At 44.5% G+C, this 102,361-nt stretch overlaps 3 protein-coding genes and 1 pseudogene across 7 annotated transcripts; 3 read left to right on the top strand and 1 right to left on the bottom strand.

The window, feature by feature from the left end:
* The first annotated feature begins 24,081 nt into the window (after window positions 1–24,081).
* HSD17B10 (hydroxysteroid 17-beta dehydrogenase 10) lies at window positions 24,082–26,586 on the top strand. Its single transcript, XM_037512366.2, has 6 exons — window positions 24,082–24,146; window positions 24,501–24,665; window positions 25,462–25,626; window positions 25,755–25,883; window positions 25,964–26,072; window positions 26,252–26,586. Exons 1-6 carry the CDS (start codon window positions 24,120–24,122, stop codon window positions 26,440–26,442), a joined length of 786 nt encoding a protein of 261 aa, XP_037368263.1. The 5' UTR covers window positions 24,082–24,119; the 3' UTR covers window positions 26,443–26,586.
* A 111-nt stretch (window positions 26,587–26,697) lies between these two features.
* RIBC1 (RIB43A domain with coiled-coils 1) lies at window positions 26,698–46,708 on the bottom strand. 4 transcript variants are annotated; one of them, XM_054695722.1, is made up of 7 exons: window positions 41,788–41,905; window positions 37,201–37,317; window positions 35,798–35,879; window positions 35,291–35,602; window positions 27,827–27,945; window positions 27,107–27,501; window positions 26,698–26,869 (listed from the first exon to the last, which is right to left on the bottom strand). In XM_054695722.1, exons 1-7 carry the CDS (start codon window positions 41,824–41,826, stop codon window positions 26,854–26,856), a joined length of 1,080 nt encoding a protein of 359 aa, XP_054551697.1. In that variant the 5' UTR covers window positions 41,827–41,905; the 3' UTR covers window positions 26,698–26,853. The 4 variants fall into 4 exon arrangements, with proteins under 4 accessions (XP_054551697.1, XP_037368260.2, XP_037368259.1 ...); XM_037512363.2 differs by having other exon boundaries at window positions 26,698–26,987; window positions 41,788–41,904; XM_037512362.2 differs by lacking the exon at window positions 41,788–41,905 and adding an exon at window positions 46,451–46,708 and having other exon boundaries at window positions 26,699–26,987.
* A 58-nt stretch (window positions 46,709–46,766) lies between these two features.
* On the top strand, window positions 46,767–98,535 carry SMC1A (structural maintenance of chromosomes 1A). Of its 2 annotated transcripts, none has more exons than XM_037512368.2 (25): window positions 46,767–46,972; window positions 50,622–50,810; window positions 50,918–51,030; window positions 52,162–52,365; window positions 52,458–52,696; window positions 53,321–53,579; window positions 53,689–53,829; window positions 54,614–54,696; window positions 54,850–55,057; window positions 56,205–56,390; window positions 56,483–56,662; window positions 56,762–56,908; window positions 57,009–57,146; window positions 57,959–58,075; window positions 58,188–58,294; window positions 61,519–61,660; window positions 66,461–66,606; window positions 66,697–66,850; window positions 67,454–67,564; window positions 77,924–78,080; window positions 78,549–78,703; window positions 78,834–78,985; window positions 80,089–80,158; window positions 80,445–80,555; window positions 98,335–98,535. In XM_037512368.2, exons 1-25 carry the CDS (start codon window positions 46,864–46,866, stop codon window positions 98,353–98,355), a joined length of 3,639 nt encoding a protein of 1,212 aa, XP_037368265.1. In that variant the 5' UTR covers window positions 46,767–46,863; the 3' UTR covers window positions 98,356–98,535. The 2 variants fall into 2 exon arrangements, with proteins under 2 accessions (XP_037368265.1, XP_037368264.1); XM_037512367.2 differs by lacking the exon at window positions 98,335–98,535 and adding an exon at window positions 80,986–86,543.
* LOC119246142 (ragulator complex protein LAMTOR3-like) lies at window positions 71,089–72,303 on the top strand (annotated as a pseudogene).
* Window positions 98,536–102,361: the final 3,826 nt, after the last annotated feature.

The following is a 102,361-nucleotide window of genomic DNA, read 5'->3' on the forward strand; positions in this document are numbered from 1 at the left end:
TGACAATCATCATTGACAATTTACATTCATATCAGGTCAAGGTGTTACCCGTTTTCCCAAGTGACAATGCTTCCCTCCTAGTTTTACTCTACTAGGTGAGCCAAATAGAACAAATTCATCTAATGCCTTTCCCAGGAGGAAAGGGAGAAACTTTGTGGAGTGTCTCAGGAGCTCTACTGAGGTTCCACAAAATTTCCTTGCATCAGCCAAATGACAGGATACCAAATTTGTACTTGAATTTAGATTTCTGGGAAGCTTTGCCATAAATATCAGAAAAATAACAGAAACAACAATGTTCAATCTCTATGAAGGCACCGGCTTAGTTCAGTTGCACAATGATGACCATCAAACCATAACCTTTGTGTTTCCTCATAACTGGAGACTCTTTTTTTTTTTTTCTTCAATGTCTATGGGCACCATGTGTACCAATTTGTCAACCACTGAAGGTCAACACAAGGACATAAGGAAAGGACATACAGACATACAACATATAGACACAAAGAGATCTTTAGTTACCATTTATCACGCGTGGGATAGCTCATACAACTGCAGTTTCACTCATAGGCCAAAGTAACAAACAAGCAGAGAAAAGAAAAAAAAATCTCAAAGTTAAAACCAAAAAGTTAAAAGGAAATACCAAAATCAAAATTGAACGCTGTTCTGTGTAAAAAAAAAAAAAAAATTACTGGCAGCATATGCATGATCCTAGATGTTATTTCACGTCTCCTAAACTTTGAAAGGAAGAAGATTGGTTAGAGCATGTTAGTTTTCACAGGATTTCTTCAGAAAAAGTGAGTCCTTGGGTGTCCTGCAACAATAAATGGAAAAGAAGTAGTAATATTCAAGTTTTTGTCTGTTTCTTAAACAAATATCTCAAGTCCTCAATGGGTTCACAAGACCACTGGGACTTCGTCTCTGGGTCAGTTCCTTCTGGGGCTTTCTTAACTCTGGAATGATGTACCCAGGGTTTTATGCCTGCAAGTTTCAGAGAAGTATGTGTGCTCAGCAAAACATCATAGGGACCAGTCCATTTTTCTGACAGCTGGTTTTGGGCATCCCCACTCTGCCAGGTCTTCAGTAAGACCTGATCTCCAGGTCTGAAGGGATGCAATGGTTGATCAGGAGGCACAGAGATCCTCCAGGTTGCAAAGTTATGAATTACTGCCAGAACCTCCTGGATGTGTTTCACATATTGTGTGATCTGGCAATCTTGTGCTATTTCCGGACTGGCTTTCAGAACCGAGGCCTGGAAAGGTCTTCCAAACACAATTTCAAAGGGACTTAATTGTAGCCCACTTCTAGGTGCCACTCTTATGCGGAGGAGGGCAAGGGATAGTACCTGGTCCCAATGAAGTTGTGTTTCTTGGCAAAGTTTTGCCAAGGTTTTCTTCAAGGTGTGGTTCATCATCTCCGTTTCTCCAGAAGACTGCAGTCTCCATGCAGCATGCAATTTCCAGTTGATCTGTAACGCACTGCTTACTGCATGAGTAACGTCAGAGACAAATGCCGGCCCATTATCACTCTGGATGGAGTCCGGCAACCCAAAGCGAGGGACTATCTCTTTCAGCAGCTGTTTTGCAACCTTGGAAGCTTTTTCCGTCTTTGTGGGAAATGCTTCCACCCATCCCGAGAACGTGTCCACAAAAACCAAGAGGTATTTGAAATTGCCTGTTGTTCTAGGCATTTGTGTAAAGTCCACCTGCCAGTCCTCAAAAGGACACTTGCCCCAATATTGAACCCCAATGGCTTTAGGGTGGGAGTCAGTCTTGGGGTTATTCCTGGCACATAGTTGACAACCTCGGGTGATCCGTTGTGCTATTTTGTGTAAATACGGGCCCTTCAAATATGGGCGCACTGTTTCTATTAAGGCATCTCTCCCATAGTGAGATCCTTCGTGAAGATGTTTTAGCACCGATATACTAGGGCCTCCGGGAGGAGTATCATCCCATGGGAGTTTACTCTGCAAGTAAAACTGGGGTCAAACTCAGTAAATTCCCATGCACGAGCTCTCCCCTCATCCCACTCGGTGTATTCAGGAGCATACTGAGTCAGGTCCACAAGAGGGATGACTGCACCCTGGAGGGCAGAACGGGCCTTAGCCACCCGATCGGCTGCCCTGTTGCCCTTTGTCATGTCAGACCCAGCAATTTGGTGGCCAGGACAGTGCATCATGGCAACAGCTGATGGTAAAGCTACTGCCTTTACCAAGGCCAGGATTTCTAATGGGTGTTTGACGTCCTTGTTACTGGCAGTAAGGAGTCCCCGTTCCTTCCAAATGGCCCCATGCATGTGGAGAATCATAAAAAAGTACTTGGAGTCAGTAAATATATTGACTCTTTTACCTTTCGAGAGTTCCAATGCACGGGTCAGGGCTATTAATTCAGCTTTTTGTGCTGATGTACCTGCCGGAAGAGCCTTAACCTCCACGGTGTTCTGGAGTGTCACCACTGCATATCCCGCACATCCACGGCCTTGGTCCATGAAGCAGCTGCCATCTGTAAATAGCTCCCACTTTGGATCCAGCACAGGCTGGTCAGTCAGATCTGGTCGGCTGGCATACACTGTGTCTATGGTTTCTAAACACTAATGGATTAAAGTGTCATCCTCAGGTCCATCTGCATTGCTTGGAAGCAGTGTGGCAGGATTCAGGGAATTAGAAACCTGCAGCTTCACATTAGGATTGTCCAACAGAGCTGCTTGATATTTTCCCATTTGTCCGGCAGTGAACCAAAGTCCACCCTTCTGCTCCAGCAATGTCAAGACCTGATGTGGCACACACACAGTGATGGGCTGACCCAATGTAAACCTCTCTGCCTCGTGTAGGAGGTCACAAGTGGCAGCCACAGCACGCAAACATGGAGGCCATCCCTTAGTGGTGTGGTCCAATTGTTTGGACAGATAAGCAACAGACTGCATTTCTGGCCCCAACAATTGGATCAGCACTCCTAGGCCAACCCCCTGTCTCTCATGTACATAAAGTCTGAATGGCTTCCTAAGATCTGGAAGCCCTAATGCTGGTGCTGAGATCAACTTTACTTTTATTTCATCAAAGGCCTTTTGACATTCTGGGGTCCAAGTCAAAGGTTCAGAGTCCAGGCCTTTGAGAGCATCATATAAGGGTTTTGCTATTAATCCAAAGTTAGGAATCCAAATCCTGCAAAACCCAGCCATACGCAAAAATCCGCACAACTGTCGCAGGTTGCCGGGGACTTCAAGAGCTGAAATTAATTTTTCCTTTCCGTCATCAAGCTCCGTCTGCCTTTCTTAATTTCAAACCCCAAATACGTCACTGTTTGTCTACATATCTGTGCCTTTTGAGGTGACACCTTATAGCCACATTCTGCCAGGTGGTTCAGTACCACTATGGTATTTTCCAGACAAGATTCGTAGTCTGGACTTGCAATCAATAAATCATCTACATATTGCAACAGGACGCCCTGGTTTAATTGAACCTTCCTGAGATCCCTGGCCAATATTTCCCCAAAAATAGTTGGGGAGTTCTTAAACCCCTGTGGAAGCACGGTCCAGCAATATTGGAGAGTGCTCTTGGGCTTAGTGTCTTGCCACTCGAAGGCAAAAAGCAGTTGATCCTGGACATCTATTGGGATACAGAAAAAGGCATCCTTAAGGTCTAATATTGAAAACCACCCGAAGTCACCAGGCATGGCAGTTAATAAGGTGTAGGGATTAGGCACGGTGGGATGTAAATACTGAACAATGTCATTAATGGCCCTCAAATCTTGGACAAAACGGTACTCGCCTGTATGGGGTTTCATCACTGGCAGAATCAGGGTGTTATACGGTGAGCGGCAGGGCCAAATGAGTCCAGATTGAAGGAAACTTTTCAATATTGGCTCAATTCCCCTCAAGGCCTCCTCCTTTAAGGGGTATTGCTTCCTCCTTGGGGTTCTGCTCCCCTCTACCACTTTCTATCTTTACAGGCTCTGCACTTTTCGCACGTCCTGGGGTTCCATCAGCCCATACCCATTTATTTACTCTTTCAAAAATTTCACCTTTCGGTGGAACACCTTGAGTAAGTAACATCTGGAACCGCAGAGCATGCTCTGGAGGTACCTGTAGGTGAAGCCTCTGATGTTTTGGTGAGAATATAATTCATGCGTTGAGCTTACTTAAAAGGTCACAACCAAGTAGAGGGATTGGACACTCTTCCAAGTATAGGAAGCTGTGCTGGAGCTGTGTGGTGCCCAGCCGGCACTCCAAAGGTTGTAGGAAGGCTTTCTGTTGTGGCCTTCCCATAATCCCAGTGACTGCTACAGTCTCTTTGCTCATTTTAGTTAATTATGAATTCAAAACTGAGTATGTCACTCCAGCGTCCACCAAGAAATCAATGAGACGATCCCCCACAGCGAGTGTTACCCGGGGCTCTGAGGGGGTTATTCTAATGGGCTTCTCTAGATCTAGTGGAGCCCCTGGGCACCCCTATTCTGCATCTGAACTTTCTCCATGAACTATCATTTGTCTCCTTTCCTCTGCACTTGGCTCTAGATTCCTTCTACTCTGTCTATATTCCCTCCTATCTTCACCTGAGGCTCTACCCTGTGTTGTCATTTGTCTCCTTTCCTCTGTACTGGGCTCTTGATTCCTTTTCTGTCCGTATTCCCTATCATCATCTGAGCCTCTACTCTGTGCTAACATTTGTCTTCTTTCCTCTCTCCTTGGTTCCTGGTTCTGTGTACTCCTTCTATATTCCCTCCTGTAAACCCTACGTGAACCATCATATCTTGGTGTTCTCTGTCTTCTATCCTGTCTTCTATAATTATTGTGTCTGCTGCTTCCCTGTAATCTGGGACAACTGTACTTCCAATGTCCCTCTTCCCTACAGAAAGCACACTGATTTCTTCCTAGGGGTTCACGTCTCTGTCCATTACTGCTTCCCTGAAACCCTGTTCTGTGCTCTCTTTGTAAGAAAACAGTCGCAGGATCCAGCCTCCTGTCCTCTCTATTATAAGCCCTAAATGCTAAGTCCACTACCTGGGACGGACTCATCTCTGTGACGCCGTCCACCTTAGCTAACTTTTTCTTTATGTCTGGGGCACTATGGGTAATGAAAGCCATAGTGATCAGACGAGCATTTTCTGGGGCATCTGGGTTTATATCCGTGTGGTTAGTGTACGTTTGAGTAATCCTCTCAAGGAACTCTGACGGATCCTCATTAGCTCCTTGTTCGAGTTGCAATATTTTGTTAAAGTTTTTTAGTTTGGGGATTCCCTGCTGCAGTCCTACCAATAAACATTTTTTATACAGATCCAACATCTCCGTTCCTCCATTGTTAGGGTCCCATCCAGGATCTTTTTCTGGGACAACAACCTCTGGCTCTGGGGCTGCCTATCCTTTTGGTGGAGAGGGTCTGCCTCCTCCCTGGCTTTCCTGAATACCATTCTCTGCTCATCCAGAGTTAATAAAGTATGCAGCATGGACTGTATATCTGCCCAGTTAGTGCGGTGGGAGACGAAGATAGAGGCAAACAAGTTTGCCATCCTCTTGGGAGCCTGCTGGTACGAGGAAACAGAGCTCCTCCAATTTAGGAGGTCCACAGTACTGAAAGGATGGTGCAACCAAAAGTACCCAGCAGGTCTCCCATGTTCATTCAAGCCACCCATTGGCATCTGATGAAGGGGAAACTGTCCTGCCTCAGTGTGATCCTTCCTGCCAAAATGGGTGCTGAGTCTAGTGTGGGGAGGAGACACCATTTTAGTGTCCTCCCCAGAGGGCAGTGGAGGCTGTGCAGCCTCAGGAGTCTGCACAGGAGGGGCCTTGTCACATGGAAGAGGATTTTATCCTGATGTATTTAAAGTATTTAAAATATGATGCTCCTCCTCTTCTAACTCTGCCTGCTGGCAGTCCTCATGGGAAGAGGAAGGTTTATCCTTTCTCTGTGCCATAAGCCAAGCCTGCGCTATATCCAATTTATGGAGGGTGACCTCTATCTGGTCCTGCATATTTTTAAAAGCTTGATCTTGTATGCTTTTATAAACTGACTCAAAGATGTTACAGTTCTCATCTCTCATGCACTTAATAGTTAAATCAAAGGCCTGATGTTGTTGTTGTATGGCCACATTAAAAGCCTGAATTTGTTGTTGCATGGCTAAGAGCCTGAATGTGTTGTTGCACATTCTCAGTATGTGAAGTAGAACATCTACCTCTCATAGAAACAAGAATGTAGCAAATGGCGCTTACACATATTACCAAAAAAACACCCAGAAGCACAGACTGTAAAGGAATGGCTTGTAAACCACCCATGTATATATACAATAGTAAAATCACATGCCATACACCAGGCTTCATCAAATTATTTACATTAATGAAACTGGTATTTAATAGAAGAAGGCTACTCAAATTCAAGGCCGGAAGGAAACTGAAAGAACTCAAGCTAGGGATGAAACTGTGTAGGCTCATGGTTGAGGCCATGTATGAGTCAAAAACGCACCCACAAGGGCTGTACGCACAGGGGAAAAGCAGACTTTTCAGGACTTGAGACAAATATTACACTGCAAGTCCTGCAGGACTAGTGTGCTTATGGTGACCAACGCAAGGAATGTTACTTTGGGCTGGTCAACCGCAGGTGTAACTTGGAAACCACGTTGGGTGCCAAACTGTTATAGGGCAGCCCCGATACAAAACGGGGTGCTTGACTGTGGGTCCTCACCTGCGTGCTTAAAAGAACTTATCAATGCTCTACTGCAGGCACACGCGAAAGGTTAATAAAAGGTTTATTGACAAGGGAAGGGGAAATGAGGAAATGTACAGCTCAGTGGGAAAAGTGGGAGACAAAATTTTAAATGAGTCCTACCCGATCCGCCGATCTGGAATCCCAAATGGCACTCTGAGAGCTGGCTGCAAGCCAGGAGCCGTGAAGCCAGGAGGCAAGAGACAGCAAGCCTGCCCAAGGCCCACGTGTTTAGTTTTTATGCCCAACCTGGCTGCCCAACTACACCCTCAGGTCCCAGCCACACTCCCCTTGGTGGTGATGGGATTTGTCTTTCCCAAAGTCTTGATGTCTTTAGTCTGGAGTGGGGGTGGGGTCCACAAAGCCTGTATGGGATTAGCTCGGGATCATTTCCCCCTAACAGATCCTGAATGGGACCCCAACAATGGAGGAATGGTGATGTTAGAACTGCATAAAAAATGTTTATTCATAGGACTGCAGCAGGGAATCCCCAAACAAAAAAAATTTTAACAAAATATTACAACTAGAACAAGTAGCTAATGAGGATCCATCAGAGTTCCTTGAGAATTATTCAAATGGACACCAACCACATGGATATAAACCCAGATGCCCCAGAAAATGCTCATCTGATCACTATGGTGTTCATTAACCATAGTGCCCCAGACATAAAAAAAAAAGTTAGCAAAGGTGGACGGCGTCGCAGAGATGAGTTTGTCCCAGGTAGTGGACTTAGCATTTAGGGTTTATAATAATAGAGAGGACAGGAGACCAAAACCTGTGACTGTTTTCATACAAAGAGAGCACAGGACAGGGGTTTAGGGAAACAGTAATGGACTGAGATGTGAACCCCTAGGAAAAAATCAGTGTGCTTTCTGCAGGGAAGAGGGACATTGGAAGTAAAGTTGTCCCAGGTTACAGAGAAGCGGCAGACTCAGTAATTACAGAAGGAAGGATAGAAGACAGGACACCACGACAGGATGATTTGCACAAGGGGTACAGGAGGGAATATAGAAGGAGTACACAGAACCAGGAACCAAGGAGAGAGGAAAGGAGACAAATGATAGCCCAGAGTAGAGGCTCAGATGATGATAGGAAATATGGACAGAGAAGGAATCGAGAGCCCAGTACAGAGGAAAGGAGAAAAATGACAGCACAGAGGAGAGCCTCAGGTGAAGATAGGAGGGAATATAGACAGAGTAGAAGGAATCTGGAGTCAAGTGCAGAGGAAAGGAGACAAATGATAGTTCATGGAGAAGGTTCAGATGAAGAATAAGGGCTCCCGGGGGCTCCTAGATCTAAAGAAGCCCATTAGAATAACCCCCTCAGAGCCCCAGGTAACACTCGCTGTGGGGGATCATCTGATTGATTTCTTGGTGGACACTGGAGCGACATATTCAGTTTTGAATTCTAAATTGACTAGAGTGAGCAAAGAGACTGTAGCATTCACTGGGATTACAGGAAGGCCACAACAGAAAGCCTTCTTACAACCTCTGGAGTGCCGGCGGGGCACCACACAGCTCCAGCACAGCTTCCTATACTTGGAAGAGTGTCCAATCCCTCTACTTGGTCGTGGCCTTTTAAGTAAGCTCAACGCATGAATTATATTCTCACCAAAACATCAGAGGCTTCACCTACAGGTACCTCCAGAGCATGCTCTGCGGTTCCAGATGTTACTTACTCAAGGTGTTCCACCGAAAGGTGAAATTTTAACTCCAGAAATTTTTGAAAGAGTAAATAAATGGGTATGGGCTGATGGAACCCCAGGACGTGCGAAAAGTGCAGAGCCTGTAAAGATAGAAAGTGGTAGAGGGGAGCAGAACCCCAAGGAGGAAGCAATACCACTTAAAGGAGGAGGCCTTGAGGGGAATTGAGCCAATATTGAAAAGTTTCCTTCAATCTGGACTCATTCGGCCCTGCTGCTCACCGTACAACACTCTGATTCTGCCAGTGAAGAAACCCCATACAGGCAAGTACCGTTTTGTCCAAGATTTGAGGGCCATTAATGACATTGTTCGGGATTTACATCCCACCGTGCCTAATCCCTACCTTATTAACTGCCATGCCTGGTGACTTTGGGTCGTTTTCAGTATTGGACCTTAAGGATGCCTTTTTCTGTATCCCAATAGATGTCCAGGATCAACTGCTTTTTGCCTTCGAGTGGCAAGACCCTAAGTCCAAGAGCACTCTCCAGTATTGCTGGACTGTGCTTCCACAGGGGTTTACGAACTCCCCAACTATTTTGGGGGAAATACTGGCCAGGAATCACAGGAAGGTTCAATTAAACCAGGATATCTTGTTGCAATATGTAGATGATTTATTGATTGCAAGTCCAGACTACAAATCTTGTCTGGAAAATACCGTAGTAGTATTGAACCACCTGGCAGAATGTGGCTATAAGGTGTCACCTCAAAAGGCACAGATATGTACACAAACGGTGACATATTTGGGGTTTGAAATTAAGAAAGGCAATTGGAGCCTGATGACAGAAAGGAAACAGGTAATTTCAGCTCTTGAAGTCCCCAGCAACTGGCGACAGTTGTGCGGATTTTTGCGTATGGCTGGGTTTTGCAGGATTTGGATTCCTAACTTTGGATTAATAGCAAAACCCTTATATGATGCTCTCAAAGGCCTGGACTCTGAACCTTTGACTTGGACCCCAGAATGTCAAAAGGCCTTTGATGAAATAAAAGTAAAGTTGATCTCAGCACCAGCATTAGGGCTTCCAGATCTTAGGAAGCCATTCAGACTTTATGTACATGAGAGACAGGGGGTTGGCCTAGGAGTGCTGATCCAATTGTCGGGGCCAGAGATGCAGTCTGTTGCATATCTGCCCAAACAATTGGACCACACCACTAAGGGATGGCCTCCATGTTTGCGTGCTGTGACTGCCACTTGTGACCTCCTACACGAGGCAGAGAAGTTTACATTGGGTCAGTCAGCCCATCACTGTGTGTGTGCCACATCAGGTCTTGACATTGCTGGAGCAGAAGGGTGGACTTTGGTTCACTGCCGGACAAATGGGAAAATATCAAGCAGCTCTGTTGGACAATCCTAATGTGAAGCTGCAGGTTTCTAATTCCCTGAATCCTGCCACACTGCTTCCAAGCAATGCAGATGGACCTGAGGATGACACTTTAATCCATTAGTGTTTAGAAACCATAGACACAGTGTATGCCAGCCGACCAGATCTGACTGACCAACCTGTGCTGGATCCAAAGTGGGAGCTACTTACAGATGGCAGCTGCTTCATGGACCAAGGCCGTGGATGTGCGGGATATGCAGTGGTGACACTCCAGAACACCGTGGAAGCCAAGGCTCTTCCGGCAGGTACATCAGCACAGAAAGCCAAATTAATAGCCCTGACCCATGCCTTGGAACTCTCAAAGGGTAAAAGAGTCAATGTATTTACTGACTCAAAATACTCTTTTATGATTCTCCCCATGCATGGGGCCATTTGGAAGGAGCGGGGACTTCTTACAGCTAGTAACAAGGATGTCAAACACCCATTAGAAATCCTGGCCTTGGTAAAGGCAGTAGCTTTACCATCAGCTGTTGCCATGATGCATTGTCCTGGCCACCAAAAGGGTGGATCTAACATGACAAAGGGCAACAGGGCAGCCGATCGGGTGGCTAAGGCCCGTTCTGCCCTCCAGGGTGCAGTCATCCCTCTTGTGGACCTGACTCAGTATGCTCCTGAATACACCGAGCGGGATGAGGAGAGAGCTCGTGCATGGGAATTTACTGAGTTTGACCCCAGCTCCACTTGCAGAGTAAACTCCCATGGGATGATACTCCTCCCGGAGACCCTGGTATATCCGGTGCTAAAACATCTTCACGAAGGATCTCACTATGGGAGAGATGCCTTATTAGAAACAGTGCGCCCATATTTGAAGGGCCCGTATTTACACAAAATAGCACAATGGGTCACCCGAGGTTGTCAACTATGTGCCAGGAATAACCCCAAGACTGACTCCCACCCTAAAGCCATTGGGGTTCAATATTGGGGCAAGTGTCCTTTTGAGGACTGGCAGGTGGACTTTACACAAATGCCTAGAACAACAGGCAATTTCAAATACCTCTTGGTTTTTGTGGACACGTTCTCGGGATGGGTGGAAGCATTTCCCACAAAGACGGAAAAAGCTTCCAAGGTTGCAAAACAGCTGCTGAAGGAGATTATCCCTTGCTTTGGGTTGCCGGACTCCATCCAGAGTGATAATGGGCCGGCATTTGTCTCTGACATCACTCATGCAGTAAGCAGTGCGTTACAGATCAACTGGACATTGCATGCTGCATGGAGACTGCAGTCTTCTGGAGAAACGGAGATGATGAACCACACCTTGAAGAAAACCTTGGTAAAGCTGTGCCAAGAAACACAACTTCGTTGGGACCAGGTACTATCCCTTGCCCTCCTCCGCATAAGAGTGGCACCTAGAAGTGGGCTACAATTAAGCCCCTTTGAAATTGTGTTTGGAAGACCCTTCCAGGCCTCAGTTCTGAAAGCCAGTCCAAAATTAGCACAAGATTGCCGGATCACACAATATGTGAAACACATCCAGGAGGTTCTGGCAGTAATTCATAACTTTGCAACCTCGAGGATCTCTATGCCTCGTGATCAACCATTGCATCCCTTCAGACCTGGAGATCAGGTCTTACTGAAGACCTGGCAGAGTGGGGAATGCCCAAAACCAGCTGTCAGAAAAATGGACTGGTCCCTATGATGTTTTGCTGAGCACACATACTTCTCTGAAACTTGCAGGCATAAAACCCTGGGTACATTATTCCAGAGTTAAGAAAGCGCCAGAAGGAACTGACCCAGAGACGAAGTCCCATTGGTCTTGTGAACCCATTGAGGACTTGAGATATTTGCTTAAGAAACAGACAAAAACTTGAATGTTACTGACTTCTTTTCTAGCTATTGTTGCAGGATATCCAAGTACTCACTTTTTCTGAAGAAACCCTGAGAAAACTAACATGCTCTAACCAATCTTCTTCCTTTCAAAGTTTAGAAGATGTGAAAAAACATCTAGGATCATGCATATGCTGGCAGTATTTTTTTTTTTTTACACAGAAAGGCTTTCAATCTTGATTTTGTTATTTCCTTTTAACTTTTTGCTTTTTTGAACTTCGAGGTTTTTTTTTTTTTTTCTGCTTGCTTTTGTTACTTTGGCCCATGAGTAAAACTGCAGTTGTATAAGATACAGCATGTGATAAAGGGTAACTAAAGAGCTCTTTGTGTCTATATATGTTGTATGTCTGTATGTCCTTTCCTTGTGCCCTTGTCTTGGCCTCTAGAGCTTGCAAAAAAAAATGGTATACATGGTGCCTATAGACATGGAAAAAAAGAGTCTCTAGTTATGAGGGAAAACTAAAGGTTATGGTTTGATTGTCAACATTGTACTACTGAGCTAAGCCGGTGCCTTCACAGCGATTGAATATTGTTGTTTCTGCTGTTTTTCTGATATTTATGGCAAAGCTTCCCAGAAATCTAAATTCAAGTACAAATTTGGTATCCTGTCATTTGGCTGATGCAAGGAAATTTTGTGGAACCTCAGTAGAGCTCCTGAGACACTCCACAAAGTTTCTCCCTTTCTCCTGGGAAAGGCATTAGATGAATTTGTTCTATTTGGCTTATCTAGTAGAGTAAAACTAGAAGGAAAGCATTATCACTTGGGAAAACGGGTAACACCTTGACCTGATATGTATGTAAATTGTCAGTGGTGATTTTCACCTTGTAATATTGTATACTTCAATTGTTTAATATCTATAGGAATTGTTTCTGGAAATATAGGGAGAAAAGGTCTCAATAGATTCCTATTGAATGAACTGTTGAGAGTAAAATTTTCCTACAAAGGACTGAATAGACCTGGAAATACACCTGATATTTACTTAGTTTTCTTTGACATAATACTGGTAATTTTTTTTTTTTTTTTGCATTTTGTTCTGAATCCACAAAGTTTTCTTGTTTTGGTGACCAGGATCTGCAGCAAGGTTGCATTTTCTTTTCCCCAGCAAAGATAACTTGTGTTTGCATTTTCTCTCCCCTTGATATCAACACAGCATAAAAATAGTGGTAGTGGGCTTCTGCTGGTGTCAGTGGTTGAGCACTGCGCTGTGAAGCTGCCCACAGCCTCTGCAGCGCTGGTTCGATCCCCAGCCACCTGCAAGGGTCCCACATGGCACACAGACCTCTCCTGCCACACCCGCTGCTCCCCTCAGCAGTGTATTTCATCAGTCTGCCTGTTCTGTTCCCCGCTCTGGCTCTGGTGAATTCTTTCACCCTCCCGCGCTTCTGACTGTACCCAGTGCTTGTATAAATAAATAAATAAATCTTAAAAAAAAATAGTGGTAGTAATCTTTTTACTACTTATCTCAGAGTCTGTTTTTGCATAACTTCCATAGGGATTTTGTCTGCTTAAACTAAAAAAATTGGACATGAGTTTCATTGTGTGGCTTTGAGTGGAGTTCTTCCAGAAAGTTGAAACAGAGCTGAACCAAGAAGAGGAGAACCTGTTTGCTTTGTCTGTAGGGTTCCAGAGACTTCCAAAGAAGGTGAGGAAGCTTGCCTCCATTGGCAGGACTGGACAACCTGGCCAACGAAAAAGTCCTGGTACCCTCGAGAAGAGGAAAGCCCAGGTGGAGTCTGATGAAACCAACTTTGTTCCTGAAGCCTACATGGACCAGATGTCAACAGTTCGCTCTGATCCTATATGGAATATTCCAACAAAGCCAGCTAAAATTGCTGTTTAGTTATTCTGTCCTGTGATTTTATGCAAAAATAGGTAATATGGTTTAAAAGTACATTTAGTTTGCAAACTTTTGCTATGCTGTTCAAAAATTTGGGATCAAGGTTGAGAGAATTTGTTTTTACATAAGTTGAACCATTTTAAGATTTTTTTTCCCCTGGATTTTGACGTATTTGCTGTCTTGTTTTGGCTAATGCCTCCAGATTTTTTATTCTTGGCTTGGACTGATGAACTGTTTTTCCAGGAATGGAGGACTTTTGCTTTCCACAACGGACAATACCTGGAGGGACTGGTTTTCTTTCACACTGGAACCCTGGAAAATTTTCATCTGAGACTGTATCCCAGCATCCATACATTTGATCTTCATCTCCATAGAAATGGTGGCAAAAAGATGAAAGGGGGGAATTGTTAGGGAGAAAGGATGTCCTGAGCTAATTCCATACAGGCTTTGTGGACTCACTCCCACTCCAGACCAAAGCCATCAGGACATTGGGAAAGACAAATCCCGTCACCACCAAAGGGAAGGTTGCTGGGACCTAAGGGTGGAGTTAAGCAGCCAGGTTTGGTATAAAAACCAAACACGTGGGCCTTGGGGTCTCTCTCTCGCTTGCCTTCTGGCTTCATGGCTGGTGGCTCACGGCCAGCTCTCAGAGTGCCATATGGGATTCCAGATCGGCGGATCGGATAGGACACATTTAAGACTTTATCTCCCACTTTTCTCCCTGAGTTGTACATTTCCACATTTGTCCTTCCCTTGTAAATAAACCTTTTATTAACCTTTTGTGTGTGCCTGCAGTGGAGTATTAATAAGTCCCTTTTAAGTGCACGGGTGAGGACCCAAAACCAGGCAACCCATTTTGTATCAGGGCTGCCCTGTAACATAAGCACTTTAAATTATTTAAATAGTACATGGGAGATTCACATACTAAAAAAATTCATTTTTCTGAAATTCATATTTAACTACTGGGCATCCTGTATCTCACCTGGCAACACTATTGTGGGGGGGTATCAAGTCATGCATTGTTGCCAGAAAGCACAGTGCTATACAGACTGAAGTCACATGAGCAAACAGCAGATTATGGAGAGTAGTAGAAGTGAGAGGGAATAGAATTTTTTTAAAAAAATGAGAGAGAAACCCTGAAGAGGTTAGAAGGAAGGGGGGTAACATAATAAAATTTGAGTTTTAGGGAGGGGCTCCCTGGTGGCACAAGGGGTTAAGCACAGCACTGTTGAAGCAGGAAGTTTTCCAAGTGTGCTGCTTGGGGGAGTCTGCTCCTTAGATTCTGCTGCTTGGTGGAGTGGAGAAGTTGCTGGGTGTACTGCACTGCTTGTTCACAGTAGTAGCCAGGGCTACCTTGATCCCCTTCCCGAACAATAAAGAATGCTTTTACTATCATGGATGGCATAGCAAGTTCCCTCATACAAACTACATAAAACGGGTGAACTTCCTTTCTCTGAGAAGGCCCTCAGCAGGTAATTTACTTTACTAAAACTGTCTCCAGAAGAGTCTCAACTGAAGAATTCAGCCTTGGTGAACCAGTAAACACTGCAGGAGATCTGTGTACTTGAAAATGGACTTCCCACTCTCAGAGTGCCAAAACCGTGGCCCTGCAAGAGCTGCAAAATCTCACTACAGGTGATTCAGATTCTATGGGATCAGTGATCATAGCACCAATTTCTGTCCTGCCACCTCTCCCACACCCCTGCTTCCATCAGGACACCAGCAAAGTATACCTTCTATTGCTCTCATTAAAAGAGAAGACGTCCCTGGTGGTGCAGGGGTTAAAGTCTCTGCGCTATTACCAGCCACTGCAGCATAAATTCAATCCCCAGGCAGGGAGCTAACCCACATGGCCCAGCAGACCTCTTCTGTCTTGTCTGCTGCTCCCCTCAGCAGTGTATTTCATAGATCTTCCTGTTCTGCTCCCCACTCTGTCTCACTCCCTGTACCTCTGGCCTGTACCCCAGTTCTTGTATGCATAAGTAAAAAAAATAAATATTTAAGGCCTCCCTGGTAGCACCAGGGGTTAAGACGCAACCTATGAAGCTATCCACAGCCACTGCAGCACGAGTTCGATCCCTGGCAGGGAGCTACCCACATGGTGCAGCAGACCTCTCCTGACTCACCTGCTTCTCCCCTCAGCAGTGCATTTCAGTCAATCTGTCTGTTCTGTTTCCCACTCTGTCTCCGGTGAATCCTCTCACCCCCCACACTTCTGGCCTGTACCCCAGTTCTTGTATGCATAAATAAATAAATCTTTTTTAAAAATAAATCTTTAAAAAAATAAATAAAAGTGGAAGAGAATTTCTAGCCAATCCTAGAAGGACTTTAGTTAAGGAAATGATATGCCCCAAAAAGCTAAAGATCATGAAAAGTGTAAAGCTTCAGCCAGTAAGATGCTCAGAACCCAGATATAATGCCCAAACCAGTGGATGCTGCTGACCCTGGTGCACTCCTAGCAGAGACTCTGCAGAAGAAAATTGCTTATCGGTATTGAAGCAGTAGCCAAGATGTGGTTGAAAAAGGAATCTCAAAGTCTGAATCAGAGGCCAACTCAGAAACAGTGTTTGGGTCACACATGCTGACGTCTAGAGAAAAATGAAGGTTGTAATTGAAAATGTTTCAAATTCTGAACAGACAATATTATGAGCTGAAAAGGTTATCCTGGTTCAGCTGTTGGGTTGTTAGGGCTAGGTTAGTCTGGTAGAAATCAGCGTATTTAGTAAGTATTCAATGGTTTTCTTTTAAGTTTAATCAGAGGTCTGAGCAATAACAAAAGCATTTTAAGCTTGATTCTGCTTTTATGAGGTCAGTTCTGAAGTTGCCATACATATATGTGCGTTTTGACATATTTTTAATGCGTAGCCAGGACATTTAGATTTCCAGTCTTTGAAAAGAATTATACAGGTTTCAGAACAAAGAAAGGACATTTGCTGATGTGAATTTTTAATTTGTAAACACTAATTCATCTATTTCATATGAATATATTTTAATATAAAACAGTTGAAAAATTTAGTGATGACAGCAATGAGGGTACTATTATTAGTTTTCAGCGATTATTTATTAGTCAATGATGGAACAGCTGGTATAACACACAAGAGAAATACTTGAGATTGGAATCTTCTTGCTGGGACAGAACTTATATATTGGATTCTCACATTTTCTTGGAGATGGAATTTGAGTAGGAACCAGATAATGTTCACTGTTGAAATTCTGTAATGTGTTCCTCTAAATGGAAGTCAAGAACCATGAAAGCTGCTATTACAATTAGTGCCAGTCAGTGCTGAGCAAGAAAATGTAGTTTTCAAATAACAAGGAGTCAAATTATTGAATTAAATCTTTTCAAGTGAAAACTAGAATATACCATTTCTTTTTTTTCATTTTAATAAGTGGCATCATAAATAAAATAAAATATCAAGTAGAAAAAACAAAATTAATTTAAAGATAACAAAATAAATAAATAAAACTTTTTCAAAAGTATGAGGATTTGGCAACTGAATAGGTAAAGAAGGCATCAGTCCTAGGGTATGGCTTGGTTATCTGGGAGACGGTATTGCTACTAACTGAGGTAGGTCAGGGATAGAGGACAATACTTGAGTTTAGTTTGGGGCATGTGTCAGAAGTGCCTAAAGGGAGAGCTGGTATAGGGGACCAGCAAATAATTGGCTATCTCATCCAGAACTTCATTGGGGAAGGTAAGTTGGAGGAAGTAGAGACTGGGAAGTCCTCAGCAGAGAGGTAGTGTCAAAACCAGGAGATGGATGAGTTCCTCAGGAAGGAACAGAAAGACTCCATCCAGGAGACCAAGAAAGAATAGTCAGGGAGGTACGAGAAACCCAGAGAGTCATGGAAACCAAACTTCTGAGAGGGTGTAGTGATCAACCATGTCAAATGGAGCCCAAAAGTTCTGATCACACAAAGGCTGAACAACAGTCCTTGATTTGGGTATTGGTAGAGTCATCATAAACACAGTCTCACTTAGACTGCTACATTTATTCAAATGACTTAGCTTGCAAGTATCCTTGACACTCTCTCAGATACTCTTCACAGTTATTCTCACATTGCCAAAGACTCTTTCAGAATTTAAGCTATTCTTTCAGGGTATTTTCACATTAAACCATTGTGCCCCAACTCACTCAAAAATTACAGGCACACATTTGCATGTTCTCCATTCTCATCACTTTGGGTCTTTAATATTTGTCTATGTCACCTCAGAGTCAGCTGGAGCTAATGCAACTCTATCTTTGCAGGAGTAATTGCAGGTACCCACAAGGGTTAAATAGGTTATCTTATGGTTTTGATCTTCCAGGTGTGAAGACCACCTATGTATTTCTTTTATCTCCTGGTAGGGCTATTACCCCCTGGGAATTGTGAGGTAATGCTGGGTGTTTTTGGTCCTGGTGCCCTTGTTGTCCCTTCCGTCCTCCTGTACCCAAACTGAAGAGTCTCTATTGTGTGTGAAAGTTGACTTCATTCTGTTCCCTATATTCAAATAAGCTTGAGACAGAGTTGCATACAATAAAGAGACAGGGATGGGCAGAAATTTCCAAGGAAGTGGGAAGGGCTGGGACACATAATTTAGTAGACAGGTATGAGCCCTAAACAGGACCTTCCTTCTCTGAGACTGAAGGGAAGAAAAGTGTGAGTAAGAAAAAGGTCCCCATTTGCTCTCTACCCAGGAGTTCTTAACCCAAGTGCCACAGCCCCTTAGGTGTCTTTGGAGAGAATCCAAGGAGCCCATGAACTTGAATGGATCTTTATTTTCACTGTCACTAATAGAAATGTGGCATGTCCATCTAGGGAATGTGGGTAACAAACTACAGTAGTATTAATGATACCTGTGGCTGTGTCACCAAGAGAAATTATATTTTCATAGTTTATCATGGTTGTTACAGACCTCTCAAATTAGCATCACTATTCTGAAATCAACCTTTTTTTTGTTTTTTAAAGATTTATTTATTTATTTATTTATAAAAGCACTGGGTACAGTCAGAAGCGCGGGAGGGCGAGAGAATTCACCAGAGCCAGAGCAGGGAACAGAACAGGCAGACTGACCAAATACCCTGCTGAGGGGGAGCAGCGGGCATGGCAGGAGAGGTCTGTCACGCCATGTGAGAGCTTCGCCAGTGGCCGGGGATCGAACCAGCGCTGCAGAGGCTGCGGGCATCTTCTCAGCCCAGTGCTCAACCGCTGCGCCACTGGGGAGGCCCTCACTCAACCTTTTGATAGAGCATATTATTCACTGTACCGATAAAGAAGGAGATATATTACTACCTTACAGATGTGTTCACTATTTTAGTAATGGTATTTCTTTTGTAATCCTATTTTTTAAAAGATTTATTTATTTATTCATAAAGAGCTAGGGTACAGGCCAGAGATGTGGGGGGTGAGAGGATTCACCAGAGACAGAGTGGGGAACAGAACAGGCAGATTGACTGAGATACACTGCTGATGGGAGCAGCAGGCGAGACAGGAAAGGTCTACTTCGCCATGTGGGTTGCTTTCTGGCCGGCTGTAGATCGAACTTGTGCTGCAGAGGCTGCGGATTGCTTCATAGTGTGGTGCTTAACCCCTTGTGCCACCAGGGAGGCCCTGTAATCCTATTTTTTAAAGATTTATTTATTCATGCATACAAGAACTGGGGCACAGTCCAGAGGTGTGGGGAGTGAGAGGACTCACCAGAGATAGAGTGGGAAACAGAACAGGTAGACTGACTGAAATACACTGTTGAGGGGAGCAGCCGGTGAGACAAGAGAGGTCCACTGCGCCATGTGGGCAGCTCCCTGGCTGGCCAGGGATTAAACTTGTGCCGCAGTGGCTGTGGTTAGCTTCACAGTGCTGTGCTTAACCCCTTGCACCACCAGGGAGGCCCTGTAATCCCAATTTTTATACATGTATTATTCTGGAAGATTTCCTTAGACTTCACCAGACTGCCAAAGGTCTCACAGCATAAAAAAGTCTAAGAAATACTGTTCTGCATCTTTAAAGACTCATGCCCTAAAACAAAGAAAGTCAAGGAAAAGATAAACCTGGGATAACATCAAACTTAAAAGCTTCTGTACAGCAGAAGAGACATTAATCAAAGCAAAGAGACATGCTACTGATCCGGAAAAACATCTTTGGACTCCATACAACTGATAAGGGACAGATCACAAAGATATACAAAGAACTCACATGACTCAACAAAAGCAAAGTAAACAATCCAGTCAAGAAATGGGCAAAGGGGACCTCCACTGGTGGTGCGGTGGTTGAGCGCTGGGCTGCGAAGCTGCCCGCAGCCTTTGCAGCACCGGTTCAATCCCCAGCCACCAGCGAGGGTCCCACATGGCTCACAGACCTCTCCTGCCGCCCGCTGCTCCCCTCAGCAGTGTACTTCGGTCCTTCTGCCTGCTCTGCTCTCCCCTCTGGCTCTGGTGAATTCTCTCACCCTCCCACGCTTCTGACTGTACCCAGTGCTTGTATAAATAAATTAATTAATTAAAAAAAAAGAAATGGGCAGAGGAACTTAAAAGATACCTCTCCAAAGAAGAAATGCAAATAGCCAACAGGCATATGAAAAAATGTTCAACATTCCTTAAAATCATCAGGGAAATGCAAATCAAAACCACAAAGAGATACCACCTTACACCAGTAAGAATGGCACATATTAAAAAAAAACGAGCAACAACAAATGCTGGCAAGAATACGGTGAAAAAGAACTCTCCTAAACTACTGGTGAGAGTGCAAACTGGTCTAACCACTATGGAAAGCTGTATGGAGGTTTCTCAGACTACTAAAAATGGAGCTACCACATGACCCAGGAATTCCATTCCTAGGGATCTACCCAAAGAATACAAAAACATTAATTCAAAAGGATACCTGCATTCCTATGTTTATTGCAGCACTGTTTACAAGTAAGATATGGAAAGAAACCAAATGCCCAAAAATAGATGACTGGATCAAGAAGATGTGGTTTATATACACAATGGAATATTATTCAGCAATCAAAAAAGATAAACTCATGCCATTCATAGCAACATGAATGGAGCTAGAAGGAATTATGCTCAGTGAAATAAGTCAGAAGGAAAAAGAAAAATATCAGATGGTTTCACTTATAGGAGGAATATAGGGGAACCAAATAAGGCATGGGGGGAGAAATAATAACAATACAAAGCACAACAATACAAAACAAACAATTATAAACCAGAGACATCCTGCAGGGGAGGAGGAGGGAGAAGGATTGGAAGGAGGGAGGGAGGAACACTATGATGATGGTGTATGGGTTAACTGGTGGTGGAAATTATATGGGGACTATACCTGAGAAAAGAAAACAAACATTGTTTTAAAATGAACAATGATTTAAATATATATTAATTAATTAAAAAAACAACAACAATGTTCTGAAGAGTGACAGTAGCTAACATTTATATAGCTCTTGCTAAGGGCCAGGCATCGGTCTCCCCGGTGGTGCAGCGGGTTGAGTGCCACCACGCTGTGAAGCTGTCTGCAGCCTCTGTAGTGCGGGTTCGCTTCCCCACCTGCCGGCAAGAATCCCACATGGCGCAGCAGACCTCTCCTGTCTAGCCAGCTGCTCCCCTCAGCAGTGTATTTCTGTCGTCTGCCTGTTCTGCTCCCCGCTCTGCCTCTGGTGAATCCTCTCACCCGCCCTCGCCTCTGGCCTGTACCCCAGCTCTTGTATAAAAAAATAAGTAAATCTTTAAAAAAAAATAAAGGTCAGGCATTGTTCTAAGTACCCTTCCCCCCCTTATACAGTTGTTAACTCATTTATTCCTAACACCCCTACAGGTTTCCTCATAGGAAACTGAGGTACCAACAATTAAGTAATTTGCCCAGCGTGATTTAGTTAGTACATGATGGAACTGAGATTCAAACCCAGTTCTTTTGGCTTCAGAGTCTGTGCCAAAAAGTCAAAGAGTTGGGCCTCCCTGGTGGCGCAAGGGGTTGTTTCAGCACTATGAAGCCATTGGCAGCCATTGGCAGCCACTGCAGCATGAGTTCGATCCCCAGTCAGGGAGCTACTCACATGGTGCAGCAGACCTCTCCTGTCTCACCTGCTGCTCCCCTCAGCAGTGTATTTCAGTCAATCTATCTGTTCTGCTCCCCACTCTGTGTCTGGTGAATCCTCTCACCCCTTTCCCCTGCATCTTTGGCCTACACCCCAGCTCTTGTATGCATAAATAAATAAATCTTTTTTTTAAAAAAAAGAAAAGGGCCTCCCCGGTGGTGCAGCGGGTTGAGCGCTACGCTGTGAAGCTGTCCGCAGCCTCTGCAGTGCGGGTTCAATTCCTGGCCAGCCAGGGAGAAACCAACATGGTGTGGCAGACCACTCCTGTCCTGCCTGCTGCTCCCCTCAGCAATGTTTTCGGTCCATCTGCCTCTTCTGTTCCTCCTCTCTCTGGTGAATTCTCTCACCCTCCCATGCCTCTGACCTGTACCCCAGTTCTTGTACAAATAAATAAATCTTTAAAAAAAGAAAAAAAGAAAAGTCAAGGAGTTGAATTGGCAGACTGTCAAAGCAGCAAATGGGTTGAAGGTGCTGGGGAGAGTGAATAAAGAGAGAAGGGGAATGAGAGATGATCTACACTGACTAGAAGAAAAGTAGGAAGAGACTGGAAGAAAATGGAATGGTCAGAAGAACAACTGGCATCAAGGAGATAAAAGAAGTGGTAGAGGGACGGAGACTGGAAGAACATGGTCAGAGTGACAGATGGTGGTATGTTAGACAGCACTAACACTCACACACCTCTCTATGGGGGTACCTGGCCAGCCCCGGCCAGAAAGCCCCTTCCCCGCAGGCAGGCAGAGTCCACAGCAGGCTGAGCGTGCCCAGTTCCTTCTCCCAAGATCTCCATATAAGAGGGGTGGGAGGGTGATGAGGTCACTACAGGGCATGACAAGGTTAATAATGTGGCCTAAATAGGGTGGTTTAAGTATAAAGGAGGGGGAGGACCCCGGCGATGAGCAGATGAAGGAATCATCAAGTTGGCGTTGTGCTTCTCTCAGCAAGTATGTCTCAGAATATCTGACCCCCAACATCTCTGTCTCTTAGTAGATCTCTACAACCATAGCTCTGTGATCCTGTCTGCTGTCTCTGTTCCTCTCTCTGCCTCAACATATTTCTCTCTGTGTGGCTCTCAGACTCTCCATCTTTGGATAGCCATGTCTGTTCCAGTATCTGTTTTTCTGTCTCTTCCTTTTTCTGTATCTGTACTGTAATTATCTCTTTTTCCAAATGCATTGTGTCTTCCTAGAAAGCATAATTTTTTTATTATTCCTCAGGGTATCCCCAGAGCCCTGCATAGGGCTTGGTGTATAGGTGTCTCTTAGATAAGTTTATACTTGAATGAAGATTTTCTCTGAGGGGTGAGGGACACACACATGAGGGACACACACATTCAATTTCCTGCCCTCCCGTAACCCCCTAGAGGTGATGCTTGCCCAAAGGTAGTTTAGAAAGTAAGGAGGTGGGTGTGGTGGTATTGTGCTGCTGCTATTGGTTTCTTTCTCCCCCCCCCCCATTTTTTGGTTGCCCTTCGTTTACATAACTATATAGTTTTGTGCAGGATCCATTCACCCTCCACCAAAGCTCCAGTGGCTCTACTCTATCATATTACCCTCTCCATCCCCTCCTCTCTTCCCCCTCCACTCTGCTAACCGGCATATTTTTCAAGACATGGAGCCAATCTAAAAGCCCATGGACAGGTGACTGCTTATAGAAATTGTGGATATATACTCAGTGGAATACTACTCAGCTATTCATTTTTTAAAAAAAGATTTATTTATGCACACAAGAGCTGGGATACAGGCCAGGGGTGGTGGTGGGGGGAGGGGGTGTGAGAGGATTCACCAGAGACAGAGCGGGGAACAGAACAGGCAGATGGACTGAAGTACACTGCTGAGGGGTGCAGCGGGCAAGACAGGAGAGGTCTGCTGCGTCATGTGGGTATCTCCCTGGCCATGGATCGAGTTTGTGCTACAGCGGCTGCGGACAGCTCCATAGGTTGCGTCTTAACCCCTTACGCCACCAGGGAGGCCCATACTACTCAGCTATTTAAAAAGATGAAATATAGTGTTTTGGGGACAAAAATGGATGGATCTTGGGGTGACGGTGCTAAGAGAAATAAGTTCGAAAGTGAGACAGGGCTCTACTCCTTTGTGAGATATAAAGAACAAACTGTCAAGGACTCCCTGGTAGTGGAAGGGGTTAAGCGTCAGCACTATGAAGCTATCCGAAGCCACTGCAGCACGAGTTCCATCCACAGCCAGGGAGCAAACCACATGGCCCAGCAGACCTCTCCTGTCTCCCCCACTGCTCCCCTCAGCAGTGTATTTCACTCAGTCTGCCTGTTCTGCTCCCCACTCTGTCTCTGGTGAAGCCTCTCAGCGACCCCCCCCCCCCATCTCTGGCCTACACCCTAGATCTTGTATGCATAGATAAATAAATCTTAAAAAAAAAACTGGCAAAACACCACAAAAATAACTCTCATAGGCCACTGGTTTCTATCCTCTGGTGAAATAACTCTGGGAACATCTTGCCAGGCCTGGCGGGCTGCCCTCTCAAGTTGGAAAAGCAAAGGGCTGGCCCGGGCCGGATGTCGCGCGCAGCGCCCCGCCTCCTGCTGGCCCGCCCCTGGCCCCGCCCCCGCCAATCAGTGAGCGCCAGAAAGTTCTGCCAGACCCAGGAAAGATGGCTGCCGCGTGTCGGAGCGTGAAGGTAATCTATCGGGTCTTTGCCTCTGCTGCCGGCCCCCGTGTGCCGGCTTTGAACGGCTCGGCCATGGAACCCGGAGGTGGGGGGAAGAGATTGGTGCAGGGAGATAGGGTCAAGCCTTATTAAGGCGTGGTATTGCGGTGTTTGGGCTCTGGAGGTGAAGGTCAACTCTCCGCCGCACATGTATGTGGGGTAATAGGACGGGCTGCCTGTACATTAGACACTCAGCGGTAAGGAGAGAAGGCACACCTGGGCCACACTGCTGGAGTGACCAGGAGCCTCCCTCGAAGAAGCTGGAGAAGGGGCTGGTGTAAGGTGGGGGTCTGCAGTGTAGCCCGATCGTGCCTTTCTTCTTAGGGCCTGGTCGCAGTAATAACCGGAGGAGCCTCGGGCCTTGGTCTGGCCACCGCAGAGCGACTTGTAGGGCAGGGGGCCAGTGCTGTACTTCTGGACCTGCCCAACTCGGATGGGACGGCCCAGGCCAAGAAGTTAGGGAAAAGCTGCGCTTTCGCCCCAACCGACGTAAGTGGGGTCACCTCTCCTCTGCCAGTGTGCGGGAGAGATCACAGACACCGGCCTGGGAACCCAGAGGGCCCTTCTCTTGACGGTGCCGCACCGTCTGTGTGGCGGGCGGTGGATCAATGTCCTTGTCCCTTTGGGCTGGAGCCGTCAAGCACTGGGAACGAAAAATCTTTGAAGCGGGACTGAGGGGGATAGGATTGGACATATCAGAATGTCATGGAAATGGTATGTGATGGCTTGAAAATGCATCTTGTGCCCTGTGATTTTATAAAGTCAAAAAACTTAATGAAACGGATTCAGAAAATAAAGCATGATGAAATCATCTTAGTAGGTTTGCGTAAAAAAAAACAAAAAAGCTAGTGCACAGGGGACTGTGGTGATGGTGCCTTGGGGAAGGAGATTCTATGGGGACCAATCTGAGGGTGGGGGAAGCAAATATTGTCTAAAAAAATGTAAAAAATGATAAATGTTAAAATAAAAAAATGAAAAAAAAAAAGCTAGTTTATCTTCATAGCAATGATTTTTAAAACAGTGTTGTTCTCCACATCAGAGAATCTCCAGGGATATGTGAATTTATCAAGAAGGTATAGATTTGAAAAATATTTTGAAACATGCTTGTCTTGCCTAATATTTTCACCCTTGCCCCACTCTTGAGTTTTCGTTCTCTTGGCTTCTCCCTTGCTTGCACTATTCTGTTGTCACGCAAAGACTAGCCATCCCTTCCCCTAAGTTTAGTGGGGTGTGTGTGTGTGTGTGTGCTGGTAAATAAATACCTTCTCCACTTCTCCCTTTGAAGGTGACCTCAGAGAAGGACGTGCAAGCAGCCCTGACTCTAGCAAAAGAAAAGTTTGGTCATGTGGATGTGGCAGTCAACTGTGCAGGCATTGCAGTTGCTATCAAGACATACAACTCAAAGAGGAGCCAGGCCCATACCTTGGAGGACTTCCAGCGAGTTCTCAATGTAAAGCCTCTGAGGTTCTCTAGGGGTGGAGTAAAAGGTTTCTTGCTATGGGTGACCCCAAAGGTTTTAGGTGACAAAAGGCTACCTCTGCCTCAAGCTCCTACACTTTGTTTCTACTGGTCCTCCAGGTGAATCTCATAGGCACCTTCAATGTCATTCGTCTGGTGGCTGGTGAGATGGGCCAGAATGAGCCAGACCAAGGAGGCCAACGTGGGGTCATCATCAACACTGCCAGTGTGGCTGCCTTCGAGGGCCAGGTGTGTGGGCAGGGATGAGGCTTGTGCTTCTCAGTGACTTGTTGACACCCTTCCACCTATGACCTCCACTCCTTCTCCAGGTTGGACAAGCTGCCTATTCTGCTTCCAAGGGGGGCATAGTAGGCATGACACTGCCCATTGCTCGAGATCTGGCTCCCATGGGCATCCGGGTGATGACCATTGCTCCAGGTAGACACATCTCCATGCCACACCTGGATTGGATGGGATCCGTGGGCAATCGAGGGAAATTTACCACCTAAGCAGCACCAACCTTGCATGGCGAAGCACTACAATTAGGGCTAAGGTGAGGAGGGATTGGGTAAATATGAAGGCAAGGGTGGACCTCTGACTCTGGCTGTCTTATCTAGGCCTGTTTGGCACCCCACTGCTGACCAGCCTCCCAGAGAAAGTGCGAAACTTCCTGGCCAGCCAGGTGCCCTTCCCCAGCCGACTGGGTGACCCTGCCGAGTATGCTCATCTGGTACAGGCCATCATTGAAAACCCATTCATCAATGGAGAGGTCATCCGGCTGGATGGGGCCATCCGCATGCAGCCTTGAAGGGGGTGGGGAATAGAGCAAACCTATTCCTCTGCCCCTCCTTTCACTGGGCTACTACCAGCTTGGGAGGATGCACAGTATAGCCATTTTGTAACTCTCCCATCAGTTACCCTCTGTGCCTAAATAAAGTTTCTACTTCTCACAGGGAGTGCGCAGTGCTGTGTGCTGGGAAAACTGGCATGGGGAAGAAAGGTTAAAGGTGCAAGACTTTGTTAGGGTTGCTCAGAACCCAGGAATGGGGTAGGAAAGGCAGTACCTTACACCTTTTGTGTTCTATTACAATGCATGGCCTTGATTTTAGTGAATAACTTTATTAACTTGGGTCAAAGGTAGGGATACTGGCTTAGCTCTCTCCCACTGGGAATGGATTGGGGAAGGGGGTTATGTAGCATCATTTTCTTCTCTTGACTTCTAGCCCTTTGTGAGCCTGATGGGGGAGAAGAGAGAAATGACCATCCTGAGCTCAGCGGCTGCTGGTGTTGAACTGTAGAAAATATTGGGCTGTAGGCCGATTGGTGTAGATTATTGAATTCAGATAATTCTGCCTGTAAAAGAAGTCCCGAGGCCTCAGCTGATGGACTTTCCCCCGTCCCTGACCCTCACCATCCTAGCACTCTCCCTTGGCATTGCCAAGGTTGCCCTACTGCCAACCCCTAGAACTCACTGTGCTTTTTGTTCTTTAGCCAGCTGCTGGTTGAAGGAGCCCAGGCCCCTACGAAATTCAGCACACAGCTCCCTTTCCTGTTCTTCTAGCTCCATTGCTGCTTGGGCTGAGCATATGGCCTGGTTTTCCCATTCCACATCCAGTGCTTGTTCTGCCTGGTGTTGTACCTCCTTTTCACGACGTTGCACCTCCTGATCTTTGCTGATGGCAGCTCGCTGTTCTGGAGTCATGCCTTTCCAGCAATAGGGCAGTACCCTATGGGGAACCATAGCGTGTTGAGCAGCCTGGGGGTTCTCAGTCAGTAGGTCACTATTGATCTGGTTCTGGATTTCTGTGAGGTTGGCCTCTTGTTGGTGCAGATGTTCATGGCGCTGTCGCTCAGCCACCTCAGCTGCCTGGTGGGGCCCCCAAATATGAGCATTTGAGTGCCCAACCTCAGGGAACTCTCAGTCATAGGGGAGGGGGTGATATGGCCCTAATCTCTCCCATCAGGGAAAGAAGGAATAGATAAGGCATGGCCTTCGAATGACCTGAAATGGGGGCAAGGGTGGAATGGGCAGGGAACTTACCTGCCTTCTGGAAGTCCTTAGAGAATCAGGGAAGTTCTCAGGTGGGTGAGGGGTTTGGCGTTGATTCAAGATGTGGCTAAGGTTCCCCCAGGACTTTGTTCAAGGGAATGGGGAGAGCCCAGTGCACAAATGGGGATAGCTCAAGCTGTACCTGGGCTTTGTTGGCATTGGCCATGGCAGACATCATGGCCACGCGACAGGACTCCTCCAGCTTGGCGAGCTGGGTGGCCCGTATGTCCATGGCTAGGCGCAGCTGTTCACTGAGCATATCTACATAGAGAAGTAGGAGCAGGGCACTTTACAGGCCTGCTCCTTTCCTGATTCACGCATTCAGCCATTTGTTATTAAACTGTGTATGTGTGTGTGTGTGGTGTGTGTATGTATGTATGTTTGGGAAGGTGTTAATGTCCTAATTGTAGGGATGTAGAAGGAGCTACTTTATCGAAGTAGGGATAGCCAAAGTGGCAACAAGTGTTTGTCATGTACTGAACTGAAAGATGCCTTCAATAGACCTGGATGCCAGTGACTGCTCTGCTGCTTCTGAGGTGTGTGACCTTGGGTAAAAGCATTTCATCTCTCTGAGCCACAGTCTAAGGGCCATGTGTTGGTTTCTGAAGATACCACATAATCAGATTCTGTCCTCAGAGAGCTCTCTGTCTAGTGGGTGAGGCAGATCCAACATAGATAATACCACAGTGTGGTAAAAGCAATGGTAGGGATATGTAGAGGGCGTTATAAGAGCTTTAGATAGTAAGTGAGAAGGCTTACAGGACAAGGTGATCCTGGAATTACCTGATGTATATAGACAGAAAGAGCAAAGGGCATTCCAGGCTGAGGACACAGCATAAACAAAGGTATATTAACAATCCAGTCACACTGGTTTCCTTGCTGTTCCTAGAACATCCAGGAACAGAGAATTTGTAATAGATGTTATACTTGGCTCACCTCTCTTGCTGCCCTCAGGTCTTTGCTCAAATGTTACTGCCTATGTAACCATTCCTGTCTGTCCTACTTAAAATTGCAATCTGCCTGCCCCCAGCATTTTATCCCTTTGCCCTGATTTTTCTCCCTAGCATTTGTCACCATCCAGTATACATTTTACTTAAATATTTTCTCTGTTTCCACTTACTACAAGGTAACCTTTGTGAGGACTGGGATTTTTGTCAGTTTCATTCACTACCGTGATTCAGCACCTAGGTCTGAGACTGTACATAGTGTTAAATATTTGTCAAATGTATGAAGGAAATCAAGAAACAGCATGGCCTGTATCTTAAATTATAAGTAATCTGTTCTTGCTGGAGCATAAAACGCAAGTGGCTACAGAATTTTGTGGGGGCCAGACTAGGCCAGAAACTTGACCCTAAGGTTGTGGGGAACATTGAAGGATTTGAAGCAAAGCAGTGATATGGTTAGATTTGCATTTTATAAACCTCCTTATGGTGGCCACCATGGAGGGCAGGCAGCCAGGCAATTGCATGTAAGGAAGCCACCTTAGAAACTATTGCAGTAGGCCAGTTGGAAGGACTCAACCCAGGGCATTATGGAAAAGATGGAGGGGATACATAGGAGGTTACATCATCAGTACTTGATGGATTGAGAGAAGGAAGATGCAGGGACACTTCCCAGGGTCCTGGCTTGGATGACTGGGTGCATAGTGTGCAGAAGTGGAAGATACAGAATGAAGAGCAGGATAGGGAGTACCCATGAATTGTTTCCAGAAACCAAGTTGGAGGTGGTCAGCAGGCATCTGGATATGTGACTCTGCAGACAGAGGGCACAGAGATAGTGGCATGGTAGCTGGTTCCAACGTGAGGGCTGGGAACAACCAAGTATACAGGGTAGGGAGAGCAGAGTGCTAGGGACAAAGTCTCAAGAAGGGAGGGAGACGAAGAAGGAATGCTCAGAGAGCTACAAGCAAAATGTGTTGTAATGGCAGCCAAGGAAGGATTGGGATCAGTCAAGGAGGAAAGATAAAACAGAACCTGTGTGTAATACAAAGGGCACTGGTGATTTTTGGTATGAGTAGTATCAATGTTGTGTGGGGGAGAAATGAGATCTTGGGGTTGCAGTGTGACTGGAAAGTAAAGAAGAAAAGACAGCACTGGAGGTAGATTTTTCAAAGAGTGTGACTATAAAGGAAAATGGCTAGCTCACAGTATCTAGTGGAATCAGTGTGAAAGGAGGCTTTTTTTTTTCACATAGGTTAGCATATAAGCATGTTTACAGCCTTTACCAAAGGGGCCAGTGGAAGGGTAAGTGTTGGAAACACAGGGGAGGGAATACCTGAGGGAGCACAGCCTGGGAGGGGGACAGGGAAAATGGGACCCGAATATGCTGAAGGCTTGGTTTTTTAAATTAAAATTTTTTTTTTCTTTAGGCATACAAGAGTATTTGTGGATTGGCTCAGCTAAAATCCATCTGTATACACAGAAACAACAGGAATTTTCCTCTACTTCTCCCCCCACCTCCCCCACCCTCTTCCTCACCACCTCCTGTATGGGTCTGTAGGTTACAGGGGCTGCCACAGAACTAGCTGGTTAAGGGCATTTGGATGATTTACATACTCTACAGGGCCTAATTGTACCCATATTTTATTAATTTATTTTTAAGATTTATTTATGTGTACAAGAACTGGGGTTCAGGCCAGAGGTGCGGGGTGGGGGGAGGGAGAGGATTCACCAGAGACAGAGCAGGGAACAAAACAGGCAGACTGACTGAAATACACTGCTGAGGGGGATAGCAGGCGAGACAGGAGAGGTCTGCTGCGCCATGTGGCTTAGCTCTCTGGCCAGCCAGGACTGAACTCATGCTGCAGAGTCTGCGGGTAGCTTCATAGTGCTGTGCTTAACCCCTTGCACCACCAGGGAGGCCCAATCCTTTGACAGACCTACATTCCGATCCCAAACTATTATACTTTGCCCACTGTGTGACTTTGGGCATTTTACCTCCCCTTGGGACCTCTGTGTCCCCATCCTCTCATTTCACTCTTCACAGCAACCCAGAGAGGTAAGGCTAAATCCTACTTTTCACATGGGACACAGAGTTCCCAAAAAGAGGTAAAATGCCCAAGGTCACACAGTAGGCAAGGTATAATAATAGGTTGGGATCTGAATATAGGTCTGTCGAAGGATCAGCCCATGCTCCTTCCATTAAACTACTCAGATTTCCTCAGCATTCTGCTGTCCCTGTAGCTTTACTATGCCTCGTAGTACACCTGCCTGCTGCCATTGGGCAGCTAGCCCACAGTGCCATTGCAGCTGGTATATCAAAATTCACCAAATAGGTGGGGCCTTCCCGATGGCGCAGTGGGTTGAGCACAGCGTGGTGAGGCTGTCTGTAGCCTCTGCAGCGGGTTTGATTCCCAGCCGGCCAGGGAGCCACCCACATAGTGCGGCGGACCTCTCCTGCCTTGCCCACTGCTACCTTCAGTAGTGTCTTCGGTTAGTCTGCCTGTTCTGCTCCCCACTCTGTCTCTGGTTAATCCTCTTACCCTCCCACGCCTCTGGCTTGTACCCCAGTTCTTGTAAAAATAAAAATAAATCTTTAAAAAAAAATTCACCAACTTGGGCCTCCCTGGTAGCACAGGGATTAAAGTCTCATCACTCTCAAGCTATCGCCAGCCGCTGCAACATGAGTTCAATCCCCGGCCAGGGAGCTAACCCACATGGTGCAGCAGACCTCTCCTATCTCGCCCTCTACTCCCCTCAGCAGTGTATCTCAGCAAATCTGCCTGTTACGCTCCCCACTCTGTCTCTGGTGAATTCACTCACCCCCTGCACCTCTGGCCTGGACCCAAGTTCTTGTATGCATAAATAAATCTTTAAAAAAAAATCACCACATACTCCAAATTTCCAAGCCCAATAGACAAGTTTCTGTTCCTAGCTGAACTTTTCCAAGGCATTTGACATTATGACACTCTCGGCCTTTGAGTCCCAACTTTTTTATGGTGACTGAGAGGAGGCAAGTATGGGATAATGTTCAAGAGCATGTGTGCTGGAGCCAGCCTGCTTGAGTTCACTCCTACCTCCATCACCCACCAGCTCTGTGACTGGGCAAGTTTTAACATCTCTGTTCAGTTTCCTTTTTTTTTTTTTTAAAAAAAAAAAAAGATTTGTTTATTTATTTATACAAGCACTGGGGTACAGGCCGGAGGCGCAGGAGGGTGAGAGAATTCACCAGAGACAGAGCAGGGAGCAGAAGAGGTCTGCCACGCCATGTGGGTGTCTCCCTGGCTAGCCGGGAATTGAACCAGCGCTGCAGAGGCTGCGGAACAGCTTCACAGTGCTGCGCTCAACCTGCTGCGCCACTGGGGAGGCCCTGTTCAGTTTCCTATGCTGAAAATGAGAATGATACTAATACTTGCCTCATAGGGTTGCTGTGAGGCATTAAATGAGTTAATGCCTGGTAGAAATTATAGTAATGGTACACAGTAAAGGTTAGTGCCACTGTTATTATTTTATGCATCTCTTTGTCCTATTTCACTGATCCCCGTTCAATCTTTATTATTAGTTCCTTTTCATCTACTCAGTCATTCACTCAAGATAAATGTACTGAGCATCTATGATGTGCCGGGCACTGTGTCACTGGGGTTGTAGTGGTTAATAAGACAGCTTTGGTCGTTGTCCTTACAGAGTACACCATTTTCTTACCCTTTTTCCAGAGTTCAGGCTTAGTATTCTATTTATATGCACAAAACCCCCTCCCTTCCAGATCTCTCCCTCCAGCCCATATTGACCCAGGAATTTCAGGGACATCTAGCTACATGGTTATCTATCAACCACCTATGTATGGATGCAATAGTTTTCTAATCTGCTTGCCTCTAGTCTTCCTTCCCCCTCTAATACAACCTCTGCAATGGTTGTCAGAGTTATCTGTTTAAAATACAAATCATATGACTCCAATGCTCAAAACCTTCCCATGGCTCCTACCTCATTTAGTAAAAGCTGAAGTCCTCACCATGGCCAATAAGGCCTACCCCAACTGGCCTCTGTCACCTTTCTGACTTTACTTCCTACCACTCTTCTCACTCTACTACTTCAGCTACTTTTTTAATTTTTGCGTAGAAGAACTGGGGTGTAGGCCAGAAGTATGGGGGGAAGGGGGGTGAGAGGATTCACCGGAGACAAGAGTGGAGAGTAGAACAGGCAGATTTAATGAAAAACACTGGTAAGGGGAGCAGCGGGCGAGACAGGAAAGGTCTGCTGTGCCATATGGGTCAGCTCCCTGGCAGGGGATTGAACTCAGGCTGTAGTGGTGATAGCATTGAGATTTAACCCACCAGGGTTAAGGCCACCAGGGTGGCCCTTAAAGTTTTTTTTTTTTTTCCAAAGATTGATTTATTTATTCATACAAGAATCCGGGTACAGGCCAGATGAACGGAAGGGTGAGAGGATTCACCAGAGACAAAGCAGGGAACAGAACAGGCAGACTGATGAAATACACTGCTGAGGGGAGCAGCGTGCAAGACAGGAGAGGTCTGCTTCCCCATGTGGGACCCTCACCGGCTGGCCGGGATCGAACCTGCACTGCAGAGGCTGTGGACAGCTTCACAGCGCAGCGCTCAACAGCCTGCGCTACCAGGGGAAGCCCCCTTAAAGGTTTTAAAACAGAAGAATGACAAGACCAATTTCAATATTCAGCAAATGTTAAGGCAGCTATTTTGTGTGTGGCACAGTGTACAAACAAAAATTCTTGCTCACATGGCATTCACGCTAATGGGGACAGAGAGAAAAGATAAAACAGTGAAATATATAAGGTGGTTAACATAATTGCTAAGGAGAAAAAAAGCATAAAAGGGGATATGGGAGCTTGGAGGGGAACATAACAGTTGCACTTTTAAGTTAGGAAAACCTTACTAAGGTAATGTTTGAATACAGATTTGAAGACAAGGGAATGAGCAATACAAATGTCTGATGAGCTATCCAGGTAGAGGGTATAATAGCTAGTGCAAAGGCCCTGAGCCAGGAAAGAGCATGTCTCTCTCCTGAGAGAGCATGGAATGCTTGAGGAACAGCAGCGGGGCCCAAGTAGCTGAGAAGTAGTGCCTCCTTAATGGTCTAGGGTTAAGTCTCAATGTGCTATCACCCAGACTCCCAGGCCAGAGAGCTAACCCGCATATAGTGCAGCAGACCTCTCCTTTCTGGCTCGCTGCTCCCCCTAATGGTGTATTTCAGTAAATCCACTTGTTCTGCTCCCCACTGGTGAATCCTCTCACCCCTGCCTCCCCGCACCTCTGGCCTACACCCCAGTTCTGTTACGCACAAAAACAAAAACCAACCTTTACAGTGGTTATCCTACATGATAAAGGGATAGTATCTTAGTTTGGAATAGAAGATTTTTAACCATTTTCTTTTCTACCAACCCTGGGGTGCAGTGACACTAAAGTATTTGTGTATCCGAAACACCTGGACCATTCAAAGTCCTGGGGCTCTTCTTGCTGCCCCCTCTATCTAGAGTGGTTCCTTTTTTTCTGTCTCCCTCTTCCACCCTGGCAAAATCATACCCAACTTTCTAAAATTGGTTCCTGACAGCTGATCTGTGTCATATTCTTTTCCTTGTAAGAATTAACCACTCCGATATTGATGTTCCCTCCATGTCCTACGATGGTACATAACAGTGTTAAAGCATAGCAGCAGACCTCTCCTGACTTGCCTGCTGCTCCCCTCAGCAGTGTATTTCAGTCAGTCTGCCTGTTCTGGTCCCCACTCTGTCTCTGGTGAATCCTCTCATCCCCCAAGCCCCCCACACCTCTGGCCTATACCTCCATTCTTGTATGCATAAATAAATCAATCTTTAAAAAAAAAACAAAACAGTGTTAAAGCATAAACATTTACTGTATGTATATTTTCCTCTTCTCTGAACTGATTTTCTGGAAGGTCTGGTTCTGTGGGCTCCTGTTGGGCACTTGTCTTATTTATTTTGGTTTTTAGTTCTTTCAACAATGACTTGTTGAGCACCTGACACTGGAGAACACTGTTCTGGGCAACTGGGATACAGGGATGGAAATGAGTGAAGTGTTTCATCTTCAGTGAGTTGACATTTTGGAGAGAATACATACATTCCACAAATATTTTCACAATTAGTTACATCTATGGGAAGTGGTATAACAGAACAGAGTGCTACAACAGGGGTAATTGGAAAGGTTAGCAGTGTGGGTTGATAAGACATGGTCTTTGCCCAGGAAGTGCTTATTCTAATGTGAGAGAAGGACGTGATCACAGATAATATCTGCTAATAGTAGCTACTGGTTATTGAGCACAAAGGCACCTACATACAGCATCCTGTTCAATTCTCATGTGAGTTCTATGTGGTATGGTTTCTTATCGTCATTTTAAAGATGAGGAAACTGAAGCACAGGGAGGAAAATTCATTTGCCCAAACCAGTTACTAAGTGGCAGAGCTGCCTCCAGGTAATGAAAAGCTGGCTGATTGGGGCCAGTGGGCACAGTCAGTTACTGAAGGAGATTAGGGAGGTTGGGGTCTACTCAGTATAACCTTTCAACATCCAGCTAATTGGACCACCCCATACAGTCTGGTCTCCTGGGTCCTGTATCCGGTTCAGGACAGCTCCCTGGAAAGCCTCAGATCTCTGTGCCTAGAGGGCCCAATTGCTTACCTGCACACTTTTCATCAGTCCTGGCTTGCTGTTGCTCCTGCACCTGTTTGTCCAGGCTGTACCTAAGCTGCTCCTGCTCCTTTCTCTGGCATGTAGCCTTGTCCAGCCCATAGTGGTTATCACTGTCGCCTTGATGAGTTAGAAACTCATTCCAGACTTGATCTGGATCCCAAAAGTCAAATTCATGCTTGTTCTTAAGCTGCTGTTTCTGCTCCCGAAACTCCTGGACTTTCTTTGCCAGCCGACGTGTCCTTTCTGCCTGTTCTTTCTCTAGCATCTGGGCTACCAGATCATATTGCATTTGGCTGGTCGCTGGGGGTGGTGGGCAGGGAGAACATGGAGAAGGCACCATAGGAGGGACAGAGCCCACTTGGCATGGCCTGTGCTCCTAAGGTTTATCTGTTTTTTGCCATCACATTGAGGTAGAAATGCCCTACCTCAAGCCCACGCAGGCTCTTACTCCCCGCCCCCCACACCCATGACTGGCCCCTAGCCTTGGGCTTTTACCATAAGCTGCCTCCTTGCTCTGCTCTGCTGCCTCCCGAAGCTTTCGTTCTTCCACCTGGCTGTTCAGGGCTTCGACATCCACCTGATCCCAAATAAATGAGCTAAGTCAGGGTAGAGGTCTAGCAGAAGGTCTTGAGTGCTCTAACAGAAACTTCTTAGAATTTATCTGCTTCAAAATTTTCCTATAGATCCCCCTATTGAATTATCTACTGAATTCAGATTACCTACGGAATAATATTCCCCCATCTCAGCATTGTTTGTAAGCCTATCAATGGCCTGGAAGGGCTCTGCCTCCTCCTTCAGCTTTATCTGGGTACCCTCATCTCCTCTCCCACTCTCAGTTCCCTGCACATTGTAGGCTATTTTGAACATTAGCTCTTGCTCTAGCTGTTCCCTCTACCTGGAACACTTTTTCCTCCCCCTCTGTCCAGACTCCTATTCACCCCTCAAAACCAGCTCAGCTTCCTGCCCCTTCAGGCAGATACTACTCCCATAAAATCAAGGACCCATTGTCCACATTATATTGAAGTTTGCCTCTATCAGTTATCTCCTCCACCTCATGGGTGAGCCTGTTAAGTGCAAAGACTAGCCTTAGTCGGTTTTGTATCCCTAATACCCAACCCAATGATTGGTACAGAGCAGGTCCTGAGGAAATGCAGCTGGATCTCAATCACACCACTCATCCCTTAGCTACCTACTTACTTGTCAAGCACTGTGCTCTAGTTTCCAGAGCTGCCACTATGTTAATTCTCACCTCGACACTTCATTTAGCCTCACTTTATAGAGGAGGAATCTGGATTTCAGAGAAAACAAGTGACTTACTCAAAGCCATATACCTAGTAAACAGCAGATTTGGTCTTTTCCGGAATGCCATGCTGCACATTCCCCCTCTACCCACCCACTCAGCAATCTATCTTCAACTATCAACACTGTCTCTTTATTTTGATTAGAATTCATTTAACACACCTCAAAATAGTGCAAAAGGGTATATAGTTTAGTGAAAAGTTAGCGTTCCTCCCATCTCTGTCCCTCACTCAGTTAGCAGTTTCTTATGTAGCCTTTCAGAAAGCGTTTAGGCATATGTAACACCAAGTGTTCTTTAAACTTCATTTGGCTCCTTGCTGCTTGTCTCTTGAGAACCAGGCCACTTGGCACGGAGCTGACTAGAGCTGACTAGAGAAGAATCACTTGTCACCTGCTCCTCTTCCCTTAGTTTCTTCCTCTGCACCCAAATTCCTTTCCCAGGCCCTTCCTAGGCCTGGGGGGGGATCAGTGCCTTCTCCCTTTCTGCCTAGGGCCTGCTTGAATCAGGGAGAAGGGCATAAAGGACATGGCAATGTGTCTCCCCAAGTACAAGAATGAGGTGGCCCCTTGTCCCAAGAAAGTCACTGCTACCCACTCACCCCTATGACTCGAGCCCGCACATTGAAGAATCGGGTCTGTCGCTCCTTTTCTCGATTTCTTCTAGCCTCAATGGCTGCTACTTCCTTGGGATCTGGTGACTGGTTTACTCGGAACATCTGGAACAACAGTGAGGTGGAATGAATCACTGCTGATGGTCATCCTTGTCTACACTCCGACCTCATTCCTTTCTCCCCGCTATATTTCATTTTACTTCCTGATATATTTCCTATTTGTGTCCTCCATCTCTGCTGTCACCACCCTATTTCAGGCCTCACAATGTTAGACAGTATTCCCGGGAGCCTCACTGGCTTCCTTCAGTCCAGTGATACCCTCTCTAGTTCTTTATCTGCACTGACTACCGGAGTGATCTTTCTGAAAGAAAATCTGACCACAGCACAAAAAGCAGCTCTAAAGCAAATGTTTATGAGATAAAGTCTCTGTAGGGTAAGGTAAAAGTATCAGGCTTTTCTGTCCTCCCACCATTAGGATAGATGATGGGTCTGCGGTCCCAAATTCATGCCTGATGGCGGGCACCTGTAGTAGGGTATGGGCATATGTAGATGGAATTCACCTGGGCTAAGACTGGGCTTTTAAGGGCGGCATCATGGGGACGCCAGCAGAAGAGAAGCAGTAGAAGCAGAAGCAGAAGCAGAAGCAGAAGCAGAAGCAGAACTACATGAGAAGCAGAGAGAAGCACCAGAGATCAACAGAGAGCCCAGATAGAGTGAAGACTTGCTGGGGGCTGGGAGGCCTGCCAGCCTCCCATCCCCCCAGCACCCCTGCTTGCCATGTGCCTGGTAAATCCCAATAAAAGCCTGCAAAAGCCACTGAGGGCTCCAGGACTGTCTACTCCTTTACCCCAGTCTGCTGATTAGAAATCCTGCTCTGTGCCCCTTCCTGCCTCTATAGTCTCCTTTTGCCAGACTTACAAGGGTCTTCATGATGTGACCCATGCTCATCTATCTTAGCCTGGAACTCAATTACAACACTCCTCTTTTTGTATTGCACTCTCTTCAGTTTTCCTCATTTCAGTAAAAGGCACCATCATGCCCCCTTTATTTTTATGACTTATTCTTGAGTCAAATGAAAGGCTAGAGGGGCTTCCATTTGTCAGATTCCCTTCCTGTTTTGGGATGCCCACTTTTAGCATGTGAGCCAGTCAAAGCGACAGCGAAAAACACTTCTACAAACATAAATCATACCATGTCTCTGACCTACTCAAAATTCTACACAGGCTTCCCACTGCACATGGAATCAACTCCAAACTCCTTACTTAGGGCTTTCAAGATCTTGTTCCTGCACACATCTCCTTTGTTTATAGTATTCTAGGCACAGTGGTCTCCTATCAAGTCCTCCAACTAGATAACTGTTCCCATGTCAGGGCATTTGTACTCTGCTTTCCTTTGTTTGGAATACGACCCTTTGACTTCCTCTATAGCTAGCTCCAGTTTTAAAAAACCTGAAAAAAAAGGCCTCCCTGGTGGTGCAAGGGGTTAAGATGCAACCTATGAAGCAATCTGCAGCCACTGCAGCACGAGTTTGATCCCCCACCAGGGAGCTACCCACATGGCGCAGCAGACCTCTCCTGACTCGCCCACTGCTCCCATCAGCAGTGTATTTCAGTTGATCTGCCTGTTCTGTTCCCCACTCGGTCTCTGGTGTATCCTCTCAACACCCCCCCACACACCTCTGGCCTGTATCCAAGTTCTTGTATGCATAAATAAATAAATCTTTAAAAAAAGTAAGAAAATTTTGTAATTGTGAAATATCCAACACATACAGGAGAATATTTATGTTAGGAAGCATATGTAAGTTCAGAGATAGGATAAAATAGACACCCACAAACCAACTTAATAAAACATGAGCAATACTATTTTTTTTTATTTATATGCATACAAGAACTGGGGTACAGGCCAGAGATGCAGGGGGTGAGAGGATTCACCAGAGACAGACTGGGGAACAGAACAGACAGACTGACTGAAATACACTGCTGAGGGGAGCAGCAGGTGAGACAGGAGAGGTCTGCTTTGCCATGTGGGTTTCTCTCTGGCCAGCCGGGGATCAAACTCATGCTGCAGAGGCTGTGGATTGCCTCATAGTGCAGTGCTTAATCCCTTGCACCACCAGGGAGGCCTGCCTGAACAATATTTTTAAACATTTTTCATGTTTTGGAACTTTACACAGTATTATGCAGAATGGATTCTTCTGCATCTTGCTTTTTTCACTCATGTTCATTCTATCATTTAATAAGTATTCATGTATTGCCTACTGTCTGACATTCCTTTTAATATTTGGGAGACATCAAGGAGCAAAAGCTACAAAATTCCAAGTCCTTGTGAGTCTTGCTTTCTAGTGGGGGCAAACAATAAAGAATATATTAAGTAGTTGGTAAGAAGATGAGAAGTGCTGTGAGAAAATATATGGAGCAGAGTAAGGTGAACTGGAAATGCCAGGGAAATGGCAATTTGAAATATGGAAGTCAGGAGAGGCATAACCTGAAAGTAATATTTGAGGAAATACTTGAAGAAGGAGAGGGAGCCATCCATGCAGATATCTAGGAAGAACACTCCAGGCAGAGGGAACCGCAAGTGCAAAGACCTTAAGGGGGACACACAAGAGGCACGTGTTCAACTGTGGAGTGAAGGAGAGGTTAGTAGAAAGTGACATGAAAAAATGGGGAGGAGGCAGAGCAGTAGGACCCTGCAGACCATTGTAAATGCTGGTTTTTACTCTGAGAGAAATGGGCAGCCATTGGAGGGGTTTTGAGTAGTGAGAATGATGTGTTCTGCTTTTATTTTTATTTATTTTTAACTACTGTAGTTTAATAAGCATTAGTTTGATTTTTTAAAGCATTACTTTGCTGTGTTAAGAATGATCTTGGAGTGGGGAAGAGGGATGACAAGGCTAGAAGCAGGGAGACTAGACAGGAGCCTATTATGGTCATCCAATGAGAAGTAATGGTGACTCACACAAGCAGAGGGGGTGAGGTATGGTCAGATTCTTGATATATTTTGAAGGTAGGGCTGACCAGGCTTTCTGACGGACTGGATGTGCAGTGAGTGTGAGAACTGTATCAAGAATGACTTCAAGGATTCGGGCTGGAGCACTCGGAAGGCTGGAGTTGCTATCAATTCAATAGTCTACTTGGGGAAAACTATGAAATGAGGGGAGGATAAGGAGATCAGTTTTGGACTTACTGAGTTTGAGAGGTCTATTAGATAGCCACTGATAGTATACAGTGGTATGGTAAATCCTATTATTGTTCAAAAAGACTTGATGCTCCTTCCTACAGAAGGATTATACATCCTTATCTCATTGCTCTGAAGGTTAGCCGGGTGGTGGTTTGCTTTGCCCTCTGAGTGTGAGTATTGACAGGTGTTCCTGCCAAGCAGAACTAAGGGCCATTACATAATAGGCACTTTCTTTTTTCTCTCTGCCATGAGACTGGCAATGTCTAAGGTATGCTCTTTCGAGCCTGGGTCCTGGAATGATGACATAGAGCAGAGATACAGCCAACTCACAATGGATAAGAAGCATGAGAGAGAAATCTTTGTTTCTATAAACTGCTGAGATTTTGGGGTTGTTTGTACAGCATACGATAGCTTGTCCTATTGATACAAAGAAATTTAAAGCTATTTGACTGTAAGAGATCTCTAACAGGGTGAGGGTAGACAGATAAGAATGCCCTTGGGGAGACAGAAGAGGAAGAACCAGGACTAGAGGCTAGGGTCAAGTAGCCTGTGAGGTGGGAGAAAAATCATGACTGTGGCGTCTGAGAAGCCAAGTGAAGAAAGTGCTTTTGGAAGGGGAGAATGAGCAACAGATGATGAGAATAAGAAGACTGAGAGCTGACTGATTTAGTAACATGACAATTTCTGGTGTTTTTGACATTTCTGGCAGAGTTGTGAGGCTGAAAGCCTGGTTGAAGTGGGTTCATATGAGACTAGGACTCTGCAGTACAAACAATCCCATTTATTATTTTTTTAACTGCAAAAGAGAGAGGAGGGACCTGTATATTTAGAGATTATATACGCAGGTGGGAAGGTTTCTCGAGCATATACCTAGGAATGGAAGTGCGAAGAATAGGGTATATGTATAAACTTTACAAGATGATGCTAAACTACTTTTCACTTTCCACTTTCAGTAGAGTATATAAAAACTCCAGTCATTCCACATCCTCATCAATACTGAGTATTGCAAATGTAGGGTAAGGAAAAATGTCAGGCTTTTCTGCCCTCCCGCCATCAGGATAGATGATGGATCCTTGCGGTCCTGAATGCATGCCTGATGGCAGGCACCTGGAATAGGGTGTGGGCATAGGTAGATGGGATTCACCTGGGTTAAGACTGTGCTTTTTAAGGGCAGTGTCACAGGGATGCCAATAGAAGCCGAGAAAAAGTCAAGAACGAACAGAAGCTGAGAGAGAGAGTGAGAGAAGGCAGGAGAGCCCAGATAGAGTGGAGATTTGCTGGGGGCTGGGAGGACTGCCAGCCTCCCGGCCCCCCAGCATCCCTGCCTGCCATATGCCTGGTGAACCCCAATAAAAGACATGCAAAAACCACTGAGGACCCTGACTCCTCTTTTACCTGGTCTGTTGGATCGTAGAAAATCTGCACCGTGTCCATTCCTGCCTCTACAATTGGCGTAGTCGGCAGGATGATCCATGCAGATGGGTATGGAGCCCTCCAAAGACCTGGAGGGACTAAGGAGTAACAGACTGTGTTTGCCTGTGAGGACACTGGAGGTGTCATGGCGGCACAAGAGATGGACAAGGTCCGGGAGCTGCAGGACAAGACCTCGCGAGGAGGAGACGCCTGAGAGGACCAGCCAACAACCCCTGAGACAACAAGAATCGTCGGAAGAGAGGACCACAATTCGGAGCTCACCAGTACTGATGCAGGGAGAGACTAACGGACTTGGACTGATAGACTTGGACCGACAATCCTGCTAGAAGGTGGAGGAACTTTGGCAAGTTAAGTTTTTGGGACCCTGGGGCAGAATGCTATTGTTTGTACACCCCGAGATGGGAATCTGGGAGTGGCTAGTGGGCCTTGATGGCCAAAATCAGCCTGTGTATGCCCAGCAGCTAGGCAGAGGAGAAAAGCCAACTCAGAAGGCAAAAGCTGGTACTGATGCTAAGCTTGGGAAGCCCTGAGTGGCTGTTAAGCACTAAGTAAGCTGAGGAAGGACAGTGAGTCTTGTAAAATCACCTGTGGGTGATGCCCTGCTCGTTGTCGAGTGAGGGTGAGGAGCTGAGGAACCTGTCCTTGGGGGACGGGTGGGGAACGTGACTTGGGGTGGAGCCCAAGCCGAATGTAGAGTTTGTATTCAAGGATCCCCGACCCATGTGCTTGTGCAGTGGGTTGGCCTGAGTGCAGGGGTCTGCGTGTCGCATTGGTGGCTATGAAAGCCCAGTGTTGGAGTGACAGCAGACAGAAACCCTGAGGGTTGGGCGATTACCCCCAAAGGGTAGAGAATCCCAATCCAGGAGTGAGTGCACCCTGGGGGTGGATGCAGTGTGTGGCTTGTAGCCAAGACTACAGCCAGAGAAGGTCAGGAAGCCTGACGGCTCCTGGCATGTGACAGAGATGTCTGAGTGATTTCCCCTCCCTCGTATGAGCAGTGCCTTCAGCAGCAGATTTGGTGGATCATCTGCTGGTACCAATAATTGTCTTTTGCCACTAGGTTGATGCCCTGCCTGGACTTATTTGTGTTCTGATGTATTTTGTTGTTATATTGTGATGTATTTGCTTTTGTGGGCCATGGCTGCCTTGTTTATGTTTGCTAAGAAAATTGTATATATGTAGAATGTATGGCAGAAAACCCTGAGGGGGTGGACTGTAGGGTAAGGAAAAATGTCAGGCTTTTCTGCCCTCCCGCCATCAGGATAGATGATGGATCCTTGTGGTCCTGAATGCATGCCTGATGGCAGGCACCTGGAATAGGGTGTGGGCATAGGTAGATGGGATTCACCTGGGCTAAGACTGTGCTTTTTAAGGGCAGTGTCACAGGGATGCCAGTAGAAGCTGAGAAGAAGCCAAGAACAAACAGAAGCTGAGAGAGAGAATGAGAGAAGGCCGGAGAGCCCAGATAGAGTGGAGATTTGCTGGGGGCTGGGAGGACTGCCAGCCTCCCAGCCCCCCAGCATCCCTGCCTGCCGTATGCCTGGTGAACCCCAATAAAAGACATGCAAAATCCACTGAGGACCCTGACTCCTCCTTTACTGGGTCTGTTGGATTGTAGAAAACCTGCACCATATCCATTCCTGCCTCTACAGCAAACTTTTCTTTTTGTCTTTATTTTCCAGTATTTTTGCAATACTAAGTATTGCAAACTTTTTAAATTTTTCCAATTTGTGGCTATCAAATTATTATTGATTTTAATTAGAATTTCCCTTATTGTTGGTGAAGATGCAGTCTTTTCATGTGCATTTTGTCCATTTTTGTTTTCTGCGAAGTGACCATTCATAGCCTTTGTTCATTTTTTAAAAATTAGGTTATTTTCCCTCTTATTAATTTTAGAAGTTCCCCAGATATTCTATATACTAATCACCTATTGATTTAAATATGGCAAACATCTCCAATTTGTGACTTATCTTTTCACTTTATTAGTATAATTCTATGGTAATGATACAGACAAAGGAGTATATATAGTAACACACGTGTAAATTATAAGATATAACAAGATGAACAACTGTGAACCTTTCACAGAACCCAAATAAAAGATGATCAATTCTTAGGTTTCTGTGTGCATTTACCACCTTTTCACTTTAATGTTGTAATTTTTTAAGATTTATTTATTGATGCATATAAGAACTGGGGTACAGGCCAGAGGTGCGGGGCTGGGGTGAGAGGATTCACCAGAGACAGAGTGGTGGACAGAACAGGCAGACTGACTGAAATACACTGCTGAGGGGAGCAGCAGGCTAGACAGGAGAGGTCAGCTGCACCATGTAGGTAGCTTCCTGGAGGCTGGGGATCAAATTCATGCTGCAGAGGCTGCAGATAGCTTCACAGTGCTGTGCTTAACCCCTTGCGTCACCAGGGAGGCTCTTTATGTTATAATTTTGATCAGTTTGAAGGTGTTCAAATTTATCAATCTTTTCCTTTAAGTTTAGAAGTTTTTATTACTTAAGAAACCTTCTGAGGGCCTCCCTGCTGGCACAAGGGATTAAGTGCAGCACTATGAGGCTATCCGCAGCCTCTGCAGCACAAGTTCGATCCCCCGCCAGCCAGGGAGCTACCCACATGGCGCAGCACACCTCTCCTGTCTTGCCCACTGCTCCCCTCAAAGTATTTCAGTCAGTCTGCCTGTTCTGTTCCCCACTCTGTCTCTGGTGAATCCTCTCACCCCCTGTACCTCTGGCCTGTACCCCAGTTTTTGTATGCATAAATAAATAAATGTTTAAAAAAAAAAAGAAACCCTCTGAGAACATAAAAATATTCTATCTATTCTAAAATTTTTAAAGTTGTGCCTGTCTCATTTAAGTTGTTGATCCAAGAAGATGTGGTATACGCACACAGTGGTATACTAATCAGCAATCAAAAAAGATAAACTCATGCCATTTGCAGCAACATAGATGGACCTGGAAGGGGTTATACTAAGTGAAATAAATCAGAAGGAAAAAGAAAAATATTGGATGGTTTCACTTACAGGTAGAACATAGGGAAACTGAACAAAGGGTCCAGAAAAGGATAAAACTTGCAGGGAAACCTTAGATCTGAGGCATTCAGCAGGGGAGGGGGAGGGAGAGGATTAAAACAGGAGAGAAGAGCGCAAGGGACTATGGTGACGGTTCACAGGTGCTGTGGTGGTGGCGAATCATGGGGACTACACCTGAGGAGAGAAATCAAATATTGCACAAAAATGAACAACGATGTAAGAAAATAAAAAATAAAGGTGTTGATCCATTTGGAAGTGCATTTTGAATATGGTGTGAGATTCAATATGATCTTTTGGTAGGTATCTAATCTGATCCTCCCCACCCCATGTCATCTTGTTAAGTGGAACAATAGTTCTGGCCAACTATATGAGACTGATGTCCTTTGGTCATTTTATCCCCTTAGCCGGATCCTGTTTCTTCCAATCATACTTCATTTATAATTTCTCTACTAGATTCCATCAACCAAGCTTTCTCACTTTCCTGGACTTATCCTAAGACTAAGATTCTTCCAAGTCTTCTGACATCATTTAAAAAACAGTTACAGGAATGGTTATGGCAACCTCCAGACCTTTTCCATGTCTTGGTTTTCGTACCAACCTCAGCCTCTTCATTCCCTTTGTCTCCATGATATAAAGTCACTGGAGGCAAAGATTCCATACATTTAAAGTTTTATGGACTGCTAAAGGTCATGGCCTTGGTAATGAACAGATATAAGGTGATGGGATGAGGTGAAGGAGGAAAGGGATAGAAAAGATGGGGAAGAGAGAGGGGAAAGGGATGGGAGAAAGAGAAAGGGCAACATGGCAGTTGACAAAGGTGGAGGCGAGGGAGCAGAGGAAGGGAGGTAGCAAGGAATGCAGCAAGGAGGATGGAAAGGAGGGAATAGGATAGGGATTAGGCATAAAGAGAGAGATGAAGCTGGGGAAAAGGAAGAGGGTAGAGGTAGAAGCTTAGGGACCCTCTCAGAGGCTCATATAAAATGCCTTTTTGCGGGCCTCCCCAGTGGTACGGTGGGTTGAGCCAGCGCTGTGAAACTGTCCGCAGCCTCTGCAGCGTGAGATCAGTTCCCAGCCCGGCCAGGGAGATTCCCACATGGTGTGGCAGACCTCTCCTGTGGAGCCCGCTGCTCCCCTCAGCAGTGCGTTCGGTCCGTCTGCTGGTTCTGCTCCCCGCTCTGTCTCTGGTGAATCCTCTCACCCTCCCGCGCCTCTGGCCTGTACCCCAGTTCTTGTATAAATCTTAAAAAAATGACTTTTTCTGCAAGAAGTCCCAATTTTGAAGCTTCCAGGATGGGTCTAGGTTCAAGTAGCCATGTGGCTCAAATTTAAGAATATTCCATGGCTATAGCAGCAGTCTCTGAATTCTGGTGGTACAGGAGGGAGGCAGCACCTCTGGCCATCTTTCTCCAGTCCATATCCTTGTTACTCCAGAGTATCCTCATTCCACTTCACACCCAATTCCACCTCCAACCCTACTCCACCCTCACTAAGGTCTTCCCCTACTGAACCTTGTGGGTCGTTCCATCCGACCTTGTTTTTGTCTGAACCTTCTGGCCAACCATGCTAAAACCATAGCCGAGCCCTCACCTTCTTGTCCTGGAGGGCAAGTCACTGCTGTGACTCTTGACACATCTCAGTGAGCGTTGGGTCGGGTTCCACAGGCTTCCTCTGATGGCCAAAGTTGCAGCACCGCCTCCTCTACAACTTGGTCAGTTATGGCACTGCTTTAGGTTGCCAGGTAATAAGAAATGGGGGCGGGGTCCAAATGCATGACGCAAGCTCGCGCCCAGGCAACAGATCAACAAAACCTCCTTACCTACTCGACGGTCCCGCCCCTTGTTCCTGCTAGCGCCGGAAGTCGGAAATCCCGTTTGGCACGGACTTATTCTCGCGAGGTTTACCAACCGCCCGGCCTGCACTGCGGTGTTTCCCGCGCGGGTTACCCCAGTTCCCCGGCGTACGGCGCGGCCTTTAGTACCGCCGCCGGCGCCGCCGCCGTCATGGGTTTCCTGAAACTGATTGAGATCGAGAACTTTAAGTCGTATAAGGGTCGACAGATTATCGGACCATTTCAGAGGTTCACCGCCATCATTGGACCCAATGGCTCTGGTGAGATAAACCCGGCTACGGCCCTGCGCACCTCCTGGTCCGGACCCCCCTGTCCGACAGCCGGGTAGCACAACCCAACCCGTGCAACCTGCAATGTCGCGAACCTTCGCAGGTTCCTAGGCCCCTGCTGTGGGGTTTCAGCCCGAATCCGCTTTCCCTGCTCGGGGGCCCTGACTCGCATATCTTGCCCAGTTGTCAGTTACCCGACCTTTGCGCGGCCCCTGTTCGGGCGGGAGTGGTTTGGGCCAAACTGCCCGTTACCCCGCCCACTACCCCCTCCCGCCAAAAGTGGTGCGTCCAGAGCTGGCTGCCAGCTGTCGACCGCGCACTACCCGGCCCGACTAGCTGCATCCGGCTTCCCCTCCTCGTCGAACCCTCCGGAACGTGTGAGGCTGCTGCTGGCCCCGGTGGCCTGCGGTCCGAAACTGTACATTTCTGCCTCAACCCCGCTCCCCGTCCTGCTTCGCATTGGTGCACTCCAGTTACTCCTTTTAAAAAACTCTCCTGAGGCGGTATTTTTGAATTTCGGACTCAGAGCTCTTGTCTCCGGAGTGCTTGCGTTCTCAACCCTTTACACCCTACCTTAGAGGTGGGGATACATCGTATCCCTTGTTACCATTGAAACCGTTTATAGTCAACTCAGTTGCTTACCAAATTTATTGAACTCTTACTGTTTTATGAGGAATTATTCACGGTGCAGTGGAAACAACGGAGAATAGAATAAGCTATGCTCTAAGGAGCTTTTATTCCAGAGGGGAAAGACGATGATACAGAAAGAGAAAATAAGATATTTTTAGGCTGTGATAAGTGCAATGCAGGAAATTAGAGAAGTTGATGTGATACAGTGACTTGGGCGGTGTCTTTTTTAGAAACAGTGGTCACTAGTTAGGGATACTGTATCGTATATTTGAAAGTTGCTAAGAGATTTTGAAAGTTCTCAAGAAGAAAAAAAGATTGTATCTATGTGAGGTAATGGATACTAATTGTGGTTAGCATTTCTTGATACATACATATACATCAAACCATATTGTACACCTTCAGCTAAAGCAGACCTGACGAAATACACTACTGAGGGGAGCAGCGGGCGTGGCGGGAGAGGTCTGTCGCGCCATGTGGGACCCTCGCCGGTGGCCGGGGATCGAACCATCGCTGCAGAGGCTGCGGGCAGCTTTGCAGCCCAGCGCTCAACCACTGCGCCACCAGGGGAGGCCCAGTAGTTGAGAAATATTAAAACAAAGGTTAGAACCTTGTCTGTTGGACTAGAACTCAACTAGAAGGTTGGGCTGCCATTTTTAGAATTGGGTAGAAAAGTGCTGAAAATCACTCCTTAGTTCATTATGTAATATGTTAGGGTGGAACTTTTTTTTTTTTTTTTTAAAGATTTATTTATTTATTTATTTATTTATTTATTTATACAAGAACCAGGGTACAGGCCAGATGTGCGGGAGGGTGAGAGGATTCACCAGAACAGGCAGAGTGATGAAATACAATGCTGAGGGGGGCAGTGGGCGAGACAGGAGAGGTCTGCTTGGCCATGTGGGACCCTCGCTGGCCGGCCGGGATTGAACCAGCGCTGTAGAGGCTGCGGACAGCTTCACAGCACTGCGCTCAACCGCCTGTGCCACCAGGGGAGGCCCTAGGATGGAACTTTAAATGCAATTTGTAGAGATTAAACTTTCATAACCTCCATGAGGTTTTTTGAAATTTTTTGAAATGTATTTTTCTCTGAGTCTAAAATAAAGGTAAGAACTGTGACTTTACTACTGAAAAGATAGCCATACTTAATGAAAATCTTGTTTATTTAAATAGCTAATACTTGAACATAATATATAATTTTTTAAAAATCCAAAAGAATATATAATAAAGAAAGATTCCTCAGTTCCCTGACCTGTACCTACTTTCATTCCAGGAAGTCAACACTGTTAACACTGTATGTTTTCATGCTTTTTTTCCCCAGTGCCTTTCCTGCTCTCCAAATTTTTACAATGAAAAAATCTCAAACATACTTGTGTGTTTTGCTTAATTATTTGAAAATAAATTGCAGATCTAATGACAACCACTCCTAAGGGCTTCATCATTCATCTCCTAAAATTCATCATTCTCTTACATTATCAATATACCATCATTATACCTAAGAAATTTCTTCATGTCATCAATTATTCAGTTTATATTCAAGCTTCCCTAGTTGTCCCCCAAATGTTTTTGCTTTTGTTGGGAACCAGAATCCAATCAAAATTAGTGCACTGCCTCTACTTATGTGTCAGTAATAGCTTGTTCTGGAATAGTTCTCCTGACCTTTCTTTTGGAAAAGAAAGCTTAGTTGACAACAGGCTAGTTGTCTTATCGAATATACCACAATCTATTGATGTGCTAAGTTTCATCGTGGTGTCGTTTACTATGTTCCTCTAATTGCTGTATTTCCTATGAACTGAAAGGTGGGTTTGAAGACTTATTTAAATTTGGGTTAAATAGTTTTGGTAAGCTACTGATAGATGATGCTGTGTGCTTCCTATTGTATCACAGTAGAAATATGCCTTTTTAAAAAAATGTGGTAAATTACACATAACAGAATTTACCATCTTTACTGTTTTTAAATGTGTAGTTTAGTACTGGTAAGTATATTCACATTGCTGTGCAAACCCCTGAATTTTTTTTTAAAGATTTATTTTTGCATAAAAGAACTGGGGTACAGGCCAGAGGTGTGTGTTTGGTGGGCGGGTGAGAGAATTCACCAGAGACACAGTGGGAAACAGAACAGGCTGATTGACTGAAATACACTGCGGAGGGGAGCAGCGGGCGAGACAGGATAGGTTTGCTGCGCCATGTGGATCAGCTCCCTGGCCAGGGATCGAACTCGTGCTGCGGTGGCTGAGGATAGATTCATAGTGCTGCGTCTTAACCCCTGAGTCACCAGGAAGGCCCCAACCCCTGAACTTTTTGCCTTGCAAAGATGAAATGGTATACTCACTCATTAAACATCAACTCCTCATTTCCTCCTCCTCTTAGCCTGTTTTTGTGTTTTAAACATGGCTGAGGTCAAACCGTATTGATTTTTGTATCTTGTTAGTTCCTCCTATGGTCATTTTCCCATGTTGCTAAAAGTTGTAGAACAGCCCATTCATTCTGTGCATATACCTTTGCTTTGATGGATTTCCAGTTTTTGACTACTATAAGTAATAGCTACAAAGGAACTGTTTTTCTTTCTTTTTTAAAAAAGATTTACTTTTTTTATTTGTGCATACAGGGCTGGGGTGTAGGCCAGAGGTGCAAGGGTGAGAGGATTCTCCAGAGACAGTGGGGAGCAGAACAGGCAGATTGAAATATACTGCTGAGGGGAGCAGCAGGTGAGACAGAAGAGGTCTGATGTGCCGTGTGGGTTAGCTCCCTGGCCAGGGATTGGACTCATGCTGCAGATAGCTTCATAGTACTGAGAAAACCCCTTGCGCCACCAGGGAGACCCATGCAAAGGGACTGTTTTTCAACGGCCAGGAATTTGATTGGGCCCAGTCTTTATAGGGGCAAACCAGTTTTTTCTCCTCCCATGAGTCTGAACAATAACTAGTTAAGGAATTTTCCTATTCCTGTCAATGTATCCTTTATTCCTTTTCCCTTCTTCCTGACTTCCTCCTCTTCTTTGTCCTTCCCTCAGGGAAGTCAAATCTCATGGATGCCATCAGCTTTGTGTTGGGAGAAAAAACCAGCAACCTGCGGGTAAAGACCCTGAGGGACCTGATCCATGGAGCTCCTGTGGGCAAGCCAGCTGCCAATCGGGCCTTTGTCAGCATGGTCTACTCTGAGGAGGGTGCTGAGGATCGCACATTTGCCCGTGTCATTGTTGGTGAGTGAGATTCGCCAGAAGACTCTCCTCGGGTGGGAGGTGGTTACACTAGTTGACTAGGGCAGGAGTAAGGCCTAACCCTTGACTGACTCATATGTTGTCTTTAGGAGGTTCCTCTGAGTATAAGATCAACAACAAAGTGGTCCAGCTACATGAATACAGCGAGGAATTAGAGAAACTGGGCATTCTTATCAAAGCTCGTAACTTCCTCGTCTTTCAGGTAGGTGTTTTTAACAATTACTATCTGCTTTTTGTCAGCCCTTGTCCCAACCCCACTGGGCCTGCTCCATCTCCAGCTTCATTTCTCCCCTGAAATAATGTAGCATCTTCCTCACTGGGCTTCCTTCTGCCCCCTTTCCAGTTCATCCCCTAGGTTCTACTTATGAAGAAAGAAATAAGTCTGTGTTTCTCCCTTCTCTTAAAACATTTCAGTGGTTTCTGAATGCCTCATGATGGTGGTTCTCAGATTATAGTCTCTTGAACAGCATTATCTGGGAATATGTTAGAAATGCATATTCTCAGACCTCATCCCAGACTGACAGACTCAGAGACTGTGGGTGGGACCCAGCAATTTGTGTTTTACCAGGCTCTGCAGGTTATTATGATGAATGCTAAAGATTGAGAACTGTTGCCCTGGCATGAAATGCAAATTCCTATCATTCAGGAAACACCATCCTTTGGTACTTGCTTCACTATCCTCATCTGCCAGTAGTCTTCCCCTCCAGTCCTGCATGCCAGCCTAGTGAAACCATTTACAGTTTCCCAAATGGACCTTCTTTATTCTACTTATAGGCCTTTGCATATTAATTTTCTTCTACATGGAATAACCTTTTTTACTTTTCTTGGTTAGTTTATCCTCATCTTTCAAACTTGGCTTAGGTGTCCCTTTTGGATGCCTTCCCAGATAGACACCCCTGCCAGTCTTCTACCTTTAAGCTTCATTTAGTCCTTTTTTTCTGCTACTTCTGTCACTGCAGATAACACACTGTATTATCTTTGCTTCTGTTTCTTTTGTTCCCTGTGTGCCTCAAAGGGCAGGAGTGTATCCCTTCAAAGCCCAGTGTGAAATGTAGCACCCCATGCAGTGAGGGGGCTTGAGTGAACTTTTTATGAGTGAGTGAGTAGGAGTGACCTGGGTATGCAGCTTGTAGGAAACCAAGAGGTTGTGTTGTTCCTCAGGACCCTTTTGAGCTTTGAGTCCAGAGTCTTTCTTCCCTTGACTTACTTTGGCCAGAACCAGGCACATGACTTGATTTGCATTTTAGACAAATAGAGTCTTTAAGTACTCAGACTCTGGATGGATAGATATGCTAGCTAGGGTCTAAATGGGGAGTCTTTTGATCTTTATTAGGGTGCTGTGGAATCTATTGCCATGAAGAACCCCAAAGAGAGAACAGCTCTGTTTGAAGAGATAAGTCGCTCTGGGGAGCTGGCCCAGGAGTATGACAAGAGAAAGAAGGAAATGGTGAAGGCTGAGGAGGACACTCAGTTTAATTATCACCGCAAAAAAAACATCGCAGCTGAACGCAAGGAGGCTAAACAGGAGAAAGAAGAGGTAGGTGGCCAGGCTTCCTCTGGGCTCAAGGGGCCAGGATGGAGTCAATGCTTTACTCACATGCCTGTGCCTCCATGCCCCCATTTACATAGGCTGATCGCTACCAGCGCCTGAAGGATGAAGTAGTACGAGCTCAGGTACAACTGCAGCTTTTTAAACTTTACCATAATGAGGTGGAAATCGAGAAGCTCAATAAGGAACTGGCCTCTAAGAACAAGGAGATCGAGAAGGACAAGAAGCGAATGGACAAAGTAGAGGATGAGCTGAAGGAGAAGAAGAAGGAGCTGGGCAAAATGATGCGAGAGCAGCAGCAGATTGAGAAAGAGATCAAGTAAGAGGCAGGTCTAGGCCTGCAACTTGTGGGAAAACAAGAGGCTGTGTTGTTTCCTAGGGCTCCTTTGAGTCTACAGTCTAGTACCTGTGTTGGTTTCTCTGTCTTCACCTTATTTTGGCTAGCACCAGGCACACTACTTGGTTTACATTTTAGACAAATAGAGTATTTAAATATTTAGACTCTAGAGGGAGAACTTGAAAGTGGCAGTGGCCTTGCCCCTGGAGAGGAAGCAATGGGTCGCCCAACCACTGGAGTGGCAGTGAATGACTTCCTTGAAGAGGAAAATCTAGAGCTAGACATTTAAAGGACAGGAATTTAGGCCAAATCAGATGAGGGACAACTAAGTGAACACAGGGTGTTCTTGGGGGTTGTTGCTGAGGGGCCTTGCCTGGCCAGGTCGAGGCAGGACAGTAGCTTTACCTTATGAAGTGGCCAGGCTCTAGTCATCAGTTCTAGGGAATAGTGAGACTGTCCCTTTTGTGAGGATCTGTGGGGCATCCAGCTGTTGTTCTTTTAGGCAATTTCAAGGCTGCCCTGGGGGTGCACGGACCCCTTTCTTTGGGTGAAAAGCTTGGGGACCCTCCCTCCTACAGTGCCCTCTCCCTTCCCCTCTGACAAAAGGGAGAAGGACTCAGAGCTGAACCAGAAGCGGCCTCAGTACATCAAAGCCAAAGAAAATACCTCCCACAAAATCAAGAAGCTGGAAGCAGCCAAGAAGTCCCTACAGAATGCTCAGAAACATTACAAGAAGCGTAAAGGTGATATGGATGAACTGGAAAAGGAGATGCTGTCGGTAGAAAAAGCCCGACAGGAGTTTGAGGAGCGGATGGAAGAGGAGAGTCAGAGTCAGGGTAGAGACTTGACTTTGGAGGAGAATCAAGTAAGCTCTGGAGGACTTGGGGGGGGGGATGGTGGGGAGATCCTTAGGCTGACAAGGACTCAGTTACTCACTTGATTATCTCTGTCCTCCTTCCTTGTCCCTAACACAGGTGAAGAAATACCATCGGTTGAAAGAAGAAGCCAGCAAGAGAGCAGCTACCCTGGCCCAGGAACTGGAAAAGTTTAATCGAGACCAGAAAGCAGATCAGGACCGGCTGGATCTGGAAGAGCGGAAGAAAGTAGAGACAGAGGTGGGCATGTGCTATAAGGTTAAGGATGATGGTCCAGAGAAAAGAAAGTAATGAAAGTCTTAACAGTAATTGACAATAACTAACATCTATGGAGCACTTTTTGTGTGCATGCACTGTGCTTTACATGTATTCTTCATTCATTTACATTAATTCTTCATTTTCCAAATGAGGAGACTATACCACAAATGTAAAATCATTAGCCTAAGGCCGCATCATTATTAAGTGGCAGAACCAAAAATTGAACCTGGGAAGTCTAACTTTAAAGTACATTCTCTTATCAAATGTACTTGATTTACTGCCTTCCCAATAACAGTAGTAAAACAATAATAGTAACAGAAAGTTATTACAGTGTCCCAAGAGTCTGCAGTGTTCCACCTAAGCATTTCTTTTAAATACTTAAAAGAATGCAGTAGACATTAATGTTGATAATGTTAAGCACTTAATGTGTATTCTGTGAAGTGGAGGTTACCTGTGTCTTACAGAAGAGAGAACAGAAACAGAATGACACACAAAGCTTTTGCCTTGGTTTGGGCCTTCCTGATTGGCAAGGGAGATATACTTGGCTGGGTAGAACACCTCTGAAAGTCTTGTGGAACCCCGGGAGGCCCCATCAGCAGAGCCACAGAGAACACTGTGTAGGCCTCCTGTATTAGTGACAGATTGTATCAGGAATAGTCGGTCTTCTGAACTGCTGGATGAGTGACCATATAGGGTGTTTAATCCAGGTCTTGGAATTAAAACTTGCTCAACTCCTGGTGATGATGTGTATCTGTTTCTCTCCCAGGCGAAAATCAAGCAAAAACTGCGGGAGATTGAAGAGAATCAGAAGCGAATTGAGAAACTGGAGGAATACATCACAACTAGCAAGTATGTGGTTCTGTAGCCTTCCTTATTACTCATGTGAACCCTACTTGTCCTGTCCTGTCCCTCCCTCTCCCTGGGCCAGAACCCTAGAGTCCCTCTCAACTAAGGATATTTTCTGACCAGCCAAGGTAAGCCCTGTGTTCCATCACTTTGTAGGCAGTCCTTGGAGGAGCAAAAGAAACTAGAGGGGGAGCTGACAGAGGAGGTAGAGATGGCCAAGCGGCGAATTGATGAGATCAATAAGGAGCTGAACCAGGTGATGGAGCAACTGGGGGATGCCCGTATAGATCGCCAGGAGAGCAGCCGCCAACAGAGAAAGGCAGAGATTATGGAAAGCATCAAGCGCCTATACCCTGGCTCTGTGGTAAGAGTGGAGAGGGGACTTACTTTCTGAGCACTTAACTTTCATACTGTCAGATAATTTTTCCATTGTCCCTGTGAGGGCAGGGTTGCTACACCATTTCTACTGCTAAGGAAACTGAGGCTCAGAGAGGTTAAATGACACTTGCCTGAAGCACAATTTATAAGTGGAAGACTTGCACTTCAAACCCAACTTGTTCTGACTCCTAACTTCATGTTCTTTTCATTATACCAGTTGCATCTTCCTGAAGGTTTTTTCTCGCTGTGTCCACACTGTGGGAGGTGGGGAAACTGGAGAAACATTTGAAAGAGTGAGGGACTGTGGGGAAGGAATTAGTCTCTCAGGAAGTACTCTGTGTAGGCTTTGATATGGGCTCCTTGGCATGTACCAGCTGGCTCATTTTTGCTTTTAGGGATATCCTGGACTTGATCAGATCACTTGCCACTTCAACCAAATCCCATGTGTATCTCTTTTGCTGTGATCCCATGACTGGGTTCAACTTCATTTCCCCGGTGGCTCAGCGGTTGACTGCTGGGCTGCGAAGCTGCCCGCAGCCTCTGTAGCACCGGTTCGATCCCCAGCCGCCAGCGAGGGTCCCACATGGTGCACAGACCTCTCCTGCTGCGCCCGCTGCTTCCCTCAGCAGTGTGTTTCGTCAGTCTGCCTGTTCTGTTCCCCACTCTGGCTCTGGTGAATCCTCTCACCCTCCTGTGCTTCTGACTGTACCCAGTGCTTGTATAAATAAATAAATAAATCTTTAAAAAATGTTACCCTTTATCTGACAGTTTTTAAGGGAACCATGGTGGTTTGAGGAGCATGGAGAAAGTGAACTATAAAAAGAGCCTGATTTCCTTGAATGCTTGTGAGATTTGAGGTAATATATATATAAGGTGTCTGGTGTAGTGCTTGGAGAGGCAGTAGTCTGTGAAATGGTAAAAGTGAGGTTTTTGGATAGATAATTTTGGATTTAGACTTGATGACCTAAAGTCTTTATTGCTGTGGGAACCAGAGTAGACTTTTCTTCCATAGCTTGGGGGCTGTGTTCTTGATAGAGATTCTGATCTGTCCCCCTTACCAAGCTGGGAATTGGGGTTCCTGAGCCAACTCCCAAGAACTTCATGCTTCAATTTTCTCTTCTGACTTTATTCAGTATGGCCGCCTCATTGACCTCTGCCAGCCCACACAAAAGAAGTACCAGATTGCTGTAACCAAAGTTTTGGGCAAGAACATGGATGCCATTATTGTGGACTCAGAGAAGACAGGCAGGGACTGTATTCAGTATATCAAGGAGCAACGTGGGGAGCCTGAGACCTTCTTGCCTCTTGACTACCTGGAGGTGAGACTGGTGGGGGTGGGGTCAGGACAGTGTGAAAGGGCCTCTCCTCCTCATGCTCCATGTTCTGTCACTTACTGAGCTGCTTTCCATAGGTGAAGCCTACAGATGAGAAACTCCGGGAGCTGAAGGGGGCCAAACTGGTGATTGATGTGATTCGTTACGAGCCACCTCACATCAAAAAGGCCCTTCAGTATGCTTGTGGCAATGCTCTTGTCTGTGACAATGTGGAAGATGCCCGCCGCATTGCCTTTGGAGGCCATCAGCGCCACAAGGTATGGTTTGCTTCACTCAGATTGGAGCTGAACAGGTGGTTAGTATTGAAGATTTCGTATGTGCAGCTTTTCCTCCTCTCTTCTCCCTACTCTTTATAGACAGTGGCCCTGGATGGGACCCTGTTCCAGAAGTCAGGAGTGATTTCTGGTGGGGCAAGTGACCTGAAGGCCAAGGCACGGCGCTGGGATGAGAAAGCAGTAGACAAGTTGAAAGAGAAGAAGGAGCGGTTGACAGAGGAACTGAAAGTGAGCCACAGGCACTACTCTCCCTAGGAGTGGGGGATGGGTGTTAAGTCCAGGCCAGCCATCTTCTTACCACCTAGCCCTTCTTTCTTGTCTACTTCAGGAGCAGATGAAGGCAAAACGGAAGGAGGCAGAGCTGCGTCAGGTGCAGTCTCAGGCCCATGGACTGCAGATGCGGCTCAAATACTCACAGAGTGACCTAGAACAGACCAAGACACGACATCTAGCCCTGAATCTGCAGGTGGGACCTGGCCTGCAACTCTATCCTGTCCTTTACAGGCCATCTGTACTTTTCCAGCCTAAGTTTCTCTGGAGTGGGGAACTTGTTCTACCTTCCCTGTCTCCCCTTAACCTATTCAGGGAACCAAGCATAACAGAGTCAGACAGCCTGGGGTTCAGATCTTGTCTTTGTATGAGATAAGCAAATATTTAATTTTGCAGTGTCTGTCGATTTTTCCATCTTTATCTGTAAAATGGGAGTTAGAATATTATCTGCTTTATAGTCATTGTGAAGATTGAATGAGTAAATACATGTAAAGTGCTTAGACTGATTCCTTGTACCCAGTAAATACTCAGTAAATAAGGGCTATTACTAGCATGATTCATTCAGCAAGCATTTGACCTTCTGAAAGTAAAATGAAAGTGAGCCATTGGCATTTCAGTCTCTGTGGGGGCTACTCTTCTAGATAAATTATAGGGATAACATCTGGAGGTGTGATGTCATGTGTAGTGTATTTATCAATTTACCTTTTTCTAAAATCAAAAATTCTAAATTCCAAAACATATCTGATACCATGGATTGTAGATAAGGGAGTATGGACCTGTAAGTAATGATGAGCCCTGAGCATTGAAGCTGACCAAACTGGAGACCAGGGAAGAAGTCATGTGATGGTTCAAGTGAGAGATGATGGGGTCTTGACTGGGGCAGAGCTAAATTTTATTCCCTCTGAGTATAGAGAACTAGCCCTTTCTGACCATGGAGCAGTGTGCTTGAGGTGGCTCTTTTCCTCCAAGGAGCCTGGTCTCTTTTGCCCTCTCAACCCCATTCTGCAGGAAAAGTCCAAACTGGAGAGCGAGCTAGCCAATTTTGGGCCTCGCATCAATGATATCAAGAGGATCATCCAGAGCCGAGAGAGGGAAATGAAAGACTTGAAGGAGAAGATGAACCAGGTTGGTAGGGAATGAGCCTTGCTGACATGTGCATCAGGGCAGGACTGGGGCTCGAAGCAGGACTCCAATCCAAAGTAACTTTGATACCTCCCCTCTTCCTTTTTCCCTTTAGGTAGAGGATGAAGTGTTTGAAGAGTTTTGTCGGGAGATAGGTGTGCGTAACATCCGGGAGTTTGAAGAAGAAAAGGTGAAGCGACAGAATGAAATCGCCAAAAAGCGGTAGGTGGAAGTGTGGTAGGAGATTAAGAGGGTGCTCTTGAGCTCCCAGCCTGACATCCTGAGCAGTCTGATGCTATAAGGCAGGAACCATGTCATAGAATGATGGGAGTTTATCGTAGGTCACCTTCAAAAAAGAGATATTAGGAAGCAATGTGACATAGTGTGGTGGTTAAGAGTGCCAACTTTAGGGCCTCCCTGGTGGCGCAGTGGGTTGAGTTCAGCGCTGTGAAGCTGTCCACAGCCTCTGCAGTGCCGGTTCGATCCCCACCAGCCTCGGAACAACCCACATGGCGCAGCAGACCTCTCCTGTCTCGCCCGCTGCTCCCCTCAGCAGTATATTTCGTCAGTCTGCCTGTTCTGTCCTGGTGAACAGGCTCTGTCCTGAGCTCCCTGCTCTGTCTCTAGTGAATCCTCTCACCCTCCCGCGCATCTGGACTGTACCCTGGCTCTTGTATTTAAAAAAAAAAAAAGTGCCAACTTTAAGTGTTTTACCTTGGTTAAAATTCTGGCTCCATAATTCATTATTTCAGGCAGTGACCTGACCTCTCAAGCCCTAGCATTCATATCTGTAAAATGGGATATTAGCGATACCTATCGCATGGCATTGTTAGGTAGATCAGATGAGCTGCTCCTTGTAAAGAATTTAGCATAATATTTGGCACCTACTAAGAGCAATGTATATTTGCTTTTATTGTTATTATCCTGATGGGGCAATGCAGGGGAGGAGAAACAAAATTCTACAGTGGAAGAATAGTAAGAATGAAACAATTTCTCCTCTCTTCCCCACTTTAGTTTATTCATTCATTCATCGAACCATTCTTGAGTACCTGAGTTGTACCAAGTTGTCCTGTGGTAGGTATTGGAAGGGATGGGGAGAAGAGGGTAAGACAGAAGAACTTGACACAGTCCTTCTGAAGGAAGTCACTCTCTAGACCTCAGTTGGCGGTTGATCTAACCCTTCACAGATAACAGTAAATATTGCATTTCTCTCCTACCCTCAAGCCAGTCTCAATGGATATAGAATTGATTTAGTGACTATCCTTGTTCTTAGGGAGTTGATGGAATAGTGGGAGAGACAAGCAAGTAAATCAACAATTCCAGAACAGTGTGACTGATACCATACTTGAGGTAGATATAAAATTCAGAGGAAATGTTGAGGAGCTGCAAAGTTGATAAGGAAAAACATGACCCAATAGAAAAATGGATGGTGGTTAGCATCTCATGGAAAGAGAAGATCAAATGACTAATAACTATATGAAATGATATTCAGTCTTGTTTCTAATCGGAGAAAAACAAATAAAAGCAATCCAGTATTTGATGAAAGCAAGTTTACTCAAGCCCTATAACTTAGCAAAGCCACTCCTGGGTAATATATCCCAGAGAATTTCTCCACGGGGTCTCAAAGAGACACACATCCAGGGTTGTTCATCTTATAATTTGTAGTAGCAGAGTGTTGGTGGCAATGTAGTTGATCATCACTGGGGGAAAATACCACTTAAACATGATGAATGTACAGACTACAAATGCTGTGTAGCAGTTCAAAGCAAAGACTAGATTTATAGACAGTAACTTGGATAAATTTGTAACACCATGATGCATTTGTATAAATTTAAAAACAAAATGACATTTTACAAGGATATGCATTTTTAAGGCTGTATGTGATTTTGGAGGACTGCTCACCACAGGGAAGATAAAATCAGATTGAACCAAAGGAGACAAGGGGAAGGGTCTTGAAACAGTCAGTGATCATAAGTGTGTTATGAACTGTGGGATATGATTAACTCAGCTTCGCAAAAAAGGAGTGTAATAGAAAAAAAGTGTAATAGAAACTAATAACCCATTCACAGCCATAAGGAGAGTTTTTATAGAATAAAGAGTGATGAACTGGAGACCTATAGAGTGAGTATGATTTAGCCAGTTGGGCAGCAGACAGAGGGGAGTTTTCTAGGCAGTGAGAACAGCATGCTTGGAGGTGTGAGAGAGCATGCCTTATTCTGGAAACTAAGTAGTTTTGAATGTCTGGAGCATAAAAATGGGGTTAGGAGGAAGGTGGGGGTGGCAAAGAGGTCAGCAGGGGCTATATCACAGAGGGCTTTATGAGTCATGCTTAGGAGATTGGACTTAAAATTGCATAGCTTAGAATTATAGCTTTAATTACATTCCATTTGGATTATAGTGACTAATAGGTTTAAGCTGCTAGCATGACATCTGGCAGCATCTGTCACACCATATTTGGGGGTGTGGGGGAGCAGTTGGAAGTTTTAGTCCTGCCTGGCCTGCTAGTATCAGTATGCTGTTACATACTTGAGTTTTTGAAGAGACGGAGAGGAGGCCAATAGCAGGAATCTAGGATTTTCTCCTTTTTTAATTTTTTTGGTACTACCTAACCTCTGCCTTTTCTGGAATTTTGGGGTTATTGTGGGTGTGAAGTGGGGGTTTTTGGGAAGAATCAAAACCCTTGGGTAAATATGAGGTGAGCACAGCTAGTATATCTAGCAATGAGGATAATGATAGTTGGAATTTGAGTACTTACAGTGTGCCAGACATGGTTCTAAGGACTTTATAGATACTAAGTTGTTTAAAAAAATCCCAATAACTCTGAGGTAAATACTATTATTTCCATTTTTACAGATGAGGAAACAGGCCAGAAGAGTATAACTGACTTGCTCAAGATTACACTCTACTTAACAAATGGCAGAGTTGGGATACCAGTTCTCTTAACTCACCACATTATATTGCAGTGATGCCCTAGGAGAATGAACCTGGGTTTTGTTGATAGACCTCTGGATTCCAGTCTTGGATGTGCCATTTACTAGCCATGTAGCCATGGACAGGTCTTTTAGCTCTTGGCCTAAGTTTCCTTGTTTTTGTAAAACTAGAATAATAATAATGCTTACTTGTGGAGCTGTTGATAAGACGACTAGAGGTAATATAGGTATTCAGGGGTTTAATAAACAGGAATTATCATAGCTGGTGGGTTCAGGTCAACCTTTTCGTGTACTCTTCTAGGAAGGCTCTGGAGTCCTTTGGTGTTTAAAGGGGGATTAATGGAGTTTGGCTCAATCTCCCCTGCCTTGTGCCATATTCACAAAGCGAGGCTGAGGAACTTAGTTCTCCAACATCAGGGAACAGTTTATATATATAGATTTGGGCAAATGAGCTGAATGGTGATGAAATTTAGCTGGTCCCTGTGTTCTCAGCCTAGTTCTCCTTTTCCTCCACAGTTTGGAGTTTGAGAATCAGAAGACTCGCTTGGGCATCCAGTTGGATTTTGAAAAGAACCAACTGAAGGAGGACCAAGATAAAGTGCATATGTGGGAGCAGACAGTGAAAAAGGATGAAAATGAGATAGAAAAGCTCAAGAAGGTAAGGAAGGAGAGCATGAAAATACAGTCTAGGGGCCTCCCCTGGTGGCGCAGTGGTTGAGTGCTGGGCTGCCCGCAGCCTCTGCAGCGCCAGTTTGATCCCTGGCCACCTGTGAGGGTCCCACATGGTGCACAGACCTCTCCTGCCGCACCCGCTGCTCTCCTCAGCAGTGTTCTTCCTCATTCTGCCTGTTCTGTTCCCCACTCTGGATCTGGTGAATCCTCTCACCCTCCCGTGCTTCTGACTGTACCCAATGCTTGTATAAATAAATTTAAAAAAAAAGAAAGAAAGACAATATAGTCTAAAACCTGGGAGAAAAAATTGGAAGCAATATGAAAAACAGGATAATAGCCATGATTTATTTCTTCTATCATTTTGTTAACTTCTTTTTAATGTGTCTTATCTCATTCCAAAAAAAAGAATTTGAAGATGCTCAAAATAATAATGGTAGTACAACATTACAGGAAACCATCCAGGGCCATGGGAAAGTAAGGGTGAAAGGGTAAAGTTAGTTATCAAAAATTATTAGGAGATTTTGCTACTCAGTGGGTGAAGTTAAGTTGTATATTCAGCTTTAAATTTGCTAGCGACCAGAGCAAAGATGAAGACATACTTAGTTGAAAGAGCCTCAGGATCCCAAAGATGAAAACAGTTTTTCTTTTCAATAGTGTAAGAGAAAAATGTTTCCCAGGGACCCTCATATAAGAAGCACTGGTTGATGTAGACAGTATCTTTACAAGACACACAATAGGTATTTTTTAAGTTTGAGGGTATATATGTATATATATATTTTTTTTTCTCTTTTATTGAAATAGCATTACATTATATCTTCTTTCAGGTGTGCATCACTGAAAATCAGCACGATAATAAATTTTATAATTGAGCATTTGCTATGGACCAAGGCACTGTGCTATGTGCTTTTTCTCATTCAGTTCCTTAAAATAACTCCTTGAAGTAAATACTCTTTTCAGATTAGGAAACAGGTTCCTAGAGGTTAATGACTTGTCTAAGATCTCAATAAGTGAGGAGAGAGGATTTTTACTTCATTCTCCTCACCTTTAATTATTTTTCTGTACTATATTCACGTTATTGTTTTTTGTTACACTCCTCAACATAATGACAGTAGAACCAAAAAACATAAGAAAAGCCTTTCAAAGAGGGAATCAAAGCAATGCAAGTCTAAATACACAGTCAGCTTTCTGAAGGTCTGACTTAGACAAGGGGTAAAATTTAGATTACCTGGAACTGTGTTCTTAATCTTTGTTGTGCTCTGATGTAGGGGGAGCTATAGCCTTTCTCTTCAAAAAGTACTATTTTAAGCAACTCACAGAGCATTTGCCCCCAAATTTAGAAAAAAAACAAAAACCCAAAACCAGACTATCCATATAGTTGGTGTTGGGTAATAGAGAACTCCAAGCAATAAACTCTTATAAATACTGTGTGTCAAGTGGGGCAGACTGTATTGACTGGCTGTTGAGCATTTATTTATTTATTTATTTATTAAAGATTTATTTTATTTATTTATACAAGAACCGGGGTACAGTCAGAGGCGTGGGAGGGTGAGAGGATTCACCAGAGACAGAGTGGGAAACAGAACAGGCAGACTGACAAAATACACTGCTGAGGGGAGCAGCAGGCGCGACATGAGAGGTCTGCTGTGCCATGTGAGACCCTCGCTGGCCGGCCGGGATCAAACCGGCGCTGCAGAGGCTGCGGACAGCTTCACAGCGCGATGCTCAACCCACTGCACCACCAGGGAAGGCCCCGCTGTTGAGCATTTAAATGGCTTGTCCCTTCTTAAATCATACTCCCTGAGCTATTTCACTACATTCCAAATCCCGTGTTTCATAGTGCTTTAGACAATCCCAGGGATGGGGAAAGTATATGAAAACATTGCTTTATTTAAATTTACTAAAGCAGTATCTGCCTTACTGGGATATTTGACCTTAGATGGTCTTGTCTACTCAGTTATAGGATAGGTCATTTTAACAGTTGCATTCTAGTTCTCATTTCTCCTGCAGTAAATTTAAGTGTGTGGTGACCACTTGACTCAGATTAATTAATTCTAGGGATAGGTGAAAGCCAAACTGAAATCAAGCCTTTCATTTTTTAAAGATTTATTTATTTATGCATACAAGAACTAGGGTACAGGCCAGAGGTACGGGGTGGGGGGTGGTGAGAAGATTCACCAGAGACAGAGTAGGGTACAGCACAGGTGAATTGACTGAAATACACTGCTGAGGGGAGCAGCGGGCAAGACAGGAGAGGTCTGCTGCGCCATATGGGTAGCTCCCTGGCAGGCCGGGGTCATGCTCGTACTGCAGAGGCTGCAGATAGTTTCATAGTTCTGTGCTTAACCCCTTGCACCACCAGGGAGGCTCCAAGCCTTTTAATATTTTAGGGAGACATGTAGTGACTATTCCTGGAATAGCCATAATTTATAAAGCTCTCATCAAAATAAGAGAACACTAAGAACTAAATAGGAAAAAAACTGAGTTAAGTAGCACACTTCAAGTAAACATTCAAATAGCCTATAAACACATACACATATTTTAACCTTACTAGAAATCAAGGGAATGCAAATTAAAGCAATAAGCAGATATAATTTTTTCCTATCACATTACCCCAAAATTTTTTTAAAAGGAATAATAATACCTGGCCATGGTGCATGAGACCAGCATTCTTATGCCAAATAGCACCATCCATCTTGAGCCTTCAGAATACGTGAGTCCTGTCTAAACTAGTAAGACCTGAAGGACTCCACAATGTTGGCACGTTTTTGTGCATACACAGAGGTTGATGTTTATCACAGTCACTACAGTTCAATATTAGAAACTACCCAATACCCCTTGGGAATGAATTTAGTAGAGTATGCTACATTATACAGTATTTGTATAGTTTAATGGTGCTCAACTATTAGGAATATCCAATTCCCTTTTAAAGGAAAGATTTTCACAAGATCTCCATTGTTGGCTTAAAAATTTCTTAACATTACTTAAATACAGACATACATACATGGGACATGTAACCAAAAGGCCAAGAAAAAGTTGTACATTGAATATTATAATTTTCCACATTAGTTCAGTGTAACAGATAATGGTGTTTTGCTGAAACTGAGTCCCTTTTCATAGTGTGCCTGTGCCTCTGCCTGGGTCGATGAGTAGTGAAGTGTCTAACAACTCGCCTTCCCCACACCTCTTCTCTTTAAATTCCTTGTGAAATCTTTCTACCTCACAGCATCCCCTCTTGTGAGGTGATTTGATCCTCACTTGCTTTGAACATATTTGGTTTTCATGTCTGCTTATATTTATATATATATATATATTTATATATATATATATTTATATTTATATTTATATATATTTTGTAAAGATATTTTTTATTATTTATTTATACAAGCCCTGGGTACAGTCAGAAGCGCAGGAGGGTGAGAGAATTCACCAGAGCCAGAGCTGGGAACAGAACAGGCAGACCAACGAAGTACACTGCTGAGGGGAGCAGCGGGCATGGCAGAAGAGGGCTGCGCACCATGTGCACCATGTGGGACCCTCGCTGGTGGCTGGGGATTGAACCAGCGCTGCAGAGGCTGCGGGCAGCTTCGCAGCCCAGCGCTCAACCGCTGTGCCACCAGGGGAGGCCTGTTTATATATATTTTTTTAAAGATTTTTTTTTTAATTTATTTTTATACATGAACCAGGGTACAGGCCAGATGTGCAGGAGGGTGAGAGGATTCACTAGAGAAAGAGCAGAGAACAGAACAGGCAGACTGGCCAAAATACACTGCTGATGGGAGTAGCGGGTGAGACAGGAGAGGTGTGTTGTGCCATGTGGGTATCTCCGTGGCTGGCGGCGATCAAACCGGCACTGCAGAGGTTGCAGACAGCTTCACAGCGCTGCGCTCAACCGCCGGTGCCACCAGGGAGGCCCTGCTTATATATTTTTTAAAAGATTTATTTTATTTATTTATGCATACAAGAGCTGGGGTGCAGGCCAGAGGTGGGGGGGGGTGGTGAGAGGATTCACCAGAGACAGAGTGGGGAGCAGAACAGGCAGACTGACTGAAATACACTGCTGAGGGGAGCAGCGGGCCAGACAGGAGAGGTCTGATGCGCCATGTGGGTCAGCTCCCTGGCTGGGGATCGATCTTGTGCTACAGTGGTTGCCAGTAGCTTCATAGTACTGAGACTTAACCCCTTGTGCCACCACGGAGGCCCTGTCTGCTTATATTGTTATTGGGTTGGTTTTTTTCCCCATTAAACCCTAATGGTTAAAATAGTCTTCTTTGGTGTTACTGGGATCTTAAATGCAAATGCAGATTGGGGAGTAAAATCCTGGGAGAGGGCTAGGTGGACATCTAGATGATCCAGAATCATAAATCCAGATTCTAGGTCTTTATTTTTAAATGGCAGTCGTTTTAATGTAGGAAAAGTACTCAAATATAACATTAAATCAGAATATAGTTTTAATTACAGTCAAGTCTCAATTACATAGAGTTTTCTCTAAGTTGTGCTGGGAGAAAATAGGCTAAAATATTAATTGGTTTATCTCTTGCTGCTGAGATTATGGGTCCCCGCCCCTCGCTTCTCCATGCTTTATACTTTTTCTGTACATTGAACTTTTCTATTGAAGGCAACTTGTGTAATGGAAAGCAGAGCTTTCATAACTTTGTGAAAGCAGAGTTCATTGAAGAGAGGCTCCAACAAACTATCTGGTGGCAAGGGGGGAGGGCAAGGGGAGAAGATCCCAAGGTGAGATGGGGGAAGCCTTCACCTCTTGTCCTGTCCCCCTGGCTGGGACCAGGAGGAGCAAAGACACATGAAGATAATCGATGAGACCATGGCCCAACTACAAGACCTGAAGAATCAGCATCTGGCCAAGAAGTCGGAGGTGAATGACAAGAATCATGAGATGGAGGAGATTCGTAAAAAACTGGGGGGCGCTAACAAGTGAGTGAGTTCAAGCCAAGGGTTGGGGGAAGTAGTAGAGCAGGTAACCTGCTGGACTTGGGTCTCACCCAACTCCCTGGATCTTCTTAGGGAAATGACCCATTTACAAAAGGAGGTGACAGCCATTGAGACCAAGCTTGAACAGAAGCGCAGTGATCGCCACAACCTGCTACAGGCCTGCAAAATGCAAGACATCAAGTTGCCACTGTCTAAGGGCACCATGGACGATATTAGTCAGGAAGAGGTGAGTATTATGGCTGGTGTGGAAATGAGCTGTCAACATTATTCAGAGGTGGAGGATGAAATTGGTGAGGGAGGCAGGAGGGAAGATGGTGAGGGCAGGGGAAGATGGTGAGGAACATGAAGGATGCAAGGGAGATGAGGCAGGGTGTGGTTGTGAAGTCAGGTGAGGTGAAGGATAATAGCCTTGGTGTGAAAGGGAAGTTGAATTTGGGATAGAGCTCTATGTCAGTAGGTGGTGGACGTAAACCAGGAAGAGGAGAAAAATCAAACATTAGGGACTTGAGCTATGTTAGCTCTAGCAGGTGATGGGAATTGGTGGGGGTGGGAGTTGAGGGCCACTAGTTGAGAGGAAAGGAAGACAGAGGTTGTGGGACTTGAGGGATGATAGCTTAGCTGCAGTGAGAGAGGTTGGCCAGGAGAGGGTTGGGTAAGGGACACCTTTGCTAATCTTTAAACTGACTCTTCCTTTTGCCACAAGTGCTTTCTAGCATGGTTCTTTCTCAGGAACATTGAAGGCTGCAAAGGAGCCCCTATCACCCCTGACACCCCCCAGGGACTCTCATGGACAGTCTGCTCCATTAGATTCTCCCTCTTGCTATTGCAGGGTAGCTCCCAGGGGGAGGATTCAGTGAGTGGTTCCCAGCGAACTTCCAGTATCTATGCTCGAGAGGCCCTCATAGAGATCGACTATGGTGACCTATGTGAGGATCTGAAGGTGAGGTTCAGACTGGAGGAGTGCTCAGTCTCATTTTTATACATTTCCCTCTTCCCATTGAACTATTTTAAATCAAATTTCAGGTATTGTTCCATTCACAGTTACCTTAGCATGTATCTCTATAATATAAGGACTTTAAAAATAAGCATAATATCATACCAAAAACATTTTAACAATAACTGTCATATCTAATATTCAATAACCGTTTAGATTTCCATGACTATCCCATAAATACTTTTTTATAGACTGTGTGTATAAATCAGGATTCAAGTGAGATCCAGATGTTAAAATCAATCTTCTCAGTCCATGATTTTCTTATTCCTTTTTTTTCCCTATTTATGGGAGAAACTGGATCATTGGTCTCATACAATTTTCTACATTGTGAGTTTATGTCCCATGATGTTATTTAACATGTTCTTCCAGCCCCTATATTTCCTGCAGACTGCTAGTTAAGTCTAGGATTGACTGGATTCAGATTCATTTTGTATTTTTGGCAAGAATATGTCCTAGGTGGTGCTGTATACTTGTGAACTTCCTTTACATTGCATTGGTAGATACCAAATATCAATTTTCTCTATCAAGATTGATCAGTGTTCAACATTACCTATGAAATATTCTTTTTTTAAAGATTTGTTTATTTATGCATACAAGAACTGAGGTACAGGCCAGAGGTATGGGGGGATGAGAGGATTCACCAGAGACAGTAGAGAACAGAACAGGCAGATTGACTGAAATACACTGCTGAGGGAGCAGTGGGTGAGTCAGGAGAGGTCTGCTGCACCATGTGGATAGTTCCCTGATCCGGCATCATAATCGCACTGCAGTGGCTGTGGTTAGCTTCATAGGTTGTGTCTTAACCCCTTGTGTCACCAGGGAGGCCCTGAAATATTCTTACCAAAAACTCAAACAAGGATTCAATCAAACTTTTATAGCTACCCATTATATGAAACATTGGTACAAGAGGAATATGATAAATGAAAGCACAGAGCTGCAGTTAGCCAAATCCAGCCCGGGAAACTAAAGGACAAAAGACATGGTCTCTTCCATAAGTAAATGGGAAGAAATGAAAAGAAACAGAGGGGAAACTTTTATAGATAAGAATCAAATCAACCAATTGGAGTGTGTGGCCCTCACTTGAATCCATTGCAAAGAAAAAAGAGGAAGGGGAACTTTTGCAGTGTGTACTTTGTTTAGAACCTCCTTTGAAAAATTTGAGAAAAAATTGTATAAAACAATTAGGACAGTTTGAGCACTGACGAGATACATTTACGATGTCCAGAAATTGTGTTCAGATAATTTATGATGTTCATGAATTGTTGTTAATATTTTTAGGTGGGGGAATGGTATTGTGTTTTTATTTTTAAATGTTCTTACCTTTTACAGCAGTGCTTCTCAGTGGGATAGGGGTGGGGTAGATTTTGTGTTCCCGGTGGACATTTGGTAATGTCTTGGAGACACAAAGGTGACCAATATCTAGTGGGTAGACCACAGTCATGCTGCTCAGCATCCAACAGTGCACAAAGGACAGTCCCCATAACAACGAATCATCTTGTCCAAAATGTCAATACTGCCAGGATTCAGAAACCCCATTTCAGAGGTACATACTGAAATATTTATGGATGAAATAATGTTTGTAATTTGCTTAAAAGTAATTGAATATAGAAAGGAACTGGGATAGCATAGTATTGGCCATGAGTTGATATTTATTGGAACTGAGTAATAGGCACATGGGGTTTGTTCTGTTATTCTCTGCAGTTTTGTATATGTTTGAAAATTTACATAATACAAAGTTTAAAAAGGAAAAAAATCATCGCTAGGTTCGGGTTTTGTTAAAACCCATCAATTTTTGTAAAGTTCCCTGTCAACCTTTTATGCTTTGGTTCTGGCAGCTATTAATAATCATTGCCTAAATCCATGAAGGGTTGCAAAGTGGTAATTTTCTAATTCTTTCATTTCTCCTCTACTTATTAATTGGAATTCTAAGAACTTTTTCACATCGACTATTTTGTTCCCTTAAAATACAGTTAGTACAGAAAAGGTAGGATATATATTTAATTCTTTCCTTTACTTACTAGTTTTCAAAATGAGTTGGTCAACCAAAAGTATTTTGGTTACCAGAGGGAAGGTTGGGGAAAGGGGAAGTAGGGATAGAGAAGGAAAGGGCTAGGGTACTGGCACAGAAGGTTTGGTGGAAGGAGAATGAAGCATTTGTATACAGAGAGGAGTAATTTTTTTTAAAGATTTATTTATTTATACATACAGGAGCTGTGGTACAGGCCAGAGATGCAGGGGGGTGAGAGGATTCACCAGAGACAGAGTGGGGAACAGAACAGGCAGACTGACTGAAATACTTTGAGGGGAGCAGTGGGCGAGACAGGAGAGGTCTGCTGCGCCATGTGGGTTTCTCCCTGGCTGGCCAGGGATCAAACTCATGCAGCAGAGACTGCAATTGCTTCATAGTGTGGCGCTTAACCTGTTGCGCCATCAGAGAGGACCGAGAGGAGTAAATTTTTAACCCCAAAGTTATATAGACATGTGAACAACGACATTGACCAGTTAATAAAAAAAATAAAGGTGATGCGGTTTTTAATTTATTTGTATTTATTAAAAACTTAAGTGTCTGAATGTGTTTCAATCTATTTTTTTTTTTTTGATATTTAAATTGTCTCAACCTTGGCTAGAGGAAGCTAGTACGGGTTGATTTTTGTTGTTCTTAGATACTTTTTTTTTTCAAGATTTATTTATGCATACAAGAGCTGGGGTACAGGCCAGGCGGGGGGTGGGGGGGCGGTGGTGAGAGGATTCACCAGAGACAGAGTGGGGAACAGAACAGGCAGATTGACCGAAGTACACTGCTGAGGGGAGCAGTGGGCGAGACAGGAAAGGTCTGCTGCGCCATGTGAGTTGCTCCCTGGCCAGCCAGGGGATCGAACTCATGCTGCAGAGGCTGTGGACAGCTTCATAGGTTGCATAGGTTGTGTCTTAACCCCTTGCACCACCAGGGAGGCCCCTTAGATCCTTATGGAAAATTTCACATGCAAAAGTAAAACAGTACAATGCTATCTTTCATAGCTTTCACTGTTTTTTTTTTTTTTTTTTAGTATTTATTAACTTGTGGCTAACCTTGTTTCTTGTACATTCCCACATATTCCACCTTCCTTCCCCACCCCCAGGTTATTTTTGAAAATAAATCCTTGGCATCATATCATTTCATTTGTAAATATTTTAGATGTATTACTAAAAGAGATAATTCTTAAAAAACATTTAGATCCATTCTTAAAAAACATCTAGATCCATTTTCATATCAAAAAGCAATAATTCGTTAACATTGATATTATGTATTTTGTAATAATTCCTCTAGTAATATGATTAGTATTCACATTTCTCTGGTTGTCATATATACACACAAGCTCACAGTTTGCTTCCTTGGATTGGGAGTCAAATGAGATGATAGATATATGAGACTGATACAGTGATTTGTTGGTACCTCTTTTAAGTCTCATTTAATCACTATGATTCCCCCCTCCTTCTATTTTTATTTTTATTTGCAATTTTTTTATTGTTGAAACTATAGTCATTTCTCCCCGAAGATTTTTTTTTTTTTACATTCTGTACTTTATTGCTTGTATCCTGTGATTTTTAAAATGTTCCTCAGAACAAAGAAGAAAAGGATTTTTTTGCTATCCCCTGTAGTTCCTGTAAGTGGGTAGTTAGATATAGATCAGTGCTGTTCAATAGATATAATACCTAATACGACCCACATGTGTAATTTTTAAAAGGCAAAAATTAGGCCTCCCGGGAACCAGGTTGCGAAGTTTTGCACAGATTGTGGGCGGGGGCATCATGGTGGATGATCTCAAGTGATTTCTGTATAAAAAGTTACCAAGTGTTGAAGGGCTCCATGCTATTGTGTCCAATGGAGATGGAGTGCCTGTTGTTAAAGTAGCCAGTGACAGTGCCCCAGAACATGCTTTGAGACTCGGTTTCTTATCCACCTTTACCCTGGCCACACACCAGGGGACCAAACTGAGACTTACAAAAAAATAAAAAGTATTATCTGTTACTATAACACCTACCAGGTAGTTCAGTTTAGTCATTTACCTGTGGTGGTGTTTCATAGCCAACATCAATACCAATACAGGACTAATTGTCAGCCTAGAAAAGGAACTTGCTTCATTATTTGGAGCATTGAAACAAGTTGTGGAAGTTTCTTAATCTGACAGTGGTTTTGATGTCTACCTTATCTGCATTCAAAGAGACCTAGTGTCAATCCAACAATCTTCAGAGCACAACAGTACTTACATCCATGTACTCAAAAAAGGACCCCCTTTCCACCTTATCTAAAGAAAGAGCCTATAGGTATACTATATAGACAGATTGGTTGTCCTCTTTTCCTGTGAGGGGTCTTCTCTTAGTGAGATCTGAGACCCCACAGAAAGGACTCACTCCATCACAGCTCCCATGGAGTTAGTCCAGTTACCAGACATGGATGATATCTGCTTGCTTGGTCAGAATTAAAATAGTACATGATCCACTTAAGCCGTGATGTGCTCCCTGTGGTTCCCTACACTCAGATCTATAGAGGGAAGCATTATTATTGTGAATAATAAGGACATATTTCTCTTCCTTTTTTTTTACTTTGTGAAGAATATAAAATGACAGTAAAAGTAATACAATCAACCAAAAAAAGGTGAAATTTATTTTATTTTTTTTTAAGATTTATTTATGCGTACAAGAACTGGGGTACAGGCCAGAGGCGGGGGGAGGGGCAGTGGTGGTGGTGAGAGAATTCACCAGAGAGAGTGGAGAACAGAACAGGCAGATTGACTGAAATACACTGCTTAGGGGAGCAGCAGGCAAGTCAGGAGAGGTCTGCTGCGCCATGTGGGTAGCTCCCTGGCTGGGGATTGAACTTGTTCTGCAGTGGCTGCCAATGGCTTCATAGGTTGCATCTTAACCCCTTGCGCCACCAGGGAGGCCCTGAAATTCATTTTAATGCTATATTTTGTTTAAATGTTTTGTATAAATAATATAAAAATTATTGGTGAGATAGTTTTCAAAATACTATATATATATATATTTTAAACATACAGGGCATCTCAATTCTCAAGCTACAAATTTCCCTCAGAAATACTTGACCCGTGTTTAGAGTATTTAGTTATCCTAAACTTAGAGTCAAGAAAGGAGAGCCACATCTTAAGGTGTTCCAAATGTAAAGTTTTCCAGTAGCTGAATTAAGTTTCCCAGTAACTAGATTATCAGTTTTTCAATTTAAATTAACAAATTCAATAAAATTAAAACTTTAGTTTGTCAGTCATATTAAGTGCATTTTTCATGCTCGGTAGTCACAGGTGACTTGTAGCCACTTCATTGGACAGCTCAGATCTAGAGGCTTGAGTAGATTCTAGCTCGGTGGTTTCTTTGGGGACAAGACTACTTCATTAGGGCTTCCTCTGGTGGCGCAGGTGGTTGAACGCAGCATTGTGAGGCTGTTCGCAGCCTCTGCAGTGCTGGTTCGATCCTGGCCGGCCGGCGATGGTCTTACAAGGCGCTGTAGACCTCTCCTGTCGCGCCCGCTGCTCCCCTCAGCAGTATTATTTCTTCAGTCTGCCTGTTCTGTTCCCCTCTGTCTCTGGTGAATCCTCTCACCTTCCCGTGAATCTGGCCTGTACCCCAATTCTTGTACACATAAAATGAATAAATATAAAAAAATACTACTTCATTGACATTACTGCCACCAGGAAGGAGGTTTATAATGTCTGGTAGTAGCTCTGTATGGTTTGTAGCCATGCTGATCATTTCCTAAGATCCATTAATTTGGCAAGAGTTGCAAACTGATCTATTTTTTTTTTTAATTGCTAGCTAGAACATCATAAAGATTTCCTCTTGGGGCCTCCCCGGTGGCGCAGGCAGTTGAGCACAGAGATGTGAGGCTGTCTATAGCCTCTGCAGCGTGGGTTCCATTCCTGGACAGCCAGGGAGAGTCCCACATGGCGTGGCAGACCTCTCCTGTCATGCCCGCTGCTCCCCTCAGCAGTGGTTTCGGTCTGTCTGCCTGTTCTGCTCCCCACTCTGAGTGTGGTGAATTCTCTCACCCTCCTCCGCCTCTGGTCTCTACCCTAGCTTTTGTATAAATAATAATAACAAGGCATTGGCAAAGTTTAACATTCATTAAAAAAAAAGATTTCCACTCATCAATTATTTGAGGTGCAGTTTTTCTAGGGAAGACAGGTTATATGTGCTTTATTTTTTCCCATTTTTTTTAACCAGTTTATAAAATACTGAGTTGATTTCTAAGTATTCTTGAGATTTGTCCACTGAAATATTTTCATAGTTATGAATATATGAATTTAAACACATTTGGTGTGTCACACTCTGTTGCGGTTATTAGCCTTCTTGTTTATCAAGTTGTTCCATCTTTGGCCAGTGGGAACTGATTCAAATTAATTTCTGAATCATTTTGACACAACGTGTAGTTTTTGATATGGTATGGTATGATGAGGTTTATTCTCATCATATGGTATGATGAGGTTTATTCTCTACATTTCCCACCCCAGACCTGGAATTCGCCATTTCTCCAGGAAGCTCTGACTTTTAGTGGGATCTACTATGATTTAGTGACTACCATCTGGACATTGGAGTGCCCTTGACAGCTGGGTTGCTCAGTTCTTCTAGAACTTCTCATCAGAATGAGCTATGAAATGCATTTATTTTGAAGGAAAAAAATGTATCATGACTTCATATCTGGATTGACACTATAATTTTTACAATTTAACAGAATTGATTTTATGTTTGAGGTTCTAATTAATCTTGCTAAAAATCTTGATTCCTAGCAACATTGGCATAATAGCATTTATTTTATCCAATTATGCATATAATAGTTTGAAAATCACAATACAATATTATAGGTAACAATTTGATTATTGAAAACTGTTTAGAATAGAAACAGTGAACTCAATCATATGCCTTTCACTATAGATTCACTAGTGACTATTTTTCCAGTTTACTTTCTTGCTCATCTTGCTTGAGTTCCTCCCTCTCTCCTCCCCTCCCTCCTCCCTACGCACTTCATTTTGTTTTCGCTGAACCATTTGAAGACAGTTGCATACTACCATAATTCCATATTACACCTAAGAAAATTATTAACTTCATCTCCAATATCCCATCCATATTCAGATTTCCCTATTTATTCCAAACATGTCTTTTATAGTTTTTAAAAACTGATTCATGTTTTGCTTTTGGTGGTTCTATCTCTAGTTTTTTAAAAATGTGGAGCAGTGCCCTTTTTTCATGACTGGTCTTTTGAAGAGTCTGAGTTATCTTGAAGAATGAATATGTTAGGGGTTTATTATGGATTTTAGTTTCGTTTTGTTATTGCTTAACTTGTCCTTCCATCCCTTGTGTTTTCTATAAATTGGAAATTTTATCAAGTCTGGAGGTTTGAGGGATTTGGGGTTAGGTAATTTTCTTGCAAGAACATTTCACTGGTGCTGCTGTGTAGTTTATGTTACCTCATGCCAGGAGGCAGGTAATGTCAGGATGTTACACTATTTGTGATGCTAAGTTTGATCCATAGTTATGATGCCAGTTGCCATGTCTGTCAATATTTAACATATACTTTTACCTTTCTAAGTAGCAAGTAATCTTTAGAGCGATTCTTTGGTATCTTGTGAAAATCTCATTCCTCAACAATTTTTTTACCCACCTTTTATTTATTTATTTATTTAGATATTTATTTATTCATACAAGAACCAGGGTACAGGCCAGATATTCGGGAGGATGAGAGGATTCACCAGAAACAGAGCGGGGAACAGAACAGGCAGACTGACTGAAATACACTGCTGAGGGGAGCAGCGGGTGCGACAGGAGAGGTCTGCTGCGCCATGTGGATTGCTGCGAGGCTGGTGGGGATCCAGCTGGCACTGCAGAGGCTGCAGACAGCTTCACAGTGCTGCGCTCAACCACCTGCACCACCTGGGAGGCCTTACCCAACTTTTAAAAACATTTTAAATTTTTGCTTTGTAATTATGTAACGGTTCCGTTTTTTGTTTTTTGTTTTTTGTTTTTTTTTTTTAATAGAGGCATGTTTTATTTATTTGTTTGCTTCTTTGTTTGTTTTGTTTATACATGCACTGGGTACAGTCAGAAGCGCGGGAGGGTGAGAGAATTCACCAGAGCCAGAGCGGGGAGCAGAGCAGGCAGAAGGACCGAAGTACACTGCTGAGGGGAGCAGCGGGCGGCAGGAGAGGTCTGCGCACCATGTGGGACCCTCCTCTGGTGGCCGGGGAGCAGCCGGGGATCGAACCGGTGCCGCAGAGGCCGCGGGCAGCTTTGCAACCCAGCGCTCAACCGCTGCGCCACCAGGGAGGCCCCTACGGTTCCGTTTTTTGGAGAGTGTTTCACATAGTTACTGAGCACATTCTTTGTGCAAAGTACTATCTAGAGAGGAAAACAAAAATAGTTTCATGTAGTTCTAAAACTAAAGTGTATACAAAATGCATGAAGGCAAGTTTAGCTTCCTTTCCTGTCCCCTTCTCCCTTCCTCTAGGCATAACCATTGCAGATAGCTTTGGCATTATTCTTTTTTTGTTGTGTTTTTAAGACAAAAATATATTTGTATGCAAATATATTCATATTTCCCCCATCATCTTTTAGATAAAAGATAGCATTGTGTTCCTTTCATATTTCTTCTATAACATATGCTAGAGATCACTTTTTTTCTTTTTTTTTTCTTTATTTATACAAGAACCAGGGTACAGGCCAGATGTGCGGGAGGGTGAGAGGATTCACCAGAGACAGAGCAGGGAACAGAACAGGCAGACTGACGAAATACACTGCCAAGGGGAGCAGCAGGCGAGGCAGGAGAGGTCTGCTGTGCCATGTGGGACCCTCCCTGGCTGGTGGGGATCGAACCGGCACTGCAGAGGCTGCGGACAGCTTCACAGCGCTGCGCTCAACTGCCTGCACCACCAGGGGAGGCCCCTGGAGATCACTCCCATAGCTGTAGAGATCATTAGAAAGACTTCTAACATGTAAACATACTCAGGTCCTTACCGTGCTTGAAGTTATGCAGTGGTGTCTCACCTCTGGCAGGATAAAATCCAAATATTTTACAAGGCCTAAAAGGTGCTTTATCTTTGTGTTGCTGTGAGTACTTCCAACCTTGTGTTTTCTGTATGTTTACAGAACATACAGAACATACATGTGTGCATACATAAACATACTTTGTGACTATTGCCATATTGAATTGCCTTTGCTGTGGAAAGCTTTTAAAGTTTATTAAAGTTGGTTATATTTTGAATTGCATGAATTGGGGCCTCCCCTGGTGGTACAGTAGTTGAGCGCTGGGCTGCGAAGCTGCCCGCAGCCTCTGCAGCGCCGGTTGGATCCCCAGCCACTGGCAAGGGTCCCACATGGCGCGACAGACCTCTCCTCCCTCAGCAGTGTGCTTCATCGGTCTGCCTGTTCTGTTCCTCGCTCTGGCTCTGGTGAATTCTCTCACCCTCCCACCCTTCTGACTGTACCCAGTGCTTGTATAAATAAATAAATAAATCTTTAACCAAAAAAAAAGAATTGCATGAATTGACCATGAGCAGCGCCCCAGGTTTTGCGTGTGATGCTCCTGTCTGCTTAAAAGACTTCTTTCTCTCTGTCCTTACCATTTCATTCTGTAGGTTTAAGCTTAAACCTTCCTGGAAACCTTTCCTAGCCCCAGAATCTGAAATAGTTGCCCTTTTTGTGTTCCCAACAGTGTCTGTTCACCATTTCGGCATTCACTATACAGCGTCCTGATTGGTTACTTACATGTATTCCTCTGTTAGCCCATGAGCTCTGTGAACTAGGAACCATGGCTCACAGGATATGAGGGTCCAGTGCCTGGCACTTGGAAGGCATTCAGTAAATATTTATTTACTAACTGGCAGAAAGGCACAAGTCCAGACTTGTGTTGCAATATCCGTAAGACCTAAAGCCAAACTCAAATGGAATTTGCTCAAATATAGTGATCTGAGCAGAAAACATGAATTGTCTTCTTCATTGTGGAGCTGTAAGTAGAGTCTCGAACAGGTGTTTGTGGGAGCCTCAGGTGCTGGCTCATAGCCTGGATTGAGAGCCACACAAGGAAACCATAAACTGCTCCTCCTAAGTGAGCAGTTGACAGTGCCTGGGGGAAGAGCTGGAGATGAGAAAGTGGTATCAGACTATAATTTTTCAGGAATGTTGGGTATGGTCACTGTGAGCAATACTTGCTGGGCGGAGCCCAGGTGGGGAAGAAGAACCTGCCTTCTCATGGGAGCAGCTGTGGGGGCCTGGGCTCAAGGACCTTGCCCTTTTTGATGTTGCTGGGCCTGGGATTTATAGGATGCCCAGGCCGAGGAGGAGATCAAGCAGGAGATGAACACACTGCAACAGAAACTGAATGAGCAGCAGAGTGTGCTCCAACGTATTGCTGCTCCCAACATGAAGGCCATGGAGAAGCTGGAAAGTGTCCGAGATAAGTTCCAGGAGACGTCAGATGGTAAGATTTCTCTCTCTTACTTGGACCTAAGAGGAAGACCTGAGGCTGGAGATACGCCAAGGACCTGTTGTTATACGTCACAATTCCTTATATGCTTTCTCACTTAAGACTCCCAAGAGTCCTAAACAATTGGGTTATTAGCACACCTGTTTTATAGAGTGGAAAACTGCCAAGGTTCAAAGAGAGTGAACACACTGCTCAAGGTCACAGAGCTGATGACTGGTAGAGCCCAGGGTAAAATTCATGTTTTTTGTGATTCTAAGCCCATGCTGCTTTCTTTGTACTGTGTGGCTGGCCCACTGGGTACAGATGGTTGTGGGACCCTCTTCCTTGGATCCGCGTTTCTCTCTTTCTGTGGGATGTCCCTGTTCTGTGAATTATCACTTGCAGGTCATCCTTGACAGAGTGGTCTTTAGCCTTGGCAGAGCCTAGGTGCTGTGGGGTCCACCTGTCTTTTCCTTGTGACAGAGTTTGAGGCAGCCCGAAAGCGAGCCAAGAAGGCTAAGCAAGCATTCGAACAGATCAAGAAGGAGCGTTTTGACCGCTTCAATGCTTGTTTTGAATCTGTGGCCACCAACATCGATGAGATCTACAAGGCCCTGTCCCGCAACAGCAGTGCCCAGGTAGGCTAGAGCCCCTTCCCAACCAGCCTCTTTGCCCTTCCTTATAGGGTTCCTATCCTTATCTCCATCTCCATCTAGATCTAGACTTAGATTCAGATCCAGAGTCTGACCCATCTGCCTTCCACCCTAGGCATTCCTGGGCCCCGAGAACCCTGAGGAGCCGTATTTGGATGGCATCAACTACAACTGCGTGGCTCCTGGCAAACGATTCCGGCCTATGGACAATTTGTCAGGGGGGGAGAAAACGGTGGCAGCTCTGGCCCTACTCTTTGCCATTCACAGGTAAGGCTGTGCCCCCCAGGGCCGTTGGAGAGACTGAATTGAGACCATGGCAGCTCTGGGATCCAAGGATATGCGGAGATCTGCAGAGGTGAAGATGTTCTGGTGGACTCTGGATTGTGGTCCTGTTTCCCTACCTACTACAGCACATTTGACCTTGCTTTCCTGGATCTGTCTTCTCCATCCATGCTCATCCACTCAGCATGTCTTCACTAGTCCCTGCATGTATTAAGTCCTGCCACCAGGCTTTTGCTCACATGGTTGCTGACTAATAAGCCCTTTCCATACAAATGTAGTTTGTCACCTCCCATCTCTTCAGATCTCATTCTCCTCCTGTTCCTTTAGGAGGCCCACTTTGACCATTTGGCCTACCCTCACCTCCCTGTCCTGAATGCCACTAGTACTTGAACCACACAACTTACTGCTTGATTATGCAGCATCATGCAGTGAGCATTTGTTGAGGCTGTACTGTGTACCAGACCCTGTTGGGGGACTGGGGACACAGATGAGTCAGGCATGGTCTCTCTCCTTGAGGAGCTCGAGGTGGAAACCAGACATGTATAAATAGGGAGCCAAGTGTTAGGCCCTGGTGAGTGTGGATGCTGTGAATGCACAGAGGAGAGACAGACCAATCTAGGGGAGGTGTGGGTGTCCAGGGAAGGCTATCAAGGGTAGCACTGGAGGAGGAGATGCAAAAGATGAATAGAAGTTAGCCAAGAAGACCAGAAGTTGTGCCAGGTAGAGGGTGCAGCATGTGCAGAGGCAAGGAGACAGGTGGGCGTGTGAGTGGGTGAGGTGGACCTCCAGGTAGTTTGGTGGGTATGGTTAAAACCTAGGACAACTTTAACTCCCCATCCAACTCCAGAAAGGACCATGTCTTCTCTTGGTTCTACAGGATCCTGGATCACAGGGCTGGACACAGAGGAGGGCTCAGTGGGTATATTAACCTGTAGGGGCTCAGGCAACATTAAGACCTGGGTTTCTTAGTCTCTGAAGAAGTAGAGGGGGAAACTGGCCTGTGTGACGGGTCCTTGGGCTGTTTCACCCCGCCTTGCCGTCCCTCCCTGCCTCTATCAGTATCAGCTCATTTACTGGTTCCCTCCCAGCTACAAGCCAGCCCCCTTCTTCGTCCTGGATGAGATCGATGCTGCCCTGGATAACACCAACATTGGCAAGGTGGGTGCAAGGAAAGGGGGGCCCAGGAGGGAGGCCCCCAGGATGGGGCAGGGTTTTAGGGTACAACTCCTGAATGTGCCCTAGCCGTTCCTGCTGCCTGCTCTCTGTGCCCGGGAGGCTGGGCCCAGGGTCATCCACACTGTGCTAGTTAGTGTCCTCGTCTCAGCCTTTATTCCCCCCACCCTTAGTCCTCCAGCCCACCTGCTGTACCTCTGGTTCTGACTGGAAAATACAAGGGAGTGTTAAGACTTCAGCCCTGCTAACTGCCTGGTGGCCTCTCCCACAGGTGGCAAATTACATCAAGGAGCAGTCTACTTGCAATTTCCAGGCCATTGTCATCTCTCTCAAGGAGGAATTCTACACCAAGGCTGAGAGCCTCATTGGAGTCTACCCCGAGGTAGGGCAGGCCTGACTTAGGAGCCAGTCTCACTTCCTGCCTGACTCCCCAGGGCAGGAAGGGAAGGCTGCAGTGGAGGGGCATGGGGGCGGGGTTACATAGGAACACAGGTATTGAACAACCATCCGGGCTTTTTGCAGCCCTGCCCTAGAGATATAACCAGCCCAGCTGGGCAGTGCCATTGCATTTGGGGACAGGTAGAAAGGACAGGTAGAGGCAGCCAGACAGCAGAGAAAAGGAGGAGAGTATAGAGGTAGGCAGGGAGAGAAGGCACATGGGACTGAGCACATCCTCTCACACCCAGAGAGAACAGTAGTCTGGGCTTTGGGCAGGTATGTAGGAAGGAGGGTTTGAGGCCCCCAGTCCTGGGGTGCTAGACCCCTTTTAATTCTCTCCTTACAATTTTTTCTTTTTCTCCCTCCTCCTTCAGCAAGGGGACTGTGTGATCAGCAAAGTCCTGACCTTCGACCTCACCAAGTACCCAGATGCCAACCCCAACCCCAATGAGCAGTAGCAGTAGTTCTGTCCTCCCTGTCTGTATCCCTAAGCTGTCCCTCTCCCAATCTCCAGATATTTGGTTTTCAACCTTCCCTTAACCTCCTGTCCCCATTTGGTATATTCATGGGATTCAGGCACTGCTATCAAGCACGAAGAGGAACAGTGTGATGTTAGATCTGGAGCAAAATTTCCTGAGCTACAGGGAGCATCCTGGTCTCTGGAAGGTGCTGAGCTGAACTGAGCTGAACAGGGCCATCTGTTCATCTTCCTCTTCCCCCATCTTGGACCTTCCTTCCATCACCTATAGTCATGGGTCCCTTGGGCCCCCTTGCATTTTTGCTTGTGTGTGGGTATGCATGTATGTCTATGTGTGCTCATGTGCGCATGTGGGTGTGTTTGCAAACTAATAAAGATATTGGAGACCCATTTTAGAAGACGTCTAGGCGAATTTGATTCCAAGAGAGCTTAGTATGAGTGCACCCCAGAGCTGAGCAAAAATATTCAGGACCTCAGAGGAGGGAGACAGTTACATGAAACTACCCTCATCCACTCATTTTGTTTTCATTCATGTATTCCTCACACAATACTGAACACCCTCTTGCTGGTCAGGCTCTATGCTAGAAATACTGAATCAGGCATGATCCCTACCCTCCTGAGGAGATGCCATAGGTTTGTGAGTTCCTATGGTTAGCTGAATGTCATGTATAGACACTTTGAATTTGAGAAGAGGACGATCACCTCCAGGCTTCCTGGAGGTCACATATGAGGTGGACCTAAACAAATTGGTAGGATTTGGTCAGGCACTAGGAACAGAGCCTAAGCTCTGGGGATAGACAGTTGTCGGTTTTAGTCCCATTTTTTTTTTACTACCTACTAGTTGTTTGACATGGGCAAGTCATTTGACCTTTCTGTGCCTCAGTTTCCTCATCTGTAAAATGGGGTTAACAATATTACCTACCTCATAGGATTTAATGATGTCAAGCTCTTCACTGTAGGTCTTATACCTGCTTGGAGTCCACTAAGTGCTAACCCTCAGAATATAAAAACCTTCTCATGCCTGGACTCCTGATCCAGTTGTTAGAGATAAAAGGAACCTCCAAATCTGGGAGATGTTGAATGCCTTGGTTATTGGGAAACATTCCAGGGCACTAGTATGGGGTTTACCTGGTAAGTGGAGGACCTAAGGAAGCTTATAACTTCAACCATATATCAGGTGCCTGAGCCCCTGAGGAAGTAGGGGAGAGGTAGCCTGAGCCACAATTTGACTGAATATGTGTGATGTCCCTTTTCGAAACCAACATACTTAGCTGCAGAGACCACAGAGGCAGCTCAGCCTGCTACAATGAGGTCAGCCTTTGCTCATTCTCATGCACTGTCAGACCATCACCCTTTCCTGATATATATACTACATTTTTAGTGTTTTTTTTTTAAAGTGATGCAATTTTAATTCCCAGTAACACATGAATTCATTCTCTTTTTAAGAAATCAGATTGTAACAAATAAAGCTAGCCTCATTTGACTACCATTCCCCCTCCCTTAACTATTATCACATTTGTTGTATATCCATCTCGACTGTAAGACATTTACATATATAAGTTCATTGAAAATACTGTATGTCTAAAGCAAATGGTATATTGAATTGTTCTGCAATTTGCTTTCTTTGCTTAATGCTTCTGAAATCTATGCATCTTGCTTAATGTAGATTGACTCCATCCATTATAATCACTATATAGATTGCCATCATGTGACTCTACCAGGTCTTAACCTACTTCGCTTGTGATAGACAGTAAATCTGTCCTCTCACCCATCCCCCCCAACCCTCTGGCCTACTACCCAGTTCTTGTATGCATAAATAAATAAAAGAAAATCTTTAAAAACAATAAAAAAGAATTGAGTATACTCCTACCTTAATAGCAGTATAGATGAAATTCAATGTATTTGAAGCAATTTGGTTGGCACCTAGATCATCACAGGCCCTAAAAGGCAGTGATTGCTATTCTGAGGAAACTGAGGTCCAGGAAGGTTAAGAGACCCAGCTACCAGATAACAGTCAGGATTTGAACTCAGGCCCTCTGATTCAGTCTTGTACTTTTACCACTATAAAGAGTGGTTATCAACTTTGGTTTTGCACTACAGAATCACTTGTGAGGTCTTTTTTCTTTTTAAAAAAGCAATATATATGCAGGTTAAAGAATAAAATAGTACAGAACAGCTTATAATGAAAAACAGCAGTTCCTGCTGCATCCCCACATCCAAAGGATGTGGAGCGCCTGTGCTGGTCCCACCCCTGGAAATGTAATTCAGTAGGTGTGGATGATAATCTGAATAACTAATCCCTACCTGACAGGCTGGAAAGGGTTACATTAGATGCCATGGGCTGATGCCCTGGTACATAAGAACATGAGTGCTACAAAAGACTTAAGTCCTGAGGATGAGAGACGTGAGATGATTTGTCTGAGATTCCAGGGGTTCAGTGCCCGATCCTAGACTTCAACGAGAATCTCCTTCATGCGTATCCAGTGTTGAGCCTTTGTGCCACACTGTCGATAGCATCACAAAGCAATGCTAGTTCTGTGAAGGCTACTGTCACAGGAGAGCAGACACCATGGTGTGTTTCCAAGGGCAGGCAGGATCTGAGTAGAATCCTCAGCTGTTTTGGAGGACATTATCTTGATGCCCTTACACTCTGGACCATGTAACCATGGTCTAAGGAGTCAAATTGTGTTCCACAGCAGTGTCTGCTGTTAGTTGGGCACGTCACGCTAGGAAACAAGGTGTTGTGTGCCAGGGACATAAACATGAGTCAGGTCTTTATTCTGCTTATGAGCAGCTCACTGTTTAGATGGGGAGGTAATTCAGGAAACAGCTGTTGACTATATGAGCCATCAGTGTTCTGGTAGTCTGGGATGTGAGTGACACCTGATCTGAGTCTTGAGGAACTGGTAGATATTAGCCATTTGAAGAAGTGGAAGGAATCTGCAGGTAGTGGGAGTAGTACCTACAAAGACCTGAAGACAAGAAACAGCAAAGAAATTCAGAAATACTGAAGCATCAGGTTTCATGGGGTCTGGAAAGGGGGGCAAAAAAAATGTAGATGGGAGGTGATCAGGAACCAGATTGGAAAAGGGTCCTAAGAGCCTGGCTGCAGAGTTCAGATTTGCCTCCTGGGGCAGTGTAGTTCCCAAACTGGCTGTGTACCAGAAAGGTGGGACATCCCAGGCCACAACTTCTAAAAATTCAATTACTGCAACTCAGGTTGGGGCCTTAGGCTCTGGAGTGCTTACAAAGGTCAGCATATGACTTTAGGGTACAGCTGGGTTTGGGAGCTAGCCAGAGGCAATGCAGGAGCCACGGAATGGTCTTAAGCAGAGGATACTCTGGACCAGATGTAAATTTAATAACCCCCTTTCTAGCCAGTCAGTGTGGGAATGGATTAGCTTAGATCTTACTGCTGTTTTCTCCCAGACCTGTAGTTTCCCTGTTCTACTTCTTACAACGTATTATATTTGCATGTTTTGTCTCTGAATAAGCTGTAAGCACTTATAAGGGTGGGCCTATAAGGTTATCTTATAAGGTAACCTTATAACCTTATAAGGTTATCTTGATACTGGTATATATATCCCCAGCAAAAAAGCACGGTGCCTGACAAAACAGGCAGCCAATAAATTGTTGAATGAATGCACGTATATGTGAGGGAGAGAATGGAGATAAAGAGATTAGTTAGGAAACTTGAAAAGACCAGGAGGTCTGCTATAGGGCGAGGGTAGTAGGAATGGATTGCCAGTGATAAGGTGTGAACTGTTAAAGGAAGATGAACTGGACATGGTGATTGATTATTGGATGTGCAGGGTGACTGAGGATAGAATGAATACCCATTAATAGCCAAGATTCCACCCTATCCCCATTTTCCTTTCTCATCCTTCTGAATCCAAATCTTCCAGCCTCAGCAGCTGGAATTCCTCAAGTGAGTTAAATGTGTGCTGTGTGGTCTCCCCTTCCCCCAACCATTGATTCATCCATCCAGTTCAACAAGTCTTGGCTAACTAAGCACCTCCTGTGTATAGCAAGGCTCTTCCTAGCCAGGATCTGACTCCCTCTTTCCTACCTCAAGAGAGATTGTCAAGGGCTTCCCCAGGTTAGAGTCACATCCCTTATACAGTAACTTAAAAATGAGATGCCCAGATGTCAGACTTGTAAGGGAACTTACAGACTGTCCAGCCCCCTCCTGAGGCCCTCGGAGGGGAAGAAACTTGCCCAACGTCCCATTACTAGGAATAGGAACCTAAGTTCCCTTCCCATATCATCCCTAGAGCCTTGATCTCTCCCATCTCAGATCAGGGCAGATAGAGGTGGCCAGGAAGACTTAGGTTGAGCCTTGAAGGTCTATGTACTGGACAGGCCACGCAAGAAGCTTGCCAATTACACTGCCCCCTTCTGGAAGCCCTCAGCAAACCTTCCATGCCCACAGTCCTTAGGGGTTTCTTAAGCATGAGTTGCCATGCTCTGTACCATGTGACCTCAAGTCTGACCACCGATGGTTGGTTTGGGATAGCATCTGACTTGAGGACAGCTCTTTAAGCTGGCCAGTGGCCAATTAGGTGGACTGATGTAAAACTCCGCCTTGTAGGGTTCATCTATCTTGAATGGCAAATGTACGAAACAATCGGATCCTTTTTCAGGGAGACTGAGGTGTTCAGAAGAAATGAACAGTTAATTAGAATTTGATGAGGTAGAAGTGGTGGTAAATGAGGGGTGCTAGGAACTAAGCAGCAAAAACAGGGAGAAAGCTGCAGAAACCATGAGACGTTTGTATCATGAGATCATGGGACCACAAGGCAGCAGAAGCCATGAAACGGCAAGATAACAATGGGCCAAAAGGAGACAGAAGCCATGAAGCAATGGGAGCCACGATGTAGCAAAAGCCACAAGGAGCAGAAACCAGGAGACAACCCTGAATCTGAGATCCATGAAGCAGCAGAAGGCTTGAACAGACACGATCCATGAGGCAGCAGAAGTAAGCGATGAGACCGAAAGAGCCACAAGGTAGCTGGAACTACGTGGCAGCAAGGCAACAGGAATCAAAGCAGCAGGAATGACAGACACAAAAAAGTGACAATACAGAAAAGCCCTGGATAACAGGAACTGAACCCCCAAAAGCCAGGAAGCTGCAGGAGCCAGGAGGCCTTGAAGGCCATGGACTAGTGAGGAGGCGAGTAGAAAGAAGGGCGTCAATAGCAATAGGAGTATAAATACAGCCAGAAAGAAGTTGAGTCACCGTTTTGGGGATGCACTAGAGAAGGGAGCAACAGATGCCTGCAGCTGAGGGGGTGATAAGATAAGCCAGGCTCTAGAGCTGCTTTGGATCGTGAACCATTTTCAAGTTTCTGTTCTTCCATGAGGCTGCCTGTGTAGCTGTTTTTGTCTTCCTTATTTCCCTGTGAATGCTTCAATAAATCTCCATCACTAACCTGAGTGTGTCTGTTCCTTGTAATCTGAAAGAGGTTAACATGGTGCTGTGCACTTTAGATGGGGGGAAAGCAGAGATTTTCAGGTGGGTTGGAACTAAGGTGCAGAGGTGGGGAATTCACTCACCTCTTTTCTCTCATATCCCCTCACTAGTACAGATACTTTTTATTCATTTGTGTACTGACTTAGTTTTCTCATCTATTCATTATTTATTCACTTACTTATGCTTACTCCTCATTCGTGCATTTGTTCCTTTCTTTCCTGTATTCACACACTCATTACTTTTCCATTTATTTGTTAAGCAAGCATACTCTGAGTTCCTATTGTGTGTCAGGCCCGGTGCTAGGTTTGGGGGATAAGATACCTTTCCTGAACTCCAGGAGTGCACCCTTTAATCGGGGACTCAGATAAGCAGTTAAGGGCACAAAATGTGACATAACAAGCATAGTTGAGGCAGAGTGAGAATATAGGAAACATTGGATGTTCTTCCTGGGGTGGAACAGGGAGAGAATACTCAGGAAAGCCTTTGTAGGGAAGGGGGCACTTTGAAGGAAGAGTTGGATTTACCATATGGAAAGGGGGAAAGAACATTCCAAGCAGAGAAGCTGTCTAAACAGTAGGTTTTGGGGAGACCAGGCATTGTCCCTTAGCGGTGGAAGAAGTCACATCCTTTATACAGTAACCATCCCTTATACAGAAGCAGCCTATCAAACTTAGTTTTGACCCAATGTGCTATAGGAAGGTTTGAAGCAAGGGAGACAGTAAGATTGATATTTTAGGAAGATCACTTGGTAGCTGGTGTGTAAGATGATTAGGGCCATGAAACACTGAGATAGTGTACTTGAAGAAAGTAAATATAAGACTCAGGAATCGCTGAGGAGGGAGAGAAGTTCTACAAAGAAACTAAAGAAGACTTTGGGAGGAGGTGAAATTTGAGCTGAACCTTGAAGAATAGGGAGGATTCCAGTTTGTGGAGATGAGGAGAAAGGGCTTTCCAAACCTCAGAGAGGGAAACAAGGAGATGGGTGTAAATTGGCAAGTTTGGGGTAATGCTCCGTTTTGACTGGAGCAGAGCTGCGTGTAAGGGGGAGAGAGGAAGGGAGACATACTGTAAGGGTTCCCAAAGTGTGTTCTGTTCTGCAGGTTTGCAGGGATAAGGGAATGTGGTGGGGGGGTTATGGGGTGGACAGGAGTATCTTGTGTGTGCCTTGAAAAAGATGTTAATTTTAAAATAGATGCATACTTTTTATAAAACTTCAGTATGCTCAAATAAGTACAAAAGGACATGAAAAGCAAATCTGCTGCTCCACACATCCCTACCCTCACTTTCACTTTGAATAACCACTTTTAGTTATTTCTTCTGATAGTTATCTCCATAAATAAATAATATGCTTATGTGAGTATTGATCTTTTATCCATTTCAGACATTAATTGTTAGCGACCTGTTATGACAGATGAAGATCTAGGTTATACTGATTTCAACTCTTGTTTTTCCTACTTTTTTTTTAAGATTTATTTATTAATGCATACAAGAGCTGGGGTACAGGCCAGAGATGCGGGGAGTGAGAGGATCCACCAGAGACAGAGCGGGGAACAGAACAGGCAGGTTGACTGAAATACACTGCTGAGGGGAGCAGTGGGCCAGTCAGGAGAGGTCTGCTACGCCATGTGGGTATCTCCCTGGCCGGGGATTGAACTCATGCTGCAATGGCTGTGGAAGCTTCATAGGTTGTGTCTTAACTTCTTGTGCCCAAAAGTAACACCTTTATTTCTGGTTTCATGATTGAGACAGTATTTCTCAAACAGAACTTTGTTAGATGAGAATATCTTTTCCTTTCGTCCTTTTCCCTGTCAACCTTCCAACTTCTGTCATCTGATCTTTTATGTTGTCAGAGTTGGATTCTGTAATCATGATTAAGCATGTGTGTGTGTTTTGTCTGTAGTTTGAAATTTTAATTCTAAAAGTTGTAAAGCAGGAAACAATATAACTGTTCAGTGCAGAGCCAATTAATGAACTTACATATATATAAATTTTTCATGTAGCAGTTCATTTTTCTTGAATTTTCTTATTATTTTTCCCTTTCACTATTTTATCATATATTCCATTTTTTTCTTTTCCAGCTCTCTCTTACACTAAGTAGTCCATCAAGTCCACTTCCCCCTTTTCACCCCAAGAGAGCTTTCTGGAGTCCTCCATCTTCTTTCTTATATCTGGACTAGTTGCTCTCTAGTTGTGATGCATGACTGTCATTTTGGGACTTTGCTTCACTACTTTCCTTGGTTATATCTGCTATTTGCTGGCTCCTACGGGTTTGGTTTTGTTTGTTTTCCATTATTTTGATGATTCACATCCTTAGTAACTTTCTCAGATAGGTTTTGTCTTTGTATGCCTGAGTCTTTGTATGTCTGAAAATATCTTTATTTATATCCTTATGCTTGGCTACAAAGTTTGAGGTTTAGCATTTTCCCACAGAACTTCGAAAACGTTGTTCCTCTTTCTTCTACTATCCAGTTTTGATAAGATGTGTGATGTCGATCTTAGTCTCATTGCTTTTAGATAACTTTCCCCATCTTTTTTTTTTCTTTCCTTCCGGAACCTCATTGTTATATCTTTGTTATAGTCTCAGGGGTCCTTATGTTTCTTTTGATTCTCTCTACACACCCCGCCCCTTGATTTTCTCTGTTTTCATGATTGGGTAGTTCCTATTCTCTTTTCAAGTTCATCCATTCCTACCTCTGCCCTGTCTGGTTTGCTGTTAGCCCATCCATTGAAGTTTTTTATGGGTTATTGTAATTTTTAGTCCTAAAATTTCCATTTGGTTCTTCTCCATATCTTTTATTTCTTTGGTGATTGTTTCTATTTTTTCATGTGTTTTAAGCATGTTCCTAATTGTACCTTGAAGCATTTTTAAGATTGCTCCTTAAAAATCTTTGTCATCTAGGTGTTGGAGCCTGAGTGTCTTTTTTCATTCAAGTTGAGATATTTTTGTCTCTTCTATGGTGAGTGATTTTCTATTGAAACCTGGACATTTGGGTATTAATTATGAGGCTCTGGGTCTCATTTAAATATTCTATTTTAGCTTGCCTCCTTAGACATCCATCTTGCAGTGGAAGGGGGCCACTGCTTTGTTATTGCCAGGTGGGCACAAAGTCCAGGACTCACACTTAGTTACTGTTGACACCCCGGTGGGAGATTTCCTCTTAATCCTGGGTGGGGAGGTGAGAGTTCTGGCTCCACACTCTACCTTCTCTGACACCAGCCCAGTGGGAAGGGAAAGCAGTGACTTTACAGCCAGTGAGGCTGGAAGTCTGAGTTCACATGGCCTTTGCTGGGATGGGAAGGGAGGGAGGCATGGTTTCTTCTGTGGTGTTTGACTGGAGTCTAGTGGTTATTATAATTGTTACCTTCTCCAGCACCAAGTTGGGTGTAAAGCAAAAAGGAAACTCAGGGCACTTACCACCAACCATGTCACTACTGTGCTGCTGAGTTCCCCAGCAAATTTGCCTTCTCCCTTCTACCTCTCATTCTTCTTTATAAATAAATACATATGTATTTAAATACCTAGTTTATAATGTCCCAGGATTTTAACTGTACTTGGTGGGAAGACTAGGGAAAAGTACTTCTCCTTCTTCCTTCTTTAAATAATTTTTAAAATTTGCTGTTCAGAAATTTCATAATATGTTTAGGTTTTGGGTTTTTTTAATTTAATTTTATTAATTTTTTAAAGGGTGTTTTTTTTAAAGATTTATTCATTTATGCATATAAGAGCTGGGGTACAGGCCAGAGGTACAGGGGGTGAGAGGATTCACCAGAGACAGAGTGGGGAGCAGCACAGGCAGATTGAATGAAATACACTGCTGAGGAGAGCAGTGGATGAGACAGCAGAGGTCTGCTGCACTGTGTAGATAGCTACCTGGCCGGGGATCAAACTTGTGCTGCGGTGGCTGCGTATAGCTTCATAGTGCTGCATCTTAACCCCTTTTGCCACCTTTGCCACCTTGGGGGTTTCTTTCATTCATTTTTCTGGTCATTGGTTAGATCCCTTACTTACAAAATCCTTTAACCTGGGAAATTTTCTTTTATTATTTCTTTGATAATGTTCCTCTCTTCCATTTTCTTTCTCTCCTGGAACCCCTTAAATTTGGATGTTAGACCTTCTGAATTGATCTTTTGTAGTTTTTAATCTTCTCCCCTCCCATTCTAGCTCTGTCCCTCTCTTTTGATTCTGTTTACTTCCTGAGAGAAGATTTAACTTTACCTTCCAACTCTTCTATAGCATTTCTGTTCATTTTGACAATTGCATTTTTAGATCTCCAGATACCCATTCACATTCTCTTTTTTTTTTTTTTTTAAAGATTTATTTATTTACTTATACAAGCACTGGGTACAGTCAGAAGCACGGGAGGGTGAGAGAATTCACCAGAGCCAGAGAGGAGAGCAGAACAGGCAGAAGGACCGAAGTACACTGCTAAGGGGAGCAGCGGGCGGCAGGAGAGGTCTGCTCGCCATGTGGGACCCTCCTCCTGTGGCCGGGGAGCAGCCGGCGCTGCAGAGGCCGGCGCTGCAGAGGCTGCGGGCAGCTTTGCAACCCAGCGCTCAACCACTGCGCCACCGGGGAGGCCCCACATTCTCTTTTTTTCTTTCTTAACGTCCTGTTCTTGTTTAATGGATGCACTATCATCTAGAATCTCTTTAAGAACAATAGGAGTATTTTTATATTTCCTTCTATTCTTTGGTATATCTATTTCCTTTGGCATTCACTTCCCTCTGATTGCTTATCTTAGCCTCATTTTTCAATTTTTAGCCTTTTCTCAAATTCCTGGTGACTCAAAGTTGTTTACTCATATTTAAGAATGTAGCAATAAAAATCTGATTGGAAGCTCTGTGTATGGGGGACAGGGCTAGGTAACTGACAATCTGCCTTTAGGGTGACTGGAGGACAATTGACTGTTATGCTGTAGAATCCCTGAATGCCAGAATGCAAAGATCTTTTTCTCTGAGGCTGTCCAGTTTCCTATTACATAAGAACCCTCTGGTTTTTGCCTAATGGGTAGATACCTGGCTGCTGTGAAATTGTGCAAATGGGAGTGGGTTGATGTTTTGATATATAACCTTCCAATTAATCTCCCTGTTTTCAGCCCCATATCTCACTCCTATTTTACATCATACCCAGCATTATTAAGTCCTAAGACACTCTAGGCTTCTGCAGAGAAAGAGCAGCTCCTTCCTCAGTGGGATCACCTCCCTGCATACTCCAGGCTATGGCTTCCTCTGCCATGCTTCATCAGTCATCTTTCTTCCATTGACTTCCTATCTTCCAGAAATTTATTGAAAATTCTCTTGCTGATGGACCTGCTCCCATTCTCTTCATCATTGTGTTTTTATACCCTTTTTAATTCCTTTACTGTCATTTTAGCAGGGTCTCAGGTGGGAATGGAGATAAATACATGGTAAGTCTGCCATCTTGACCTGGAAATCTACTAGTGTACTTATAACTTTTTTTTTTCTGGTAATTATCTTCATATCTCTAAATAATATGCAGATTTTCTGTTTATCACTTTGGGACACTGTTGACTTCCTGCTATTATATCATCCAACTGTCTTCCTCCCATGCCCCCATTATAGCCATATCATGAATTATGTATCCTCTATTCCTTACCTTTATCTCTTTAAAAAACAGACTTATACACCCTCTTTCTGTCTCTCTCATCTTCTGTCATTTGCACTTTTACTTTTATATTAACAAGGTTAATAATATATACATTCTGTTCTGTGACCATCATTAATTCATCCATACTTTGCCATTCTAAAAGTTTAAAGTCAACAAAATGTTTTATATTTTTATGATTATGTGAATATTGTTCCCTAAAACTCCAATTCATTTACATTTCTTAAAGTTTTTTTCCCCTTGGAGTTTCTAATTGCCTTTTTTTCATACATTGTCTGACTTTATCTCCTTAAGTTGTTCCAAATTCTCAAGGAAAGTATAAAATCATTTGAATCCCCTTTTTCCTCAGATACCTTCCTCCTGGAGCCCTCCGTCTTCCTGCTCCAATTTGGACTGATTGCTCTGTAGTCCTGCGGCACAACTGTCATCCTGGGACGTCCCTTCATTACTCTTCTGGGTTGGACCAAATCTTTCCTGGACCCCAATATCTTCCTCTTTCTTACTTTACTCCTTTGTAGTGGACTGTGTGGTTGTTCTCTAACATCCATTATATTCCTCCCCTATTTTATAACAACTATACAATTTGAGTGGGATAGACCCTACACTATCTCTAGGTATAGGTCTTTATTAGTATAAATTGATCTAAGTAATACCACCCCACCTTCCACAGTGATTATTGTTTCAGTGATGATGCAATCACATTGAGACTTAATACTTTGGTTCCGTGTTTGAGGGAAGAGGTAGCCTATCTTCCCTTGGATATGAACAAAGAAGCATGTAACCTGGTCACTGATGATAGCCATCTTGTAAATATGTGGAATGCCAGTACATGGAGCTGACAAATGAAGGAGGCAGAGCCAAGAGAATTACAGAGAAATACAACCATATTCCTGATCATGCCATGCCCGAAGTCTACTCTATTTACGAACTTCTCAGTTAAATGAGCCAATAAATTGCATTTATTATTTAAGCCAGTTTGAGTTGGGTTTTTATTGCTTCCACCTGAAAGCATTCCAACATATACTTTTTGCTATCTCACTTTAGAGGGGGAAACTAGTGCATATTTAGTTATACAAAGCATTATATTAGGTGGGTGCATTTTTTTGAAAAGTGAAATATAGGAAAAAGGGGTATTATGGATGTTGGACAACCAAAGGAGTGAACTTTTATGGCTGCCTCGCAACTAAATCCCCATCATGTTTTGGAAGAGTCCTTCCTGTGTGAATCTTGGTGGGTGTTAGGACCTCAGTTCCTACTATGGAAACTAAAGATGATCAGAGATCTTTCCCTACTCACCAGGAAGCAAGTACTGAATATTCTTGTTCATGGCTTGGAACTCAGGGTCATCAACACATAAGATATAAGAACATACAAAATTAATGGATGATAGATTAGGAGACTATTACAATGTGCAAAAGCTGACAGAATAATAACTAGAAAACAAAGATAGTAAACTCAACAGGAAAATGAACAGAGAATATGAAGAGTAATTAGCACAAGGAGAAACAAATTTTTTTATGAAATTTTTAAAATTTATTTATGCATACAAGAACTGGGGTACAGGCCAGAGATGCAGGGGGTGAGAGCATTCACCAGAGACAGAGTGGGGAACAGAACAGGCAGACTGACTGAAATACACTACTGAGGGGAGCAGCGGGCGAGTCAGGAGAGGTCTGCACCATGTGGGTCAGCTCCCTGGCCAGCCGGGGATTGAACTTGTGCTGCAGAGGCTGTGGATAGCTTCATAGTGCTGTGCTTAACCCCTTGCGCCACCAGGGAGGCCCAGGAAAAATGAATTTACACAAGGAGAAACTTGACTATATTAAGAGATTTTCATCTCTTCTAGTATTAGAGAATTGAAGATTAAAATGACACTGAGAAATCACTCTAAGAATGACAACATGTAGAAAGTCAGGTATTACCTAGTGCTTATGACAAGGTAAGGAAAAGGAAAACCATAGGTGGGAGTATAAACTAATACAAGTATCCCAGAGAGTAATTTGGCAGTATCTCCTGAAATTAAGTATGTGCACACTCTGTAACCCAGCAATCACATTCCTCGGTATGTATTCCAAAGAAATTCTCCCACGGGTCCTTAAAGAAGTATAGTTGAGGTCATTTGTTGCAGCATTGTTTATGGTTGTGAAGAATTGGGAGCAAGCAACCAGGTCTCCACAACACTATGGACTGGATAAGCAAACAGGATAAAACCATAAAAAGAAAGCTCAATTTACATACAGCCACAGATATAAGCCTCCAAAACCTAGTGTTGAGTGGAAAAGGTTAAAAATGAGATTTACAGCATCCTACCCTTTGCATAAATGTAAAACACTATTTTCATGGATATAAGTAATAAGCATGGAAGATGTAAGAATGAGTTAGACGTGTATATATATATATATATATATATTTCACTAAATGTGTGTGTGTGTGTGTGTATATATATGTGTGTGTGTATATATATGTGTGTGTATATATATATATATATATATATTTCACGAGGTCAGGAGACTAGGAGAGGGTTGGGAACTGACAGAGGGAAAATTAATAGAATGAAATGAAGCAAAAGAAGGGCCTTGAATGAACTAATGAAAATATGCCATGGATTAGAGACTCATTAACAAAATCCCAAAGTCAACAACAAATAAAAAAGCAAACGGGAGGATGATTAACATTCACCTGCAATCACATGTGATAGTAGGATGATATCCAGGGCTTTTGGCAGTGGGAGCAGCAGTTCCAGCAGTGACCTTCTAACTCGCTTGTTCCCGGTGCCCTGGCTCCTCCTGTCCAATTCTCCAGATGTCTGTGAGTTATGTAATAACCTTGCAATAAATCCTGCTTTTTTCTGCTTAACTAGAGTCAATTTCTGTCACTTACATTCTAGAATCCTGACTGATAACATCACACACTTTGTTGGATAATATCCCCAAATAATTTCTTCAGAAAGGTAAATTTTGACATGTTTGCATGTCTGAAAATGCAGCATTATCTTACCTTCATATCTGAATGATAGTTTGTCTTTAGAATTCTATGTTAAAAATATTTTTTCTTCTGAATATTGAAGGTGCCGCTTTTAGCATATCGTGTTGCTGATTAGAAGTTGGGTGCTAATATTATTCTCATTCCTTTGGTGGAGACCTGTTTTCTTACCTCTGGAAGCTTACATATTTATTCATAATTTGTGTTTTGAAATACCACAATGATGTGCCCAGAAATGTGTTTTTCCCCATTTGTTTTGCTGATGGTTGGGCCCTTTCAATCTGAAGACTCTTATCCTTGTCCTCTGAGCAATTCCTGTTTTCTTTCTTTTTTTTTTTTTTAAGATTTATTTATTTATGCATACAAGAGCTAGGGTACGAGCCAGAGGTTGGGTGGGTGGGGGGCGGTGAGAGGACTCACCAGAGACAGAGTGGGGAACAGAACAGGCAGACTGACTGAAATACACTGCTGAGGGGAGCAGCAGGTAGACAGGAGAGGCCTGCTGCGCCATGTGGGTTGCTCTTGGCTGGTGGGGGATGGAACTCATGCTGCAGTGGCTGGCGATAACTTGATAATGCTGTCTTTAACCCCTGTGCCACCAGGGAGGTCCACTGTTTCATTTCTTTGCTAATTTTCTCCCCTTTATTTTCTCTCTGCTCTCTTTAAGCCCTCCTATTAGTTGGATTTTGCATTTCCTGGATAATTGTCTTTTTATTTTCTCTCATTTTTTCCATGTTTTTGTTATTCTGTATTCTGAGACATGTTCTTGACTTTACTGAATTTTTTTGACAGTGATTGTTAATTTCTAAGTATTTTTTTATTTTTTTAATTAAAAAAATTTTTTAAAGATTTATTTATTTTTATACAAGAGCCTGGGGTACAGGCTAGAGGCGCGGGAGGGTGAGAGGATTCACCAGAGACAGAGCGGGGAGCAGAACAGGTAGACAACCGAAATACACTGCTGAGGGAGCAGCAGGCGCGACAGGAGAGGTCTGCCGGGCCATGTGGGAATCTCCCTGGCCTGCCGGGAATTGATCCCGCGCGCAGAGGCTGTGGACAGCTTCACAGTGCTGCACTCAATCTGCTGTGTGACCGGGGAGGCCCTAAGTATTCTTTTTTTAAAAAAATAGATTTTATTTATGCATACAAGAACTGGGGTATAGGCCAGAGGTTCCGGGGGGGTGGGGTGTGAGAGGATTCACGAGAGACAGAGTGTGGAGTGGATCGAACTCATGTCACAGTGGCTGGTGATAGCTTGATAGCTTGATAGTGCTGTGTCTTCAACCCCTGCGCCACCAGGTAGGTCCCTAAGTATTCTTATTCCCCAACTATACCTTTTTGTTTAAAGTGGACGCAATATCCTGTATATGTGTGCTTAGTAGCACTTTCCTAGTCTTTGGGATAACAGATGATAACAGAAAGAAAATTTGTAGGTGGATACCCAATATTACCTCTCCAAGGGAATATCACCTTGAAGGGGGCTGCTTACTGACTATTCCTCTCCTTAGCCCCCTGACCTAATACCATGTGTGTGCAAGATGATCATTAACCAGCTGGATGGTTTATGGCCGTATGCTCCCTACCTGGAGTCAAGATCTCTAGTTCTCACTTTGACATCAGAGAGAGAATGTCACTGTTCTATTCCCCATTTCTAGACCAAGTGTGTCTCCTGCATAACATTCTGCATATTCATTTAGTTTCTGGGACATTCTCATGGCCTCCCACAGTGGTGACCTGTTCTCCATGGTCCACATGAGGAAATAACAATCACCGGTACATTTCATACAGTGGGTTGTTTTTAATGTTTAATAACAATATTTTTACTGGAAATACCAATCCAGTCTAGTTCCTTTTCACAGTCTTTCTGACAACAGGAGTAACAGCAATCCAATTCTCCTATCTCTTGGTGTGGTTCAAACTGAGCATCTTCTGTGGGCAAAAGCCTGGGCAGAAATATGCACACATATTTCTCAAAAACGATGTTTAATGACACCACATTTCAAATAAATGCTTAGGATAAAAAATTAACTCAGTGGAAGCATGATATTGTTAAAGTATACCTAAATTATATCACTACACAGAAACTTAACCTTTTAATCAGAGTGCATAATATTTGCTCAGTGCTTACTTTGTGCCAGGCACTTGAATTACCTTCATTTCATAAAGAAAAGTGAAGTTCCCAGGTGTCATTCGTCTAGTGCCACAGAGCTAATAAACGACACAGAGGAAATTGCACCAAGATTGTTTACCACAGGGCCTCCCCAGTGGCACAGTGGTTGAGCGCTGGGTTGCAAAGCTGCCCACAGCCTCTGCACCGCCGGCTCGATCCCCGGCTGCTCCCCGGCCACCGGAGGAGGGTCCCACATGGCACGCAGACCTCTCCTGCCGCCCGCTGCTCCCCTCAGCAGTGTACTTCCATCCTTCTGCCTGCTCTGCTCCCCGCTCTGGCTCTGGTGAATTCTCTCACCCTCCCGCACTTCTAACTGTACCCAGTGCTTGTATAAATAATAAATAAATAAATCTTTAAAAAAAAAAAAAAGATTGTTTACCACAGCCAACCAACGTAACAGCAACGTAGCACAATACTGGTTTCCAGCAGCTACATTCAGGTTAATGGTGATAGCACAGCTTTCTCTTAGAGTTGGTGGACACCTGAGATACCTCAGTCTAAGTAAGAGACTATTCTGGTAAGTTTGTTTCCAAGGTGAATTGATATCCTTTCCTCAAGAGACAGAAAACTGCTGCCAGCTTTTATTTTTATTTTTTCATAGAAACCATAACACTATTCATTTTTATTTTTCATCAAAGTATTACACATAGCTAAAAAATAAAATAGTGCTAAAGAGCTCATAACAAAACCAGCAATATCCTGTCCCAGTCCTTCCCACTGCAAGCCCTGCTTCCTGGAGACAACACATTAAAATATTTTAGTTGATTTTGACTTTTCTTCAGGCATTTACCATTCCCAACACCCTTCTCCCTTGGCATCTGCCACTCAGAAGCTGAAGAGCCAGATACATTCTTAGCCTCCCTTGCAGCTAGAGATGGCTGTGTGTCCCAGTTATGGCCTTCAGATGTTTGCTGGGGCCTTCTAAAAGGCTTTTGCTTTCCTGAGAAACATATAGCTGACACTTCCCCCTTCCTTACTTCTTCCTTGAATATAGTCATGCTGCCTCGAGCTGTGACAACAATCTTGTGACTGTGAGGAGATAGTCATGAGGATGAAGAGTCAACGCATTAAAGAAGAAAAAGATTGAAAGAACCCTGGTTCCTTGTCGGCATCCTTGGACATCTGAAGCCAGGCCATTCTTCTGTTAATAAGTTTACTTGCTGAGAAATAGATGAATGAATAAATAAAGCCATATGTGTTTACTACTGTCAGTGGTTTTTTTATACTTGAAGCCAAAAGGATTTTTAACTGAAGGACCTCCATGTTTCTACATAATACGCTTTTACTACTATTTCTTAACTTAGCAATTTCAGACAACTCTTGACATCTCATTATGGTATATGGAAGGATTTCACCTTCCACAAACATCCCTGTTCTCCCTCCCTTCATTCTTTCAATATGTTTATGTCACAATTCCTAGTAAATCAGTAGTTGCTACATGGCCAAGAAATGTAACTAATTACCTGAATTTGGTTTTTGGCATTTTTTGTGTTCCTGAATTTAGTAATTGTTGGGTTGTTTTTTGTTTGTTTGTTTTTTTTTCACTTGAAACATGCCCAGCCTTACTTTTTCCTGTTTGCTTTATCAATTTGTCCATAAACCTACTGGCATATTTCCCCACAAATATTCAAACCTCTCAGCCCATGCATTTAAGAAGAAACCAGTAAAAAGTTGATTAGTTGGGAGCCCTGGTAAGGGACAGGGACTTGTCAAGTCCACTACTAGCCTTCTGGAGGACCTCTAAGTTCCAAAAGTGGAGGCTTTTTTTCTGGGACTATTTGTTTTCTTTGGAGAAACCTCTGTATTTTCTTAAGTATTGATACTTGGCTCTGGTGATTTCCACCCATGAGGATGGGGTAGGGCAGAGAGAGGGTGGGAGAATCAACTTATCAAACACATACTTTGAATTCTCCCCTGCGGGGTATTTGCATCTCACTCCCAGGTCAGGATATCTTTTCTGTGCCAAAGCCTTGCCAATGTTTTACAGGTAGACAAGACTCTCCTAAAGGTTCTCCCTCTCATGCACAGACTGTGCCTCTGCTTTCCCTGGCCCTGATTTCTCAGCTGTTGAGCCTCAACCCCTTTCTGCTTACTAGAAATAGTTGGAATCTCTCCCCCAGGTACAGGACCCTCTCCAGGTTTCTCTATAGATGTGGGTTTATGCACTTGATTCCCTTACTCTTATTATCTGGGATCCCAGGAGTAAGAGCACACAGGTGTGTTCCCCTTCTTGAATGGAAATTAGAATCTGAATTTTTAACTCTCCTGGATTATCTGGATACATCCCCAAGTATGTAGACTGATGTTTGCAAACTACTGGCAATGGAAAAGTTCTGGGTTTGGGAATGTGATGGATATGAGTTTGCATTCTGACTCTGACCTTTTTACTCCAGTCACATCTATGGACCTGGATTTTCTCCTCTACAAAATGGGAATCATAATGTCTGTCTGATAGAGTTCTGGAAGATATCCATAGATATGTTTGTAAAATACACAACACAGGGATTGGCAGACAGTAGTTGCTGAAAGACTAGGAGTGACCACTTTTTAATGGGAGCAAGTGGGAAATGTGATGGGAAAGATCTGAATGCGGTTTTAGGAGAGCCTGGTGTGCCACAACTTATTCTTGTGGCACTGAGGACCCTTGACAGACTTGTGAGAAGGCTAGTTATTTAATCCCAAAGAATGTGTTGAATTGTTTCCTCTGTCTGATGTGGGGAGGGAGCAAGAAGCCCTTGGCCCAGCAGCTCTTGGGTTAAAATCTTCCTCTGTATCTGAGTTATTTGTAACCTGTTGTCATGGTAACGAGTTTGGCAAGAAAGCTAGTGCTTGCTGCAAGCTCCTGTCAGTGGGGAAGGGAGGCCAATGGGAGAAGATGGAAGATTTGGAAAGGGGGTTCGTCTGTGACCTGTGCTTCACTTTCCTCTGATTTGTTTGAAGCGTTCAGCTGGAGATGAGGGTGACCATCATCCAGGGAGAATGATTGGATGCTAGAGACTCCACTGCTCAATCTCCTGATATGCCAGATGTGAAAATAGACCCACAGGTCCAGCAACTGGCTCAAGGCCACACAGCAAGTTGGGGGACAGAGATAGGACTATACATTTTAAAAAGGGACTCGGGGATCATAGAACTGAGGCATGATGAACATGGAAAGGATCTTTGGAAAGATTTCATCCACCTCTCGACCAACACACATAAGCATGTTGTTATTCATATGGGAAACCTGAAACCCAGTGTTAGAGCTCACTTGGGGTCACACAGAAACCCGGGTGTTGACCTGAGATCAGAAACCAGAAGCCTCAGGTCTCAGGCCTCCCAGGCTTGGTGTTTCCTGAGGGGGTGCAGTCTAGGTTCAAGGTTCAGGAAGCCCTTCTCAGCTAACTGCCAAGATAGAGCCCAACAGGGTAAGACTGAATTGACTTCTTTTACCTTTGAGGCCCTCAAAGGTCTCCCTCCTGACACACCTCCTTCTTCTACAAATATGTGTTTCCTACTGGCAATGGCAATGCTGTTGCCCAAATGGCAGCCCAACCCTACCCCACCATGGACTACACACACCTGTCACATGCCTTGCCCAACACATCACCCTCAGGGCTAGGCACTGCCTGGCTATTCCATGGGATTCGTTCCTCATGGTTATCATTCTCAGTCTCCTAAGTTCACAGGTGGAAAATTAAAGGACCAGAGGAAACAAAGTGACTGACTCAAGTTCACACTGTGAGTATTAGCCTGAAAACTTCCTCCAGAAATGTCTTTCTGCTCATTCTGTCCCACACTGATTTCTCAGCCCTCAGAGTTCCTCCCACCATTGTCTTTGCCTTCATCACCCCTTGGCACTTGTGCAATGTTTCCCCTGTGTTCTCTGCCTCATGTGCAACCCTAACACCAAACCCCTTCCTCCTCACCATTCCCTTACCAGGTCTGGTTGACTCTGTCTCTCAGATCCACCTTCTTTCATCATCTTCTGTCACTGCTCTGCTTCAGTTCAATGTCCCTTACACGAACGACCACAGGTCACCTCCCTGGCTTCCAGCTTCTAGGCTTGCCATCTTCAACCTACTGCTATTCTGTACACCAGCAGTGAGTGGAGATTGACGGCAAATTGAATACATTGCTTTCTTCTGACACGTCTCACCCTCCCCACAAGGATAAGTTCAAGCGCTCTTGTGTGGCAGTGAAGGTCATCCAGGGTTCTGGCCTCTGCCAACACTCTCTAGTCTCATCTCTTGCCGCTTTTGGCCTCACACTGTGCTCTGACCAGGGAGCCAAGTACAAATAGCTCCTAGAATGTGGCAGACTCTCTCTTACCTAGGTGCCCCTGCAATGTCCTCTGCATGAATTTTCTTCACACCGACTCCCCAAACCTGATGAACTCACCTTAATCCAAGCAACTTTCCTGGATTCCCAAGCTGCATTGCATCCTGTCCTCTAGGCTGCCACAGCCCCGAGTTCACCTCTGCTCCTGCCCCTTTTATGATCCTCTTATCAGATCAGAAGCTCCCTGAGCATAGTCCCAGAGGAAGGGACAGTGAATATTCATTGTGTGATGAATGAAATTTGAGTATAGTCCCATGTTTGCACACTCTTCTTCTGGACCTTCTCCTGGAAAGACCTCTGCAGACAGATTCACTGGGGAGATTTGCTGGGACACAGACCTCCACAGACCTTCACAACCAATCTCTGCTTCAAGCTGCAGCCTGACTGCTGCTCCTGCCTCCATCCCTGCTTCTTTCATTGCCTATAAATTGGCACCATCAGCCTGTGCCTGGTGTCTCTCAAAGGGCTGTCTCCTGTTAATTTATGCCAATAGCTCTCAAAGGGCTTTAACACTGGCGCCTGTTCTCTGAGACCATTGCCTGCTGACTGGTGCTGTCCAGTACTGCTGACCTGTGACCCTCACTGCTGACCTGTGCAACCAGCACTGCTGACCTGTGTCTTACTGCCTCTGAGAGCTATCCACTGCTTCTGATCCTCTGGTGCTATTGCCTCTGGTGCTTTCTGGTCCTGCATCTGGCACT

This window comes from Talpa occidentalis, unplaced genomic scaffold (genome assembly GCF_014898055.3).
Source record: "Talpa occidentalis isolate TD23 unplaced genomic scaffold, MPIMG_talOcc4v2.1 talOcc4.15, whole genome shotgun sequence".
Lineage (NCBI taxonomy): Eukaryota > Metazoa > Chordata > Mammalia > Eulipotyphla > Talpidae > Talpa > Talpa occidentalis.

Bases quoted from the DNA above. Each gene is read 5' to 3' on its own strand.
- SMC1A (XM_037512367.2), top strand. From the start codon at position 46,864: ATGGGTTTCCTGAAACTGATTGAGATCGAGAACTTTAAGTCGTATAAG. The intron at 78,081-78,548 runs GTAAGATTTCTC...TCCTTGTGACAG, and splicing joins GTTCCAGGAGACGTCAGATG to AGTTTGAGGCAGCCCGAAAG. The intron at 78,704-78,833 runs GTAGGCTAGAGC...CTTCCACCCTAG, and splicing joins CCCGCAACAGCAGTGCCCAG to GCATTCCTGGGCCCCGAGAA.
- RIBC1 (XM_037512363.2), bottom strand. From the start codon at position 41,826: ATGGACACGGTGCAGATTTTCTACGATCCAACAGACCAG. The intron at 27,946-35,290 runs GTAAGCAATTGG...TTCTCTATGTAG, and splicing joins GACTGATGAAAAGTGTGCAG to ATATGCTCAGTGAACAGCTG. The intron at 27,502-27,826 runs GTACAGCTTGAG...GGGCCCCACCAG, and splicing joins CCAATGCCAACAAAGCCCAG to GCAGCTGAGGTGGCTGAGCG.
- HSD17B10 (XM_037512366.2), top strand. From the start codon at position 24,120: ATGGCTGCCGCGTGTCGGAGCGTGAAG. The intron at 25,627-25,754 runs GTAAAGCCTCTG...CTGGTCCTCCAG, and splicing joins ACTTCCAGCGAGTTCTCAAT to GTGAATCTCATAGGCACCTT. The intron at 26,073-26,251 runs GTAGACACATCT...TGTCTTATCTAG, and splicing joins GGTGATGACCATTGCTCCAG to GCCTGTTTGGCACCCCACTG.